Source organism: Biomphalaria glabrata, chromosome 11 (assembly GCF_947242115.1).
Source record: "Biomphalaria glabrata chromosome 11, xgBioGlab47.1, whole genome shotgun sequence".
Lineage (NCBI taxonomy): Eukaryota > Metazoa > Mollusca > Gastropoda > Planorbidae > Biomphalaria > Biomphalaria glabrata.
The window spans coordinates 13,281,265-13,393,280 of NC_074721.1; the positions used below are offsets into that span (position 1 = coordinate 13,281,265).

Genomic DNA, 112,016 nt, shown 5'->3' on the forward strand with positions numbered 1-112,016 from the left:
TCTTAACAACAACATGGAATTTCGTATACAGTTCATTTTACCTCCTAGGTGCTTGCAAAGAAGACACTTTTTTCACAAATTTGGCTAAACTAACTAAAGGTGCTATATCTACAATTAAAAATCTGAAAAGTGCGTGGGGATGGGTCGTTGCAGGATAATTTTTAAAAGTTAGTAGGTGCCATTATAATAATAATAAGGCCGAAAATTGTAAACGCTGGTGTGGGAGAGTGTTCCGGCCGGACGACAACATAGACTATATTAAATACCAGGATTTCAATATAAAATTGAGAAGTCAAAAAAAAAAAAGGCATGTAGGCTACGTATGACTAATATTTTTTTCGGGGGGGGGGGGGTGGTGGAGTTCTTCTTCTTCATCGTTCTCATTGTTATGTTGGAGTGTTCATATGACTAGACCAATACATGAGATGAACTGCGCAGTGGTTTCCAAATCAGGGAGCTCTCCATACAGTTTTCTTTCTATTGGGGTGATTTGGGGCCAATGTCTTATACGGGCCTCTTGGTAGAGAGAGCAGTTTTGGAGGACGTGGTCGGCATTTTCTGGTGATACTCCACATGGGCAGATTTCACTGGTTCCAATTTTGAGCTTCCGGAACATGTGTTGTCGCATTCTGTTGTGTCCGGTCCTGAGTCGAAAGATTAGACGTTGGTCTTGTCGGGATAGCTTATAGTAAGCATCATCTTTCTTGTGATTTGGATGGGAGCTCGTCCATTTCTCATTTATTTTATCTACAATTAATTTCTTCATTTCTTCTGGATAGAGAGCAGAGTTTACTTGTGAGTTTGTTCTCCCACTCTTGGCGAGTGTGTCAGCCTTCTCATTTCCTGCTAGTTGTATGTGAGCTGGTATCCATTGAATGACAGTTTTTTTGCTGTTGTGGTTGAGCTTTGTGAGTGCTGTTCTGAGGTTTTTAATATAAGGGGAATCAGAGTTTTGCAGGCTTTGGAGGGTTGTTTTTGCGTCTGTTAGAAAGACAATCTGACTGTGAGGGGAACTTGGATGATTTGCTAGCATTGTAGCAGCTAGTGCTAGTGCTTCCCTTTCTGCTCTGTGACTGTCAGAGAGCTCTCCAGTTGCAAAGGATTTTTCTAGTTTTCCTCCATCTGGCCATTCAATAAGTATTCCAGCTCCTCCATTGGTGGTGGCTTTATGGGATGAGCCATCTGTGTAAACTCTGATCCACTGATTGCTAGGGTAATTGGTATGTAGAAAACAGTTCACTATTTCCTTGAGCTCTGTTGGTCTGTAATCAGATTTTCTTTTTATATTTTCAATATGGTCCCTTATAGTAGGAAGAGGGCTTTCGTCCCAGGGTGGAGATTCATTATAGTGTATCGAGGATTCCAGAGTAATTTTTTCAAGTTGGTGTTTCTTTTTTAGGTTTAGAGATTCCTGTATGAAATTGGTCCTTTTGAGACGGTTTTTTGTGCCAGTTTTGTGGATTTTTATTCTGAGTGGGTGCCTCTCCAAGGTTTCCAATTTTGTGAATTGGGAAAGGATTTTTATTTCTCTTCTTTCATCCAGAGAGATCAGGGCAGCCGTTTCCTCCATAGCTCTTATGGGTGTTGTTTTGATTGCTCCTGTCATTATCCTTAGACCAATATTTTGAACCTTGTCTATTTTTCTAAGGTTGGTTTGGGCTGCTGAGCCCCATGCTGTGGCACCATATTCTAGTACAGGTCTTACATAACTGGTATAGGTCTTTTTCAGGATGTTGTGATTTGCTCCCCAATCTGTGCCAGCTAATTTTTTCAAGAGGGATAGTCTCTGGATGCCTTTACTCTGTGTTTTATCTATTTGTTTTTTCCAGGTTAGTCTCGGGTCATAGGTGGTGGAGTGATATTAAAAGTGATACTAGAATTTACGGCCTTAAAATGAGTGTGCCAAGGAAGTGGCGTTATTAAGCTAGTCGTTCTAATTGAAATCCAAAGTCTATGTCAGAGAACATAGACCTAATGATGTGTAGGTGATTCTTTTCTCTACAGACACAGATCGAGAGAGAGAGAGCGAATGTAAGAGAAAAGTAAAGAGAAAGAGAGCGGTTAGTTTCAATGTAACAGATTCTAGAATTCACGAGCTAAAAAAATTTGTTGGGGATTGTTAAAATGCGGGTCTGTTTATTGGAAGATAAAAAAAAGGATGGGGAGTCTTGCCAAAATAAACAATGTATAGCTTGGGATCCAATCAATAGGCTTACAAGTAAGTTCCCTTTCAGACCTTGTGGTTATATAGGGCAGATGATGTAAAGGTCATCTGTTTATGTGGCCTACGGTTAACGAGGGTGTCATCCCTATAAACATGCCCATTACGGCCCAGTATCAGTTTTAATTAGGGTTATCCCCCTTTGCCCTAATTGCAGCCCTAAATAGCCCAAATCGCGCCCTAATGGGCGCGCATACCGTTTGCACATTGGCGTCATTAGGTTCCCATAAGGGACCAATACGGGCTACCCTAATCGTGCCAATATCGGCCCAGAATGGGTAAACCCACTTCCGGATTCATTGGGGATTTCCAGAATCGCACCCTAATCAAGCCCATACTAGCCCCAATGGTTTAGTAACTGAGATTTTCATTGGGGTTTAATTAGGGATAACCCTTATTGTGCCAATATCGGTCCGATGCTGGCCTGAATGGTTTAGTAACTGAAATATTTATTAGGGTTCAATTAGGGATAACCCTTATTGTGCCATTATCGGTCCAATGCTGGCCCTAATGGTTTAGTAATTGAAATATTAATTAGGGTTCAATTAGGGATAACCCTTATTGTGCCAATATCGGTCCGATGCTGGCCCTAATGGTTTAGTAATTGAAATATTAATTAGGGTTCAATTAGGGATAACCCTTATTGTGCCATTATCGGTCCAATGCTGTCCCTAATGGTTTAGTAACTGAAATATTTATTAGGGCTCAATTAGGTATTATCATGCAAATACTGTCTCCGATGGTTTAGTCATTAAATTTTATTATGGCTTAATTAGGAATAATCTTTAATGTTTTTCAATACTGTAGTTTAAAACAAATTCATTAGTGATTTTTTGTTTATAATGCCCTTTTTGTTCAAATGCAGCTCAATGGTTTAGTATGAGATTTTTAACCTTTTACATAGGTCTACTTTCACACTGATGATTTAGATCTAGCAATAGAATTATTTGACATAATTGTTTGGAAATTATAATAATTGAATCAGTGCATGATTTCTATATACATCTAGCTATAATGTCAACATATTTATAAAGTAATGGACAAGTTAAATTACATTTTTGGGTTTGAACACTATCAAACAATACAATTTTTGGTAACGTACTATATAAGACTTGCATGCTCTGATCATTTATTCTTAAATCAAACTTACACAATTAACTTTTTTTTATTTTTTATTCATGGAATAATTAACCAACACAAAAGACAAATATAACAGCACAAACAAGATATCAAGACAGCATTTTCATTCAATTCTTAGCATTCTTTACAAGCTGACTTCAAGACTGGTGGCAATAATTCATATTTTGACTTCCATGCAGCAGCTGGAACAAACAAACAAACAAATAAATATTATAGTCATGTAATAAAACTACCTTCAAGCTGTATTAATAATAAAAAGAATCTAACAATTAAACATCAGAAGACCTTACATTTATCTATTACATTTATCTATGTGGACATACTATTTAACGGTTATATTTCCAGCCCTTGATGATAAAGGGTGCTCAAAAATTAGGTTGCTTCTAAAGCCTATTAAGCAACACAAAAATTAATGGCATTTCAAAATTTGGAGTTCAATCTTCTCCTTAAATTAAATGTTATGAATTGGTGTCAGCAAATGTGGCACTGGTATTTGACTATGCTAAAAGTGCAATGGCAGACTAGATCGAGCTAGGCTTCAATTCATTCAATATTATATTTTGTCCAATTTATTTATATTAACTTTATCACAGGCTCTTACTAATACAACTATATTCTGTTGTAATTAGAGTTCTATGGTAATTTAAAAAATAAGTTGGCTGAAAAGTTATTCTAGAATTAAAATAAACAATTATCACAGTGAAACTTAAAAAAAACATTAAAAAAAAAAAACACAACCAGCATATTTCAAAATTAGGATAGCATTTCTTTATTTACATTTAATAAATTCCATCCCATTAACAATTTACTTTCAGATTGCTGATCAGTAATCTAAAAGCAAAATTTAATTCTTACCTTCTTGAGCAGGCTTGCTTATGAAAAGATGATGAACAGCATCTGTACTGCATGCATAGATTATTATTAACCTAAAAGATTAATGTCAACTTCCCCTAAAGAAAATGTGGCGATCTGTTAAAAAAAAATAAAAAAATAAATAAATAAAAACATAAAAAATGTTTAAAGAATGCAAAAAAAATAATATTACAATAGAGGCAAAACACAAAATGTTTAAGGTAAGGTATACAAGAAGGATTGTTGCTATATAATGACATTAGGTCAAAAACAATTCTATGTAGGCCCTATTTTCACTGTATAAATGTTCATTATAATTTTTTATGCAAATTAATAATGAACTTAAATCTCAGTGAAATTACAAAAAGCTGAAGATATTGCTCTCGAACATTGTTTCACAAGATTAACATTTATTTTACATTTTCTTTATTTAATCGATTTGATCTCATTAAAATTTTCATTTGGTTTGGGGGGATGGGGGGGGGGGGGGGGTGTCACTGATCAGTAATCTTAAAGAAAAATTTATTCTTCGTATCTTTTTGAGCAGGCTTCCTCATGAAAAGATATTGAACAGCATCTGTAGTGCATACATAGACAATTCTTATTGTCAGCTGCCCTTAAAGAAAACTGGCATTCTAAAAAAAAAAAATAAAATAAAATAAAATTACAATAAAGACAAATGTTTATGGTATGGTGTATAAGAAAAACTGTTGCTATAGCCTAATGATGAGACTCTGTATTTTTTCTTTAACAGTATCCACACAATGAAATTTTAAAAAGCCTAAGCCTTAGCTAAGCCTATAGAATGAATCCTAGATCAAATTGTAGAAAAATGTATAATATAATAATTAGTATTAAGACCTCTAGATATTCTAGCTAGATCTAAATATAATCTAGATCTATGTCTAGTTTATAGATCTAGAATTTCTAGATCTGTATAGATCTATTTAATTCTATCACATAGAGCCTAGAGTCTTTAAAATTTACAAAAAATAAAATCTAACATATATTGAGTATTGGTGAATAAAGATGTAACGCTACCTGGACCTGGTTATGTGGTATGCACGATGGACTGTTTGGTCGCCTCGTTGGTCTCTGCATGGTCGTCTGGTTCATACCCTGCAACTGCCATCACTTCCCTAAGCTCCTTTGAGGTTTAGACTACCAAGTAGATATCTTCAACTCTGAAGGAACATTTAAAAAAAAAACAAAAACAATGTCAATATAGGGCTATAGTCTATAGCAGCTATAGGGTTAGCCGTTAGTGGCGTTAGTCTATTATATATAGGCCCCTAATATAGATATACTATATATATACATATTTTTATAGACATATTTCAATATCTGATTTTAAAACCAATATAAACGTTTGATTTTATTTATTTGTATAAATTTAAACATTCTTAGATTCTAAACTCTAGACTAGATTTTCAAGATCTGGAGTGTAGGCCTAATATTGTACATTAGTCTCTACAAAGTAAATATCTATATTATAAGATTATAAGTCTATACTATAGGTCTATGACTATAACTAGTTACTAGATCTAGAATTATTTAATCTAAATGACCTATCGCCTATAGTATGAAAAAATTAAAGATTAGTCTGTATTAACAATATATTAATTAAATATTCTATATCTACTAAATTTTCTAATAACAACTAGATTTTAGAATCTAGACTATTCTAGACTATCTTTTATTAGATCTAGATCTAAGTTTACTAAGTCTTAGTATATCTTATAAGTCTAGGTCAATTTTTTCTAACCTCAAAATATTTGAATTAGAATAGAACTAAAATCTATAGATGAGTATGAGTACTATGAGTATAATAATTATTATATTAATATACCAAAGTGTCCAAAGTCCTAAGTCTAAGTATTAGTTTACAGTTACGTCGTTACGTGACTAGATAGGCATATAGACTAGATCTAATATTCTGCCCTAAAAGTTAAAAGGTAGAGATTTAGATTTAAGATCTAGTAAGTCCTTAACTAAATCTAATTCTATGCTGCAGATGCATTAGCCATTTCATGGTAGATTCTAGAATCTAGATCTAGAATCTATTCTAAATAGTAAATCAGTAAATCTAGTCATAACGCATGAATGTTAATCACTTAAGTTAAGTCGTCTAGATCTAGATTTAATAGGTCTCAAGTCTAGATATAATATATATATTAATAATATTATATCGTACTAGATCTAGTAGCCTATTACTACTAGATCTATTAGATATTATAATAAAACTAGTCTAGAGAGATCTATAGAATAATATATAATCTCTAGATCTAGATTCTTAGCATTCTAGTAGATTATCTAGATATATCTATAAATCTATTCTAAGTCTAGACCTAATCTACTATCTAGATTAGATCTGTTAGTAGTGTTAGAGTACTTAGAGATTCGTCATCTGATGATGATCTGTACTTGTGATAGGCTTAAGACTTTAACTTATAAGTTACGACCATTCCAAATGAATTTCCATGGCTGCTGCCATTGCTGCCATGAGTTGAAGAACATATATGCATTGATATCAAGAAGTACAGCTCATATAATTATTTATAATAGATCTATTATATTAATGAAAGTCTAGATTGACTAGACCTAGACTAGAATGACTATAGCTCTATAACTTGTAGTATAACTAATAACTTAACAGATTTAGATCTAGATCTAGCTAGCTCTAATTTGATCCACGTGTGTACGCTCTAGAGTGAAGACTAAATAATCCAGTTTGTGCCGAATATCGCGAGCTTAAAAGAAATAAATGCTTCTTTTTCATTGGTCGAAAAAAATGTTAAAATGTATAAAACTTTTTTTAAAAATCTAAATCTAAAAAAACAACAACAAAAAAACAAATATGTTCTCCTTTAACTTTAGATTCTATGTGTGATTAAATATTACTAGATATAGATATATTTTTTTAGTGTGCACATTAAAAAATCAGATACACACACACACACACTATTTGATTACGAAAAGTCTGCATTGGGCCCATACGGGTAAAACTTCACTATTCCAGTTAGGGATTTCCCCAATAGAACCCTAATTAATTTTTTTTTTTAATCTTAATATTACTTACAAAAAAGGATTCAAAGCAACATTTAGCTTTAAGACGATTAATAATACATTTTAAAACATCATAATATTGTTTTTTATGTTATAATAAAGATTTCATCATGTTGGTTCTGGCGTGATTGGGGAAATCCCACACCGGCACGAAAGCGGAAAGACATTAACGGCCCAATAACTAAAATCCCACACCGATCCGTTAACGTTTTTATAGGGGCGATTGTAAGTAGGTCAATCTACCCAATGAAACCTTATTACCCCACACCGCGCCAGAATGGTTTCCATGGGGCTTTGTTTATAGGGATGTGGCCAGCACAACGACCAACCGCCTTTACTTTTTTCCAAACTAACGTCAGGTACCCATTAGAGCTGGTGGACCCAGTCTTTAATAGGCGTAGCCAGTGTGTAGGGCCTAATTGTAAGATAGGCCTATAATGAATGTCTGTTTAGAGACAACCGAGTACCGGTATCTATTGTATCTTATCTTATAAAATACAGATGTTACTTCAAAAAAAAGATGATTACGTTTTACGCATTATGCATCTAGTAATGCATGTCAATCAATGACTTAAATTCTGCCAAGTCACCGGTTTTCCTGGCTGACCCAGGCAACCCATTCCATGCTGTAATAGCACTAGGGAAGAAGGAGCATTTGACATCCAAATTATTATATTTTTAGTCCTAATGTTTCAGGGCAATATAGAAAAGTAGTTTAGATATGATTATTGCTTTGCTAAGTGTGTGTTTATTGGAAGGAACCGTTCCTACTAGGGTAGCCTATAATAATCACTAATCACAAAGAAATACATAACAAGATTGTCGGTGTACCCATAGACTATAAATAAAGTAATATATAGTCTATGGGTGTACCTAAATCTATAACATTGGTAAATCAAAGATCAACGAACTATATAAGTATAATACAAATGGGTGCTGTTATGTAAAAATAAAGGGCGGCTACTCCAAAAAATAAATTAGGTCTGTGATCTAGATCTAGATTTATGTACAGAAGTCCCCTTAGTCACTTAGACTTAGTCTAATTCATTTAGAATTTAGAGAATTGTGCTTAGCTCATACAAGATCTAGATCTAAATATAATCTAGACTAGATCTAATGCCGCATTTTGCATTAGATCTAGAATCTATAAATGAATGTAAAAATTATTATACAAAACTCTTAAGTCTTAAGACTGAAACAAGAAAGAGATCTAGATCTAGATTCTAGATAGAATGATAGATCTATCTTTCTACTTCCAGAATCTAGTTTATCTAGGCCTACTTACTTTACTAGTTCATACTAGTCTAGAGTACTAGAGCTACTACTCAGTAGTAGAGTCTAGTATAGAATAGATCTAGAATCTAGATATACTAATAATTAGTAATAAATATACTAGTCTAGTACTACTGTAACTACACTACTCTAGACTAGAGTTAGAGTCTAGACTGTACGACTACTATTCTAGTACTAGCTATTGTAGGAACTCTAGGGCTAGGCCGGCTAGGGTATTAATTTTGTGATACTGGCCCTACAGAGTACAGTAGCGTAACCAGCATTCATTACGAATTACATGATTACGAAGTATTGTAATTGAGTAAACTAAAGACTGATGATTAATAAATATGCCAATAATAAAAGCCTTGCCTAAGGCTTAACTAGGCTTAACTTAAAAAGCCATTGGGATGATTGAATAGGCCTACAGATCACAATCATGACAATCACAATGATTCAACAAAGTCACTTTGACTAATGTGACTCTCATTAACTCATACATAGTGTAACATAGTGATCAGATGAAAAATAATTAGAACTTAGACTTAGATCTATCTAGATCTAGATCTAAACATTGTCAGCCATAGTCTGGGGCGTAGTCAATGGTTTTCATTTGCATATTATCCTATGACATCAAATTCTGTATTAACAAGCCTATATAAGTGTTCTGTTCAATTATCAGGATGGCTGGAAGAAATTTTATCCTGTAGAACACATCGATATGGCTGTAGTATAACATATCCATTTAAAAGAAGGTTATTTCATTCAGGATACAATTCATTAAGTCATGATTTGACCAGGAATAGGCTAACATCTAGCAGATCAACTAGATCTACACAAGAAAGAAACTATATTTGGAAATTAGGTTGTGCAGTAAAAAGAATTATATTTAGCATGGCAGGATTAAAACCAACACTTGAAACTTTGCATTTTGATAATTTGGCTCTTCAGTTGTTACCAGTGGACCACAGTGCTTTAGTAACACAAAGACAGGTACATATGTTCGTCTACATTTTATCACATATATGGCCATTAGGCATTAATATTTTGTAATATTGGCCATTAGGCATTAATATTTGGCATTATGGTTTTGCTATTAATGAGAAATGTTTCAAAGTATTTTATTTGTTTGATATATATGCAGGTTCATGGAGCGTGTTTCTCCAAAGTTCAACCAACTCCAGTTGTCAACCCCAGAACTGTGTGTGTGTCTTTATCAGCACTAAATCTGCTGGATATTGGGGAATCTGAAATGATGCGGCAAGAGTTTGTTCAATATTTTAGTGGCAATAGAATTTTACCAGGCTCTGAGACAGCTGCGCATTGTTATTGTGGTCATCAGTTTGGATATTTCTCTGGCCAGCTTGGGGACGGTGCAGCAATGTAAGAAACAACAAACTATTCAATCTCTTCAATTAAATTTATATTTATTGAAATTTTAAAGTATATAAATATATATATACACAGCTGCACTGTAAAAAAATTTTGGTTCTATTTTATAAAACAAAGCTAAGTGAAGTAAAATTACCCTTTCAGATCTTGTGATCTATGGGGCAGATGATGTAAACAAAGCTAAAATATATATTATGACTAAATGTAAAAAGGGTTTTTATCTGGAGCAATTTAAACTGTCTAAAGAAAACCATAAACAGGTTAGGATTTAATGCTTTTTTACAATGTTAACTGCTGAATTCTCTTGTTTAATCTAATTTTTTTTTGTCATTAAAGGAGTATTTCAGTCATAACCTTTATTATTTTTGTATATGTTATAGTAAACATGTAAATCCATTCTAACTTGCTTGCATTGTAACATTAGTTTTTTTAAATATTTTAGAAAGAATTTAGTTTGGTAGCCAGCACTTTTTGTCAGGCCATGTATTTCTTCTACAAAATGCATATTATTAATTGTCTTAGCCTATGAAAGTAGCATGAACGTAGGTTGGAAAAAGGGTTATAGTAAAGTTTCATCTTCTTAGATAATTGAACATTTTTTTTCTCCCACACCCATTCTCAGATCAAGTTGAAACTTAAAACAATTATTTTTTGTAGCGAACAAAACATGAATCAATTTAAAAAATTAACAAATATTCAATTAATTACTGGTAATTAATTTTTAAAAAAAATATCAAGGGAAATATATTCTACATTATTGAGAGATATAGTTGTAAGTGCTGAGTTTTTCCTTTAAATAAGTTTTTTTTTTAAAAAGATTTTTTATATTTTGCTTGTTAAACTTTGTATTACAATTTCTGATCTTACTCATGAATGGGATAGTACTATAGAAACTTAATGGGGAGTTTGCTGAGATGTTTACATATATCTTTTTGTAATCTTTGACGTTTTCCAATATAATAATTTTGAAATATCTTCTGTTCAAATTTAGGTACCTTGGGGAAATCCTTAATGAAAAAGGTGAAAGATGGGAGATACAGTTAAAAGGTGCTGGTAAAACACCCTATTCTAGATCAGCAGATGGTAGGAAAGTTTTAAGGAGTTCAATAAGGGAATTTTTATGTAGTGAGGTAAATGTTTTATCATGTAAATTGAATATTTAATACTTTTGTGATAAGTTGAATCATTTCCTAGATGAAGTAATGTCACTTTAATAAAAGATAACGTCACTGCTGTAACTAACATGATAAAATCAAAATACTTTATTGGAAGGAAAGTTAATAACAAGTTATGCTTTTAAGGAATAACTATGTTTTAAGTTGCATTATACAAATGTATATATATATTTGTCTCTCCATTATTGGTCAAGTAACTTTAAAAAGTGATACATTTTGTTCTAAGGCCATTCATCATTTAGGAATACCAACTACTAGAGCTGGTTCCTGTATTACGTCTGACTCTTTGGTTGAAAGAGATATTTACTACAATGGCAACCCTAAACAAGAGCAGTGTACCATTGTACTGAGGATTGCCCCTACATTTCTTAGGTACGTTTTTGTTTTTCATTTATACCATCTTCAATCAAGCATTGGACATCTAAGGAGTAATATTCTAATGATAGTGATCTGTATATAGACATATCTCTTGAAGTAAATATATTTTCTTGCTTGCTCAGTAAGCTTTTGCAAACATTGAATACATGAACAATCATGGTAAAAGTGTGTGTTAGAAATTCTTAGAGATTTTATAAACATGACTCAGCTGAATTCATAATCACAGCCAATATTCCAACATATTTAGAATTTACAGGAACTAAAGTCGGATTATTTGCAGACGATTGCTTAATATCTAGAATAATAAAAACAAAACAAGTTATTGAAATTTTACAAAAATAATTAGAATTACAGAAATTGGAATCAAATTGGAGCATGTCTTTCCACCCAGAAAAATGTCAGTTATTAAGAGTAAAAAAAAACAAACTAATACAAAGAAGAATTACAGAAATGAGAATCAAATTTGAGTATATCTTTCTACCCAGAAAAATGCTAGTTATTAAGAGTGACAAAAAATTTAAAACAAATAAAAACTTTTTTTTACCTTTTACCTATCCCTTAGTCTGTTGGACCGTTGGGGTACCATGCAAGATTCGTCGACTGTATTTCTCCATTCCTCTGTCTTTTGCCTTAGTTAGAACCTCTTTCAATGGCAGGCCTGTCCATTCTTTTATGTTGTCCTCCTATCGCTTTCTCTGTCTGCCTCTTCTTTTTTTTCCTGGTACTATTCCCTGAAGGAGGGTTTTCGCAAGCCATGAAGATCTTGTAATATGGCCATAGATTTTTAGCTTGAGTTTTTTTTACGATAGTTAGCAGGTCATCATGGGGTCCAATCGCTGCAGTAACCCTGTCTCTAATCACTTGGTTTGTGATGCGGTTTTTGATTGTGATACCTAGGATCCTTCTGTACCATCTCAATTCCATTGCTAGGATCCTCCTCTCTAGCTAGACTGCAGAGCCAGAGAGGAGGATCCTCATTATTTTATTCATGGTAAACTAGTCACATAGACTAAAAACTCAAAATATCTAGGTGTAATAATAAATGAAAAGTTAGGCCAATAATAGAATATGCATCCTCTGTCATCAAGAAAACGTTATGAAACAAGAACAGACACAAAAAAGAGCAGTGAGATTCATAACAAACGAATATTCAAATTTGATTTAGTAGCACCATTAGTAAATTCACTAAACTTAGAGACACTTCAGGACAGAAAAATAAAAAAGTAAAGTAGCTGTAATACATAAAACATTAAACCATAATTTACAATTTATAGAAAAACAAAACCTAAAGAAATATTCAGAAAGACACAAAGATAGAGGCACATTTCTTATCCCATATGCCATTAAAGAATGAATGGGTTGCCTGAATCAGCCAGGAAAGCCGACTTAGCAGAGTTTAAGTCATTGATTAACATGCATGAATAGATCGATACATGAAATGCGTAGGATGTAATTATCTTCTTTTTTGAAGTAATGTCTGTAATATATAAGATTTTTCATCTTTTTAAAGGATAGTTGATTGGATTTATAAGGTAAAAAAAAATGTTGAGATTTTTAATGCCTGTGAAATAATGTGCTTGATAAAAATTCAAATAATTGATTTGATAAACAGTTTAATATATAGTACATACTTTTGAAAATTGTTGTTGAAATAATTTATTTTTTTACTCAGATTTGGTTCATTTGAAATCTTTAAACCTGTAGACAATCAAACACAATATGAAGGTCCGAGTGTTGGACGTACAGATATTCTACTTACACTGCTAGACTACACCATTGAGCACTTTTATCCCTTGGTAAGACTTAGCTACTTATAAATTACATTACAAAGTAAACAAAGATTATAGTTTTATTTCTTAAGTTATGATTATACGTCTTAAATTAAGATTTGAACCATGACAAGATGGTAGTCTTATGTCTTGAATTTTAAATTTTAGGCATGACAAACGTGCTAGAAAATTTCTGTGAACTGCACACTAAAAAATATGAATAATTTCAAAAAGTAATTGTAACTTTATTACAAGCAATAGAAAACTTGTATACATAACCAAAAAAAAAGATTAGTCAATTAAAGATAAAATATTTACAAACAACCAAACCAGTTAGATATTCATATTTTGGATTAAAAGTTTTTAAAAGTTGTAATTAAAATTACCAGATCAGTTATTTATTTTTGGGGTAATTTTTAGACTTCTAAACCTCAAGAACTATAGAAATACTGAGTTGATTCATTAATTATAGTATTAGCCTGGTGACACACTAGTATCTTTTTATAGTATTGTAATTTTGTTCAGTATTGGGAGGTGCACATGTTAATTTGAAAAACAAAATGTGCACTTGAATAATGTTGTTGCTAGGATAACGAACTACGTAACCTTGTTCTCAGATTTGGAAACAACAATGGAAAAAGAAGAGAGAGATGTATTTAGAATTCTATACTGAAGTGGTGAGGAGGACGGCAAGGCTAGTGGCCGAGTGGCAGTGTGTTGGTTGGTGCCATGGGTGAGTCATCCACAAAGCTGGTATAAAAAAATTGGTCTTAGGTTCCCTGATGAAATAGCACAAACGAAATAGCACAGAAAATATAGTTCAGTCATTTTACAAGAGATATTTTAGATATAACCATTTTCCACTAATAGTAATGTAATGGAAAATGGTTTGTAAATCTAAAAAAAAAAAAAACTCACTAAAAATCTAATAATTTAATATATATTATTATTATGCTGACACTATTTTTAAGTTTTACTGAATTATTTAATGCTACATGTTTTTTTTAAATTGAAGGTAGTAGATTGTAATTAGTTTAGCATGTAACTGTACATTGATTATTAACAAAGATACAAAGATTTAAAAAGATGGAAAATGATTTATGAAATGCAGAGACATACCCCTCCCTTTTTACAACTTTTTAAAACTCTTCATTAAGTAAAGACTGTAAAGAAATATTTAGTAATTTACTTGCCTTAGTGTGCCAGATTTTTTAAAAGTACAAAACAAATAATATAGTTTAGATTTTGGATGTATATTTCAAACCTAATAGTTCTGTGATTGTAAGTAGGACTCAGCAGTGGATGAGATCTAACAGCTTAGCTTTACCAAACTAGGTGGGCTCATCAAAGACCTACAACTGAGATGAAATATCTTAGCCTTTTCAGGGTTTGAATATCATATACTGAACAGGCTACTCTGACACAATGTCTAAAACCCTTCCATACTAAATGCCATTTCATTGGTGTTGTAATGTTATATAATGTTTCCTCCCTCCAATTGTAGGCAAATACTTCAATAGTTCAGAAACCATTCTCAGTATGCTGGCCTTATATATTTGAAGTTTTAAATAGGTCAACTAAATAAATATGGTTTTAATGTACACCATTATGTTAACAAATTGTTTATTTTCATATTGTGTGAACTCCATCTATTTATCTTTCAGCGTCTTGAATACTGACAATATGAGCATTGTTGGAGTCACCATTGATTATGGCCCTTTTGGTTTCATGGACAAGTATAATCCATACTTTGTGTGCAATGCCTCAGGTGAGAGTTTTAAAAAAAGCCATAAGCATTAAATGTGAACACATCTTGCTACATAAATCTTTGGACTTACTGTTGAATGGGAAGCTGTTACCAACTTTGTCAAATCTTTTAAGGCAAGACTCTTAGACTAAATGCTGGTTAAGTTACATTCAACAAATCAAGTGAACCCAACACAATACACAGTGATACTAGAAGTTCATTGCTACTATAATTAAAAAAAAAGAACCAACCTAAATTTGTTATGTCACTGTGATCAGTATATAGTCCTATAATATACACATAAAAGTATTTTAAACTTTTTTAAAGAGTGTTTTATACTAATTATGTTAAGATATGAATTTTGTGAGCCAAATTAAAGATTACACAATGATCATCAAACTTGTTCAACATCATAGAAATCAAATGTGCTTTGATGTAATAGAATAAGAAACTGATTACAACCGACACATTTGAGTGGAAAGTTATATAAGGCTCAAGTTATTTTCTTCATGACTATAACTTAATTCTTGCTTTGAGTCATACACCTACAGACTGAGATCAGGCAGTGTCATGAAATCTTTAGCAGACTTCAGCATGGCAGCTAAGTGTTGTAAAGATTTAATGGTTATCCAGGACTAGTTCATAAATTTGGCAAACTTTTGTAAATAAATATAAATAAGCTTCCATGAGTAAGTAATGAAGTCTAAGTTGTTTTCTCCATTGTAGTTTATCTTACAGGAAAATAATAAAAAAAACCTTTGCTGTTTATACAAATTGTATCAAATTTTCTCAATCTTGGAGAGAATTGGTTGAAAAAAATTGTTTGAAATAAAAAAAAAAACAACAAAAAACCTAAAAATAATCCCATTGTTAAAGGACAGGAGCAGCTTCATAAAATTTAATATTTTTTTCTCCACAGATGATGGGGGTCGCTACAGCTATAAAAAACAGCCAGAGATTTGCAAGTGGAACTGCCAGAAACTGGCTGAAGCCATTCAAGATGCAGTGCCACTTTCTAAAACAGAACCTGTGTTGAATTTGTTTGATGAGGAGTTTGATAGACACTACACTATGAAAATGAGAAAGAAGGTTTTCTTATTTATGCATAACCATAGATTTGAATATCTTTAATTGTAGTGTCAAATGCAGAATATTATAAACTGCCCATTTCAACTATAATATTAATAAAATTCATATGGGGGTATGGCATCTTTTGTAAACATAAAATTCAAGTAAAATTTACATGGGAGCCAAGGGTTATACAAGAAAGATGGAATATACCAAGAGCAGGAAGAAATGCAATAGAGGAAGTCGCACATCAGCAAGAGGTCTAAGGTACAATAATGTAAAACAAAATAAAACCAACAAATACAAGACAATCTGGATATTTGATGTTCCAGATGACTGGAGAAATGACAGTCTACCGTATGAACATCTTTTTATCTATTAGATTATTATGTTATTGTATCAAGAGGCTCTTTTAATTCACCAGCTACAAAGTGTCTTAGATAAACTGTACAGAGAATTACTTAGATCAGTAAACCACAAGTTACAGATGAGAATTAGACCAGTAAACCACAAGTTACAGATGAGAATTAGACCAGTAAATCACAAGTTACAGATGAGAATTAGACCAGTAAATCACAAGTTACAGATGAGAATTAGACCAGTAAACCACAAGTTACAGATGAGAATTAGACCAGTAAACCACAAGTTACAGATGAGAATTAGACCAGTAAATCACAAGTTACAGAGGGAATTAGACCAGTAAATCACAAGTTACAGATGAGAATTAGACCAGTAAATCACAAGTTACAGATGAGAATTAGACCAGTAAACCACAAGTTACAGATGAGAATTAGACCAGTAAATCACAAGTTACAGATGAGAATTAGACCAGTAAATCACAAGTTATAGATGAGAATTAGACCAGTAAACCACAAGTTACAGATGAGAATTAGATCAGTAAACCACAAGTTACAGATAAGAATTAGACCAGTAAACCACAAGTTACAGATGAGAATTAGACCAGTAAATCACAAGTTACAGATGAAATTAGACCAGTAAATCACAAGTTACAGATGAGAATTAGACCAGTAAATCACAAGTTACAGATGAGAATTAGACCAGTAAACCACAAGTTACAGATGAGAATTAGACCAGTAAACCACAAGTTAAGATGAGAATTAGACCAGTAAATCACAAGTTACAGATGAGAATTAGACCAGTAAATCACAAGTTACAGATGAGAATTAGACCAGTAAATCACAAGTTACAGATGAGAATTAGACCAGTAAACCACAAGTTACAGATGAGAATTAGATCAGTAAATCACAAGTTACAGATGAGAATCAGACCAGTAAACCACAAGTTACAGATGAGAATTAGACCAGTAAATCACAAGTTACAGATGAGAATTAGACCAGTAAATCACAAGTTACAGATGAGAATTAGACCAGTAAATCACAAGTTACAGATGAGAATTAGACCAGTAAACCACAAGTTACAGATGAGAATTAGACCAGTAAATCACAAGTTACAGATGAGAATTAGACCAGTAAATCACAAGTTACAGATGAGAATTAGACTAGTAAATCACAAGTTACAGATGAGAATTAGACCAGTAAATCACAAGTTACAGATGAGAATTAGACCAGTAAATCACAAGTTACAGATGAGAATTAGACCAGTAAATCACAAGTTACAGATGAGAATTAGACCAGTAAACCACAAGTTACAGATGAGAATTAGATCAGTAAACCACAAGTTATAGATGAGAATTAGACCAGTAAATCACAAGTTACAGATGAGAATTAGACCAGTAAATCACAAGTTACAGATGAGAATTAGACCAGTAAACCACAAGTTACAGATGAGAATTAGATCAGTAAATCACAAGTTACAGATGAGAATTAGACCAGTAAACCACAAGTTACAGATGAGAATTAGACCAGTAAATCACAAGTTACAGATGAGAATTAGACCAGTAAATCACAAGTTATAGATGAGAATTAGACCAGTAAACCACAAGTTACAGATGAGAATTAGATCAGTAAATCACAAGTTACAGATGAGAATTAGACCAGTAAATCACAAGTTACAGATGAGAATTAGATCAGTAAACCACAAGTTACAGATGAGAATTAGACCAGTAAACCACAAGTTACAGATGAGAATTAGACCAGTAAATCACAAGTTACAGATGAGAATTAGACCAGTAAATCACAAGTTACAGATGAGAATTAGATCAGTAAACCACAAGTTACAGATGAGAATTAGACCAGTAAATCACAAGTTACAGATGAGAATTAGACCAGTAAATCACAAGTTACAGATGAGAATTAGATCAGTAAACCACAAGTTACAGATGAGAATTAGACCAGTAAATCTCAAGTTACAGATGAGAATTAGATCAGTAAACCACAAGTTACAGATGAGAATTAGACCAGTAAATCACAAGTTACAGATGAGAATTAGACCAGTAAACCACAAGTTATAGATGAGAATTAGACCAGTAAATCACAAGTTACAGATGAGAATTAGACCAGTAAATCACAAGTTATAGATGAGAATTAGACCAGTAAACCACAAGTTACAGATGAGAATTATACCAGTAAACCACAAGTTACAGATGAGAATTAGACCAGTAAATCACAAGTTACAGATGAGAATTAGACCAGTAAATCACAAGTTACAGATGAGAATTAGACCAGTAAACCACAAGTTACAGATGAGAATTAGACCAGTAAATCACAAGTTACAGATGAGAATTAGACCAGTAAATCACAAGTTACAGATGAGAATTAGACCAGTAAATCACAAGTTACAGATGAGAATTAGACCAGTAAATCACAAGTTACAGATGAGAATTAGACCAGTAAATCACAAGTTACAGATGAGAATTAGATCAGTAAACCACAAGTTACAGATGAGAATTAGACCAGTAAATCACAAGTTATAGATGAGAATTTGATTGTAGATTATCCATTTGTTCAATTTTGACAGCATTTATCCCAGTTTTTTTATGTAGACATATTCCCCCCACTGCCAAACAAGTGTTACTTTATGTGTTAACGTCTTTTCAGAATTTATTTCATTCACATGAAACATTTTTTTATGGTAGTAATGATTAGGTAGTATATTACTTCACTCTCTTACTTAAAAAACATCTCTTAAACACTCCTGATACCTCCTTCATATCTAGTAAAACTTTCAAGACAAAGCAACTAGGTGGTTGTGAAATAAAACAAGCTTTTTATTGTATGAATATATCAGTTCAGATCACTGACTGGTAGTGTGGTATGCACTTGAGATGGTCATCACAATGGTTCAAACCCCTCTATTCACTTCCATCCTCTGCTGTCATGCAGGAGGTTTTGACTAGGATCTTCTTTTCTGAAGGAACCTCCAAAATCTTATAAAACAAACAAACAAAAGTTTCCAAATTATTAGTATTGATTTATTTTTAAAACTATACTTGCATTCTGTTATTATAAAACTCACCTAACACAAGAAGCATAACAAAAGTGTTTTTTAAAAAGACAATCCCTCCTTTATGAAGCTGATATCTTTTAATAAGTGCAATTATTTTGCTCTTAATAATTAATGTAGTTCGCAAAATATTTTTTAATGTCTATTAATTTATTTAACTCTTTAATGAATACATGCACGAAAAATTGCTGATATAAATGTGTTCAAGATATAATGTCTAGACCTTCAGACCAAATTTAATTTTAAAACTTATTATATTTGGCGAAATCATAACTGTTAAACCAGAGTTTTCTTAGTGTGGCTAATTATCTAGGAATTCTTTTCCCCAAAAATATACATAAATTGCCAAATTTCTAGGAATATCATATAAGCCATTTTTAAGATCCATGTCCACCCAGGTTTTTTTTTTTTGACCCAATGAAGAATTTGCAAGCTGAAAAAGGAATTGTTAAAAACACCTATTTCCATATCCAAATCCTAAAAAAAAAAAAAATTGAGGACAAGAAATATTTGATATAAACAGATGAATGCTTTTTTTTTATATTTATGTCTTGATATCAAATAATAAGTTGTATTAATGCATGTGTCATGACTACTTTATTGGTATCACATTTCAGTTTGGCTTAAAGAAGGAACAGACTCAAGACAGGTAAACTGTAAACATAACCTGACTTACAAATTTTGTATCATTGTTCTTTATGTGTCTGTAACGTATTAACAATAATGTTCTTTGTTCTTGTAAAACTTTGTTGAACTATTTAAATTGAAACATTGATGACTAGATATGTGTTCTCATTTCTTATTTTGATTTGTTTCTTCTTTCAGGGAACTTTTTAACAGCTTCTTTGAAACACTGGAAAGAACTGCTGCAGATTTTACCAATTGTTTTCGATATTTGAGTAACTTCCCTTTACCAGGCTTATCAGATTATGAAGAAAAGAAAGCTGATGTTATCAAATATTTTGTATCCCAGAGTTCTACTGTGGCAGAGCTAAAGAAGGTTAACAGAGTTCGCTATGAGAACAGGTTTGGGTTATTTTCTTTACATTTTTTAAATCTTTATAACATAAATTTTGTATTTCTATTTAAAAATTGTGTTTCTTTATTTTAAAAAATGTAAGTTTATCAAAAGAATCTAGCTTTTTTTTTGTGGGGGGTAAGTGACATTATGGTAATGCATTGTAGTTCATGGCATCGATTCTAATATGGCAAGTACATCTGCATTCTAAGTATAGGGTGTGTAATTGGTGCTTGTCAAATGGCTTATCTTGACACATCTTGTTTTCATACAGTCAGCGTTAATTGAAATTTTCAACTTTTGAAAAGAAACTTGTAAATTATTTTTCTTTTCAAAATGTGTAGTACTTATGCAAAATTTTACCATAGTCACTGGCGTGATTTCACAAATAAGTGTGGTTTGTAAAGTAATAAAAAGCATGAATAAATGTGTATGTTTTTTTTGTTTTGTTTTTAAATAACTTTTTTTATTTAATGAATAATTAAATACACAAATATCTTCATGTTTTAATCTTGGTTCTGATTAAGTACATTGCCATTTTATATTTCTCTTGAGATTTTCTCCTTTCTCTCAAAATGCTCTATTAATGAAAGTAAACATTTCTTTGTCCAAAGTGATGGTTAAAAATTGAAGCCCCCCCCCCCCCCCCCCCCCCATTATTTAAAGTACATAAATATTGATGCCTCTAAATTAAACAAAAATGCTTAAAAGAATTTAAAAAATGTATATTTTCAGTCAGTTGATGCTGTATCTAATGTTAGCTGAGAGTCGTCCTGAAATGATTCCTAACCTGAGAAAAGTAATGCCTGAAATTGTTCAAGAACTCAATAAGATGGAAAGACTGAAAGAGCTAAAGGTATGAATTGTTTTGGTAGCTCATCAACAGGGTACAAACAGAGCAGGGTTCAAACCTGGGAGCATTGAGATGACAGTCCAGAGCACATACCATATGATCAGGCAGTCATCCATAATTTGGTCTTCTCTGGTATATGGCCTCATATCTTTTTCAGTGGTCAAAAAAGTTCTTGGAAATGTGCTGTGCTCCCAGACTCAAATGAATTTTTTTCCAAGATCTGTGGTCCCAGTCTTAATTTTTTTCTCCGCAATTATATTTTCACATTTCGACCGAATTCTTCATTTTGCTCATTGCTATTTCACTACTCTGTTATGATTAAGCTTTAATAACTTTGTCATATGTAATCAGCAGATGGTTTATTTGGTATAAAATTAAAAGGGAATTCATGCTCTTTTTATATAACACAAAGTAAAGTTTATAAAATTCAACATTACCTTTTATTTAATGAGGTCAAATTAATGATGGTATCATCAATTATGAGAGAAAGAGTTAATGCAAATGCTTCAGTAAATGTTTTGTTGGTTGCTGTTCTCTTCATCACAGTGACTACAAGGAGAAATAGAAATAATTTTGTTAGGGAACATTTGGGGGAGAATACCAGTTTTACATTCAAGTACTGTATTTTCGTGCATATAACCCGCATACTTATTTAGCCCTCACATGTGTATACCCCTCAGAAATGACGAAATAAGTGTAAACAAAATCATACATCCCTTATACATCCTTATATGTCCTGCTTGTGCAAGCATGACTTGCTGTAAACTTGTCACAATGGATTACTGGTATATTAAAGAGTCTCTGCCACATTGGTACTATTTGTTTTCTTGAGGGGTTCATAAAGTTTCCCAGTGTACATTTCACAACCACAGTGGCTTAGATAGGATGGGGGAAAAATTTGAAAATACCCCCAGTCCCTCACTTGAGGGGGGGCCCAAATTAGTGATTTTTACATTAAAAATTAAATATTACGCAAAATGCAGGGACCCCCAAAGAGGTCAAACGATGGAAAATTCCTAGCTACACCCCTGCACAACCCCATGGCGAACTATAAGTTATAGAACCAATAGGTCCATAGTTTCCGTTATGCTATGTTGATAAGTAAGATAAATTCTTTAACACACCTTTGTATATCCCACACAGCTGCCATTAGTTTGTATAAACTTGTATAACCTGCAGTAGTTGTTCACAAACACATTAAGACTGGTTTTTTCAACCCTCTAGGGTGTAATCTACTAACAAAGCACGAGGTGGTGACAAATGGACCCAGTGTGCTGGGGACAAAAGACTGAGGTATTAGCTTCACATAGCTTCTGTGACACCTCCCTGGAAACTTCTTGTGGTAGAAACTAGATAGGCCAATGACAGCTTGTTTGTTTGTTTTACATGTTTCGGATGTACCTTCAGAGTTGAAGATAGTTTAATTCCTAGTCCAAACCTCCCGCAGGACGACGGGGGATGGGAGCGGGCAGGGTTTGAACCCTCGACCATCAATAAATCCCAACGACAGTCCAGCGTGCAAACCGCATGACCAGGCAGCTAGTGGACAAGAACAGCCCCCCTCTCCCGGTTACATTGGGTGAGCTTTTTTTTATCTGATTGGGGTGGTGATCCCTATACAGATCTTGGCAGTAACAGTAAAGGAACGTGAGGTAAATTCCCCATGGTTAGAGCTGCTCTCGGCTCCTTATAGCAAGCAGGACCCAAAACAAGTCGCGGTGTACTGTGTACATGTCACAATCTCTATGGGCACTACTGTTGGGACCCTTCAGAAATTTTCACCATTGAAACCGCAAGGGTTAAATTTAACAAAAAAAAAAGATTCTGACCCCTTTTTTTTTAGAGCCAACATATCAAAATATTATACTTTCTAACGTTTTTTTAGCACTATTGAAACTTATTTTGTGTGTCACTTTTATTGGCACTGCTTGGCACATGTCATTTTTTATTTGTCCTATTAAGTTGCCATTGAAAGAATGTTTTTGTGTGTAAAAATGTCTTAGAAACTACATGCAATGTAGATATAGCTGTATTACTTTGAAAGTGGAGGTACAACAAAAAAGAGGAAAAGAATTCTTGGGGGAGAGTGTTATGACACCATAGTGATAAGAAAAAAGGGATCTGACCAAAAAAGCAAAATAGAGATGATGAAATATTTGGTAATATTAAATAAAGAAGCCCAAGAAAACTCATTGACTGTATGTAGAATAATTCATTAGGGATGGTGTTGGTGAGAAAAGTGGTACTCAAATTTACGGCCATTCTGGATGCTATAATTTCATGGCCAAAGGAATGTATGGGGGAGCTTTTACTTGTGGGCTGTTTTATTATTGTTGTTATAAGTAATAAAAAAAGGGAGAGGTCCATGGCAAAATAAACAATATACAGCCTGGAAAAAAATGAGTTGGTGTAGTCAGTGGGTTATGCTGGTGTTTCAATAAAAAAAAAGGGACTTATCTTGGTGAAACCACTAGTTATTAAATATATCCATCATTTAGCAACAAATTCACACCATTGGGGGTGTACTAAATAAAGACCTCTGATTTAAGTAAATGTCTATGTATGCTCGCAGGAGATAAGACTCTGTGCTCAGTCAAGACTTTTACTATATTTCACAAGCTATATTGTTTGAGATAAGTCTGCGCCCAGTGAAACCTATAATTTGAGCTATGAATTTGTAATAAAGAACTTAAAGTTTGATGCAACAAATTCTGACTGTAACAATATTGAACTTGCCAATGGTTTGAAAGGATGCCAATGTTTTCCTAGGATTTAACAGATGAGTCGCTTTCCCAGAAAAGTTTTGAAAGATGGAGTGCATGGTTTGAAAAATTTGCTTTGAGACTCCAACTAGAGAAAGCTGATGTCAGCGATCTAAACTCTTTGTCAGAAGAAAGGAAGAAAATTATGAACTCAGTCAATCCCAAGTTGGTTGAAACTTTTTTTTTTCTTGTTCTTAAGTTATTAAATATTGCTTTGTATATTTGCACTATAAATTGTTTTAAAAAAATCAAATCTATTCTTCTATAAATGTATCTTTTTAAATTTTGTAAACAAGATGGACATTAAAAAAAATCTAGTCCTACTTTGTGTTGAAACAAGATCTGACTGGATCTGATGGAAATGTCATTAAAAAAAAAATGGGCAAGCATGGGGATCGAACTGGGGTGCGGTGATTGAGTGGCTAAGAGCTTGGCTTCCGATTCTGTGGACATGGGCTAGAATCTCAGTTGATTGGCATTTGAAATTTCAGGATTTTTTTGGCGCCCCTGAGTCCACCCATCTCTGAAGTTGGTGAAAGTAAAGGCGGTTGGTCGTTGTGCTGGCCACATGACCCCCTTAGTCATTAACCAAAGGCCAAAGAAACAGATTACCTTAACATTGTTTGCCTCATAGATTGCAAGGCCTGAAAGGGGAACTTTACTTTTCTTTTTCCTATGGTGATCAAACCCATGACATGCAGGTTATTAGCTTGAGGTTCTATCAACTGTGGTGCAAGTTTCAGGAATCCTGACTTCCTATTATTTGACATTTTTCTATCCACCCCTCCCCCCCTTCCTTTTGGAGTAAACTAATAGTAGGAATAGACAAAGAATTGATCTTGTAAAGCATTGAAGGTCAAAATTTAAGCCTAGGACTGTGTGTACTATCACACTACAGAAAATTTGAATATATTAAAAACACTGGTTGGTTGTTATATTTTCAGATTTGTACTCAGGAACTACATTGCTCAGAATGCTATAGCTGCTGCAGAGAAGGGAGATTACAGCGAGGTCAGAAAGGTCCTCAAACTTTTGGAAACACCCTATGATGATGATGTACCTGATCTAAATGCCCTAGAGTTGAATGGTTTAATGGAAAATGAATCTCACACTGGACAAGCAGGTTGTCATGCTCAGCGCATCATATATGATGAGAAACCACCAGAGTGGGCATTTGACCTGCGAGTGACCTGATCTTCATAGATTAAGGGTTCCTTTTGTTATATGCTGATGTGTTTTGAGTTAATTAGGAGTAGATTTGACTAGAGATGTTCAGTTTAAGCTTTCTTGGATTGATATGGGGAAAAAAAGAGATTAAAACTTTCTTTTGATGTTTTAATATCTATGTTAATTGCTGAATTCAATCTCTAAAAATTATGTAAGATTAATTATGTAAGACAAAACATGTTAAAATCTTTAGGAGTTATAAACCTAATTGACCTTCTCTTGCTCTTCTAGGCTAGTTTAAGTAAACTCATTCTAATTGGCTCAACTCACATCTGCTATAAGAAATGAACCTTCCTGTATTTATTGGCTGAAATATTTATGCTGCATTGTCTGTTTTATTGAACTTTGTCTTTTAAAACAAGTTTTTAAGTCCACTTTATCTGAAATTCAAAACCATATAGTTAGTAAATAAGAGCTAAATTGATAGTGTAATCAAAGAGAACAAGATATTTGAATTTTCTTGTCAGTCTGAATGTAATAAGGTTATCTTCAGAATGGTTAGGTTTATGTTTTAAAACAAGGGAACTTATTAAGCAATACTGAAATTTTAGCTGGTAAACTTTGTTTTTTTTTGTAGGATTTTAAAACATTAGTAGATGGAGACAATGTTTAATTCTTATCTAAACTTTGTAAATGAATTAGTTGAAATTTAGGAGTCTCCAATAAACAAAAGGATACTTTGAAAGAAACTTATTATCAAGATAAATGCAATATTTTATTTCTAAAAACAACCTTATATATGATGTAAAGTATTGAAAAAACAAACTTTAAATATTTGATTGAACTAATCTCATGTTTAGGGAATTGCAACAACAGTTTAACTCTAAACAAAGCATCCAATGATACCACATACATTAGAAAGACAAAGTTCACTAAAAAGAGCAATGCCTGATGAAAGGTCCATGTTCAAACTTCTAAGCTGAAGTATCATGTGAGCTTGATACAGCATAGAATTGAAGCTAAACTGGCATGTCTATTTGCTGAGATTTAATCTTGTGTAAGTTGGTTGTCAGATAATACCTTACTCACTGAAATATATTGGACTCTTCTTCTTCTTGTTATTACTTGTTTTTTTTTCTCTCCACTTTATGTTTACATTTTAAAATGTATTGTACAAAGCACCTTACAGTCACAGAATAAGATCGTTATTAAAATGTTTTTCTAAACTTCTTGTAAAAGAATTTTCGACTTTACAAGTCACAGCTATTGATTTTACATGGCGTCAAGTGAAAAACTTGTTTTACAATCACATGAATATCTCTTTTAAAAGTCTATTAAGGGATTATAAAATATTTTTTGTTGGATGAAGCCATATTTTGATTTGAAGCCATATTTTAGCTTGAATCCACAATTAGGAATAGGCAATATTTTGATTTCAAGCCATATTTTGGCTTTTTAACTCATTGAATGTCTACATTTGTAGTCAACTGTTGTTGATAAAAGAGATTATTTTGTGTTCTCCATTAAGCAGAATGTTTTCTCTGTACAATTTATTTTCAACTCATCACATCTCCCTTACCTGTTGGCAAATGTCTTTCATTATGATTTGGTTTGAATAATGTCATATTTTGTCCCATGGTTCAACATTTTTATATTGTTGTTTTTTGTGTGAAGTTAACTTCTATGACAATTTTGCTCTGTAATGTGTTATTGGTGTCTGTATTGACATGTTTGTATTTGTATATATACAATTGTAAGAAAAAAGTAAATGATGCTTGTATCTTTGTTCAATAGATCTACACAATAAAAATATTTTTTAAAGATCTTTTTACCTAAGTTTATTATGAACAAATTTATTTCTTTTAACGAGGATAAAATATTGTCATGCAAGAGCAAAAGTTTTCCTGTTAACATGTTCAAATCTATGCACAAGTGATATGTCTGAGATGGATATGTTGTACAGTTGGCAATCATAATTTCTAATATGCTCAACTTTTAAAATTTTACTCCTCACATTCTCATTCCCACCATCTCTCCTCCTGTCATAGCAAAGGTGATGTGTTCAAATGACCTGACATTTGTGTGTCTGTGCTTAGAGAAATGACTTGTTGTATAGAGATTCATGAATCCAAGGAGACCAAATGTATGAAAATTACTTGTTTTTTTTTGTCTCTCTGAGCATGAAAAGTTTCTGTTGATGACTATAAAGTGTATGTTTACTAATGTCTAAATACTTTGTGTTATGAAATAATAAAAAAAACATTTTCCATGGAAAACTGTACAAGCAGCTGAGCATGAAAAGTCCTGTCATACAAACAACAATGAATTAGATACAAGTGACCTAGACTCAGGATGAAACAGGGTGGAGGACACGCACTAACCATGAGTTATATCAATTATATGAAGACCCACCAATAGTGAACGAAATAAAAAAGAACAGACTACGTTGGGCAGGTCACCTTGAAAGAATGTCAGACAACAGAGGGGCGAAAATCGTATACAGGCAAAAACCAAAAGGCAGGCGACCCAAAGGCAGACCCCGAATGCGATGGATAGATGACGTGGAAGCAGATCTGAAGCAGCTAGGGGTTAGGGCGTGGAGACGAAAGGCCCAGGAGAGATCTGAATGGAAGGATGTGTTAAAGCAGGCCAGAGCCCTCCATGGGCTGTAGCGCCACTGGGATGATGACCTAGACTCAGAGCCCATGTACACCTTGACATTTAAATGTCTTGCCCCTGTGATACTTGTCATTTCAGTTCCAAACCAGACTCAAGCTTCTATCCAGAGGAGGCCTTAGAGGGTGGTGAGTGGGGCAACCACTCAAGGCCTCGCACCTTTGGGGGGAGTTGCTTTGTGATAAAATGAATCTTGTCACCCTCAGTCCATCGTACTAAATACCTGGCCCTGATATGACACTTGCTTATGGCTCCATGGTCACCTCTGTGTTATCAAATTTATATTGAGATAATGATAACTAGTTAATTGAGACATATTCAATGATTTGATTGACCTGAAAGAATCTCAACTTAATCTATTTCATTGCTCATCTTGGTATGTCCTTAAGTTAGTGATCAATTATTATATACATTAAAAAGATAGCATTATCATTATCATACATGGTGGCCCTAAAGTAGGTTTAGTTATTAAACTACCTTTTATATGCTTAAAGTGTCTTAGTAATACCAATGTAAAACATTCCTCAGAAAATAAATCTAACTTACTTAAACAGCTTTTTCCTTGCTGATTGTAATTTATTTTATTATGTTAAGCAAACTTCACGAATTTCCCTCTGTTCTAATGTTGAATTTTGAAATAGTCTATGTTATAACTGTAAACCTACTTTTGCGCCACCCTGTATTTTGTAAAACTTTTAAGTACACTTAATTACACATTTTGCTAATTGTGAACATGGCTATGTTAGGAAACTAAATTTCCCTGGATGTTTTTACAATACCTCTATTCAAGTCAGAACTTCATTGAGGAACCTGGCTGGGTGGATATTGATATGTTTGTCTTCCCCTATCAATTGCTCAAGTGTATGTTGTGTCGTATAGTTTTTTCTATGTCAATTGTATGCACATAGATTTCATTATCCATGGTGTAAATATGTTATTATCAGTGTAGCTCAGCTGTTAACATATAAGTATATATTTGTATAATGTAATAAAATACTTCAAAATATTTATTATTAAAACTGATTTCTTATTCAACATTCTAGGACAAACTCGTGCGAGGATTCTTTCTTTTCATTGCATTTAAAGATGGAATGGGTTGTAACAACGAATCTTCAATGTAACAAGAACAACTAAACCAATATTATCATCAGTTGGACACAAATGCTTTTTTTTTCAGTAAATTTCTATAGGAGACGAGACACTTTAAGCTTGTTACACAAAATAAACAATCATCAATAGAAACAAAGGGTATATTAATTGGTGGACTAGTACATGCAATCACTAGCATTGTTTGTACTAAAATAAGAACCTGTAGTGTAATACGACTTCCGAGTTCTAGAGAATTACCACTTGATCTATAGTGTGTGTCTTATCATTTCAGGATTTCTACTTATAGGGTTAAGCTAGTGCTGAAGTAGCTCGATCTTGGGGTTTTGATACAGTTTTTTTTTGCTCCACACCATTGCGGAACGTCGCAAGGAAAGATGAGCCTACCACTAACTACTGGGAAGAAATAATTCAAATTCAAGATTTTAGAGAAGACTTTCAAAATCAACGTATTGTCATTGTTTCACAGTTACTTGACATATTTCATGGACATGGAAAAATTTTCATCGTGTTTGAGTCGTTAATGCCCAGTTTCATTTCAAGTGCAAAAGACAATTATGACAAAAAACAAATACAATATGATGGCCCCTCCATTCTCCTTTAAAGAAGCTTTTTATAACGACATATCAAGCCTGTCCGAGATTTGCTGTTTTTTTGTCATAAACAGCAACATTTTGGCTGTTTTTATCATAGACAATAACATTTTATCATAAAGGTTTCCAAACATTTTCACAGCATGCATCTTATTTCTCACTTTGTCTGTAATTTGTTTAGTTTAGCGTCAGTTTCGAAATTTGGTTTGCTTCACTTTGTGTTCTTTCCAATGAGCGAGAAACAGACAAAGGTTTAGAAATACATGCCCTGGTTAGTGACTTCACTATTTGAAGGCCAGAAAAATTTTACCGTTAAATGATGGAAGTAGAATTAGATGATAGTTTGTATCAATGTTTCAAAGTTTTCAACTAAAAGTGTTTTAGTACCATGTAAATGTGTAGAATGTAGAATTCATAAAACATTTCTTTAGTCATTTGAAACACTTTTAAGTCGTTTAATTCTGTTAAGAAATTGTATAAACATTAACTTTTAAGACATTATTACTTGTCGGAGTCCTAACGGAATCAAATGTAATGACATTGTTACTAATTAATTTTTTAAAAAAGTTACACTACTTGTATTGGAATGTCCTTAGGTAAATGTACCAATACATATTCAAATTACACAATTGTTTTGTCTCACTTTACATTCATCTTATTGGGTTAGGGTAGGGCCCACCAACATATTCTTGAACCAGGGCCTACGGGTACATTGCTACGCCACTGGTCATAAGTATTTATCTTATTTGAATGAGTTACACAGTAATATAAAAAAGCAACTTACATGTATAGCAGTGATCGTTTGTTGCATGTCGAGTTCTACAATATAATGGATGTGATCTGCCTTTATCGTATACAGGCCCACTGATGTCACTTCGTTGTGTAGTTAAAGGATCGCCAGTTTGAAACACTATAGAGTGTGTGGTTATGTTGCTATGTTACTAGTAGGAAACCAGATTTCCCATGATGTTTTAACAATACCTCTATACAAGTCAGAACTTCATTGAGGAGCCTAAGGGGATGGAACATAGGTGGACACGGATATCAATAACGGCTCTAACGGTTTTCCTATAAATTGTATATTTGCTGTATATTGTTGAGAGAATAAACCTACTAGCTCGTTGGCCAGAACGATAAAACTCTGTTTTGACTTTAATACTTTTTCAAAGTATAAAAATAAATTTCATTTTTTTTTAGGTCTAACGTTGGTTTTGAAAGAACTATCGCGTTCTTGAAAGGACTATAGTGTCACTATAGCGTTCAGGAATTTCTGAATCTAAAACATTATTGATTTAAGACAGTGATGCCCAACCTAATTGGACCTGCGGGCCATTTTAATTTCCAACACTTGTCTTGTGGGCCACATGATCGAAAAGTTAAACAAAATAAATTAAATTGTTCTGAAACTATTTTACCAGAACCCCTTGGATTTAGTACTACATTCATGTGATATTTGACAATTATATTTTTTACTGGTCAGAAAATAGCTTCATTTCTCTACTTAAAATGTAAGAAACAGTGTAGTGACCTTCAAAACCTTCTAATTTTCTTGTCTCTTTTTGTTGAATATTTCCATCGTTCTTCCAATCTCTGGTTGTAGTTAATCAATCATTTATTCGTGGTTCAAACCAAGGATGCCGCCATATTTTTCTGTATAATTCCGATGTATTTGTTGTTTTTTTCAACAGCCTCAGACTTTCTTTAGAAAACAAAGATGTTGGCTTTTTATCATCTTCCACAAAAAAGTGAAGATCCGCCCACTTTTCTTGGTAGATTTTACATACATAAACGCACACACATTAATGGTCATGGTACCAATCCATCAGAGAAAAATGAGAACCCTAAAGTAAGTAAAGATACATTTTTCAACCTTTTTTTGTTTTTTTGGAGGGAGGATTTTTTCCACTTTGAGCCGACCTTTCGGCGGGGCGGATGGAACCACATTGCGGGTCGGATCTGGCCCGCGGGCCTTACTTTGGGCATCACTGATTTAAGAGATTAGTAAATTAAAGAACAATTATATGCATCGATTGCTAATGAACTTCAAGTTTGGATGTCGCAATAAACATCTTTTCCAATGAAATCTACATCTATGCAAAATAATTGTTTTTTTTAAAGTATTAAAAAAAAATATGTTCTTGTTAGTGCTATGAGCCGAATCTCTAGCTGTCATTGTGTTTACCATTTGGACAGAAATTTAAATTAAGTGTCCAGAAGAGAGTCAGCTACTTAACAACATGCTAATAAAGTTAGAAGATAAAGTTCTGTCATCTGAGTTTTGTTCTCTTGACGTTTTCTGTGACATTGTATTACTTCATGACATTAACGCCTCACCCATTCATTTATACCTTAGAAAACTAGCAAAATGTATATAAAAATATCTAAGGGGAAATAAATTCATATTTTCTTTTTGATGTCAAACAAAATTAAATTATAACCACTATTCTATAAATATTTCGTTAATTTTTTTATTTATTTATATGTTCTCTTCGACAAGAAATAACTGTGCAAAGTTTAAACTTGATCCGGAAATGGGAAGTGGGAGAAATAACGTTTTCAAAATTGGTATCAATGTTAGGGTGTATGTGTGTGTGTGTGTGTTTCTAATGTGACGGTGAGAAGACGTTAGCGATTGGTCGGTGGTTATGCAGTGAGGATAATGAAATTACAATAGAGTCTCGCGTAATGCAAATGAAAAACCAGATTCCAGAGTGTAAAGACGTGTTTTTATTGTGAGTTAGATTTCTTTAAATATCAGTTTATTTCATTTCATCTCGTGGAGTTTGTTCGTACATTGTATCAAAAGCTATTACAAAGCTTAAATCAACTCACTCTGTCTATCTGTCTGGTAAAAAAGTTTGAACATGTCTTTTCTACCTTTTCCCCATTCTAGGATCAAGTTGAAACTTGGCACAATTATTCATAGTATCTGACAATACATGAATAATAATAAAAAATTAAACAATTAGTTAATTGATTATTTGTGATTAATTATTTTGTTGGATATGAAAATAAGGGGAATAAATGCTGCTTAATGAGCAATGTGAATGTATGTCTGGATTTAATTCCCTTATTACATTTCGACATGTTTTTTCCCCTTTTCCCATTCTTGGATCAAGTGGAAATTTTGCATAATTATTCATAGTCGATTACAATACACGAATCAATAAAAAATATATTAATTAATCCATTAGTACTAATAAATTATATATATATATATATATATATACCAGGAAGGCAGCTAAACCCCACCATTTTCCAGATAAATGGCAGTAATTAGCGGTTCTTTCCCTATGATAAGATTTGTTTTTTTTTAAATTAATCTTTTTTGTATTGCTTATGCTTAGTTTTGTTCACAAAGAAGCTATTTTTCAAGTTAAGTTCTATAGGTTAAAATATAATACACATACAGCAGCTTAGTTGTCTACCAGAAGTTTATCCTACTTCTTACACTATATGCTCTTGACGGTGGCTGACTTTGACTTCAAGCAAAAAAATTGAAACACTACATTTCAATGATATTTTTTTTTTCTAGCTACAAAGTCACACTTGGTAGCACGATGAATTACTTACAAATACTCCTTTGACCAGCTCATCTTGGCGTTTTTTCACATCAGCTCACGCTGACATTGTGCTCTGCTGTAATGAATGAAAAAGTTATTTTAAATGCGCAGTATTTTTTTTTCACAAATTGTAAAACGTTGTTCTAGAATAGTATATGTACGTTGTTTGTTAAACAAGGAACCCTCCCCTCTCGTACGTTGTTTGTTCAACAACGAACCCTCCGCTCCGTTTCCCAATTACTACACTCTCGAAACCATATGGCCCAACAGTTGCCATAGGAATTAGTAAAACAAATGCTGCACGTAATGAGAAATTGTGTACCTGTTCTAAATATAACCACCCACCCGCTCTGCCAGACGTCAAAAGTTTTTACCTCAAATAACAGATTCGTAGCCGGATGGACAGGAGGTGCGTAGGGCTCCTGCATTTTTTGTCATCCTTAATTCAGCTCGGCTGTTGATGACGTCATCGCTAGCCCCTTACTCTCGAGCTCAAAACTTGTGTTGTTGTCTTTTATATCGAATGTCTAAACGATTTCTTGACTGCATCATGCATGTCAACATTCTTTTAATCATAACATTTGTTATGAAAGCGCAGATCATAAATGTGCATTCATGAACAGGAGATCATTTTTTAAAAAATCATCTATAATAATAATAAAACAGAATAAAAAATTCTATATCTATTTTTTTTTTAATCGTTGGGAAGAAATAAAATTGTAATATTTGACAAAACACAGACGCCTATCTCGCCGATCCATTTAATAGAAATGTCAGTGCGTCGGCGGAGGAGTTGAAATAGAGGCACGTGTATTTTTAGCATCTAATCTAATGCTATTTTTTTATTTTGGACAAAAGCCTATTCTTGGCATATCCTTCTGTCTTTTGCTCAATGGAGAGCTAAAAACTATAACTATATTTAGCCTACGAGTGGAAAGTGAAAGGGAGATAAACGAATAATTAATTATCTAGTTTATCTTTTTGGGAAAAAAAAAGGATACTATAATTTACTACAGTGGCTTTCAACTTTTTAAGACAGGCAGCAACTTAGAAATTATATTTCTAAAAATAATTATTAGGTCTAATTTGGATTTATTAATGCAATAAACAGGACAGGACTTATATTTGATTAGGCCCTAAGCGTTTTGGATTTGGGCTTCTTGTTATCAACATAAGGTAATTTACTCTATGCATACACAATAATTTCCAGCAACTGGGAAAAAGTAGCACTGGATAGATCCACATGGAGAGAGAGCATAAAGGAAGGGTCTCTGATTGCAGATGCCACACACAACAGAAGCAGAAAGAAGGGTGAAAATGCAACGGCGCCTGGTGATCACATATGCCCAACCTGCGATCTCAGCTGTGTATCAAGGATTGGCCTCTTTAGTCACACAAGAAGTTGCAAAGGGAAAAGATCATCTCTCGAGACGTAAAATGCCACAATATCATAGCACTCAATTTAGTTACGACTTCTGACAGTAAAAGTGTATTGGCATATTGGCATTCAATTAAGTTACGATTTGTAAATTAAATTTTACATTTTAATTATTACAGTAAAACATTGTTAGTGTCTTGTTTTCAAGGCTGTGGTTCACCTGATTGTCATTGGTCCGTGTGCAATGAACCCGTCGAACCAATATTGTCACGACACTTCACAATTCTTTTATTATCTATTAATTGCATTCGAGCTGAAAGCTTAGAAGATTGCAGATTTGTTCATGTCTGCAGGACGCAGCTATGACCCACATATTTACCGATGTAGACTCCCCACTCAATCATAACTGATCAAGAAGGATAAGAAACAAAAAAAAAAAAAAAAGAAAAGAAAAAATACTTGCGCATTTCTAAATCGTCCTTGAACTGTGACATTATCTAGGACTTGAGCTACTTCGATACGCAAATGATTTAAGTCCTTGACATTGCATCTCTGTTGCTCTTCCATTTTTTGTTGTCCGAAATATTTTTGACTAGAATTGCAACGAAAGGGAGGTAGACCTGAAATAATAGGCAAGCTAAAACCTGTAACGGAGACAAAAGGGAGATAGACTTGTTTTTCTTGTTAGAAATTGGTTAATAAATAAAATATTGTAAACTGTTACAAATGAAAACTATTTTGTAAGAATCTAGAGCAGTCACAAATGATTGAGAGGGCGACTAAAATAGAACAGATGATTTGGTGTGCTAATGACCATTATTGAAATAAAGATAATGAGCTTCTACATATAATGGATAGAACTCAGTACCATTTTGAAATGAAACAAATATATAGCAATCGATGACAAGAGATGGTCATTGCATATGTGCAGAGCCCAGGCGGCAGATAAAAGAGACGTATTGAGTGACATGGTCTGTATATCACATGAGATAGTTAAGAATCAAAAAGCAAATGGTAGACAGGTAATGGTGTGGCTCAAGTTATTTGCCATATGTTCACTGACGCCAACGCCTATTCCTTGTATGGAGATATCACCCTGGTAGTGTGTGGTCAGACTCTCTAGATCTAGTTAATTTATCAATTTTATTATCAATTGATGATAGTGACGCGGGGGTGTTGAGAATAGACAGAAAACGTAATGGAATAAACCTTATTGGTAGAAAGAGACAGGTACAATGGTATAAATTAAAGGAAAAAAATGCACACAGGAAATGCGTATTAAAAATTAAATGCAAAATTACAGCTGAGCAACTCCGAACTTTGACCTCTCTAAACTTCCTCTCTATTCTCAGCCTTTTTTTTTTTGTTTTTTAGCCGGTCAAGAGCGTAACTTCCGTTGTTACTAGCAACAAGCGACGCGTCTATGTCCTTGAATTCTGGTCAAAGCTCCTGCGCCCAATTAATATAGTTCGGAAGAAACTACAAAAGTCTGGACTGCATTTACGGGAAGCTGCTTAATAAATTAGTACCCTTTCATGCTTTCTGCAAAATGATGAGAAACTGACAAAAACCCAATCCATCGAAAAAGTAAAAGAAGGTAGTGAATACTATGGATTCCCTGTAATCAAAACAACCAGAAGAAAGAAAAGACTTGATGGGAAGTTAGTTCTAATGAAGGACTGTCAATAGAACTGCAATTTAAACGTGTTGCGACAGATGTGCTGGACAGATTTCATATGGAGATGAAGGGCAGATTGAAAAGGCTGGAAAAAAAATGGATAACTTTGGGTTTCTTCTTGAACCAAGACACCTGTTAGATGATGACACGCTTGTGACAAACTGTGCTACTTTTCCTTTTTGTATGATGAAATAAATGGAAAATCGCTTTTTCAATGATGTCATTGATGCACGAGCACTTTTCATCAACAAACAGTAATACGATCACCAATAGACATATTGAGGAAACAGGCTTCATGGTAATTACGTGTGCTCAAACTTTGCAACCTGCTCCGAATACCGCTAACTCAGGCCACTTCCATTACGTCATGTGAGAGATCATTCTCAAAGCTCTAGCTCATCAAAAACTATCTCAGGAGCACAATGACGCAAGAAAGGCTTACCATGGCTTTAATGTCAGTGAAGTCACAAATACTAGAAAGTATCGATGTATTTGATGTTATAGATATCTTTGCTGCACAGAATGCACAACGTGAAGCGATATCAATTTAGATTTGTCACTTGTGCATTAGTTAACTAATAAACAACGGTATTATTCATTAAAATAGTCTTGATGATTACTTTTTGTTAAGTTTACTGATATACTGAACCAATTTTATATATGTACTTATATATTTTTGCGTACATTATCATGTCATATGTCGAATGTCAAAATGCAAGGGGCCCTCAAAGAGGTCATTCCCCCCGGGCCCCCAAATCCCTAGTTACGCCCCTGCTTTGATGGCTTATAATTCACTTGTCAAATAAAAAAAAAGGTCAAACTCTAGAAACATTTCTTGAACTGCGAGTCATCAGTTGTGAACCCGTAAACACAAACCAAATTTCTAGAATTTCTCTCTAACGATCATTTAATGTGTACACATGTGATGCCAGTTTGGCTTGTTCAGGTCTTCCCCTTCAGGCTATAAAAAGATTGTTTTACAAAGTGCATTAAAATGTTAACAACTTTTTTATTTCCTGCCTAGCACTCGGCGAGCAGATCCAAAAAAAAAATCTGGACAGATGGCATTAGTGTTTTGGCGCATTCTTTACATTGATCTCAATCTGGAAACTAAAATTTCCGAACTAATTCGAAGATGAAACTAAAATCCATCCTGGACTGGATTCACGACGATGTAGACTGTTCAGCCGCTTAGGGCCTTACTATCAAAGAGACCCTTACCCAAACAAAAATAATATTTAAAAAAACGACCAGTCCTTCTTTATACAGCTAACCAACCTTTGTATAAGTATTTTTTTTTTGCTCCCATAACTAATAATTTAAACAAAAATGGAACATTTATTACCCCAATCCTATTACTCCTCTCAAAAAAAAAAAAATAAAAAATTCTGGGAATGTATAAATAACTCAGCGTAAATAAAATTCTAATATTAGACTTATAGATCCTGATTTAAATGATGGTGCCAAAAGTGTCACCGAAAGTCTATTTCATAGACTTATATATTATATCTAGACTGGAAATCGGAAACAAATTCTTATCCGCGATTGATCTATTCACATACCTATATATATATATATATAACCCGGGACATCCCGGTTCGGAAGGCAAGTATTTTACTACTCTGCCACCGCATCCCAATCTCTATGTAAGTATGATAATTAAGTTTTATTTAAAAAAACATTCAGTTAAAATAAGATATATTTAGCAAAGGTAAGCGTAAGATTGTACTTTTAATCCTAATTTTCTTCATAATAAATGGCTCTTTGAATCAACTTTAATACTGTTATTTTCCTAATTTGGCTCCTTTTGATGACGAGTTTGGTGACCACTGGTCTTGACCAAATTTAATTTTAGAATAATAAAATAATATTTCGAAAAATTATAACGGTTAAACATAATATTTTATACTCACAACTTATAGAGCCATTCTTTTTCTTAATAACTAATGAATGTTACATTTAAGAAAGGTTCATTTTTTTTACTACGCCCCCCCCCCCTTTTTTGAAAAAAAATCCAGGTTAAGCGAATGTCTAAATCTACCGGAGTTTATAATATTAGATTAGACATCAAAGACAATGAGAAAAATTCTCCTAAATATTAATTAATATAATATTAATGTTTACATTCGAAAATATCCTAAGACGTATAGTCGTTTAAGATAAATATTCTCTAACCAAATTTAAATTTATTTAGTTTTTATACTTTGAAAAATTATAACGATCAGACTAGAGCTTGCACAGTATGGCCAGTGATCTAGTAGGCTAATTCTTTTACCTACAATTTACTTCAACTATCAAATTTCTAGGAAAATCGTTAGAGCCGTTTTCAAGATTCATGTCTACCCAAGGTTTTTGAATTTTGAGTCCATGATCTAGGTTTTTAGTCTCCACGAAGGTACGAGCTGAATAGAGGTGTTGTAAAAATATGACTACTAAATATAAAAAAAGAAGGAAAATAAGATTCACGGAACACTAACTCTAAAGCCCCGCCTACAGTCTTTACATTAAATATTTAAAATGGGACACTGCTGATCCAATTCACATGTTATTAATGATCTAGAAACACGCAAAGCTTTAACAAGTGAAAAGTGCCCCTGATTTATAAATGGGGATGTATCTAAATACTGCCCTCCCTACTGACCCTTGACTCAGAGACAAGCCTAAATGTTTATTTATAAATTGGACCACCATGTACACAAACTGAAGCACTGCGTCAGTTTGTAGATATTTTGGTATACATTTTACACAAACGATTCATTTGTTTTTATAAGATTTTTTATTTCTAACTTCTGACAACACAATAGCACAACGCCTTTGTTTCATTTACATTCTTGATTTTCATTTGTAATTAGAGATATATGTAGTAATAAACATTTCATGATCATTTTTTACAAAGTTTATATCAACTCTGTCTGTCTGGTAAAAAGTTTGTACACGTTATTTCTACCACACCAGATCTCGGATCAAGTTGAAATTTGCACTATTATTTGTCGAATGGTTAAGCGCTTGGCTTCCGAACCTGAGGTCCTGGGTTCGAATCTCAGTGAAGACTGGAATTTTGAATTTCGGTATTTTTAGGGTTTTAGGGTGCTCCTGAGTGCACCCAACTCTAATGGGTACCTCACTTTAGTTGGGGAAAGTAAAGGCGGTTGGTCGTTGTGCTGGCCACATAACACCCTTCTCGTTGACCGTTGGCCGAAGAGACAGATGACCTTAACATGAGCTGCCCCATAGATTGCAAGGTTTGAATGGGGAAACTCTTTTTTTTTTTACTACCTGACAAAACAAGAATCAATAAAAAAAAAAAAAAAACAAATTAGTTAATTTACTAATCGTAGTTAATTATCTTGTTTAGTTTCGAACAAGAGAAATAAATTGTACTTGACAGATCTGGTGGTATAAGGCGGCCTGAGCCACCGAGTTCGAATTCAAGTCGTACTTTTTAAACTTCTTTCTCCCTCTCTTTGACAACTGGTCCAGACAAATGATAGGATCACAGCGTATTGAGAAAGCTAAAAGCACGAAATAGCGCGAAACAAAAACATCTAGATCTATTACAAATTTAATCACATGAGTGATCCAAACTAATTGATACAACTACTCTTAACATAGGCTTTTTTTTATAATTTTTTTTTTTTAAATGTTTTTCATGTTTTTTAGATTTGAAAGAATGTGAAGCTGTGTGCTTGATGTTTCTAAAATTGGAAGGTCAAATAGTTAAGTAGATTTAAATGACCTTGATGGAATGCAGCTTATTTACACCTCTGACTAGCAATACTTCAGATGTTGACTCCATTTAGCGATGGCATTAGTTTTAATGAAGGACTTTGACTTGAGTAAATAAATAACGAACTTATCCTGTAGGTTTTTTTTTAGCGGCCCCCGAAAGGGGAAAAGACGCTATTTGTTTTGTGTGGCATGTCTGTCTGTCTGTCCGTCTGTCCGTCCCGTTTAGATCTCAGAAACTAGAAAAGAAAATGAAAATCGGACATCATCATATTTTAGATTATTGAAAGTTCTGATGCAACGGCTACTTTGTTATTTTCCGAAATTGAACCATTTAATTTTTAAAATATGTATGCAAGCAGGATTTTTCAAAAAAAAATATACCACTTTTAAGTAAAAATATTTCAGGGGGGGGGGGGGGTAAGATTTTAAAAAAGGTCGCAAACTTCTTCATTAATAACTCAAGCTTCATTCACAGATTCGCGCATTTGTATAAAAAATTTGCATCTAAAGTCACAAAGGAAAAAGTATCAATGGATCATTATAAAATATATTTTCCATTTATAACTAACTCATGGAATAGAATACTGATTCAAACGTTGTTTTTAAAACTAATTTTAATACGAACTTCGTTTTAGTTGAAAGTTAAAAACAAAAACCAATCATAGTGAAAATCTCAAATTAAAAAAAAAAGTGATGGCTCGACAAAATTTTTCACCTGAGTTTTTGGCCCGCTCCTAAAAAAGTTTGCTTATCACTGCCCGTTGGCCAGAGCGTTGACTTGTTTCTGTTTGTAGATGTCTCTTTATTAGAATGAAAATCAACAATATTAACCAAAAAAAAAAAAGGAAGGGGATACATTGGTGCTTTGAGATGATCGCTTATTGTAAGCAAAAAACATAAGCTGTTACAGCTAAAGAAAAAAAAATTGCGCTAGATTGAAAGACCACGTGATAATGATTTGCTACAAAACGGACCCCATTCATGTCGGCTCCGTTCCTTCTGGTCTACCTAGGAAGCAAGTGTACAAAGCTATCCCAACAGGAACCAACATTGACCAATAGGGTCATTCGTCCTCACCGAGAAGTGCATAATATCCTAATTCTTCAATCTGTTTGTGTGTCTCTGTGGCATTTTACGTCTCGAGAGATGATCTCTTCCCTTAGCAACTTCTTGTGTGACTAAAGAGGCCAATCCTTGATACACAGCTGCGGTCACAGGTTGGGGCATATTTTCACCCTTCTTTCTTCTATTGTTGTATATGGCATCTGCAATCCGAAACCCTTCCATTATGCTCTCTCTCCGTGTGGATCTATCCAGTGCTACTTTTTTTCCTAGCTGCTAGTGTCGATTTTGAAGAGCTTCATGTCGCGTTTATATACATCCGTATAAGGTAAAAGTGGGCGAAGTGAAGTCTATTAGATCGCCGTACAGAATGTATTCGTTGTGCCAGTATGTGTTTTATTTTGTTCGTATTTGCACCTATATCATTCTTGTTATAGTAGCGATGCTGAGGTCGACACTCGCAATCCAACTGAATTTCAGCTAGTGCATATGTTTCTATACTTTTTGTTTTTCTTGTACCTCGCTTATTGAAGAGCACAACGATGGAAATTTTTTAAAACTCTTTCTCCCCTAATCGACGATACCATCGTTGATTTGACCTCATTAAATTAAATTAATGTTTAATTTTTATAAACTTGACTTTGTATTATATAAAAAGAAGAACATGCATTTCCTTTTAATTTTATACAAATACAACATTTTCTGATAACAAACAACAAAGCTATTGAAGCTTAATCATAACATGGTAATGATATAGTAATGGGCAAAATGTAGAATTCCTTCGAAACGTGGACAAATAATAACGGAGAGAAAGAGTTAAATTATTGCTGTAAACGTATTTTCGTTACTTTTATTTTCAATTGCCCCTATTGGCCATGGGCTCGGGTTTAGGGAACCCCATAGCAGTAAGTTGCTACGCCACTGTCTTCATATTTGAGGTGCGCGTCCATTCCATGACAACCTGTCTTCACTATGTAAGTTAACCACATAGGAACCGCGGGCCACATTTTAAACCTAATTCAAGCTAGCGCACTGGCTGAACCCTTAACATCTAGATCGAGTACGTATTGTTTCACTATGTTTTTCACGTGCAATGTACTGATGGTGCTAGGTCCTCATAAACTTTGTGTTTCGTTGGTCCCAACTTTAGATAACACGTGCATGTTTGTGCATGTTTGTGCATGTTTGTGATTACCTTTATGCAGGCTACCGCCGTGTCGAGGTTCACCTACCTCGTAATGTTATGTTGTTACTGTCTCAGCAGTAGTACATAAATAACAACATATTGGTTCAATTAAAACTACAGCGTATTAAAGTCTTACTGGGAAACACGCATAGCAAAAAAAAAAATGAGTTAATATGTCACAACAATTTCTTTTCGTCTTCCGCCCCTGTCTTGAATAAAGACTTTTCTTTGGGTCAGAAATGTGTGTCCCGCAGCCTTTGCGAGAGCTTTAAAATTGTCTCTTGCAAAGGCCATCTACTGCCAGCTACTTTCTTCTATACCAGCGAGGGCGAAATGGCGCCTGAGTTGATCTTTATATCGCATACGGGGTGAGGCATCTCAGTTATGCCGTCTTCCTTTAAGCTCGCCAAAGAAGATCGCCTTAAGCACAGTTGTACCTCCATGGGGGTGTGACGATACGAAACTTGCATGCAAAAGTTCATTTGAGTTTTTCCCAGCAAACCGTGAGAAACTTTAATTTTTAACATAAAACAATTATTTTCTTGTCCACCCATAACTAATTTCTTGTAGGATTTATCCCCCCTCGCACGTTTCTCACGGGACGAATCTCGACGTAAAACATTAACTAGCCTCTCGAGGGCTAACTTTTAATTATTGACCGCTGGACAGCGCTGCACCCGCGCTACACGCCGCGGCCTAATAACTTTTCACACCTAACCCCCCCCCCCCCCCCCGCAGGATACACATCGCTCTAAGAATAGCATTGCACTCGGGCTGGACAGATACATATTCGCTTAAGACTTTACTCTCACGGTAGGCAACGAATATTGACCATAAATCTGACCTGACGCCTGACATCTCCGGTACATCGATACATATGAGAAAATCAGCTAGCTTTCTTCCCCACCCGTTAAACGAAAAGTCCCATCTATATATAGAGAGAGACCAAAGCATTCCAAGTTAGGCCCGCTAGGATTCATACAGTATCCCCTGTTAGGAAGTTAACTTGTGAGGTTTCATTAGGGACAAACGGCCTGGTTGCTACACCGATTGCTACCCCTGATTGCTACCCCTGATTGCTACACACGATTGCTACACCCGACTGCTATAACTACCAGATCTCCACACAAAGCTGTAACCGAAGCAGACCACACCAGATACCCCCCCCCCCAATTATATACCTGTTAGCAAGAAGGCATTGCCTACTGTCCTTGGCCTTAACATATTGCCCAGTGTCCACAGTGCCCTATACTGCCCAGTATCATCTGCCCAGTGCCCGGCCCAAACTGTCCACTGCCCAATAGCTATTGCCTAATGCCGACAGATCAGAGCAACCTTCGCAACAGAAGATAAACTGGTGTTGAGTTAGCACGGCTCTCTACGAGCTAGAGATCACAGCTGAGAGATCGTCCAACTTAGTCTACAGCACTAACCCTCTCTACTGCTAAACAGGCAGTGGCGTCACACTAGAGCCAGCTTGCCTACCGCATAGAGAATACCCCGAGCCGACGTCCTAAGACAGAGCCGGATGACTCATCCTTCTGAGTGCCAGTCCTACGACCGCCAGAAGACGACCCAAGGGCTAGCAGCTAAGAAAAATAACTAGCAGACATAGGAACATTCTTCTCCTCCAATCACTCAATAATTAGCAATCCATGTTGAGCAGTTATTTTAGATATTGGCACCTTCATTTCATTTCTTAATTATAATTTTATTTGATCATTTATCTTGTGTAATTTTTCATTTCTTAAATTATATTTATTTATAAACGTATAATATTGGTCTGTTCTTACTGTTAGTTGCGGTGTGCCTGTACAAAATCTTATATGTGAGCGGGATAAAATTAATCAAATTTCCCCTAGACCTAAACAAACAAGCCATATATTAACTAATTAACATCTCGTCACAAGGGGATACGTGTCTGACCCTGCACAGCTGTTATTAGAATCACGTATAAAAAATAGATTCATAGATTAAAGCCACAGTAACTCCTGCGCTTCACAAAGTGAAGGACTTCATTGACACTCCAACGTCAATTATTGCCTTAGGTCAAGAGTGTATATTAAAGGCCTCATCAAATATGTCATAGATAACAATGGAGAAACTTGTAGATCTGTGTATATTCTATGCACCCTCCTCGTTTATTTTTGTTACAGAAACGTATCGCCACGTTCTAAAGAACAGTCAAGTTATTATTTATACAACTTACCATTGAAACGGGAAAAAGAAAGTGTATGTGTGTCAGGAGGGGGGGGGGGCAGGTAGGCAACATTATGTTTGTTGTTTAAAAATATTTGTGAATATTAGTGTTGATAAATGTGACATGTCTTGTGTACAGGGTACATAGGTGCAAACACATTAGCTGTTTCAAATCATCCTGTCTTCCAAATAATTTTTGTTTGTTTGTTTGTTTGTTTGTTTGTTTGTTCCGTTTTTGTTTGTGCACACAGCAATGGAAGTTTTGTTTTGTATCGAAAATGAGATTTCATACCTTCACCAGAAATGATCCACATACAAAGGATTATCTTCAAGGCCGAATTTCAATATTTTACGAGGCACGGCAGACTCATTTGTGACCTATATATTTGGTTTTGGTTAACGAGGGCGTCGCGTGGTCAGCATAAAGACCAGCCACCTTTGCTTTTCCCCCAACGAATGCCAGGTACTCATTAGAGTTCAGTTCATGCTGCAAGAGTAGGGTAGCAGTTGATTGTGTCCCAAATATATACAGAAACTATCCTGTTTCCTGGGAAATTGTTAGATCCAATATCTAACTATCTGACCATCCAGTGTCCCTCCAGAACCCATGAAAAGTTTGCAAAGTTATAAGAAGAGTTGTAAAAAGCCTAAATGGACACTTTAATGAGCATTCATGACGTCAATGAGGATTTGAAACATTTGGAACATGCGCAATTCATTTTCTAGTATTTATTTTTTACCTCTATTCAAGTCAAAACTTCATGGAACTTTCAGAAACTTGGATCCAGGAACCTGGACAGCTGATCTCAAAAAAAGCTTCTAATGATTTTCCTAAAAATTTAACATTTGATGTATATCGCTGTGAAAAGAATTACTAGCTCGTTGGCCACACGGACAGACTCCAGTTTGACCTTTATAATTTTTCAAAGTAAAAAATAAATAAATGTAAATTTGGCTGCAGGCTTATATCTAGGTCTAGAGCCAACATGGCGAAGCCAGCCGTATTATCGTAATTAGGCCATAACTTTAAAGTTGCTTCAGTTTTATTGAAGTTTATAAGCGTTGCTTATAGTTTGACATAAATCTAATATAATTACAACTAGATCCTTGATATAGAAATAGATCTAGACTAGATCTTTAGAGTTCTAAATCAGAGCTTTTGTCTAGTTTTAGATCTAAGATGTCCAAATGATGAATAAATAACCGCACAAATATACCTTCATGGCTGGACGAATACAACTATGTGTAAGTTCTAGCAGTTGACGTTGTGACGTGACCGATACCCGAATTGATCCAAACAAGTTTTTGTCCAAAATGATTTTATTATATTTAAAAATTAATAATGGAGGTATTGTCTTTCAGAAAAATATTTTTTTTTCTTGTTCATTACATTTTTTAAATGTCGTCGACTTCAGTGGTGGGAGGGGAGCTTACAGGACCCCCCCCCCCCTCCCAAGACTCGAGCACGTAATATCGCTCTGAACAATGTATATATATATTTGATTGTTTGTTCTTAGCGAAAATGTCCATAAGCTTCAGAATCGTTGACAACATGAACTTACGTTTCTTAAGTATATGTTTCTGTCTGGAGAGACAAGCAAGGGGAGATTACATGTTCTGCAAACCCTAAAGGAATGTTCCACATTACAAATGATAGGGACTGGTAGGATAGAAAGGCGGGGTGGTTAGGGCCGTGCTTGTTTATTAGTTGTAAATAATTTGGGAGTGGGTAGGAATTTATTGTTCGGCAAATAGTGTAGTCCAGTAGAATGTACTTCAGCCAGAGGCGGAGGACACTGAATTGAATTTCACATATCTGTGTTTGTGTACCTTATAATGGAGTAGTAGAGAAAACTGTGTTGCATCATGCATTGCGACACGTAGACACATAAGACATAAATAAGACACATAAACAATACACATAAATAGGGCAAAAAAAACACAACACATTGACAAGACACGTAAACGAGACATAGACAGGACACATAAAATACAAAAATAAGACACATGAATAAGAAATTAATAAGAAACATCTATAAGATACATGTACATAACATAAATATGACAATAAATAAGACTCAAATAAGACACATAAATAAAACACGGAAACCAGACATAAATAAGACACCAAAATAAGACACAAAAACAAGACATAAATAAGACACAAAAACAAAACATAAATAAGAAACAAAAACAAAACATAAATAAGACACATTAGCAAGACATAAATTAGACACATGACATAAATAAGACATAAACAGGACAGATAAATAAGACAAATAAACGATCACAGAAAACAAAAACATAAATAAGACACATTAACAATAAATAATACATGTAAGCAAGACAGAAATATGACACATAAATAAGACATAAATAAGACATATAAACAATACATATATTTTAATATAATACATATTAAGACACTCAAGACACAAAGACATACATTAATCTTTTTTTCCTTTATTTTATGACTGATAATGTTTATCGTGATAGTAATAATAATAGTAATAATGAAGTCAAATAAAGATAATTGGCACAAACGCAAACGTATAACTATCTCATTTACTTATTTCAAAGCCACGCTCCCACATCTTCTTAGTACATTACATCACTGCTAACACTTCCATACATGACACATCACTGCTAACACTGCCATACATGACACATCACTGCTAACACTTCCATACATGACACATCACTGCTAAGACTTCATTCTCAACGCATCACAATTGAAGACATCAATGCTTAGCACAAACACATCATGACTAAACACTTAACAGTTTAACACATTCCTGCTAGACTCTTCACATACTAAAACGTCAATGCTAAACACTTTACTGCAACACATGTTTGCTCAACACATCACTACTCAACTTATGATTGCTAAACTCAACACTGATTAACACTACATACTGCAACACAGCCCCTGTTATTTCCAAAAAAATAAAATCATCTTATTGGTGGTGTAGACACAATGAACATGTTTTTTATCTACTGAATGGCTATTCTTTACAAAAATATATAATCGACGACAAGATGCTCAGAAAATATCCATGACTATATATCAGTTATCTTTTAATTATCAATAAAATATAGTTCTAGAAAATTAACTTAAGTAAAATTAAAAAAAAAATATTATCAGTTTCTCCTAATGAAGCTTATGACATTTGAGTCGAGTGCGGTAATTCCCGCTGAATCCATGTCAAAATAAAAATAAAACGTTAGCCAAATTTAATTTTAAGATGATTATATTGTTATGACCCCGCCATGCACACCGCCATCCACGATAGTGCTGAAGATGTGCACTATTAGTGACTAGACAAGGAAGGATGTCATTAGAAGAGAGAGAGAGAGAACGATTTAGGCCCAAGTCTTGAACCGAAATGAAGATGCTGTGCTCAAGCAGATGTTCTATTTGTTTGTCATGTCTCCATGTAAATAAGCATGTATACCTCGTTCAGTTATTACAATATTTTGAAAAATTTTAATGATCAAACCAGAGTTTTCACAATGTTTCCAATCAGCAATTATTTTTTTTTCACAAAGATATTTCTAGGTAAATCATTAGATCCGTTTTCGAAAGACTTGTTCATTTTTCAGTTTCCACCTGCCAGATAGGGAGAGATGTAAGGACATGTAAATCAAAATCTACATCACAAAGTTTTCTAATATCATGTTGCATTCTGCCCATTGTGGGTGTTTTATACATCTTTAAAACAAAAACTACCAGGTTTTTTACTGGTATACTGCAGTAGAAGTTGTAATTATTTTTGGACGCGAGTCCTATAAAGGGACAGAACCCACACGTCTGTAAAGCAGTTGACTGAAAAGTTTTTGCCCCCATTTTTATGTACACTGTGACAGTACACATCGCACCTGTGGAGTGTAGAGCAGGCGATAGCAACTCTTTTTTTTTTCCTATTTGTTTGTTTGCAAGGTAAATGCTTTTACTTTTTTAAAAAAAAAGTTTTATGCCGTAATCATTTTGTTAGCGTGCATTGTAGTGTCAAAGTGAATTTCTAGCATGTAGATTGTTGTTCTTCGTTGAAGAAGAGGAATACAGTGCTTGAGAGCTATGTCGTCTGCTACTCAAACTGCTTACTGAACGCCATCACTTCCTCTAATAAAACAAACCAAAATAATTTGTAGGCTATGTAAAAGAGTTTTGTGTTAGATTAAATACTAGATCTATCTCTTTCATATTTAAATATATTGCTAGTAAATTTACAGTAGACCTTAAATCGACAAATGTGACCAGCTATAGGAAAAAAAAGTAGCCTTATGACTTCTTTGTTCTCATTAATATGTTGGAGTGTTCAAACGAGTAAATCCAATTTCTGAGATGAACTGCGCAGTGGTTTTCGTATCTGGCGGCTTTCCATATAGTTTTTGTTTTATACAGCGGGTTTTTGGGTCTGGATTGTTCGGACCTTTTGAGGGACTTGATCAGCATTCTCTGGTGATGCTCCACAAGGGCAAGTTTCATTGTCCCAATTTTTAGCTGTTGTCTCATTCTGTTGTTTCCTGTTCTGAGGAGAAAAATTATAAGTTGGTCATGTCGGGACAGCTTGTAATAGGCATTATGATATATAGTTGTAAAATTTTGCAGACTTTCAACTAGAATTTCGTTTTGGCAACAGTATAATGAAAATGTATTTTTTAAAATAGAGTAAAAAAAATGGGGCATTAAATCACATCAAACTAAACAGATCTAGATCTTTCACACAAACACGTACACACACAATCTATAGTTTGTTTGATTTCTGGTTTATTCTTATCTTATAAAATACAGACGTTATTACAAGAAAGAAGATGATTACGTCCATCACGTGTCCCGAGGTCGATCTAGTCATGTATGTAACGAATGACTTAAATTCCGCCAAGTCGTTAGTTTTCCTGGTTGGTTTAGGCAACCCTTGTCATACTCTAATAGCACTAAGGAAGAAGGTGTGTGTGTACACATGTCCTAGCATAAGGAACAAAAAAATGTGCCTTTATCTTTGTGTCTTTCTGTGTATTCTATTAGATTTTGTTTTTGAATTTGAAGATTATAGTTCAGTGTTTTATGTATAATTGCTACTTTACTTTTAAGTCGTCTATGCTGAAGGGTTTCTAAATTTAATGATTTTACAAAAGGTGTTGGGCTAATCAAATGTGACTATTCATTTGTTATGAATCTCACTGCTCTATTTTATGTCTGTTTAGCGTGGTTTTGCACCTATTTGAGTATGCCTATTGGGAGGGGGGGGGGATATTGATGTTCAGCAGCTTATCCAAACTTTGGAATAGCTTTAATCATTGTGACCTCTGTTTCATTTGACATTTTCAAAACTGAAAAAGCAACTATTTTTTTTTAATGTGTCTCTATAGGTATTTTATCAGTGGCAGTATCGGTAACTTATTAGTAGCTCTATCTGTAAACCTATCGGAAACTTATCTGTAAACCTATCGGTAATTTATCAGTAGCTCTATCAGTAACTCTATCGATAACTCTATAAGTAACTTATCAGTAAGTCTATCTATAAACCTATGTCTATGGACAAAGGTGAAATTCTTCAAGCGCTCGATGCCACTAAGAATCAGAATAACATTTGATCATATATGTGCTCTTAGTTAATATTCATCAAGTACAACTTCAGATTCTTGAAAGAGGAGTCCCCGCTGATCTCTTGACATGATAAATGAAGAAATGAAAGCCGACAGGATCACAAACCATTATCACGTACAAAACAAAATAAATTAAATAAATAAAACTTAAGCGTTAAATATTGCCTCGCTGTCTGATGACAAAACATTCTGACAATTTTCTAGTAGAGAATTTCAAGGTGAAAAACGTAATAGACATTTAAATAGTTGCCCTTTGAGACAGGGGATTAAAGAATAGGAACTATAAACTACAAGAGGTTTCAAAACCCTACGCGATTCTTATCGAGAGAGAGAGAGGGAGAGTGTGAGAGAGAGAGAGAGAGAGAGAGAGAGAGGAAAAACACACACACACACACACACAGACTCACACACACACACATACTCTCTCTCTCTCTCTCTCTCATACACACGCACATATATACGAACACTCTTGTGCAGCATTTCTAATCTCGCGCCCCCCCCCCCCCCACCTTTCACATTTTTTTTCTTGCAGCTTGTTTCGTCTTATCCTATTTCCAATCTTCCTCTACCTGTAGCCTACAAGGTACCGCCACCAACAGAAAGTCAATCCTTTCAATACGCTATAACACTTTTTGTAAATGCTCTAACAACCAATTATGTCTATCGAAATGTAGCATTTCCCTGCCTGGTGACTTGGCCTACTAATTAATAGAGCCTATGATCAATCACTCTACGGCAGGACTAGGGTCACCCACACACGCATGCACACCCACACAAACACACACACACGCACGCACACCCACACACACACGCATTTGCCTCACATCCAGCATCCAAGGGTTTATTTAATAATAATTTATGCAGCTTTTTCACGTAGGGCTCAGTGGGCAAGTTTTCATTACATAAAGGGGTCCCCGGGTAAAATAAGTTTGAGAACGTTTCACCTAGGGGATAGTGACAACTGATCTCGCAAAACATTCCAGGTCCTAAACATTCTTAAGAAGATTCTCATTACCTGCCAGGGGGTAATACTGCTGCAGACCTTACTGCAGACCTGCCACATCACCAGAAAATTGAAAATTAATTCTTCTTCTTCTTCTTCTTCTTCATAATAATAATAATAATAAAAATTCGATAAAAAAGAAAAAACCGCTACCATTATCGATATCGCCGTAAAACTGTCTCATAATTTAAAAAAAAACTGAGATAGAAAAGCAAAGAAAATATGGGAACCTAGGCTTGGAGATAAGGCGTCTATGGAAATTGTCCAAAATAGCAATATACCCCATTGTTATATCAACCGAGAGGATAATAACAACTGACCTCACAGACACCTTCAAGGCCCTTAACATTCCTAGGAACATCCTCGTTGCCTGTCAGAGGGCGGTACTGTTGCAGACCTGCCACATCACCAGAAAATTCCTCAGTGGAAACTGTTAAAGGGACTACGATGAATTTTGTTTTTCTTTAGCGAAACTCGACCCTGGCAGCGCCAGAGAATGACTACTCGTTCATTTCTAACATAATAATAATAACAAGGTTTCAAAGAAATGTTTGTGTAGAAACATAAATTCAGAATCGGCCCCCGAAGTGGTCCTCTCATGCAGATAAAAAGGCGGTTTCAATATTTTCAGCATGAATATCACAAACTATAAACTGCAAAATATCAACAACCACAACTCTCAATGCCAATACAAAAAGAAGTGAATGTAAAAATCGAATGTGAATTCTTAGGCCCCGACTGACTACATGATACCACTGGGTGCGGAGATATATTAATGTTAGTATTATTATATTGTTCATATTCATATTTAATGAACTAATTGTGTATTCGATTTGGTTCATGTGATTCTTGGCCTAACTGAAGTTATTGAATGCTTATGTTATTCAGCTTGATGATTTTGTAAAGGTCAGTCGCATTCAAGGCTTCAAGGATGAAAATTCGCCATTTGGTGAAATGCATACATTTTGCACTTTGCGGTTGTACAGTTCTTGTATAATAAAAAACACTGCTTATTTAGTGTTGTTTTAAATTAGATTCTACTTATATAAAACTATCATATTTCTTTTCTCTCCAAAAGTCCAGAGAGATTCGAACTTGTGCCGCCCAGAGAAGCCTGCGGTGTTGTTGTTTTTTAATTTTGGTTACTATTAGCTATTACATCGATCATGTATCATTTCTCATATATCTCTTAATCCTTTTTTTTTTTCTAAATAAACGAATAATTAATGCAATAGCATTGATCTTTTTTTTTTAATACCTATAAAAAACACTTTAATTAAGTACACTTGACTAAAATTCGTCACTCAACTATGCAAAATACTAAATATTTTTAAAATATATTTTTGTAAGTTAAAAGATAGGAATGGAATAGAGCATTAGCTTAAGAAGTTTTTTTTTTTTTTAAATATCCATTAGACCAAACACTTTAAAGTCTAATTTTATTGTTTTCTCATCTCTTCTTAAAAGAATAGAAAAAGAAAATACTTGGCCATTATGTAATTTGTTTTGTTTTATTTCCAGTGCGGATTTTGTTGACTGTCCAGACTTGGCGAGCATCACTTCCGGTGCACCGAAGAAATAAAAGGGAGAAAAGAAAAAGAAGAAAAAAAAGTGAGGGCGGAGGTTTGATGAAGAACAAAAGTCATCAGTGCAGAGATTCCTTTCACGTTGTCAAACAGTGGCGGATACAAGTGAAGGAATAGCCTCTGATTCACGGCGTGGGAGGAAAGGGGAAAAAAAAACTAGTCCCTGAGAGTGGGGGAGTTAAGAAGGTTTTGTTTTTTTTAGCCCTTGTTTTGGTGTTAGTGCCGAGTTGAATCAGAGGTGAAACGCCGAAAAAGATCAAACACTGGCGTCCATACAATTGCGTAGAGATAACTGGCAGGTATAAAAGATAGAGTGAAAGCCTAGAAAACAAACGAGATTCTTTTGCAGTGCTACATATAGATCCAGAACCAAGACTATAAAGATCAGTCATCTCTCCAAGACTGAAGATGTGACATCTTTAAGTGCTAGATGTCATGATGTGACCGCCTAGCGATTGAACTTCAAAACAAGGACAGAAACACAAAAACATGATGTGTTGATCCCCCCCAAGCAAAGTTAGCCATCTGTTCCATTCTCAAAAGCATTTGTGAGTCAATATTCAGATGTTTTGAGGCCCCGAGCAAGAATGCTGTTTTCAATGTCTGCTTGCTGCCTGGTTGGCCTTGTTCTTTTCCCTTTGATGAAACAGGTAAGGCGACATTTTATTTCTATTTATTGTTTTTTTCGTTTCTTCTTCAAAACAGATTTCATTTTGTTTTCACTTTTTTTGAAGGTTAGAGTTCAATACATCTCATTCCTTTATTTCTTTGTACTGTCCTGGCTAAAATGTTGTGTAACTTTAACACTACTTCACTTTAACTTGTCTAAACTAGCCAAGTGGCATGACAATTAACAATCATAGACTTGATCAAGACAATGAAGAATTCAACTGGTATTTATTTACAGATGGGGATGCTCGTCTTGTCTCACTATTATCCTTCACTATCTTGTTTGCTTATCAGTCTCTATCAATATTCTTCCTTCTCTATGCCCTAGCCATCTTGTTCTCTCATGTAGCCGCATTCTGAAACGTCATTCGTCTGTCTGACTACGTCACTACTTTTACCGTCGCTAAAAACAACGCAATATATATTTATCTCTAAAACTATGGTCATCTCTAAACTAAACTAGGTCACTATATTTCTCGCATTTTAACTCGTAGTTTCTTGCGTCGATGTAAATACAATACGATATTTTGAAGGCGTTTACATTTTAACAATTTTTCCCCCGAGTCCTGATAGTGTGTCTTTGTTCTTCTGCTGATGTTTCCAGTTAGAGTGTCTCTTCTCTCTGATACATTGGAGGTTGTCACGATACACTGAACGGTTTCAAGGACGCGAGCGTCCGTGTTGCCAACTAAATTGAAAAGAGAAAATAGAAAATTTGATTCTACAGTCCAAAGCGCTGGTTGTGAGTGTGTATGTGTTTCATGTGTGAATGTTATTCGTATTAGCAACTATATTGTTTTTGATACAGTAGTTTTACGCTGGGGTGGTCAAATTGTAGTCAAACTGAATTTCAATTTGATTGGACCAATAAAAAATTATCTTATCTTATCTTTTCTTATCTATCAAAAAAAAAAGTAAACAAAAATAACTTAATAAAACATTCATAGGCCTACCTTATCTACACATTCTTTATTCTGTACACCGGAATGAGACCGGATACACCTTCCCTCCATGTATGAAAATCCCTAATATGTGTAGAAACAAACAGCTTTACGTAGTTGAAAACAAAATGGAACGTCAATACATTTTGGAAGAATACTCATCATGTTAATGAATTTGCTTTAAATCCTCCTCATCACCTTGTACTCAACTTTGAGTTTCGCTGTGGGGATGCTGAGTGAAACTAATGTTAGTGTGCTTTTAAGATTGAACAGGTTGTTCGTGCCAATCAGAAACTTCTCCGGTGGCTACTGACAGTTTTTGTGTAATGTAAAACATGAGTCCGACTGAGTTAAAGGTACTGCTCACGCGTAACTCCCATGTTATAGTGTTTCAAATAAAACCCAAACAAATAATCTCTAAGTATTTCAACCAGCCGAAACAGAATACAGGGGAGAAAGAAAAAATGCCGGTTTTTTTTCAAGATAGATAATTTCATTTAACTTCATTCTCGTTTTTGATTATCTTCTCTTTGTTGTTGTTTTGTTACAAAAAAAAAAAAAAAAAAAAAAAAAAAAAAAAAACCACAACACTAGGAAGGAACAGAGTTAGACAAAAAACTTTGGGCTTAGAAAAGTGCAAGGCACAAAAAAGTGAAGAGAATGTGGTTTTAAAGAAAAAAGGCAGGGAGCAGAAGTCGATCTAACCAAACAAGACCATCAGGCAGAAAGCAGGCCGGAGCCATTGTCAATCTCAGGGCCACGTGACCAGAGCGTGACATTTAAAAGTGAATTGTTGCTGTTAGGATACACAAAAAAAAAGTGAAGAAAATCAACCACACATCTTTGTACTTTCTCTTTCTTTGTATGGCCCTCTTTCTCTGGGTCTCTGTCACTCTTTGATTATCTCACTTTCTCTGTCTCTCTATTTTTTTTTTCTCTCTCTCTCTGTAGTTCTATATTTGGTTCAGGCTCTCTTATTGCCTCTCATTCACTTTAGATCTCTCTCTCTCTATCTCTCTCTCCCTCTCTCTCTCTCTCTCTCTCTCTCTCTCTCTCTCTCTCTCTGGCGCTCGCCATCTGTCTCCTTGTTTTTTTTTCTGGCTGTCTCTCTGACTCTGACTCTGACTCTCTCTCTCTCTCTATTTCTCTCTGTGTGCGTCTCTGTATATCTTTTTCAGTCTCTGAGTCTCTCTCTGACCATGTGTCTCTCATTGTGTCTCCCCCCCCCCCCCAATGTTTTATTCTGACTCTCGTTTGTTAGTTTTTTTTTTAAATCCATTCCTTTTTGTGGTCAATAGAGATGAGATAAAGCTGAGATATTTGAAACATTTTGTCAATATACCTATCAATGGACGATTTTTAGCTGAGGTTCTACCCAAAAATCATTAATCTCAAATTAATATTGCCATTGAAGAAGGACGAGTACCGCAGTATTTAGGGTTGGGACTTAGGGTTGGATTGTGTGGTGTTGTGCTCTTCCGCGGTGGTTAGTACTTGAAATAGGAACAAATCCAACTGAGGTAACACCGAACTCAATGCTGAACATGAACACCGAACTCAATGCTGAACATGAACACCGACGGAAGGTCAACCATCGATAAATGGAGTCGACGCTAGTGTTAAACAATAAACACTTTTAATACTTCAGAATGGATCCGTGTAATGTCCTCCGTTATTAGCCGTCTGTATACTGAAAAGTGTCTTGTTGATAGTGCAGAATAGAGCGTTCTACTTTTTAAATATCTATCACGTCATTCGTCACTAAGTAAAGCTTTCCCCTTATTCCCGAAACAAATACATAATTCCTAATCAGGTCATAACAGTGGTTATGTCCCGAAGATTTAGTATTCTCAGCAATTTACCTAACCAGATCTTTTTTTTTTTGTCATTCGCATCAGGGGCGGACTTGGTGTCAAAATCGGCCCCGGGCATTTCCATATAGAAAGGACCACAAAAAGCGTGTCATATTATATGTGCTGGGTTCCGTTATAGATGCCTCCTAGTAGGCCTACATTCACAAAAACGCTAATTTTATATGAGTATACCATGAATCATTATTTAAAATATAAATATCCTAAATCTATAAACTCTTGACTGAGTACGTAATTTAAAAAAATAAATAGTACTAAAAAGACTTTCATTAAATATCGGTTATGTACTTTATTGACAGCGCTATATTAAATTTATCATCATCATCTGTCTCTTGACTTTCGCCGTAGGGGTATTGTGGCAGTTTGCGTAACAAAATTCCTTCATTTTTCTCGGTCTGCAGCTGTTCTTAACAGGGTATCAAGAGAGAGGGTATCAAGAAGGTATCAAGAGAGAGGGTATCAAGAGAGAGGGTATCAAGAGAGAGGGTATCAAGAGGGAGGGTATCAAGAGAGAGGGTATCAAGAGAGAGGGTATCAAGAGAGAGGGTATCAAGAGGGAGGGTATCAAGAGAGAGGGCGGTTAGAATTTTATTATAAGAATTTCCATCCTTAATGACTTTGCACTTACTGTAAATTTGCCGTTAATTACAAAAGCCAAAGTAAAAAAATCAAAACTATAAATATTTTGGATTTAGATCTAGATTTAGTCTTTAAAAATCAGTGAAGAATATTTTTTAAGCCTTAGCCTTTAAGTAAATATTTTTTAGTCCCATGTTATTAAAAATAAACAAAAGGAAAGCTTACTTTTTTTCTTTACGAAATGCAGAAAGTAGACTCCCTCTTAATCCATCTTATTCGTTAACACTGTCTCATTAAAACCCATTAAATGATGGTAGTGGGGAGGAGCAAGAACAAATGGGAGTGACTTCAAATGTCCACGCCGACCAGTAATACGATTAGGCCAAACAACCTCGAAGATATCAAAGCAGTGTTGAAGTCCATGCCGCTGGTACATAGTGAAAAGTACGGTTTGCAAAGGATATTTAGTACAGTGTATAGCGTAAAGTTTTTTTTATATTCTTGTGGAATTTCAACCAAAATGATTTGTCCAAAAGAAAAAACAAAACTTTTTTGGATATCTGTATAATACTGCTGTCACTTTTTTTTTTAAGTTGCCTGCATTTTTAAAAAAATTCTTTGGTAGCGATCCGACCGGTCAATTTTGTGCCAACCCACCGAGCTTTTGCTCGGTTGCCCATATAGCCGGTCCGCCCCCGATTCGCATATCCATATATGATATTGTAATACTAGTATCGTTCTTATGATATTGGTCCGATAACATTCATAAAGTTTAGCCTTAAGCCGACTGATATCATGGGCGTAACATAAGAAGTTGATCACTGTATTAATATCATAGAGCAGTAGAGACAACACGCTTATAAATAATACTAGTTTTATATATCGCTAGTTTTACATATTGACAGTTTTACGAGTTAAAAATATATATTTAGAGCAAGACATTCAGACATCTATAGCCTAGACCCAGCAAAACTTCTAATTAGATTTCTCTATTTCTCAAAGCTAATGCTAAAACACACATTTATCTATCTATCTATCTATCTATCTATCTATCTATCTATCTATCTATCTATCTATCTATCTATCTATCTATCTATCTATCTATCTATCTATCTATCTATCTATCTATCTATCTATCTATCTATCTATCTATCTATCTATCTATCTTCTCTGTCTCTCTTTTTATTCTGTGGGGTAGCAAAGTACCCATGGACACGGGTTCAAAAATATGTTTGTAGCCTCCCCCCCCCCCCCCCTTTTTTCAAATAAAAAATTTAGTGTGAGACAAAAAATCGAGTAGTCTGTGTATTGGTACATTTACCAAATAACATTCCAATGCAATCAGTGTATTTGAATAAGCAATTATTCCGTACTATTAATAGTGTCTTAAAACTCTACAAACCAATGTTATAGTAGTTCTTTTTCCCATTATATACATTTACATTCCAAAAACTTATCTATAGTAAAATCTATAATCTAGTTCTATGTCCATTAGTTAACAGTAAATAGGTCTAACATTTAGTTCTAAATTGATCTTTTTTTTTCCTTCCGAGTATCAAAGTCATCAACCAGTGCTGCCTCTTGTTCAATGGGAAGAGAGCGGCAAGTGAAACCTCCCTGCTCTGTGTCATAAAACTTATGAAATATTTTTTTAAAATAATCGCACCTCTCAGAATGACCGCTCTGCTGCACAGCTGTTACAGCTCAAAGAGAGGGGGGGGGATAACGACTGAAACATGATGGCACATTTTGAACAAGAAATCTGTCATGCAATTCAGAAACAATGACATCAATATTTCGGTAAAATACGTTGATCTTGAAAGTCCTCTCTGCATCTTAACTCTTACTCTCCTAACTGACGATACCAGCGTTGATTCCACCCGAATGTGGTAAATAATTACGGAGAGAAAGAGTTAAATTTTCTCCTTCCAGTAGTCAGTGGTAGGCTCATCAACTAGTTCTTTAACTTTCCGCAATCGTGTGGAGGGAAAAAACTGAATCAACAGCTTAAGCTCGAGCTGACCCATCAGCCTTTTTTTTCTTACACTCTCAAAGCCATTGATCAAATAACTTGCTTCATTCTAGATCTTCTTCTGTTCACTCACAGCTTGATGTAGGTCTTGCTGCCCATTTTCAAACATTTCTAACACAACGTTAGAATTTTGCACTTGACAGTAAGCAGAACAATAATATCAAATGTTTCTAACATCCCCTTAAGTACTGCAGCTTCCAGACGTTTTTTTCCTTTGCAGAACACAAAGTAATTTGAGTTAAAATCTTTAGTACATATCTGAATCTCATTACTGTTAAAGAATTATTCCTTGATGACCACCAGTGTCCTATTAACTATGCATTACCTTCTGGATGCAAGAAGCGACCATCTTGATATGTTGTGAGCTCAAATACCCATAAACGTGATTTCGTATTAAATTACATTTGACTAATATCATTTTTTAGAACTCTCTCCTAATTGACGATGCCAACATTGATTTGACTCCATTAAACTAAATTGATTTTTGGATTTATAAACTTTAATTTTTGTTATGTACAAAGAGCATGCATTTCCCTATAATTCGATGCCAAATATAACATTTTCTTATATCAAACAAAAAATTTATTGAAGTGTAATCATAACATGATAGTGTAATACAAATGAACAAAATAAATAACTCTATTAGAACCAAGAAAATAATTAGGGAGAAAGAGTTAAACATGGATTTCAAAGGGTCCAATGTCTAAATCAAAGTCTGAACCCCAATCACGTGATCAGCCGAGTCTGATTCTTGTATCATGAAAAGTAGACACTTACAACTTATTTCTGCGTCTGCTCTGTAAATAACATCTCTGTACTCTTTAAAATATCTGGCAAATGTAAATTAAGGAATTTCAATTAAGAGAAAAACATTTTATTTATTTACTTATTTACCAATTTCAAAACAATTGTGCCCGCATTAAGTCTAACTTGTTTTTGCTTTTTAATTTATTAGTAGATAAATCAAACAGGTTACGTAAACACTAGCCCCGATTCACTGCATTTGTGTCTCGCATCTATTAAAATAATAACTTTAAAAAGAAGTTTTGTATACTTATATATATATCAATCAGTTGTGGAAGATTTATTTCCTTTAATTAATATGAAACTAAAGTAATTAATTTCCACTTATTAATTAATCAACTGGTTTATTTTAGTGATTCATCCATATTCTATCAGGAACCATAACTGTGTGAAGTCCCGACTTGATCCGATATTGGTAAGTGGGTGAATTAATATGTACAAAACTGAACCAAACAGACAGACAAACAGAGTGATTTGATGTAAAATTCGTAACCTGCAAAATAAAAAAAATAAAACACTTTTAGAAAAAGACAATACCTCCTTTTTACAACTTACAGAGCGATTATTTTGTTGTTAATGAATGATTGATTTAATAAAAAAAAAAAGGCAAATTTTTCTACTACGCCCCACTCACCCCGAGAAAAAAACCCTGGTTAAGTGAAAGTATAAATCTACTAGACTTGATAATATTCTAATCACGATAGTCCTTTAGATCTAGACCATAGACTTATATACTATATCTAGACTGGAAACCGGAAACTAAAAGATCCCCATGTCCAGTCTAGATATAATATATATAGGTCTGTGATCTAGACTTAGAAGTCGGCGCGCAAAATGTTTCACGAGCATTAATTTATTCAACTCTTCAATGAATCGGGCCTACATGCGGAAATACCCGAGATACTCAAGATAAAATTTTCTAGCCAAATTTAAATTATTTTCTTTTTACACTTGAAAAATTGTAACGGTCAAACTTTAATTTTCCCGGTGTGGCCAAAGAGCTAGTAATTATTTTTCCAACAATATACTACATCAACTATCGAATTTCTAAGAAAATCGTTAGAGCTGTTTTCGAGAATCGCTTCCACCCACGCTTCGACCACCCAGAAGGCCCCACTCCGAAGGTGGGAAGTGAATAGAGTTAAATGCTCAAGGAACAAGAATCTCGTAGCTTTTAACCACTGGGCCCCATCGTTCTGTCGAGTGAGATCCTCTACTCTCTGCCGCTGTCTAAATAGATGCTATATCCACATATATGGTTGTGGTATTTGTTTTAAACGGATTTCTTCCGGAGCCTCGGAGTGTGAAAGAAGACCTTTAGAAGATAAACAAAGCAAGGTGTGCATTAAGACCCCCGCGGACGGGGGAACATTAGGAAATGTGGGGGGGGGGGGAAAGCAAAGTACGTGTGAGCAGGGTGTGCAGGTGGAAAGGGGAGGACAGAGGGTGCACAAAGTCCAAGGGAAAGCAACATGTCGGGGAGGGCGGGAGTGATGGCCAGTATTTACACGTAATTGTCGGTTAAGCCTCAAGGTGCCATGCCAAGGCAGAACGCGAAGTTAAAGTAGTGACTAAGTCCTAAACGTGAGGCGTCAATGGGGAGGCGCCCCCCTCTTTCCCTTTCGGGATAATGTCCGCACAGTGTTGACTCAGATAAGGTTGTCTGTCCGTCGGTCTGTATGTGCGCGCCTGGCGAAGATTGTGAAAAAAAAAGTGATTGGGGCTCTTGAGATTGAGGGAGGAGGGAGGGGCTAGAAAATCGTTAATGCTTGCACGTGACTAAGTAGTCATACTCACAGTACCTTTGACCTTACTTGATTACACTAGTCAATACATTTCTTTGTAATGATCAGATCCGTTCACTTCATCTTGAGGCATGTATAATTCATTCTCCCCCCCTCCCTCTTTTGTCTTATCCTGAGGACAGTACTATACATCCCCCTGTCTGCTGTTCTAGAGCAATAAAGTAATTTAATCTGCTTTCAAAAGATACTCTAAACATCCTGGCATATTAGTTAACCCTTGTGGCTTGCTTCAATGTTGCTTGTGGGTGTGGCAAAGTATTTAGTGGTTTAGACCCGCCGCAACAAAGATATTGAAAAAAGCTGAATCGTTGCAGATTGGTCATGGAAAGTCCCATGTGGCAATTTGTTCTGTCACCCGAAAGGATGCAACATTTTTCAATTTTCGTAGTTGAATGATAAGAAAGTGAGAATCTGTACAATGATGTTTGTCAATACCCTTAATATGGAACTCCCATCTTAAAGTGTTTCCTTTGAGTTGGTTTTCCTTAAAATTCTAGATAATTACATGTCTCATATTTTTATTTGTTAAATGTATTAGTTCTAAGAACTGGCAGGAGTAGGATCTCTTGCTTCTGACACCAGAAAATATCACCATCTAGAGAGCAATCCCAATTAAGTCATCAAAAGAAAGGAAAAAAAAACACTTGATTTTAGAGGTCATGGCTACGTTCTCGACATAGCTTTAGATGTGCTTCTACTCAGCAGGACAATGACATTTACAGCGCTTTCTTTTTGTGTCATAACAGTTTTGGCATCTATTTAATTCTTTGAGCCTAGAAATTTTGACTACATGTATTCTACATAAAACTACCCAAGGTAGATATGTAATGTGGCTCAGTCGCTTTAAATCTTTTTCTAATACTGATGCCATGTAGAGTAAGATTCATTTCATATTTCTTCCGTTTACACAAAAATATAACAATGAACAATAAATGCATTACAATCGCCTATCTTTTAATGTGTTGGTCATAATCTTTCAATCGTATTTTTCCAACCCTCTGCCTTTTGCCTTGAAAAGAATCTCTTTCAATGACAGGCCCGTTCATTTCTTTAATGTTATATTCTATCTTATAGTTTGTTTCACAGATGGGTCTGCCCGACTACATGAAATAAATGAGCTTTTCCTTAATCTTTGGCCTCGAAGACAATCCTTTGTATACAGGGCACTTGGTGCTGCTATGAACATCTCGCCCCTCAGGACATAACATGACCTTCACTGCAGTTCGAAACGCAAAGAAACAAACACAAAACAAACAACAACAATAACATACACATGAAACAAAAACTTCGTTGGAAGATGAGATCATTGGAGACAAATAATGTGTTTGTACGCGTGGGTCGTCTGCCCCCTGGACTGTATTAACACTAATATCTACACACATTTATAACAGCAGAACATAATTTGTTCTGTTATCTCCCCTTCCTCCCTAGCCGTCATACTTAGGCGTCATCATTTTATTACTCTACTGTTAAGAACGAGATAATTTGGTTCTCAAGCTAAACAAACAGGACGAATGTACAGAATGTACATAGATCTAAAACTTTCTCTATGGTTTTGATGTCTCTATATCAAATTTGATGAACCATTACCTAATGACATAAACTCTTAACCTAAGCAAAAAAAAATATTATTGTTTGAGTGTAAATAAATCCATTCAGGAGTTACTGACATTCTTGTACGCTTGCGAATCTTGGACTCTAATCCTGGAATCATAGAGGAGGACTGTAGCAATGGAGATGTTACAGAAGGCTACTAAGTATAGCATACTAAGACCGCATCACCAATAAGAAATTCTGAAAAAAGACCACAAAGGCTATTGGGCCCCACGAATCACGATAATCTGCTGACCACTGTCAAAAAAATAAATAAAAATAAATTGAATCTGTTTGGCCTTATCACGAGATCCTCAGGACTCGCAAAGAACTTTCTGTTGGGAACTGTTCCAAGGAAAAGAACTTTCTGTTGGGAACTGTTCCAAGGCAAAGAACTTTCTGTTGGGAACTGTTCCAAGGCAAAGAACTTTCTGTTGGGAACTGTTCCAAGGCAAAGAACTTTCTGTTGGGAACTGTTCCAAGGAAAAGAAGAAGAGGCAGAGAAAGTGAATGGAAGTCAACATTAAAAATTGAAAGAGATTCCGTGGAAACAAAGGGCAGAGAGGAATGGAGAAACGGTGGGCAGATTATGTGGTGCCCCTATGGGACAGTGAAGGGGAAGGAATCACTGTGTGTTTCATGTATGCCTCTATTATGTATGTCAACTGTAATAATGTACACAAATTGTTGTGACGTGTTAATACCCTTTGTATTTCTCCATGGGTGTTTCTCATTGTGCCGTTAATACACTCTAGTTTTAATTGAACCAATATGTTGTTGTTTATGTATTACTTCTGAGACAGTAACAACATAGCTATTCGAGGTAGGTGAACCTCGACACGGCGGTCGCCTGCATAAAGGTAATCACAAACATGCACAAACATGCACAAACAGGCACGTGTTATTTAAAGTTGGAAACAAATACAACGTGGCACTAACGAAACACAAAGTTTATGAGGACGTAGCCCCCATCAGTACATTGCACGTGTAAAACAGAGTAAAACAATACGTACTAGATCTAGATGTTAAGGGTTCATCCGGTGCCCTTGCTTGAGATGGGTTAAAAATGTGGCCCGCGGTTCCTAGATGGTGTAAGGACTCTATAGTTGGGCGCGTATAAGTTGGAACTAATCGGGGATATCCTTTAGTGATGTGACCGTAAAATAATAAAAACTTAGAACGGAATTAGCCTAGAGACAAATAAAGGCGAGTCTTTTACAGTTCTAGCATGCAACTGTTCATGGAATGTAAAGCAGTGTTATTGGAAAAGACATTCCATTTTATAAATATGAAACACTAAATATATGTTCAGTTAAGCAAGACTTATAAGCATTGAGTTTAATAACAATGTTACTTCCAAGAAGTCGTTACTATCTGTTTTACATGTTTCGAATGTCCTTTGAGAAATGCAGATCATTACCTTCTAGGACGACGGGGGATGACTGCGAGTTGAAGTTCGAATCCAGGACCACCGAGACGACAGGGTCGCATACTACACGACCAGACAGCCACCCAGAGTTCAATTTTCGGAAGTAGATGTCTCTCTCAGAAATAGGTGGATCTCACTGTAGTAGGTGGATCTCGCAGAAGTAGGTGGGGCTTGCAGATGTAGTTGTTCTCCCTGAGAAATAGGTGGATCTCACTGTTGTAGGTGGACCTCGCATGAGTAGGTGGGGCTTGCAGATGTAGTTGTTCTCCCTGAGAAATAGGTGGATCTCACTGTAGTAGGTGGACCTCGCATAAGTAGGTGGGCCTTGCAGATGTAGTTGTTCTCCCTGAAAAATAGGTGGATCTCACTGTAGTAGGTGGACCTCGCAGAAGTAGGTGGGCCTTGCAGATGTAGTTGTTCTCCCTGAAAAGTAGGTGGATCTCACTGTAGTAGGTGGATCTCGCAGAAGTAGGTGGGGCTTGCAGATGTAGTTGTTTTCACTGAGAAATAGGTGGATCTCACTGTAGTAGGTGGACCTCGCAGAAGTAGGTGGGGCTTGCAGATGTAGTTGTTCAACCTTAGAAAAAGGCAGCTTTTTTCAGAATAAGGTTTTGTGGTTTAAAGCTAACCCATTAACAATGTAAGCACACCAATCAGTTTGGTGTACGTGAATCTGACATATAACAAAAAAACAAGGAAGAGATCTAGATTTATTAAATTGGCGCTCATTTTTCTGTGCGAATTATAATTTCTTTTAATCGACTGATTACATTATTAATAATTATAAATAATATCACTTGCAAAATGGCTGTAAACACCTTTTTACAAAGCTTGTATTAACTCAGTCCGTCTGTCTTGTAAAAATTTTGTTGAAATTGTGCACATTTATTCATAGTCGATTACAATACATGAATCAATCGAAAAATGAACCAATTAGTTAATCAATCAGTGGTTATTAATATTTTTTTTTATATAAGACAAGAAAACTAAACCTTGCAGTATTGAGGTATAATGACAGTGATTTAGTTGTTCTCCCCTTAGATAGAATCAGTTTTGACAAATTAAATATCGCTTGTTAAACCTTTTATCAGCAGATATGTAGATCGAGGTCCAGTATGGAAACGAATGCTCAATGTTTGCTTTCTAAAAAAATTCGCTGTGTATTTGAATGGAATACTGTGCACCGAAAGCGTAAGTTTTGGAATCCCTGGTCAGAAAACAAAACCAACATTTCTTTTCCTGGCGTTTAACAATGTTATCACTTGTTAAGTCCTGACATTTATTACCGCGGAAGAACATCATAGGAGTGCTGCGGTAGTCGCGAGACACCCATGTAGCATTTTAATGCACCAGGATTTCTATGAATGACGTGACGTCACCGTTGCGTGCCGCGTCTTGTTGGCAGACAGAAGTGATATCAGCATGAATATGAAACAGTCAAGAGGAATGTGTTGACTAGTAAGAGAGGGATGGGTAAGAGAAAAAAAAGAGGGAGGGAGGTTGAATGTGAGTATGTGCCTGTCCACTCTGTGTCCAAACCTGTCAATACAGATTGGACTCTCTCTTTCTATTCTTAACAAAATTATGTTTGAATTTGTTTTTATAATTGTTTGTCATTTTAGATTAACACTGAAACCCCCTTACGTGAATCGGTGTTGTAAATTAACATCAATTCACTATTAAACTAGCAAACAAAATTCACTGTCAGAAATAACTTTGAACCAGGTGCCTAAATGTCCTAGTTTTTGGAAACTACCTCATCAATATAAAAGTAAGTTAAGTAAAATATCCAGGTCTTTGGGGCAGATGATGTAAAGCTTAACTGTTTCTGTAAAGAGTCAAGTTCCCCCTTTCAGACCTTGCGATCTATGATGCAGATGATGTTAAGGTCATCTGTTTATTTGGCCAACGGTTAACGAGGGTGTCATCTGCCCTATAGACCACAAGGTCTGAAAGGGAAACTTTACTTTATTTTCAACGACCAACCGCCTTTAATTTCCCCAACAGGCCATAAAAAATCCCGGAATTCAAAATCCCAGTCTTCACCGAGATTCGAACCCAGGACCCAATGTTCGGAAACCAAGGCTTAACAACTCATCCATCACGCCCCTCTACCTATTTCTGTGGCCCACGGTTAATAAATTGTAGGCCTGCTATTCTTAAAGGAAAAATGTTCTTAATATAATAATTAAAAAAACAACAACAATGTAACCTAGTTTTTAATGGCCCTCATTTACCTTCGAGTTTGACACGGTGACACCCTTTCACTAAGGGCACGCCTTTGATGTTGACCTAATTTTTTGGTTGCATTCTTGGGGAGAACCTAGTGTGGGTTCAAAGGTTAAGCTGATTTTCTTTTGAAAAAAAACTTTTAGATGTGTTTCAATTAAGATTTTTTTTCCTTGTTTACTTGCGTCATTTGTTGTGTTCGTTTCATTCTGGCGTGTCTTACAAAGGAGATACGAATGTATGCGTGCAATGTGCTGTAATCAGTTACTTGGCATTCCTGGATTTAGTGATTTATTAGGGGCCCAAGGGGAGTGAAAGGGGACCTGGAAAGCGCGCGATGTTTAATGTGAGAAAGTTGAAAAAAAAAGGGCATGATCCAAAGAGAAAGAGAGATTACACCAGCCATTGTAGACAATTGCTAAGTTTTTATATTCAGCTGTGAAATAAAAGTAGAAATATTTTTTGTTTGCCTCAGGGACGAAAGTTTTGTTTTAAAAATTTTGGTCGTTCCTTCAGTAAAGAAGATTATTATGCGCTAGTCCTAACCTAGTGTCGGCCGGCTACAGATGGAAATAAGTAGAACTCGAACTCGGGACCATCGTGACGAACAGGAAGCCATCCAATCTGGGGATTTGGATTTTGGGGTTTAAATGGGGCTGTTAAGAGTAATAAAGTCGGCACATTATAGCCCTTTCACCACAAGCAGTTATCAGTTTGTCGCCTCTTGATCCTTGTGTTGTCAGGTTAAAGAAATAATTGTTGCAAAATTTCAGCATGATCCGAGATTGGGTGTGGGAGAAATCACGTGTACAAACTTTTGAGCAGACAGACAGAATGAGTTGATATAAGCTTTGTCAAAATAAATATGTATTTAAATAGAGGTGATAGTGTTACAAATGTTATACGACAGCTAACGGCTATATTGGAGATTTAGAGATCCTCTTTGGTTCTATATCGATCTACTCTCCACAATACTTGCTATGTGTAAACTATCAGAACTATATACTTTCAAACATTCTTTGTTTAAGCTTTACCTCGGAATCTTTAACAATCATTCACACAAAGTATAACATAATCTTCGAGGTGATTGAGGCGATAACCAATGATTGCTTTAGTAGGACCACTATCTCAATACTTTGTTGGAGGTGATTGAGGCCATAACCAATGATTGCTTTAGTTGGCCCACTATCTCAATACTTTGTTGGAGGTGATTGAGGCGATAACCAATGATTGCTTTAGTAGGACCACTATCTCAATACTTTGTTCGAGGTGATTGAGGCCATAACCAATGATTGCTTTAGTAGGCCCACTATCTCAATACTTTGTTCGAGGTGATTGAGGCCATAACCAATGATTGCTTTAGTAGGCCCACTATCTCAATACTTTGTTCGAGGTGATTGAGGCCATAACCAATGATTGCTTTAGTTGGCCCACTATCTCAATACTTTGTTCGAGGTGAGGCGATAACCAATGATTGCTTTAGTAGGCCCACTATCTCAATACTTTGTTCGAGGTGATTGAGGCGATAACCAATGATTGCTTTAGTAGGCCCACTATCTCAATACTTTGTCGAGGTGATTGAGGCCATAACCAATGATTGCTTTAGTAGGCCCACTATCTCAATACTTTGTTCGAGGTGAGGCGATAACCAATGATTGCTTTAGTAGGCCCACTATCTCAATACTTTGTCGAGGTGATTGAGGCGATAACCAATGATTGCTTTAGTAGGACCACTATCTCAATACTTTGTCGAGGTGATTGAGGCGATAACCAATGATTGCTTTAGTAGGCCCACTATCTCAATACTTTGTTCGAGGTGATTGAGGCGATAACCAATGATTGCTTTAGTAGGACCACTATCTCAATACTTTGTCGAGGTGATTGAGGCCATAACCAATGATTGCTTTAGTTGGCCCACTATCTCAATACTTTGTTCGAGGTGATTGAGGCCATAACCAATGATTGCTTTAGTAGGACCACTATCTCAATACTTTGTTCGAGGTGATTGAGGCGATAACCAATGATTGCTTTAGTAGGACCACTATCTCAATACTTTGTTCGAGGTGATTGAGGCGATAACCAATGATTGCTTTAGTAGGCCCACTATCTCAATACTTTGTTCGAGGTGATTGAGGCGATAACCAATGATTGCTTTAGTAGGCCCACTATCTCAATACTTTGTTCGAGGTGATTGAGGCCATAACCAATGATTGCTTTAGTAGGCCCACTATCTCAATACTTTGTCGAGGTGATTGAGGCCATAACCAATGATTGCTTTAGTAGGACCACTATCTCAATACTTTGTTCGAGGTGAGGCGATAACCAATGATTGCTTTAGTAGGACCACTATCTCAATACTTTGTTCGAGGTGATTGAGGCGATAACCAATGATTGCTTTAGTAGGACCACTATCTCAATACTTTGTTCGAGGTGATTGAGGCGATAACCAATGATTGCTTTAGTAGGACCACTATCTCAATACTTTGTTCGAGGTGATTGAGGCCATAACCAATGATTGCTTTAGTTGGCCCACTATCTCAATACTTTGTTCGAGGTGAGGCGATAACCAATAATTGCTTTAGTAGGCCCACTATCTCAATACTTTGTTCGAGGTGATTGAGGCGATAACCAATGATTGCTTTAGTAGGCCCACTATCTCAATACTTTGTCGAGGTGATTGAGGCGATAACCAATGATTGCTTTAGTAGGCCCACTATCTCAATACTTTGTCGAGGTGATTGAGGCCATAACCAATGATTGCTTTAGTAGGACCACTATCTCAATACTTTGTTCGAGGTGAGGCGATAACCAATGATTGCTTTAGTAGGACCACTATCTCAATACTTTGTTCGAGGTGATTGAGGCGATAACCAATGATTGCTTTAGTAGGACCACTATCTCAATACTTTGTTCGAGGTGATTGAGGCGATAACCAATGATTGCTTTAGTAGGACCACTATCTCAATACTTTGTTCGAGGTGATTGAGGCCATAACCAATGATTGCTTTAGTAGGACCACTATCTCAATACTTTGTTCGAGGTGATAGAGGCCATAACCAATGATTGCTTTAGTTGGCCCACTATCTTAATACTTTGTTCGAGGTGAGGCGATAACCAATGATTGCTTTAGTAGGACCACTATCTCAATACTTTGTTCGAGGTGATTGAGGACATAACCAATGATTGCTTTAGTAGGCCCACTATCTCAATACTTTGTTGGAGGTGATTGAGGCCATAACCAATGATTGCTTTAGTAGGACCACTATCTCAATACTTTGTTGGAGGTGAGGCCATAACCAATGATTGCTTTAGTAGGACCACTATCTCAATACTTTGTTCGAGGTGATTGAGGCGATAACCAATGATTGCTTTAGTAGGACCACTATCTCAATACTTTGTTCGAGGTGATTGAGGCCATAACCAATGATTGCTTTAGTAGGACCACTATCTCAATACTTTGTTCGAGGTGATTGAGGCCATAACCAATGATTGCTTTAGTAGGACCACTATCTCAATACTTTGTTCGAGGTGATAGAGGCCATAACCAATGATTGCTTTAGTTGGCCCACTATCTTAATACTTTGTTCGAGGTGAGGCGATAACCAATGATTGCTTTAGTAGGACCACTATCTCAATACTTTGTTCGAGGTGATTGAGGACATAACCAATGATTGCTTTAGTAGGCCCACTATCTCAATACTTTGTTGGAGGTGATTGAGGCCATAACCAATGATTGCTTTAGTAGGACCACTATCTCAATACTTTGTTGGAGGTGAGGCCATAACCAATGATTGCTTTAGTAGGACCACTATCTCAATACTTTGTTAAGCTCCACATTACAACGACTTCCTCATTCTGAACAGCTTCCAACTTTTGACGCAGCCGACAGGATGCAGACTCTTGCTTCGCTACACCTGTACACCTTGTTAAGTGCGATGTCCTAAACGTAAACTCGAGAGACAGGGACCACTTTTTTTCTCTGCCACTTAACAGACCTGTTCAGCTTCTATTAAGTCAATGTCTAAGTCAGTCTAACCCATGTCAAAATATCTGGCGTGTCCTACATCAAGGTTACATTCGTGTTATTTTAAAATTTTATAAGGAAAAAAAATTGAAAACAAAAATCTATATAAAGTGTAATAGGTTTGACACTTATTTAATCTGTTATCTTTTTAATCTAGTAACAAATATACATTTGGATGCAAGTTTTATGTTTTTATGTTACATTTTTTTTGCGACAATACTTTAAATCTTACAGTTGTGGTTAAGAAATGTCAACTTGGAGCAGCTTCGGATTAACGGCCGTATGTCAGCCCAGGGTCTTACTCCCACAAACTCAAAAATATAAGTTTGGAGTGTCTATTGATTCTGAATTTTTTTTTTTGTTTTTAAAAGAGGGAAATTAATTTTAAATATACAAGTATTATCTTATACAATATGGCATGATTTAAGATAAAATTATTATTCTTAATTAGTTCATTTTCATTAAAGCTTTCGAAAACAAAAAATCCTGCCCTGGCACCTCCGCTTTCTTAAATCCGACCCTGGTTCCTACTCTTCCACTCAATGGTTAAAATCATTCTGAAACTTTTTTCTTATCATTTTTCAATTCACATTTTTATAGGGAGGTTATTCCCCTTAAATGTTCCCGTCTGATTTGTTTTCCAACTGGGAAGCTGGTGAAATTTATTTGCATACAGACATCTCTGTATTGACTCAACCTACGTGACGTCAGCTGGACATCCTCTCTCTTTCTCTCTCTATTGTCATTGACCTTGAGTGAACTCTATATTTGCCCAGATAAAGTGTGCCGAAGTGGGTACAGCTTTTTGGTCATGCCGTTAGTAACGTCAGTGTTTGAAATAAGGGCGTCAGGTCAGTGACACTAACAGTCCTCTTAGTGTACCGTGAAGCAAGTCCAGGGGGAGTCATTAGTGTAACTAGGAACCAGTGAGGTTTTCAAATGTTCATTCAATTAATCAAGTATTTCATACAATTTTTATTTGGGGGGGGGGGGGGGTAAAAGACATTATATTTAACTAATATTATAACATTATTGTTATTATTATTTCTTTTTTGTATTGCGAGTTTTGAAAGCTTGAAGCCTGCCCATTTCGCCCTGGTCCTTCCTCATGTGTGTACATGTGAGGGAGGGGGTGTCTGGGCGTGAGTTTCCGTTATACCAATTGACACTCGGCAAACACAACTCGGCTCAAGTTCAATCCCCAAATAAAAATCCCCTATTAAAAATCCCCAGTTGTGCCATTAAGTCTTCACCTAGTAGTTTTATCACTTATTGTTATTTATAGATCGATTGGCACTGCAAGCAGTACAGGAAGCACTTTAATTCTATACTTCTGTTTCGTAATTACTGATACAGTTTTGGAAAGGGGAAAGAGTCGATGGGGGACAAGTATATATTACATGAGAACGGCGCGTCGTATGTATCGGTCTTCTTATGGTTTTAACAAGTCAACAGATCACCTTACAAAACTCAATAGCAAAATAAAACTACTTTAATTAGTTTAATATATATCTATTATTTTTTTTAATGAAAAGATTATAAGTCCTAAAAGACATAGGTCACATTATAGGACTTCACTTTTTAGGTTGAGTATGTTCCTTCAGAAATGTTGAGTATGTTCCTTTAAAAATGTTGAGTATGTGTCTTCAGAAAGGTTGAGTAATTTCCTTCACAACTAGGCAGCAGTACAAATACAAGACAATATCATTTTCAATCAAGTCAGATCCTGAAAAGCCCAATACCTGCCGACGGCATCAGACTTCCCAGAATACTTAGCATCTCTTAGCTGGCTTAGACGGAGGCATCTAGACTGGCAATTAAAAGTAACATTAAATGAAACAAGTTCAGTTATCATGTACAGCGTTGATTAAACGCTTTGAAAGTGTAGACATATAATTTGTTTATGAAGAGATCTACCACTTAGTATCACCTTTCTTCAGTCCGCTAAGCTTTTCTGGATTTGGAAGATTAACCTCGATGTCTCGTTGCGTCAGAGAGAGAGAGAGAGAGAGAGAGAAGAGAGAGAGAGAGAGAGAGAGAGAGAGAGAGAGAGAGAGAGAGAGAGAGAGAGCGAGAGCGGTCATTAATTCAGCACTTCCTTATTTATGACTTCAGGACTTAGGACTATTTTTTGTAGGCTAATGTACTTTTAAATAAATATTTCTTTTTTTTTAAAGAGTTAATAAAAAAATACTTTTGCCAAAATGAAACGAAAAAAAGCAACGGAACTAAATTTAATTATGCACACACACACACATACACACACACACACACACATTTTTAATGTTTGCGGCCCCGAAAGGGGAAAAGACGCTATTTGTTTTGTGTGGAATGTCTGTCCATTCGTCTGTCCGTCCCGTTTAGTTCTCGTAAACTAGAAAAGATAGTGAAAATTCGACATCTTGATATTTTAGGGCATTCAAAGTTCTGATGATACGGTTATTTTTTTCTTTTCTGATAGCGAAAAAAATATAATTTTTCAAATCACTTATGCAAGTTTTTTTTTTCACAAAAATACACCACTTTTACAACTATTCACTATTAATAGTAATAAATTCGGGAGGCTCCGTAGTAGGGGAGATGGCTATTTACCATATTTTTAACACATTATGCAAACAGTTTTAGATATTTTGACAAAAAATATTTTTTTTTACATTTGAATTGCTAAGTTAAGTAAGTTCTGTTATATTAACTATTACATTTATACAAAAAAATGTTTACTTTATTTTAAGAGAAAAAATCTATTTAGTATACATATAAGTTGGACATAATTTAAACAACAATCAATAAGTAGTTGTTCATATTATCGCATAAACTGCAGCTCTGCATCATGACAATAGCACACTGAATTAAAAGAATTTTTTTTTTACGGAAATGTTATTTTTTTCTTGAGGAATAAGAGATTTTCCCTTTACAAAACAATTAAAGCGATTATATATTCATTATAAGACATCAGTTAGGCCAGGTTCACATCTAACTTCACATTCACTTTCCCCTATCCTTTGGTCTGTGGACCGCTGGGTCAACACCTGCCTGTGTGGACTACTTTGGGGGCGATTTTGAGTTTGTGTCTCCACACAAACTGTCTTTGTAACCTTGTTTTTCTTCTTTTTATTTTTCTTCCGACTTTTTGTTTTTAATGTAAATTTTCTTCCGACTGTTTTTTTTATGTATATATATATATATATATATATATATATATATATATATATATATATATATTAACCTTTCGTAAGAAATGTTAATGTGTGACAGAGAGATAGATAAAGAAGTTTATGAGAAAGACAAAGTGGTAGTGAGAAAGACAGAAAGCGGTAGTGAGAAAGACAGAAAGCGGTAGTGAGAAAGACAGAAAGCGGTAGTGAGAAAGACAGAAAGCGGTAGTGAGAAAGACAGAAACCGGTAGTGAGAAAGACAGAAACCGGTAGTGAGAAAGACAGAAAGTGGTAGTGAGAAAGACAGAAAGTGGTAGTGAGAAAGACACCGTACGATGGAGGTGATTAAGACACAAATAGAAAATAGAAAGAACATAGTCCCAGAAATACATTCTACCATGAAAGAGAGACAAAAAGAAAGACTGAGAAAGAGATAGAGAGGAAGACGTTTATGCGACAGAGAAAGAGAGAGAGAGAGAGAGAGAGAGAGAGAGAGATGAGGGTGGGGCTTGAGGAAGGGAGCCAAGTTATGCCAAGAATCTAAGAAACCCAAGTTGATTATGTAACTTAGCGGTGATCTTGGCCAAAATACCAGCAGGGCCAGTAATCAGGTGTTAAACTTTGGACCCCAAGACAAAGAGTTATCTCTGATGGAAATGACAGCTTCCATTAACTTTGACAAGACATGTCACATGGAAGCTACAACTACCTGGGATGTGGCTGATGCGGAACATCTTCTACAGATAAACACAGCGCTTGTCCCAAAAGGTTAAGCAAATGTCTGTGATATGTAATAGAATATATGACCTCTGCAAATATATATATATATATATATATTGGCCTATAAATATTGGCCTACGATAAACAGAAAAATGAATGCAAAGGTAACACTTTGTTTTGTCGTAATATCGTCTGCTGCGGCACGTGAGTTTCAAGATGGCGGATTGGTGTAAGTGGGCGTGTCAGTTGGAAGAAAAAGTGAAATGATAAGTAAAGTGTCAAGATAAACATTTCAGCTCTACGATTTGTTACTATTTATTACGACAGGAGCAAACAGGAATTAACAGATTATCTATATATATAGCGAAAAGGCCTTGGCTATGTTTTATCACGCTCACATCTGCAATATTTTAAGTTTCAATATCACTGCCTGGTATGGCAATCTGAGCATTAAAAATAAAAATAAACTTTATAGAATCCTAAATGCTGCTGGCAAAATCATTGGCAAAAAACAAACCCCATTTGGGCAGTTGTTTGAGACAAACATCTATAAAAAAGCAAACAAGATCCTCGAAATAAAGAATCACCCTTTGTGTCATGATTTTGTGATTTTACCATCACAAAAGAGATACAAGACACCGATAGCAAAGACAAACAGACACAAACACTCTTTTGTTCCCCTGGCAATCAAATCATTAAATAAGAACAATCTGGTATAAACTTTGTCACATGTAAATTATGAGTGAGTCTGGTGTGAATGTACACTTTGGTTTCTTATAGTTATAATGTTTTTTGTAAGACAAATTTCCTTACGGATAATAAAGATTATTATTATATATATATATAAAGGAAAGATCACTCTCTTATTTCTGTCTATTTTGGTCTATATATTTCAGGAGACTTGTATGAGTTTTCTAATGATTTTAATAATTTCCGGATATTTCCAAGACTTTTTCGTATATTTTGCAATTTCAGGAATTATACAATGGTTTAATTCAATAATTTATAGACCTAGAATTAGCGCGGCTCCTATGAAAGTGCGGAGCCCACTGCTGTCGCATAAGTGCGGAGCCACTGCAGTCACCTAAGGCCGGCCCTGCAAAATAGCGGCGTCTGCTACACCGCCGGTCGACCAGTATATATATAATATTGAAAAGGTCATATTAAGTCTGTTTGTCTGGTAAAAATATTTTGAACACGTTATTTCTCCCACACTCATTCTCGAGCCAAGTTGAAACTTTACACAATTATTTATTGTACCTAAAAAAATAATCAATTAATTACTGGTAATTGATTATTTTGTTTGAAATCTAGAAGGGAAATTAATCCTTCCTTATTCAGAGAAAAGGCCAAATATGTGAGGGTTGTGTCCCCTTAGATACTTGTAAACGTTATTTCTCCCACACCCATTTTCGGATCAAGTTGAAACTTATAACAATTATTTATTGTAGCTAACAAAACATAAATCCATTATTTGATATCGAAAAGGAAAAGAACTTCTACATAATTAAGATATATATTTGTAAATTGTGTAGCTCTTCTCTTGGATAAACTTTTTTTTAAAAGTACTTTTATATTGTGTTCATCTGACTGTTTATTTGGTTTGTTTTCTATGTTTCCGACATTCCATCAGAAATGAAGATTATTACATTCTGGAATCTGTCCCAAACCTCCCGCTGGACGGCGGGGGATGGCAGCAGCAGGGTTCGAACTCGGGAGTATCCAGGCGCCAGTTCAGAGCACATACCAGACAACTAGGCAGCCACTTTATAACTATACCCGAATTTTTTTTTTTCATGCTTGCGATTACCACCAGGAAGTGATATATATCTGCATGAACATACCAGGGCGGAGCCAGTGAGTCAATAAGATTAAAACAAAAGACAAACGAAATGCAAGCCAAGAAGAATTGAATAAAATTCAGTGACCTTTTTTGTTTGTTTTACCTGTTCCTTCAGAAGTGAAGGTTATTTCATCCTAGACTAAGCCACAGTGGCGTAGCTAGAGTATATGATACCTGGTGCGGTACCTCATCTTGATGCCCCCCCCCCCCAAAAAAAAAAGACTAACTAATTAATAACATAGCAAAACCTTACTTTTTTGTTCAAAATAATATGTATTCATTAATCAAATATTTTTAATTCAAAAAAGTCACTTTTACATAAACATACTACAAATGAATTTTACGCGCTTTCTTGCTGGCAAAAGTATCAATAATTTTATCGAAATCATTTTTTTCCACCAGCTCTTGTTCAATGGACAAAATGGCCAAATAAGTGAGTCGTAAATTTGTCATCGTTGATCGAAAGTAATTCTTGATCAGTTTAAGTTTGGAAAAACTTCTCTCGCATGTAGCAACGCTTACCGCAATAGTCAAAAATAGGCGAATCATGATGACTTTCGCTCCAGCAGAAATTCGTTTTTATCAATGTGGCTAGGAGTACTATCGAGATTGATTTCGACCTGAGGATTGAATAACTGTGAAGGCGACAAAAATTCATATCTATCTGCTACATTATGAAGTTTCTCGAATCGGGTGATTATTTCTTGAACAATCCTGTCCAAGGTAGAATAAATTTCCCTTCGAAGCTCTTCTTTGTGTGTAAGTACAGAGTAGTCACTTTTCTCACCAGGCATCTTTTTCTTATGGCCAATACGTTTTTTAGGTTCTCTTGATTACTACTTAAAAATGTCTCTAATGTTTTTAGTTTGAGTGAGCAGTCTCGAATAGACAATCCTTGTTTTTGAAGGTAGACTTGCGCATAATTAATTTCAGTTAATACAGGAGCCCAAAATCCAAGATAGGTGAGAAAATTAAAAGATTGAATAGCAACTAATAAACCACCTGCTTCAGATCTAGTCGATGAATGTTCATCTCTGCTAGTTAATGTCTCCAGAGTTTCTATAATTTTAGAAAATTTATCCTTAACCACCTTGACGGCTTCTCCTCTGGCGCTCCAGCGGGTCTCATCTAAACGTTTAAGGCTAGTTCCGGTTATTTTGATGAGGATATCCCAGCGGTGTGTTGAAGTTGAGAAAAAGGCGTGTGAACGGTCCAGTGTACCAAAAAATATTACCGAATTGACTTCAGCTTTAGCAGCTCGAATTTCTGCTAAATTAAGAGAATGATTTGAGCAGGCAATGAATAGTGACTTCTAGAATACGTTTTTGGACACCGTTGTTTTGACCTTTCATACCGCAGCATTATCTTAGTCTTGACCCCCTGCAGTCCATTATGTCTAAGCCATCCGAACGCAGTTTCTCTAGAATCATCTCAGCGATTCCAGCAGCATGCTTGTCCTTTGTGTCGATAAAGTCAACAAAAGACTCACGAACCTGCACCCCGTCATTATCCATGACAACATACCGTAAAGTTTGATCCAGCTTTGAGATGTCAGGTGTACTGTCAAAAATAATAGAGAAATATTTGCCTTGTATTACTTGCTGTATGATTTGTATTTTAGCGTGATCCCCCAATATTGTAATACATTCATTTTGTATTTGTGGAGACATGTATGTATTCGGTCTGAAACAAAGCTTAGTTCGAAGCACATGCTCCCTCAAGAGTGGATCATACTTTGATAGTAATTTTACTAACTCTCCAGGTTTTCGTCTCTTGTATAATCAAATCATGGGCCTTGTTGTCAATATTGTTCCCTACTCTCAGGCGAACTTCAAGTTCCTTCCAAGCAAGCGATGACTGAATGTGAGCTCTGCTGGTCTCATGTTTTTCTATTTTCGGGGATAACCTCCACCACTCATTGAATCCGTCTTTGGATTTAAATGAAGATTTGGTACTTGATCTTGTTGAGAAGAGTATGAAGAGGAAGCAAAATAAGGATTCTTTTTTTTTTGGCGAATAGCACATCCACTTTCTAAGAAACTTTCTCACCGTTAGACATTTGCAAAAAAAAAAAAAAAAACAACAACAAAAAAAAAACAAAACAAAACAAGCCTTTGAAAGCTTTCCTTTCCTTTTGCTGATTTTTGATGTCTATACGCCTCTCTGAATTGACTGTCCATACGCTGAACTGTTTCAGATCCTTGAGTGACAAGGTGTAAGCGAATATTATCTGTGATGACACCAGGCCAATCTCCGATGTCGTTCAGTCTAGAGTTTATTATCCTGCTTTCTGTATTGTTTACACTGTCTAATGGTTCAGCTTCTTCAGTATGAATTTTTGAGGAGTGTACTAAAGACATGCTTGTGTGCTGTCCTTGAGTCTCTAGAACCTGCGGTATTGAAGTATTTTCTTCTTTTTCATCATTCAGGATGTCGGCCTCATCATTTTTTTTCTGGATTCAATGATAACCTTCTCATCTTGCTTTGTTGCTCTTAATTGTTCAGTTAATTCATACGGTGGACTCTGGCAATGATGTGACTTGAAATTGTCTCGATGCTTCTTTAGACTTAAGAAATTTAAAAAACGCACCTCACTGCGGTCAAAGAAACTGCTTTATGCGGATGACATTGTCCTGTGGTCAACCGGCAAGAAAGCCGACCAAATACAGGCGGCATTACTAGTAGACCTCCATACCATCTCCTCGTATTGCGACAAATGACAGATTCAGATAAACGTTGCCAAAACGACCTGGTCCCTGTTCATCCTAGGGATCGACATTCTTAAGGCTCCATTCGAGCTTCAACTCGATGGGCTGCGACTCCAACGTGAAAACACGCCAAAACATTTAGGGGTAACCCTGGATAGAAAGCTGTCAATGCTCCAGCACGTCCAGGAAGTTGAAAGAAAAGCCTCGGAGAAGTTAGAGTTACTAAGAAAGCTGACCAGCACAAAGTGGAGTGACAAAGCTTACATGCTACGCACATTGTACTTAGGGGCAGTCAGATCACAAATTGTGTACAGCTATACAGTTCAAGTATATGCTAGTAAAACTGTCCTCGAATCACTCGACCGAGTACAATCACAGGCACTAAGGTTCACTTATCCTCTGCCATGTTATCTCAACCAACAAAATGTGAAACTGAACTGGTCTTAGATCTGGGCTAGGAGAGGTCACGTGTTTACTATGTCCAACCAGTTAATGAGAGAGTCAAGTGACCAAACACAAAGACTTTATTCCATATAGTCAAAATACCACCAGATTGAACTTCCTTTCTTGTCTAATGGAAACGCGCCGTATTATTCAGTTACATAATGTATTATTGCATACCGTGCATGTATTGTGTTCCCACTTTAGCTGTTCTGTGACATTCATGTCTTGAAAAACTGTAAAACTAGCATCATGTTATGACCACTTTAAAAAAAATTCTGGACCAAAGTTATTCGATTTAGTCTCACTTGCTGTATTTCGTTTAGACTTGAGATAACAAATGACATTTGTTAGTGTGCGCAACGAAATGTTTCAACTTGCGAATTGCATTTAACTTCATGCCATTTAGAATGCACCTTTTTGGGTTTTTTTATGATCTTGGCTTCCACTTTATGACATTTGCCACACATTTAGGGCTTTAAATCTCCCACTTCTGACACCAACAACTTCTCTTATCAACTGTTCAAACTAGTAGACAAGCTCATACATTAAAGAGCGGCAAACTGTTACGTCTTAACTTCTATCTCAACTTCTTTCTTAACTTTAAAATTGATGTCTGTCTTAACGTATGTCTTAAATTTTGTCTTGATTTCTGTCTTAATTTCTGTCTTTTTTTCTTTCTTTGTTCTGTATTAACTTCTGTTTTGACGTCCGTCTTCTCATGTATTGTGATAGGTGTTGTTAATAATAATATGATTATTTTAGCAAATGTTTACGTACTTAAAAGTTCAGGATTTTGGTTAGTGTAAAGAAAACAACAACAAAGAAAAAACCTCCAGCAACAACAACAAAAAAATCATTTTTTCTTATTTTATAAAATAATGCAGATCTATTAAGAGGAAACACCCAGATTTTGTAGGAAAAACACACCTCTTGCAACTCTGCCAAAAAACATTTCACGCACATTTTCCTATTTCATAATTCTGTATATCTCTGCTCATCAAACACACAGACAAAACAAGAGGGCTGGGGGGGGATAATTGTGTCAATGTGGACAAGATTTACCTTCAAGTGTGTGACGAGTTAAAATTGTTAACACTTTCCAACACACCTTTGACACAGTTTCTTTTCATTTTTTTTTTTGTTTGAAATGACGGCGTGAAGAAATATGTTTGACATCCGGCCAACGGCAGACTTACCAACAAAGGGAGACTATTTACGACCAGAGGTATGCTAGTATGCGGTACATTAATTATCTCCTCTTATTTGCACGTCATGCTGACAACTTTTGCTGTCGACGTAGTGTCTCTCAATCTCCTTGACCTTCAAATACGTCGGTTGGTGTCAGACAACACGCGATTATTAACCAGATATGCCTGTAATGCTATTGAAACGTTACAGTTACAAGAGCAGAAGCAACTGTATTGCATGCAGGATGGTTGTGTGGTAAACGTTTGAAATCAAGGTCCCGATGGTCCCTGGTTGGAAACCTGACCACTGCCATGAGGTGATATCCCCCAAGGCTCAGAGGCGGGGACCTGGGCGAGTGTCATATCAGGACATTTCAACGATAGGATGACGGGGACGAACGGAGGATTCCAGCTCCCGTGGCCTCAGCGTGGCACCTCCACCCGGGTAAGCGGAAAGTCCAAGTCCATACGGGCGGTGATGGTTCCTTCACGGGGGCAGCGGCACATTATATGCATATGGTATGGTAGATATTGCAGTGATTTTGCGGTTCATTCCATTAGAATGTTTCTATAAAAAGTATTTTAAATTAATTTTGCTCGTTCTAGTTTGACCAGCAAATCTTAGCACGTTAGTAGTCAATGCAAAAGATTCATGAATATTATAAGTATATATGTAAAGTTGGTCTTGGTCTAGAAAGTCATACGTAAGCATTCTGAACTAGTTTCTAATGAAGAAAAATTATTAGCTAGTTACCTCTTGTTCAAGGTATGACTCACAGTCAGAGATTATTTTTTTTTATTCCTGATACATTTACTTCATTGTAGTCTTTTCTCCTGTAAAATCTCTTTTTGTTACATTGGTTGACTTGGACACAGCTGAGGGCGTTGGGGTCATGGACAAATAGAATGGAAGGACTTTGGAAACCTGCACAACGTAGTAGGAACCTACATAAGTCAAATAGTCTCTGGGCTAAAATATAAATAATTAGTATATATTATTAACATACGTAAAGAACACACTCTCTCTCTCTTTCTCTTTCTCTCTCTCTCTCTCATCTTCGCTGACTCTAACGAATCAGCACCTACGTGTATATATTATATATATAGTATACAGTAAAGTATATGGCTCCTTCTGTCTCGGAAGACAATGGATGCTTCCAGGCTTTTAATGGCTCTCCCACCTCACCATTCAAGTTGAAAGCTATGTAGCTGGTATTGAGCCTGTGTGTACACAAGTATCCCCACCCCACCCCCCATAACATCAGAAGATAATAACAAAGATCCCCCTTTCCTTATTGGCTGGAGCTAATAGAGACGTGTAGGGTCCCAATGGAAGAATGCAAGGAAAAGGTCCATTTTGTTTTATTATTGTAAGGACGAACAGAACCCCTGAAGGAAATAAACACGTAGATGCTGATTCGTTAGAGTCAGTGAAGGTGAGAGACTCCCCAAGGACAATAGCTAAAGATTATCAATACATCAGACCAGTAGATCGAACTCTAAAGACAAATGGTTTCTTAACATTCTAGTTCAAAAGGATGCTACTCATTGTTTAGAAAATGTGAATGACAGTGGTTCCCCTAACTCTTACAGAATGACAGTGGTTCCCCGAACTCTTACAGAATGGTAAAAATGTTTTACATGTTTCGGATGTTCCTTCAGAGTTGAAGATAATTTACTTCCTTGGGGGATTGGGAGCGGGCAGGGTTTAAACCCTGGACCATCCATAAGTCCAGCACGCAAACAGCTTGAAAGAACAAAGAATGACTTTGTAATACTAGGTTAGAAAGAGAAAGAGAGAAAACTAGTGAAAAAGCAAATTATAAAAATACTTCAAGCTTATCTAAGTGAAAGAAATCAACACTTGCATCTCTTAATAATGTAGAAATGTCTTTTTCCCTTTTTCGATATCAAACAAAATAATTAATTAGGCTACTAATTATGAATTGACTAACTGGTTAATTTTTTAATTGATTCAGTTTTTGTTAGGTCCAAGAAATCATTGTTTAAAGTTTCAACTTGATCCTAGAATGGATGTGGGAGAAGTAACTTGTACAATTATCGAATAGGGGAAGATAAAAATAATTACATATTTAGCCATATATCTAACTACTGAAGGATTAATTTCCCTTGTTGATACCAAAACAAAATATTTAATTACCAGTAAGTATTGAACTAATTTAGTTATTTGCGTTAGTGATTCATTGATTATTTTCTTCGCCGATGAATAATTGTGCCACGTTTCAACTTCATCCTATTCTGCGTGTGGGAAATTAATAATGTGTTCAAATTGGTTTACCACACAGGCAGAGGGAGTTGATATAAGCTTTGTAAAAAAAAAGAGAGTGAAGGAGATAGAAAGATGACAGAAAGAGAGATTGAAAGAGAGAGGAATAGAAAGAGAGAGAGAGAGAGAAAAGAGAGAGAGAAAGAGAGAGATAGAAAAAACGATGGGATAAATAGAGAGAAAGAGTTTGATAAAGAGAGGAAGAAAGAGATAGAGTAAAAGTATTAGACAAAAAAGAGAACAACAAAAAAAAAGAGTGTGTGTGTGTGTGTGCTTGAGCTAAACTAACAAACATGGGCTTAAGCAATACTTTAAAAAAAATAAAAATTCGATACAGAATGAGATCCGAATTGCGTTGTTGCCTACACGTGAAATTCATCTGTCGACGCCGCTCCTCGACATTCTCCACCTGTGAGTATGATGCCAGTGTCGTTGGCTCACCTGTTCTTCAAGCCTGAATCACACTCTCGCTCTTGTTATCAGTATATCTACCCCTCCACCCCCTTTTTCGCCTGTTTTTGTTTCGTTTTTTTCTGGCACATAGCGCCACGTGTTTTCATTTTGTGCTATGAATTCATGTCAAGGCTATTCTAGAATATAAATTTCACTAGCATAGGCGAGGCTTCATAAATATGGCATTGGAGGTCCTCACCCTAACTTCCATAACATTTATCAAATATTTTATTTTATTCCTCTGTGTGCGTGTGTGTGTGTGAGTGTGTGTGTGAGTGAGAGAGTGTGTGTGTGTGTGTGTGCGTGCGTGTGTGTGTGTGCGCGCGCGTGTGTGCGTGTGTGTGTGTATGTAATAATGTAGCCTACTTTTATGATGACATTGTCTTTGATTAAAAAAAATTTTGAGTCAATAAGTCCAAATATATAAGGGACGATTTTCAAGCATGGCATCTTTATAAAGACTTAATGTTGAGATATGCTTGTAATTTATACAGTTTTGTATTGTTCAACAGTTGACAATCATGAGACAGCCAATTACGCTATTTTCTTTGTCAACAATAGGTTTTAAGCCACTAGTCTATCACGCATCGTTTTCACTTTTTATCTATAGGCTATTAATATATATATATATGATTTCATTTTCATGTTCCTTGATTTATTTTTAACACATGCTTTTTTTGCGTTGTATCCCACATAACCTTGACCTTATGATAGGAATGACCCCAAGTGCCCGGCAAGTGGTGAATCATAAGTCTAAGACTGTTTTGATTAAGTAGAGCGCGAAGAAGGGACAACCTTTTAAGTGTGTGGGACATCTGGGGGTTCGAAACATGTGACGATCAAAAATAAAAATATGGGAGTTGGCAAGACATCCAAGATTTCCTATCACTTTTGGATTTCTTTGATGTTAGTTCTTTCTCTTTGTTTTTCTCCCGCCCTGTCATGTCATCTGTTTCGATAGATTGTGTAACAAAAAAGTATATAGCATTAGCAGGAGCTTAACAGTTTGTGAATTGTATTTATTTATTATTATTATTAAAAAAAAAAAAAACTTAAATGTTTATTCCTGCGTAGTCACGTGAAATAGTGTACTCCTTATTAATCTTCGGACTCGAAGAAAGCCTTATTATTATTATTATTATTATGCCTGACAACTAGAGTCTATATTTCGGAAAGCTAAATTTTATTTCCTTAAAAAAAACTTATATGTGCCGACAGAACTCTTATTTTCGAAATAAAGTACTATTATTTTCCAGGTTAAACTTCATTAAACGAAAGTCCATACACTCTACATCATGTAATAACGCGTAACAGTATTCACATTTAATATCAAATTCAATGTAGACTGAACATGAAGCTTGACACGTATGGACACAAAGACATTTTAAGGGCCCCGGAAACATCTTTTTTTCCTTCTTATAGTTTTTCCCAAACTCACTTAGAAATAAAAAGTTATTGAAAGTGCTGGTACCGGAAAGGAGTTATTTCTATTGGTTTATATGCTGTCTTCTGCAAAGAAATTCTAAGCTACTAGAAACCAATTTGTAAACAATATCTGGTTTACACTTCTGTGGCCACCTCGACACGAACACAATGTGACCATTCTATGAAAACATTATTTAAAGTTTGTCACACTTTCAAATGTGTACATAATCTTTCTCAACTTACACATTTCACTTGCCGCTCTCTCGGTATTTCGGCTAAACATTAAGACTACCACTACCAAGAATAATTAAACTATTTAATAAACTATTAAACACACGATCTTGTCCCGCGGAGTTCTCATAACACAAATAGTAAGTTTTTCATTTACCTACATCTGAGAAAAGGGTGAAATTTATAGATGAAAGTAATACCATGTAATAAAACAAAGTACAAAGATGAAGAACTCGTCTTTTACAGCAGCTTACCTTAGTTTGATAGTCTCCCCTTTCTTGTCTTTCTACAGCGCAGTTTCCTCCTAATGTTTGGTGCAAGATATTTGTAGGGTGAACACTATCTGACTTTTTTTTTTTTTTCAACAAATGATGCTAGTGGTCTAAACTCTTTTTTCTATAAAAGACACAATTGATTAATTACCACTAAATGATAAATGTATTGTGAAGTCTCTTTTTATTGATTAATGTTTTGTTAGGTAATTAATAGTGTAACGCTTTAACTTGATCTGAGGTTGGGTCAGACATCCCAGTGCTCGCCACTGAACGGAAGAGATAAAAAAAAAATGTTGATTCTGCAGTGCTAAAAGGTGCCAACATTGTTCATATACTTAAAAACAACAACAAATGTTATCAACAATACCTTTATTTTTGTGCACCGGATACACCAACAAATCGTATTTTACAAATGGTGTATGTACAAAAGAAACAGTTCTGCGAACTAAATTTTAAAAAGAACACGTTTTTGCTTTCAGAAGACCCAAGGTAGCTGATACATACATTTTTAATCCTAAGGTGAAATCAATAAGATCGATAGGGCTTTAAGGTCTAGCTTTTGAGGTTCTGACGCAACAGACAGTATAAAGCCTATGACTCTAATCATATATTTTAAAATAGTATTTCATCCCATTTGCTAGTCCACAAATTTGTATAATTTTCTTAATGCTATTCTTTTATTTCTACTTCCAGATAGAATCAGCGGATTTTATATTCGGAGGAGAAGCCAAAAGAGTATGTGAGGTAAAGAGAGGTTTTACTACTAGACTTAACTCTTTCTCTCCTAACTGACGATGCGAACGTTGATTTGACCCCATTAAATTAAACTAATTTCTAGTTTTATTTATAAACTTTAATTTGTGTTATATAAAAAGAGCATGCATTTTTCTATAATTATATACCAAATAGAACATTTCCTGATTGCATACAGAAAAGTTATTGAAGTTTAATCATAACAGGGTAGTAAAACACAAAGGAACAAAATGAATAATTTCATAACAGCTAACTATATGGAGAGCTCCCCGATTTAGAAACCACTGCGCAGTTCATATCACATATTAATCTAGTCATCTAAACGCGTCAACATAAAAATGAGAACGAGGAAGATGAAGAAGAATTCCATCAGAACGTGGAAATAATTACGGAGAGAAAGAGTTAAAGCATGCTTCGATTGTCATATGGCAATAGAAACCTAAATTTTGTTTACGACATATCCAAACAAAGTTTACAAAACGTGACATTCTTGATCTCAATTTCCTCTTCTCCCAGGCCTACAAAAGAATATGTCCAGCCAAGAAAATCTGCGCCCTACAGTCGATAGACTGGCCAGCACCAATGAAATTCCCTGTATGCGTTCATGAGAAACATCTTGTTGGTATGTGATCACATATTTTTACCCTCATTTTTGGTCTTGTATTTGATTTGGTCGTACAACGTAACACTAAATAAAGGACTGGCTTGAGTAGGACTTCTTGTTAGCTTCATTTGTCAAGTTTTTGTTACGTTTTAAACATTCTTCTTCGAATAAAAAATAATTCTAGAAATATTAATTTCATAATTGACCTGTCATAATTCAAGAGGACCTCATTAATATAAAACATGTAATTGATGAATCAGAGCTCCACCACAATGCTATGTATGTGACATTATATTATAATTTTCGTGTCTTCCAGCAAGTTGAGCTACTGAAAAGGGCCATTTTCTTGGTCTGCGAAATTTGAATTGTTTGAAGATTCCCTTTGGGATTGTGCACTTTTCACAGATCTCTTACACATAAAGAAATCAATTGACATAAGAAAAAAACAAGGTTACAAAGACAGTTTGTGTGGAAACACAAACTCAAAATCGGCCCCCGAAGTGGTCCACCCAGGCAGGTAAAAAGACAGGTTTCAATATTTTCAGAAAGAACATCAGAATGAAATTCTATCAAAGACAAATGACAGAGAAGAATGGAGAAAGAATGTTGACAGATCTTGTAAGGTGCCCCAGTGGTCCAGCAGACCATGGGATAGGTGAAAGTAAATGTGAAGTTAGATGTGACCCTGGCCTAACTGATGTCTTATAATGAATATCTAATTGATCTAATTGTTTTGTAAAGGGTCAATCTCTTAATCAAATCTCAAGAAAAAAACATTTCCGCAAGAAAAATGAAATTTGGATATGCCTGGACAGCAGTCACGATTTAGTAGATAATATGAAAAACTACTTATTAATTGTTGTTTTAAATTATGTCCAGCTTAAATGCATACTAAATAGAATTTTTCTCTTTTTAAAAAAATGAAGACTTTATTTTTTTATAAATATTAGTAAGTATGACAGAACTTACATAATTTAGCAATACAAATGTAATAAAAAAACTTTTGACAAAAAATCTAAAACCATTTGCATAAATATGTTAAAAATATGGTGAATAGTTATCTTCCCTTCTAAAGAGTCTTCGGTGTTTGTTACTATTAATAGTGAAGAGTTGTAAAAGTGGTGTATTTTTATGAAAAAAACAACTGCTGGCATAAGTGATTTAAAAAATTATATTTTTCGCTTTCAGGAAAAAAAAAAGCCGTTGCATCAGAACTTTGTATGGTCTAAAATATTATGGTGTCAGATTTTCACTATCTTTTCTAGTTTACGAGATCTAAACGAGACGGACGGACGGACAGACATTCCACACAAAACTAATAGCGTCTTTTCCCCTTTCGGGGGCCGCTAAAAATCAAAGTATTGTCTCTGGTCACGGTTTTTAAACAGCTTGCTGTTCTTACCAATGAGCTAACAATAAACAATGTTTCATTTTATGAGCTGTAGTTTACTGAATTTCGTGAAAGAATTATGAAGAGAATTTGATGATACTTAATGGCGAATTCCAAAGATTTCAAAGCTCATTATTGTTGATTTATTGTTGACTACCAAACCCCATTTGAGACCTGCATATTTTATCAGATCTAATGCAGATTAAGTTTTTTTGTCTGACAGGGGTCTAAGTTTTCTTTTCTCATTCTAGGCCTGTCAATGGCAAATGCTCTTCATTAGGCTTAAATTTTGTCCTGCATCCATCCTTAATTTTTGGAATCGAAGACCTCGCAACGTTGGCGTTATTATTATCAGTATTGATTTATATATTTTAAGTTTTGTTTAAATGTGGATTATAAAATAGTGAAAACAGACTTGCCGAGAGGCCAAAGAAAGGCTGGGCTACGGCTTGGCCACCTAACAAGGGCTCTTGGGTTCGAATGCCGACTGGAGCAGACTTGTGTTCGCTCAGTGCCTAAAAGCAGCACGGAAAGCTTCCAGGTACCCCCTTCCGCCAATGGTCTACAAAAGTTATTGGAGCATAGCATACTGAGCATTCCATAAGTGTGACGAGATGTTAATTAGTTATTATTTGGCTTGTTGTTTGAGTCTAGGGAAAATTTTATTAATTTTATCCCGCTCACATATAAGATTTTGTACAGGCACACCGCAACTAACAGTAAGAACAGACCAATATTATACGTTTATAAATAAGAATAATTTAATAAATGAAAGTTTACAAAAGAGAATGATCAAATAAAATTATAATTAAGAAATGAAATGAAGGTGCTAATATCTGACATAATTGCTCATCATGGATTGCTAATTGGTGAGTGATTGGAAGAGAAGAATGTTCCTATGTCTGCTACTTATTTTCTTAGCTGCTAGCCCGTGGGTCGTCTTCTGGCGGTCGAAGGACTGGCACTTAGAAGGATGAGTCATCCGGCTCTGTCTTAAGAAGTCGCCTCAGGATATTCTCTATGCTGTAGGCAAACTGGCTCTAGGGTGAGGCCGCTGCCTATTTTGCAGTAGAGAGGGTTGGTACTGCAGACTAAGTTGTGGGACGATCTCTCAGCTGTGATCTCTAGCTCGTAGAGAGCCGTGCTAACTCAACACCAGTTTATCTTCTGCAGCGAAGGTTGCTCTAATCTGTCGGCATTAGGCAATAGCTATTGGGCAGTGGACAGTTTGGGCCGGGTACTGGGCAGATGATACTGGGCAGTATAGGGCACTGTGGACACTGGGCAATATGTTAAGGCCAAGGACAGTAGGCAATGCCTTCTTGCTAACAGGTATATAATTGGGGGGGGGGTATCTGGTGTGGTCTGCTCCGGCTACAGCTTTGGGTGGAGATCTGGTAGTTATAGCAGTCGGGTGTAGCAATCGTGTGTAGCAATCGAGGGTGGCAACTAGGGGTAGCAATCAGGGGTAGCAACCAGGCTGGGGATAAGACAGACAATTAGAAACCTCCTAAAAGCATTGAGCAGGGATTCCCATATGCCTTGCAATCAATCAGATGTAGGCATTGGTATCAATCCAAATAGGCATTAAGATAATTAAGTATAAAATCTTAAAGCATGCATATAACTCAATAACAAACAAAATTCGAGTAAGATAACCACAATAAACGTGTTATCATACAATGTAGGATGATACTTGTCAAGATTCATCCATTAACTTTGATTACGCCGATAAGTAATCAGTTACAGTAAAATGGGGAATGAGCATATTATATACTAAAGGATAAGATGAAAATAAAATATTAGGGATATGGCTACAGTAATAAGGGTTTGATATAGTTAGTCAAAATTACATTCATCCAAGGAACTATAAGTTCACAAGGGTGGGAGACATAATAACATGTATGAGGGATATACAACAGAAATGTGAAATAATTAATTTCACGTGGGCTCTGTAAGTTTGGAGCACTGCGATCTAAGTTCTTAGACAGTACTTAGATTCACTAAAGGGTATTGTTTACATCAATCACTAAAATACAGGAATGGATGAAACATAACAAATTAAATATAATAACTATAGTTTCAAATGTAGACAACCATAGCGGCATTAATAATACTATATGAAGATATAGCATCGACATAAAATAGTACAAGATACATACATAATAAAGTCATAATGTGGTTGTGTACTAATGTGTACTCACACATTCCTATAAGATAAAATGAGTATAGTAAAATGTTTACACTTACCCGTTTGTCCCTAATGAAACCTCACAACTAAACTTCCTAACATACGAGACTGCATGAATCCTAGCGGGCCTAACTTGGAATGCTTTGGTCTCTCTCTATATATAGTTGGGGCATTTCATTTAACGGGTGGGGAAGATATCTAGCTGATTTTCTCACATGAATCGATGTACCGGAGATGTCAGGCGTCAGGTCAGATTTATGGTCAATATTCGTTGCCTACCGTGAGAGTAAAGTCTTAAGCGAATATGTATCTGTCCAGCCCGAGTGCAAAGCTATTCTTAGAGCGATGTGTATCCTGCGGTGGTGGTGGGGGGGGGGATAGGTGTGAAAAGTTATTAGGCCGCAGCGTGAAGGACTATTGTGTGCAGTCACCTGCACAGCGGTCAAAATTAAAAGTTAGCCCTAGAGAGGCTAGTTAATGTTTTACGTGGAGATTCGTCCCGTGAGAAACGGTGCGAGGGAAGATAAATAATAAAAGAAATTAGTTATGGGTGGACAAGAAAATAATTGTTTAAGTTAAAAATTAAAGTTTCTCACGGTTTGCTGGGAAAAACTCAAATGAACTTTTGCATGCAAGTTTCGTATCGTCACAATAAGCATGAATGATGTGCTAAATATATACAAACAATGAAAAAAAAATCCTCTGAAACAATTTTTCTAAATGTCAAAATTTAAAGTTCTTCAATGGCTTGTTGAATTCCAGTTTAAATGTTCAGAGAATGTCTGCAATGCTTGATTCTTCATATAGTATTGAGCAGGTTTTTACATGATGAAACTTGGGGAAAATGTTGCGTCAGAAATAGATTCAACCATTTTATTATCTTCCTTCTGCAGTTAAATCAAGAATCTGTCGTCAAGCACCAGCACACGGGAAATGTGGCGCCAAATTTATGAGATGGTACTTCAATGTCCACATGGGCACCTGTAGCTGGTTTACCTACAGGTACGACTTCCTCTAGAATTAAAAAAACCCACAATATTCTAAGAAATGTTAATAGGACTTACCTATTTACAAACGCGAATAAACAAGAAAAATATTTAAAATACTTAAAAAAAACACACAAAAACACATTAATTAAAGCCTACTTATATCGATTATTTTGAATCGGTCATGTAATTAAATTTGTTATAGAAATAGACTAACAATAAAAAAGCATTTATAAAATAAATTTAAAAAAAGGAACGACCTGAATTCGCACTTGTGTCTTGTCAGGCCAACGCGGTAACCACTCTACTAGCGTGTAAGAATGTAGAGTTATCTCTTGTTTCTATTTCATGTTTGTGTTCACTAAGCCTGAGACGGCAGCCTAATATAAAGGTGAATAATTCACCTTATAACACCACTTCAGTCAAGTACTATTTCATTCCCTTGTTTGAGATACCAAACAAAGTAATTTATTACCAATAGTTAATTAACTAATTGTTTCTTTTTTTAAAAATTGATTCTTGTGTTGTCAGGTGGAAGAAATAATTGTGCGAAATTTCAGCTTGATCCGAGATTTGGTGTCGGAGAAATAACGTACAAACTTTTGGCCAGACAGACAGACACAGACAGAGTGAGTGAGTTGATATAAGCTTTGTAAAATGTAGATGACCATAAGAACAGGACAGACCTAGACAACTATACCTAACAGAGTATCTGACCTAACCTTCACAGTTTATTTTATAAATAGCAGAGGGCCACGACAGATTTGCGTGAAATTAAGTTTTTAAAAAAGTCATCTTTGTTGCCTCATTGATATCTGAATCCCTTAAGATTCAGTGTGTTTAGGAATACAAATAAATAAACCAAGATTTGAATCAAGATTTCTAAATTCATCCAGACTACGAAATGTTCATAACAAAGTATGAGTCTCTGTGAAATATGCCTGTTTTCAAGGAAAAATAATAAATATGCATGAATGAATTCAATGAATTGATTAATTAACCTGTTTTCTTTGATTTTTTCAGTGGTTGTGGTGGAAATCAAAATAATTTTAGAACCTCTGAAGAATGTGAGGCCAGATGTATGGGCGTTGACAATACGATCTCTGCTGAGGAAATTGTACGTATGATAAGAATCCACAATTTTGATTTGCATGTACAAAAGAGGCTATCAGGTGGTTTCAATTTTAATAACTCAGTATTAATAACTCAAGACTTAGTAGGCCTCGTGTAGAATAGCATCAAATTGCTAGAGCAGTTTTAATGCGTTTTAATGCGTTTCTTCTCTCTCTCTCCTCTCTCTTCTCCTCTCTTCTCCTCTCTCTCCTCTCTCCCACGTCTCCTCTCACTCTTTGTTATTTTCGTCTTCGTCTATTTTTTCTCTTTTCGCTCTTTCTTTATTTCAACGTTTATCTTATTCTATGATAATGATTATTTGGCACGTCGGCACATTTTAGGTCACGTCAGGCACTTTAATCCTACAAGGACTCTATTCTACTTAGTAAATACTAAAGGGACGATAAATCCATTGCTCTCGCTCTCTCTTCATATTATTATTTCCCTTCCCTCTACACCTCTATCTTTCTATCTCACTATCTCTCTTTTCCACTCTCTCTCTCTCTCTTTCTGCAGGGCCGGCCTTAGGCATAAGCAGACTAGGCAGCCACCTAGGGCCTCCGATTGGTGGCGGCTTCGTAATTTATCTTTTTTTAGAGAAGAAACTTGTCCTCAATGTTATTGTTGGACGGTGTTGACGGACGGTCGTTGACTTGTAGCACTAAAGGCGTATCAGCGTATTACACCTTAAACTGTAACTTAAAGTTGAAATAATTTCTTTTGTGAACAGAACTAAATAAAACGTTTGTTTCTATATAAAGAAATTCAACTTGAGATGAAATGCAATAAATATTGTAAACTTTAGTAACACTATCAAATGGTATTCTGAACAAAATGTAACTTACTACAAACAACACGTCTTTTAAGTCTGGCGTTCAAGAGTCGTCTGTCCTAAGACCGCAGACGACAATGCCATTTATCTTGCATCATTCACTAACCAAGCACTTACCTCTTCCAACCGTCACCATAAAAACACAACACACATACACACTAATTAACATTGAACTACACTAGGCTTTGAATAGAATACGCAATTTTATTTTTTTCGCTGTTTATTTTTTTTTAATTTTCCTATTTGATTTTCCTATTTGATTTTCCTATTTCCTTTAGGGCCACCTGATTCACTTCACCTTCACCTATCTCTTAGTCTGTTGGACCGTTGGGGCACCATATCAGATCTATCGACCGTCTTTCTTAATTTCTCTGTTTTTAAACTTTGATAGAATTTCATTCACTGACAGGCCATTCTTTGATATTTTCCCATCGTTTTCTATGTCTTCCTCTTCTTCGTTTTCATCCTGATACTGTTCCCTGAAAGAAGGTCTTTGAGAGCCCTGAGGACCTTGTGATGTGGCCGTAAAATTTGAGTTTACTTTTTTTTGTTTTTGTTTTTTACCGTGGTTAGCAGGTCATCTTGGGGTTTAATCGCTTTATTAATCCTAGGGCCACCAATTATCTAAGTCCCGACCTGCACTCCGACAGTGACATACACCATAAAAAAGTTGACACCAAATTTTTTTTTTAATTCTATAATAACAACTTTTTCTTTAACATAGCTTAATAATAACAGCATTAATATTACAGAATTCTTGGAAGGAAGATTCAAACCAAGAAGTAGACTCCATTGAGAACGCTATCGTACGAGAGCCCAAATTTCACCTAGCACCGGAAGAAATCGAACTAGATACCTCTAAAATGAGGGCACCGCTTGAGGTTGGGGAAGCTCCAAAGAAACACAAGCAGACAAAGTCAAAGCCCAACAAAAAAGACCAGCATACAAAGGTCAAGGCTAAGAAAAAGAAGCACCCGAAAAAACAAAAGAAAGTCAAGAAAATTAAAAACCAAGGGCCGCAATCACATCTTGCTTCCCCAGTTATTAACAAGCATGAATTGACAGGGGAGAAAGCTCCTGAAGTATTCCACGAGCTGAGAGCACCTATGGTCAGCTATCAAAGACCAAGCGGTCAGAAAATTTCGCCGGTCTGGCAGATGGATGCCCGATTTGCCAGAGGAAAGAAGAACAACAAAACCAGAAATTCGGGAAAAAACCATCCCAGCCGACCCCAGCACATAATCTCAAACTCTGGAGTCAAACAAGATTCGTACTACGATAAGGTGCACATGTTTGAAATACTAAATAAAGAAAGTCTGACTGATGGTCAACAGTAAAACTAAGTAACTGTCACTAAAGGTCTCGATATAAATCTAGATACTTTCAAACATGGAGTCGTAACCAATAGTTGCTTAAAAATACAAAAGGGAAGCGATTCATGAAATACATTTGTTTACACAGCGTCAGCTCCCCTTTCAATCATTCAATAAGTTATTTTTTTCTTGTACGCCTACCTAATTAATTTAACATTGTCAGATTTATTTTCATAAGTAAAAAAAATACGGCAGATATTTCGTTACCCTAAGTAACTAACACATTTTTAAATTACCTTCGCAAATATTCTTGATTTAAAGTTAATAAGTTATTTAACGTTTTGTTATGTTTAAAAAAGTTATAAACATATTTTCTCAACCAAACTAAATTGTTAACAATGCAGATCCCTTCTCCCCATTACCCAAATTGGTGATGCCCAAACCACAGTACACGGGTCATATCTAGCCCCTCAAAACATCTGCACAAAGGGCTTAACAAAGATGTAGATATTAAGTACAATTGAAATTTTTTGTTTGTCTGTATGTAGCCACCCATGACATTTTAACAGCCCGCAAGTTAAAAAAGTGAGGGTACATTTGTTGCGTACACTCCTTACTTTGAACAGCACATTGTGCATGATTTAAAGAATCCTCATCAGATTTGACATGGGTTGGGGGGAGACTTCAGGTGTGCACTAGATGGTGTTGTGCTTAATTCACACTTCCTGTTCTCCAAGGACATCGCAGACCCTTTATCCAATGTGACCCCAGCACTCACCAAGTCAATATGAGAACCTTTCCTTTAGACGATGTGTAGACATACAACACAGAGCATAGTTTGTACATAATGTAGTTTTTTTTTACTTCCTCTTCCAGTTTATGTTTTTTCCCCATAATTTATGTTGTTTTCCATATTTTTATTGTTTTTATTTCACTTTAACTTTTCCAAATTCATTTTCTCATTATAGACTTTATATCACTATTGTAATATAGAAATTCTCTTATCTCTTCACTTTGGGTATTGGACTTTTGATGTTTGAACATGGCATGAAATGTTTTTATCATTTTGAATGCCAAAGAAAAAAGATGTGTTGGATGTTTTATTTGTTTTTAACAAGATCATGTACAGAGAATGAAGTCTAGGTTTCATAATGTGTTAAAATAGGACTTTCAGCTATTCTCTTTTTTTTCTGAAAACTCTTTAAATAAATGACATTCAGCTGTTCTCTTTTTTTATAAGAATTCTTAAATAAATTGGCCTACTAAGACATTGTGTGCCATGTTTTTGTCAACTGCTATTTCCAATTGTCATCTGAGGTTGCAAGAAAGAATTTAATCTAGCAACTACAAGATTCAATGAAAGACATTTCTTAAAATACACATTAAGTTCAATGGTGCAATTATATTAACCACTATTGATGATGAGGGTATACCATACATATAGTGCTCTATTTAGCATTTGAAAATTAAATGTCTTCAGCTCTTTTCCTTGCAGTACAAAGTAATGGTTATTTTTTAGTTAACAACATTGACATTTTAATAAGGCCTTCTTCACATTAAGAATTGTAAAACTTGTGTGAATCTCCAATACTTCCATGAGATCTTATTTGCATGTGTGGATTACTTGTTCATTTTATTTGCCAGCTATTCATTTTAATGATATTATTTTCTTTATTTCTTCACTTTTAATAAAGTTCGATGTGGTTAAAAACTTATTGACAAGAATAAATTATTATAACAAGCATAGTCCATTTTTGAAAAAAAAAATAGTCTACATTTTTTGTTTTTCATACTAACTTCCATAAACTTTTTAAAAAAAAGTAAACAAATAACAAGCAGACTATTTGTTCTAATAATTCAACTATGTTCAATACTTTCTATTATTATTTTAGACAAGATAAAATCATGGGGGGAATAGTAGTACTTCAATGAAAAGCTTCTATATCACTAATAAATTGTCTTGTAATTAAATATTAACAAATCAAAATAATCTCAATACCTACTACTGAAGTCTAAGTAATTGTAACTATGAAAATGATAATATCATAAATGCTTGTAGCTGCCTGTATTTTGTCTTATTTGGGCTGTCATAATTGTATTCCACAAATGAATTTCACTCAATAACTTTGTTCTTGGACAGTAAATGAGATCAGGTTTTCCCACATCATATAAACATTTTTCTAAGGAAACATTACTCTTTTGTATCTAAGATTAAGACTAAGACTGCTTTATTGCTCATTACGGCACTTTTTTGTTTTCTTAAAGTAGGGCAAGTTATGAATAAATTTGCACAAATGCTACCAAAGCATACTATGATCAAATGCTATAGCAGAGTTATTACTTAAAGAAGTGATATTTTAGATGTTTTTGTCTCTATTATTTCAGAATCTATTGTAGTAAGTAATGCTTATTGAGTAGCATTGAAGGAACTATGTTTTGTACACTTTTATTAAATACATCTCAAATCTCTTCTTAAAAGGAAACTGCCTTGAAGCAAATAGTTACTGAATATAAGGATGATTATTATTTTTATAACTTTTTCTAAATCTTGTCTTATTAGACAAGCTTGTTTCTACATATCCAAATATTGAATGTTTGCCTGCCATGTGCATTGTTGATGTTGTTTATATGAAACATAAGTGTCAAATATATGGTCTTGATTAAAAGTATGTGTTTATATTGTTTGTTATCATCAGTAAGTTATAAAAGCTGTTTGTTGTTTTTCTAAAGTAATTCTATCAAAAATTAAAAATGTTTTTTAATCAATCAATGATTAATTATGCATTACAAATGTGGCATTGTCATACCATTCTGTTTTGGTGTGTATTATCTGTCATTAATAAACAATTATAACCTCTACAAATTTACATGAATTGTTTGTTTTGATTTACAAGTTTTGGCTGTTCTTTCAGAATTAAGATTATTACATCCTAGTCCCAATATCATGCAAGATTGCAGGAGTTGGCAGCAACCCAGGATGAAGATAGTCCAGGTTCCAGAACCAATAGCACATGATCTGTCAGTCCTCTTGACTTCTTCACACAATTTATGTCCTCACTAAAGACTTAATGTTCCCACAAAGGAAAAGATAAAGGCGGGGGAAAAAGAAGAAAAATGTCCATGTTGATTATTTAACATGTAAACACAGCATAAGAAATTACAAGCCAGAGCTTTGCCTTTTATATAATTGAAGAAAAAAACAAAACAAAATAAAAAACAATAACAACAAGATGCTTTTCTTTTATTCTTTAAATAAATATTGTAAGTTTTTATTCTATGACATTTTTTTTTTTCTTTTAAATTAAAGTTGACACAATTTTCCTTGATGAATTAACAAGCATATACCCTTATTTAGTTTAAATATAGATTGAAACAAACTGAAACATGTATACAAGTTTTCTTAGTGTAATATAAAAAAAAAAAAATTTACAGAAGTGAACAACTTTTAGAGAGCATTTTGTTTTCCTCTCAAATTGAAATATATGATGATACACATTTAGCATCAATCAATATGTTACCATTCTGACACTATAACAGTGTATGGTCTTCATTACTAATAGACAATACAATATGAAACACAACAGACAATTTTCATATACATTCTATATAACATTCAGGTCAGATTTTTTGTCAACAATAATTAATACACCAAGAAGTGATTGTAAAGGATATTTTCATAAGAACATACATAACAAATACTTAGTGCAGCAAACAAACATCACAAATGATTAGCACAGTAAACATACATAACAAATTCTTAGCACAATAAACTAAATAAACACACTGAAACTGTTTCAAAAGAAATAAGATGTAATACACAAAAACAACTTTATAGCTTTCTGCTAATACCTTTAAAGAATAGAAAAAAAAATGAACTTATCCAAAAAGAAACGGCAAAAAAAAATGCAAAGCAATTTTATAGTTAGTACAATTATTCACACTTAATAACTCCTTCTCCCAAAATCAGACTTGGTCTACCAGGATCAAGACAATGGTGTTAAAAGAATAATTTTGTTAAATATTAGTACAATAGGTTCTTTATCTATTCCCTTTTTTCTGCTTTTTCATAACTTAAAAAAAATAAGTGAAAAAAGAAAGAACAAAAGAACCATCCGTAGTTAATAGAGAAAGTAGTAAAAACTGGATATAATGAACACATGAATATAAATATTGTCTATAGTGTATACATAAAATGGGACCAAAAAAAAAGTTTAATTTTACATCATCATAACATATACCAAGAAAAACATTAAAATATATTTTTTTTTTAAAAGACTTTACTTCCATTATACAACTTCAAAAAAAAATTAAATATTAAAAAAGTGAATTTGTTAAAAGTCAAACCAGGTATTAAGTTAGCACCTTGGCATTGTCAGCCTGATGTACCTACATCTCTATCCATTAGGTCAGAGCTACTTTGAATAATTGTTATTGGTACTTTCCTTATTTGCACATCTAGAATTATACTTTAGCTCTACTTCTAGATCTAGATGTAAACTACTGTCCCCAATCAATTTATAAACCAAAGTCTAGTTTAAAATAAACTTAACATATCTATGCCCAGTACGGAAATACCGCACTTGCAAGTGTCAAAATTTCCCAAGACGTCATCACATCCAGTGACTTGACAGCTAGCACGGAGTAATTTGATTGGTTAAAGGCAAGCGTCTAGGGGAGGGGGCTAAGGAAACGCGGGATCAAGAGTTTTCAGTTGTGGAGAAAATTTCATAGCGATAAGATGTGTTTTAGTTTTGAGTTGTAACTTGCAGTGACAAGTTTTGTATTTTATTAGATCTAGTATTAATCTGAATATATTTTATTATTGAGCTTTGTAAGAAGTTATTCACCTGATACAGTTTTATTTCTGTACATACTATATATATTTTGTGATTCCAAGTTCTGAATTAAAGTTCTGTTTTTGATTTAAAAAGGATCTTCATTTATTGAATCTCTAAAACATATTTAGATCTAGAGATATATTTACAGAATCCTTGGCATGTCACAGTAACTTCTTGTAACATCTGACATCTCAAGAAAAGATCTACAACATTAGCACCATCAAAGAATTAGCACTTTCAACAACAAGAGTATTGTGACAATTACATTAGATTCACTTAAAAATATAAGCAAAGCTTATATAATCTATCAACTTTAAATTTAATAAACAACTCAGTTATTGGTACACTACAGCTGACTGTTCCATGTTTTTTTTACTCGATTTTATAGCCCAATTTAAATTTAAACTAGAATTATCCCTGCGTGGCCAATGAGCTAGTAATTATTTTCTCAGCTATAAACATCTAATATCAAATTTTTAGGAAAACTGTTAAAGCCGTCTAGGTTTCACCCTCTGCCCACTAATCCTCCATGAAGTTCTGACTTGAATAGAGGTATTTTTAAAATAGAAATTTCACACAATGGCTAACAAAATATCAATTAACAGACATATACACTAAGGGTTATCCCCCATTGGCCTCCTTCAGTCGTAGAACGACTATGGTTCATCTCAGAGCACACTTACTCATGTGGCTGTGGAGCCCTATTTTGGAGAGACACTCACGTCCACAGATAGCACAGGTTAAGGTGGCTTTTGCTTCGGTGGAAGAGGAGTTGGCCATTTTTTGGATTGTATGTTTTTCTTTAATCTCACTAAGGGTTATGAGCTACTATAAACATACAGGTTAAAAAAAATATAAAACCTAAGCTTATAAGCTAATTAATAGGTTTAAATAATAAGACATTATTAGAAGCCTGCAGGAAAATACAAATGTATATTGTTGCATGTCATGAAATTCACGTAAAAATCTACTTAATGTGTAATACTGTAATAACAGAGAAATAACTTTCACTGGTTTGTGTAAACAAAAGGTGGGGATGTGTAGATTGTAGTAAAGTCGTTGATGACTTGACTAGAACTAAACATAACTGGATTCAATTATCCAGGAAATAACAAAAAAAAAGTCATAATAAGTGGCAGTGCATGGTAACAAACTAAGAATAGGTTGCAGAGTTTGTAAAAGGCTGGGTGTGCACTGAATACTTTCTACCACCAGTGTAATATTTTTGTGTTCTTCTTAGTTGCCTTGTATAAATAATTAAAAGTCAATTCTGTGTATGGAATGAAACTTCCTTAAACAAATAACATAAACAGATGTGCCACTTACAAAAAACGAAACAAATCTAGCAGTACCAATAAAGAAAAAAGATAAACTATTTCAAAATAAAACAATGATTGCAATAAAACCACTGCAATGTTCTAATAGATGAAACCTGTAAAGCCAATAATAAAAACTCCTTGCAGTATAATAAAGTAATTCAACATTTCATGTGCTTACATACAAATATCACAAAGTAAAAAAAAAAATGTTTCTTTGTTATAAATAAAACAAAAAAAAAACCCATCCCAATAAGAAAAACTTAAAACCTAAAACAAATGAAAGACAGGTGTAATACATATTTTGAAAATGATCTACATTGATAACTAGGTCTTAGCTAGAATTCTAGCTACGCTAGCCATGTGCTTAAAAGCCCAATCAAGATATTTTCAACTAAATGGAACTATAGACTTTGATAAGGTACCAAGATTAGCTTAACCAGGCCAGCAGTTTCAGCTTGAGTCAAAGCATTAAAAAAACAACAACAAATGAGCAAGATCTGTTGTAGCCAAGAAATCAAATTAGTATACAATGATATCTGTGTGGTAGCTCAATGGGTTTATTGTGGAAGTCACAAATATCAGTTTGTATACACTTTCTATTAAGGGTAAACTATTTTGAAATAAAACTTTTAACTGAGAGACTGAACTGAGCAGTTTTCTAATGTGTTTATGGGGCTGGGATATTCAATGAGGTCGATGATCACAATGATTTCATGACACTGGCCAACAGCTTGGTTCACTTGGTGATGTTTAAACATTCTAAATTTAAACTTCAAGGTTTACTAACATTCAAACTTTACAAGCAACGGCAGAAATCCGAGCACTCATTCATGAGAAGTGGTTAATGCCCTGGGAGGAATACGACAGAGCACGTGGTGTCTAGCAGCGTATGCGTCACCCAGATCGTGACGATCCGTGTTGGCAGTTAGGAGGTCAGAACAAGCAACAATTGCAAAATGTAGGATGGAACATTGTCCTGTTGGGGCATACTTTGCCCAGTTCCGTCCGAACTATGACGTCACTATGGAGAGAGCATCGAAACATTGTCATATATTTTGAATGAGTGTCACCAGCTCCGAGAGCTAACAAGGGATGTGTCTGAACAGTGACTTGACTTGTATGGTAGCTAGGATGCTTTACGCCGAATGGCCAAGTTTCTTGCCAGAGCACTACAGGAGGATTGAGTCCTTCCTGCTCTGATTTTTCAATGGAGTTCATCTCATGTAGACAGATGAGAAATGAAATTGATATTCATCCGCTGTTATGGCTGACCAACAATAAGGTTGTCATGTGGCCAGCAAAATGACCAACATCTTTAAAACAGACTTCAGATCTGCCTAATAATGCCCTTATAACCCTCAGGCAAGCATGTGCTGTAGGCTAACCTAGCAAACAAAAAATAAAAATCGAAGAGCTCTTAGGTCAAAGAAAGAGTAATGTTGTCCACAATGACTGTATCATAAGAATGTATTTACAATGTAATGCATTAAACAAAAATTCATCTTAATAGCAAATGATGTCAGACAATAAAAACAGCATCAAGTGATGGAATGTTATTATCGATAATAAAATAAAAATGTCTAGTCTGGACACAAAAAATAAAGGGAGACTAATCTTGGTTCTTCTTAAACACTAATTTTAACAATCATTCTTAGTAGCTAGAAACAAGTTTACAAAAACAATTAAACTTTTTTTTTCCAAATGACACAATAAAAAATGGCTTACAACCAAAGATAAATTAAATCACATCTATTTAGAATTGAAATTAAAAAAAAAGTAGAATAGGTAAAAACATTTTTTTTTAAATATATTGTGGAGAACATAGGAATGAACACTGTATGAGACAAGCCTAGAGCATAAAGTTCTCACTCTTACATTTAGGTCCCAAATTTGTCTCAGTAGTCCTTAAAATGGAAAAATAAAACGTCATTAATTAAAATGAGATTGGCACAATGATCAATGCCGAAATTGTCAGGCTAGTGGTGTATCAGGAGACCAACTTAGAAACTTTTTATTTGTTTATTCAAAAACCTTAACAGTAGGGTCAACCTCTTCCTCTCTCTATACCAATATATTAGGCCTGAATCATGAATAATATCAACGAGAGCCATATACATATATAATGCATTCACAACATTTAGAAAGTTAATTTCATACTATTTTCTATAAAAAAAAACATGTACATTTTCAATTGATTTATGTTAATGAAATGATGTAAGGCATTTTCATTTCAAAGCTTCGAATAATTTAAATGCAATATTCATTATTTAACAAAATTAAGCCGTCAAAAAAGAAATTCTAGAAGCTTTTCATGATAGAATTTTTTAATTTATACAAATTATATTCCAACGAAACACACTTATTGAAGATATTTTAATAATGACTAAGGCTAATAAAGATCCCCCAATTTTTTTTTAATTCTGATATTTTAGGCTTAGCCTTACTATGTCTTGTGATGTGAGTTTCTAGAATACCATCTTTTTTTACACAACTTTTAACACATTTTCTAACATTAAAGCATGCATTTAAATAGTAAGCAAGTAAAGTACCACTATCAAACCTTGCGGTCTATTTGGCAGATGATGTAAAAGTCATCAATTTCTGTGGCCTATGGTTAACGAGGTTACTACTCAGGCATCACGCCCTCTGCATTTAAATAGGGCATAAAGAAACTTGTGACCTAAATTTGAAAAAGCTTTATGTTAATATGGTAATTTTACAATTCTTAAAGTTCAAAGTACAAGTCTCTAATCTAATACCAAGTTGACAAACAATTTAATATGTAAGACTTCTTTGCTTTGTTTTCATTATTACAACCAAGATCTCATACATATCTACAGAGATAAAAGATCTTGTGTAACATTGTCATAGTAATTACAAGTTTAAAAAAATTATATTTAAAAGGAAACCCTGATGTTATAGCATTAGAATTAGTATACACGCTGTAATTACTACATACCTTATCTACTCAATATTAAAAATGTTTTTATACAAGGTATGCAAAAGCTGGCAAGTCCAAGAGCTTAAAAACGATATTTAAAAATATTTTGCAAACATGCAATGTTTATAAAAATGTGATAATTAAATAATTTATGGAAAAATTATTTAAAAAAACAACTGACTTTAAAAGTCTGCTTGTTAAATGTGTATTAGGTTTCATAGATTTTGCATAAATTGCTTTTGCTTAGCTGCACTGCAATTAATTATGTAATTGTCTTAAAATAATAGTACATGTTTGAAGAAGCTGCCACACAGTGTACTGTTAAGAGTTTGTTTCATCTAACACCACAACCTCATAAGGCGAACACTTTGGAAGTCCCACTTTACTGCAGAACCAGCCGTAGAAACCTTTCTCTCCGTCCAATATTTCAGTCTGCCACCTAAGCCAGGACCATGAGATCTGCAAAACGGAGGCAATAACAGCTATGCACAATGAAGACAGTCCTACAGTCAGGGGGAAAGAAAGTATGATCAATGGGGAGACAGTCACCCTGTAGGCAATGGATTTCTCTTCGCTGAAAAAGATGATCAAGTTGTACCAGGTCATGGCACCATTGTAAAATGACATGCACAAGGAGAGCACAAGGGCAACAGGCATACAGAGAACGCCCCAGAGAACAATGTGAAGGCCCTCTTTTTGATTGCATTCTCTCTTTCTTCCTTTTTTCAATTCCTTTTCCCGAGAGGTCAGACGCATGAATTCATTTTCAGTCAGTTCAATTTGAACCTGTTAAAAAATTGAAGTGATTTTAATGTAAAAATGTATTTTACTGGTTGACTATTTAAAGGTCTATGAAGCAGGCTAACAAGGTAAAGAAAACAAGATTTAGTTTGCTTCACAGTGCTAAGTACTGCATGTGGTGAACACAAAAAATAAAGTCTTGGCGAAGTAAACCAAGTGGTGGCTTGAGGAGCTGTGAACCTGCAAAACAGATACCACAGCTGAAAAAATGTTCATTAGCTCTGGCTAAGGGAGTCTGTGGAAGCACTGTAAACCCCCACATCGAGCAGATAGGTGGGTAATGTAATGAAAAAGAAAATAATAATTAAAACACAATTTTCCAGTTGTATTTATAAAATGCCATGCATTTTCTTGCATTCTGAGATTCAGAATCACCACAACGTTTTGAAATGGCTTCTTCAAAAAGTTTTGAGTCAATATTTTAGCAGACATCTCAAAAAAGGATATACAATTAAAAGGTCCTAATTAGAAGAAGAAAGACATCTATTATTTTAAACATTGGTAATAACCTCATTTAAGTTGCTTTACTGAAACATGTAAAGTACAATAAAATAATTTTTTTACCCTTAAAAATAAATTGACAAGCTTCAAAGTCTTGTCCATTCCCTTTCAAATTGGTGTATAAAACAAATTACATAGATCGCTTGGTCATGCTTATAGTAAATTATGAAAAAACTTACCACTTAATAATGTAAAAACAATGTTGAACTTTATGTAATCATTTATACAAGAAATATGGAATCTTTAATTTTTTTTTTGGCTAGTACAAATAAAATCAGTGACAATGGTTGAGAAAACTCAATATGAGCTTGAAAAATTATTTTTTTTAAACACAATCAGATGATTTAGTGATCCTTCCAATACAGCTTTTTAATAGTCCATGATATAAATTACAATTTGGAAAAAATATTTGATATTGGCTAAAAATACAGAACAATGAATACACACCTCTACAGGCTGGCCAACACCATTTCCTCTGGTCACAGTACCAATCATAGTAACCCGCTGACCATCACTTGTTGAGCCTGGTCGCTTTCTGTTCTTAGGCATTCCACCTGCTAGCAGTTCATTTGTGTGGGATGGAGATGGGGTTTGTGAAGTTACTGGTTTTGCTAAATTGATGGCACCAGTGGAGCTTTCAGGTGCAGGATCATTGCTTTCAAGGCACTTTTCATTGATGGACACTTTCCTCTTTCCAGTATTTCCTGCCACTCCTGGGAGAGGGTTAGCTGGCATGAGAGGCTCAGACTGTTCTTGGAGCTCAACAATTTGCATGCCTTTGGTACTGGTATTGGTTTCAGGCATGATCGAAAAATATAGGACTAACTATTGAGCTGATAACTATTTATCAAGTTCAACTTGTGGAAAACAGTGTCCTGTATAAACTTTAATTTTAATCTGTCAACTAAAACAAAAAGATAGGTAGGCATGAGATGATACTGAGCCTACATAGGCACTGATGCTAATAGAACTAGATATCACCATGTTTGTAATTCAGCAAAGTATGAGTACTAAAAGGCTAAGGGGGAAAAAATTATAGCAGCATAAAAATGAAAAAAATTCTACTTGTGTGTGTGTGTGTGGGAGGATTAAAATGCAGGCCATGATTTTCAAAGATGCACAAACACAATATTAATATAATTTAATAAATAATAATAATAGCAACACAGAGCATAGCATGGGTATCATATATATGATGTGTTTCTCCAGTACTGGTGACCAAAAGCTATTGGTTCACTAAAAGGTCTAGATCTCAAAAAAACTCTTATTGAAATGTCACAGTTTTAAATTCATTGCATATAGAAATGGTTGATATATAAATTGTGATATTTTGAGCTTGAAAGGTGCATAGTGGAATTTTAAAATTATGTGTTAAATAGTACATAAAATGGCATCTTTTGATGTAACACGAAACACCTGGGTTAGTTTGTAGTAATATTCTACTAAAGTCAAGGAGCATTGAACAGATATTTTTGTTGAAATGGGTTAACAATATAATTACATTGCATTATCTATTTCTTTTTATTTTATATAGTATTACTAAGATGTCGTGGTAAGAAATGTGTCACAGGTGCATCAAGTGGTGTCCCACTAAACTTGGAATTTTAATCCTCTATCAGTTATAAACAAAGTATATTGAAGCAACTCATTAACTCAATGTAGGTCTGTAGATTGTAGTGACTAGATCTAGTGACCCTTAGTGATAGTGTAACAGTCTAAAAAAAGTCATAGATCAAGATCTAGAAAATACTAGATCTGCTAATATATATATATCTTATATTCTTTTTATATAATGCAGATTTAAAAAAAAAGAATATGATTAAGTTCTACGCTGCATGCATCTAGATCTAGTCAGGCATGTTAATATAACCAAGGACTTAAATTCTGCCAAGTCACTGGTTTTCCTGGCTGGCTCAGGCAACCCATTACATGCTCTAATAGCACTAGGGAGGAAGGAGTGTGTACAAATTTGTCCTAGCATATGAAACGAGGAATGTGCATTTATCTTTGTGTCTTTCTGAGTATTTTATTAGATTATGGTTCAGTGTTTTATGTATAATATAATTGCTACTTCACGTTTGAGTTTTTTCTCATAAAGGCTTTCTAAATTTAGTGATTTTAAACGTGTGTTACTCTAGTCAAATGTGAATTTCCGTTTGTTATGAATCTCACTGCTCTATTTTGTGTCTGTTTCAGACTCTTAATGTTTTCTTGAGTTGAGGGGTCCCAAACAGAGGATGCAAAATTCTATTATTGGCCCAACCAAGGTTAAATAACATTTTAGTGTGATGTTCTTATTTGATTTATATACAAATTTCTTTTAATAAATCCTAATGATTTTTGGATAGTTTCATAAGTATTGGGATTCCATGACAGTTTTTCATTTATTATAACACCTAGGTATTTTGATTTTTAGTCTTTGTTACTGGTTTACCATGAATAGGATAAGTGGAATTTATTTGTTTTAGTTTTTTTGTTACTCTTAATAACTGACATTTTTCTGGGTGGCTCCAATTTGATTCCCATTTCTGTAATTCATCTAATTCTCTTTGTAAAATTTCTGTATCTTGTGTTGTTTTTATTGTTCTATATTATATATATATTATATTATGCAAATAATCTGACTTTTGTTCCTGAACTCATGCTATTTGGTAAATCATTTATAAATGATTTACTTATATAAATGTAAATTAAACACTGTAGAAGACTTTGTCAAAAGCCTTGGAAAAATCTAAAAAGATAGTATTTATTTGCTCACTATTATCTAAACCTTTTGAAAAATCATCAATTAAACCTATTAGTTGACTTTCACATTCAATCTATATAGATTCTATATTTCCTAAGGTAAAGCCATGTTGGTATGGTCTATGGAGTAAGTAAGGACATTTCATTATGTTTGTCTTTGTGGTTTATGATGTTTCTACATATAATCATTTTATGTGTTCTAGGATTTAATTTTATATGTGATGCTAGTTAGTGATACTCATATTGGTCTGTAGTTTCTTCCTGGGACATCTACTGGTCTAGGCCTAGGTCTAGTCAGAGTAGATCTAACTAAATCTAGAGTCTAGATGAGTACTAGATTTAGATAAAAATAATCTCTACTAACTATACTAGAGTCTACTTACTAATAAAGTTACTACTACTACTCTCCTAGATCTAGATCTGTATAAAGTATTTTAAAATCTTATACATACATCATTTATATATATATATATATATATATATATATATATATATATATATATATCTAGATTAGTACTGAGTATTAGTATTAGTATATATATATTTATACTAGATCTAATCTATAAGTATATATGATAATAATATTATAATCTAGATCAGGGGTGGGCAAATTACGGCCCTCGGGCCACATGCGGCCCGGCGGAGTGTTTTATGCGGCCCGCCGACACCTACAGAAATCAGGTGTGCCCACAGTATATACAGATAAAAAAGCAAATATATTAAAAATAATATCTATATAAATTATTGAAACTGTCTCATTATAAAAAGTTTCAAGTAAACGAAGATTATGCTAATTGGTTAACTTCAATTCACTCAATACAAGACAATCTCTGATCAGTATTTATTCAATGCTATGAAGAACTGTGTTGAATGTTGGGTATGCTTGAAACAAGTTGGCAAGTGTAACAACTGATGAAGCTTGATCTTTGATAGGGAAAAATAGTTTGTTTTTTATTTTTATATACAAAATATATCCCAACCATAAACTCTAAACAGGAAAGTTTGCACAAAGCTGCATAAAATTTCAAGTATATCATTGATGGCAATAAAGTAGTAATCAACCTTAAATGAGAGCTAGGGGTGTTAATCACAGGTATTTCCTATTTATTAACAAAGTGATCCAATGTATCCGCTATCTTAGTATGGGCAAGGCAAATGAGAACAATAAAAAATCCCAGTCACAAGGATAAAAACTAGTAAGCTAGTTCTACAGTTCTGGAACATTATGCACGAGTGTAAAGAGTAAAATACTGCACATTAAGTGCAACTGTATATTTGTCAGAATATTTTAATGTAAAATGACAACAGCAATTTGAAAAAAAAATCTTTAGATTTAATTGGTTTCAAAAATTGCTAACTCTTGTTGTAATTCCTTAACGTGGAGTGTGGAAAAAAAAAGAAACGTGAATATAATAAAGTGTAAATATGAATTAAAGACATTCTATACAGTTAGCTAGAGTATCTCTCTAAGTTGTATATGCATAAGCGGCCCGCCATTCCCAATTTTTTAAAAATGCGGCCCTCGATACAAAAAGGTTGCCCACCCCTGATCTATATCTATAAACTATAATGATAATCATTTCACTAGATCCATATTTATAGGATAGAAGACAATACTGACGATAGTGAATCATCATGAAGTATTATTCTGAAATTATTATTAATGTATATAGTAGATTCTTATACCTGAACACCGACTTACGGGAACTAGGTCAAATTTTTATTTTATTTTTTTATTTGGTGAAGGTTTAACTTACAAAAAAACTGAAAGCAGATTCTTATTCTGCAACTAAAGGACTATAAAAATAGCTGTATTCCTTTGAATTGCCACTCATAGTCAAGATTTTATTTTAAAATAAAGTGGGTCACTTCATGCTCCTATATTGAACGCAGTTTTTGGGCTTTCTCCTCACTTGGACAGTGAGCACCGTCATTGTACACCACTATGTAATTGCTAATAAATTATATCTGTGTTACTTATTTTTTTTTAGATTGTATTAAAAGAAGTAGATTCACTTTTGCAATATGTATTTATAGTCTATTTCCTCATATACTCTCTCTCTAACTCTATATATAGAATATATTAATATATATATATATATATATTATATATATCGTTTATTATTTATATACCTATGTAATCTATGTGTAGAAACAGACAGAAATAAATCTATATAAATTATATATCTATAAATTAATTATTATAATTTAATAAACATGATATTTTCAACTAGGGCGACTAGGCTACATTGGCTACATGTATTTCCTCTGTCTTTCTTTTAATTCCCATCCAAGGACCCTCTTCTTGTTTTCATAATTTGGATATTAGTTTTGTGACACATTAACACCCCCTCCCTCCCATAGATGCTTATAATTCTTTTCATGACTCTATCCCACTTCCCTCCACTGCCTGTTTGATAGTTTGTGACACTAAACGCTTAAGTGTATACCTCTCCTCACTGCCAGCTCATCTGGAGTGATCACATATATGCAGTGGGCATGGTCTATGGCTTCAAATTAGCAGCCCGCACTTTTTCTTTCATTCATAAATTATATATTGTAGATATCTCGATCCAGGTCATGCTTATTCATTGAAAAAATCATAGATTTATTCATCCCAATAATATTTCTTATTACGATTTTGCTGTGTCCAATGAAGGAGAATGAGCTGAATTCATTATTATTCGTTGTACACCCCCTTATTAAATTTTATTTAACAGCTAACGGTATAAATGTGATTGGAATGTCTTTCTAAAGATGTTTGGAAGCTTATTTTGATATGCCCATCAGCCTACGATCAAACAGGCTCATAATATAGCCTTCATCCCTTATATGGGTATGAATTGCCGGGGGAGGTTAAAACAACAGCTTTACATACATGGTTACCGAGAATCTAAAAAACTGCCATCTGCTTTGGAAAAATGGAACAAAATTACCGGAACTTATCTAAAATTGGACATGCGCAGTCCCAAAACGTTGATTTTTGCTCCAAACATAAAAACAAATGAATTACAAACAAAAAAAGCGACCCGTTCATTGAAGGAGAATTTGATGGGGTGTCCAAAATATAAGACGCTACTATATATGAATAGGTCTAAGTCTAGTGAGTCTAGTCTAGTATATAAATTATATATAATAATTATAAAGATCTAGTCCAAGTAATAATACTAATATTAATATCTAGATTATTCTAGATAGATCTAGACTAATTTAGAATCTAGATTCTAGATCTATTCTAGAGACTAGAATTTCTAGTAGAATCTGATTCTAAGACTAATATAAATTATAATATACTAGGTAAAGGTAATTTCTTTAAAAATTAAAATGATTTAAAAATGTAATCACTTAGGACTTAAATCTAGCTAGATCTATCTTACGAGTCTAGATCTATCTCTCCGTCTAGCTAGAGTGCTGCTAGCTGCTAGAGCTAGATTCTAGAGCCAATTTCTGAATCTAGATCTAGGAATCTACTAAAATAACTAGATCTAGACTAGACTCTAGATCTAGATCTAGCTAGGCAATGATTAATCTTATCTAGGACCTAGTGTCCTAGGTGATAAATCTAGTCTAACCTAGGTCTGATTCTATACTAAATCTGGATATAGACTAACACTAGGGTTAAATGAATAGTCACATCTTTGACTCAAAACATCAATAATAACAAACAGTGTCGCCATTTGTAAATTTAGAAATTACCAATAATCTTATGTATTGAAACACAAGATAACACCAAGATACTTGTTTCGGTGAAGATTTTATATAGGTAGCATCCTATTAAATATGAGAACGACTAATTTTGTCAAGTCAAGTGATTCATGGGCAATGCCGGTTAGAATCAACGTTACACTCCTGTAGAGACGGTCGTTAGAGGAGACCAATAGGGATGCAAAACAGAAACCCCGTTGGGGTGCCTAAGGACCGAGTTCATTGCACTAGTGGAGATGGAAAAAAAAAAAAAACAACATCAAGAAACATGTTAGTATGGACACACGCCGTTTATCAAGAACCGTTTTGATTTCGGACACCTTCACTGCTTATGCGGTACAGAAAAGAAATATGGAGGAGTTTCCCTAGTGTTTTCAACCTTTGGCCTCGCTTCTAACCCAAGCACTTTGGTATACAGGCCATCTTTAATAGGGATGTAAAAAAATTTACATCTTCTTGGATCTTTCCCAGACATAGGTTTTGTTCAGGGAGGCAAGCTTCCATACGCCTGTAGCTCCAAGAGTCTTAGACGTAGGCTACTCTTAAAACAGTTAAGAAGTCTAGAAATCTAGCAAGGTAACTTTCGAGTGTATAACTTTAGCATGAC

At 34.8% G+C, this 112,016-nt stretch overlaps 3 protein-coding genes and 1 long non-coding RNA gene across 10 annotated transcripts; 2 read left to right on the plus strand and 2 right to left on the minus strand.

Moving 5' to 3' along the window:
* Positions 1-4,724: 4,724 nt before the first annotated feature.
* LOC129929006 (uncharacterized) lies at positions 4,725-6,998 on the minus strand. 2 transcript variants are annotated; one of them, XR_008780447.1, is made up of 3 exons: positions 6,868-6,998; positions 5,255-5,397; positions 4,725-4,848 (listed from the first exon to the last, which is right to left on the minus strand). It is a non-coding gene; the product is annotated as an uncharacterized LOC129929006 (long non-coding RNA). The 2 variants fall into 2 exon arrangements; XR_008780448.1 differs by lacking the exon at positions 6,868-6,998 and adding an exon at positions 6,606-6,823.
* A 1,279-nt stretch (positions 6,999-8,277) lies between these two features.
* Positions 8,278-27,124, plus strand: LOC106074622 (protein adenylyltransferase SelO, mitochondrial-like). Of its 3 annotated transcripts, none has more exons than XM_056003992.1 (14): positions 8,278-8,435; positions 9,234-9,544; positions 9,696-9,934; positions 10,935-11,073; positions 11,345-11,490; positions 13,169-13,292; positions 13,883-13,998; positions 14,930-15,033; positions 15,932-16,101; positions 20,121-20,152; positions 20,329-20,529; positions 21,257-21,377; positions 24,144-24,301; positions 25,081-27,124. In XM_056003992.1, the coding sequence occupies exons 2-14, from the start codon at positions 9,446-9,448 to the stop codon at positions 25,328-25,330; spliced, it is 1,899 nt and encodes a 632-aa protein (XP_055859967.1). In that variant the 5' UTR covers positions 8,278-8,435; positions 9,234-9,445; the 3' UTR covers positions 25,331-27,124. The 3 variants fall into 3 exon arrangements, with proteins under 3 accessions (XP_055859967.1, XP_055859968.1, XP_055859966.1); XM_056003993.1 differs by having other exon boundaries at positions 9,321-9,544; XM_056003991.1 differs by lacking the exon at positions 8,278-8,435 and having other exon boundaries at positions 8,537-9,544.
* A 21,167-nt stretch (positions 27,125-48,291) lies between these two features.
* LOC106059285 (amyloid-beta precursor protein-like) lies at positions 48,292-97,426 on the plus strand. Of its 2 annotated transcripts, none has more exons than XM_056003741.1 (7): positions 48,292-48,414; positions 52,609-53,323; positions 86,071-86,121; positions 86,647-86,752; positions 91,209-91,317; positions 92,325-92,418; positions 93,999-97,426. In XM_056003741.1, exons 2-7 carry the CDS (start codon positions 53,261-53,263, stop codon positions 94,581-94,583), a joined length of 1,008 nt encoding a protein of 335 aa, XP_055859716.1. In that variant the 5' UTR covers positions 48,292-48,414; positions 52,609-53,260; the 3' UTR covers positions 94,584-97,426. The 2 variants fall into 2 exon arrangements, with proteins under 2 accessions (XP_055859716.1, XP_055859715.1); XM_056003740.1 differs by lacking the exon at positions 48,292-48,414 and adding an exon at positions 48,480-48,622.
* Positions 97,427-97,789: 363 nt separating this feature from the next.
* LOC106059286 (transmembrane protein 169-like) lies at positions 97,790-111,422 on the minus strand. 3 transcript variants are annotated; one of them, XM_013216861.2, is made up of 3 exons: positions 111,316-111,422; positions 105,407-105,863; positions 97,790-104,443 (listed from the first exon to the last, which is right to left on the minus strand). In XM_013216861.2, exons 2-3 carry the CDS (start codon positions 105,761-105,763, stop codon positions 103,979-103,981), a joined length of 822 nt encoding a protein of 273 aa, XP_013072315.2. In that variant the 5' UTR covers positions 105,764-105,863; positions 111,316-111,422; the 3' UTR covers positions 97,790-103,978. The 3 variants fall into 3 exon arrangements, with proteins under 3 accessions (XP_013072315.2, XP_055859717.1, XP_055859718.1); XM_056003742.1 differs by having other exon boundaries at positions 111,277-111,413; XM_056003743.1 differs by having other exon boundaries at positions 111,339-111,380.
* Positions 111,423-112,016: the final 594 nt, after the last annotated feature.

What these genes read in the sequence shown, in the direction of transcription:
- LOC106074622 (XM_056003991.1), top strand. Translation starts at nt 9,179, where the DNA reads ATGACATCAAATTCTGTATTAACAAGCCTATATAAGTGTTCTGTTCAA. An exon ending in CTTGGGGACGGTGCAGCAAT is followed by an intron (nt 9,935 to 10,934) that starts GTAAGAAACAAC and finishes GTTCAAATTTAG; the next exon opens with GTACCTTGGGGAAATCCTTA. An exon ending in GGGAATTTTTATGTAGTGAG is followed by an intron (nt 11,074 to 11,344) that starts GTAAATGTTTTA and finishes TTTTGTTCTAAG; the next exon opens with GCCATTCATCATTTAGGAAT.
- LOC106059285 (XM_056003741.1), top strand. Translation starts at nt 53,261, where the DNA reads ATGCTGTTTTCAATGTCTGCTTGCTGCCTGGTTGGCCTTGTTCTTTTC. An exon ending in AAGCCAAAAGAGTATGTGAG is followed by an intron (nt 86,122 to 86,646) that starts GTAAAGAGAGGT and finishes CTCTTCTCCCAG; the next exon opens with GCCTACAAAAGAATATGTCC. An exon ending in TCATGAGAAACATCTTGTTG is followed by an intron (nt 86,753 to 91,208) that starts GTATGTGATCAC and finishes TTCCTTCTGCAG; the next exon opens with TTAAATCAAGAATCTGTCGT.
- LOC106059286 (XM_013216861.2), bottom strand. Translation starts at nt 105,763, where the DNA reads ATGCCTGAAACCAATACCAGTACCAAAGGCATGCAAATTGTTGAGCTC. An exon ending in GTGTTGGCCAGCCTGTAGAG is followed by an intron (nt 104,444 to 105,406) that starts GTGTGTATTCAT and finishes ATTTTTTAACAG; the next exon opens with GTTCAAATTGAACTGACTGA.